This window comes from Arvicola amphibius, chromosome 4 (genome assembly GCF_903992535.2).
Source record: "Arvicola amphibius chromosome 4, mArvAmp1.2, whole genome shotgun sequence".
Classification (NCBI taxonomy): Eukaryota; Metazoa; Chordata; class Mammalia; order Rodentia; family Cricetidae; genus Arvicola; species Arvicola amphibius.
Genome location: NC_052050.1, coordinates 78,074,621 through 78,218,799, shown reverse-complemented (window position 1 = coordinate 78,218,799; position 144,179 = coordinate 78,074,621). Strand labels below are relative to the sequence as shown.

At 36.0% G+C, this 144,179-nt stretch overlaps 1 protein-coding gene across 1 annotated transcript; it reads right to left on the bottom strand.

Moving 5' to 3' along the window:
* Positions 1 to 73,114: 73,114 nt before the first annotated feature.
* Gabra1 (gamma-aminobutyric acid type A receptor subunit alpha1) lies at positions 73,115 to 124,411 on the bottom strand. The gene is made up of 9 exons (XM_038327184.1): positions 124,338 to 124,411; positions 120,671 to 120,780; positions 106,873 to 106,940; positions 100,003 to 100,223; positions 95,752 to 95,834; positions 89,692 to 89,835; positions 82,014 to 82,166; positions 76,548 to 76,750; positions 73,115 to 73,426 (listed from the first exon to the last, which is right to left on the bottom strand). The coding sequence occupies exons 1-9, from the start codon at positions 124,409 to 124,411 to the stop codon at positions 73,115 to 73,117; spliced, it is 1,368 nt and encodes a 455-aa protein (XP_038183112.1).
* Positions 124,412 to 144,179: the final 19,768 nt, after the last annotated feature.

Genomic DNA, 144,179 nt, shown 5'->3' with positions numbered 1-144,179 from the left:
GCAATTTTCTACACTCTGATCTCACTGGCCCCATGTATCATGTCCAGGAGAGGATGGTAAGTGGGCAGGCCTGGGCTCACAAACTTGAAATACTCAATCTGTTCTTCAAAACTGTGAGATGTGGAATACACAGCCTGATGTTTTAGACTGTGTCTTATTTGGAAAAGATATTCACACTGATAGCTTTGTTTGCTTCTACCTGGTCTTTCCATGAATATATATTACTCTCCTCACTCATATAGTCAATGAAATTTGTTTCTCGTGACTTAAGCAAAGAGATAACGTAGACATGGTTTCTTGTTCTCGCTGCTTACCTTATTCCCCTTGTACACATGAATACCCACATAAAAACTGCAGTTTCTTCCCATGAAATATGAGCATTAATATTTTCCTGGATGTTTTGAAGTATTTGGAGGCTCAGTTACAATCCTTACTGTTCATTGTCAACCACAACTATATCCAAAATTATCTAAAAGATAGGACTCTGGTTATTTCAGTGGGGATTTATATTAAATATATTAATTGAAATGGAGCAACACAAACCTGTGTGTAGCACCATTCACTGCTGGGAATACTGGATTATCTAAGTGTGGGGGAAAAAGTTGAGGCCCAGCATATACCCATTATTCTCTCCTTGCTGAATGTGAATGCCATATGATCAGCTAATTCACACCCCTGCTGCCTTCATTTCCCCACCCAACAAAGCATAATATACCATACGTGAGTCATAGCAAACCCTTCCCTCATTATGATGCTTCTATCAAAGTATTTTATCACTGCAACAGGGTCCACTGTTTTTGTCGAATTAACCAAGCTTTATTTTCTGTGTGCAGGGCTGTCTCCCTAAAGCCAGGTTTGAGAAAACAGCATTGAGTTAACCTCCCAGGCCTCTTTTATGATGGAAAAATGCAAACTGGATTTCCAGAGGTAAGTTAAGAGAGGAAGAAGACACCAGGTTGAGATTAGTTGGCAGAACACCCCATCTATGAGAGTGGATGTCAGGGTAAGGTCAGGATGTGGAGCTAGGCAAATTCCAGGAGTCTTTCAAAGCCGGGTCAAACTCAAGTTTTGCTCTAACAGAAAGAACCAGTTTTGGCCTTGTAACAAGATGGCTTCTGATCTAAAGATGGAATCAGGCTGCCCCATCCTGAAGGGGTGCAGCGTAATCTGCAGTACAGTTCATAAAATGTCTTGGAAGATTACTTATTAGACACCTTGAGCATTTTATTCGTGAATGAACTTTCATAATTATAATAATCAGTTTCGGCTGGTGATGTTGAGTCCACCACTGACTGATGTTAAGAACAATTGTGTGACTCAGGGTGATGGATGTTAAGTTCTCTTTCTTATGCACACAGAGTGATTAGTCTAGGGATGAGGATGGAGATAAACCAGAGCCACTGATGTAGATGAGGCATATGATGCCTTTTTCTCTGGATATGCTTAACAGTTCCTTTCTTTCATATTCATCCTTAAATTGGTGAGTATGTACCTTTGTGCTGCCAGGGTTCACTTGTGCATCAAGCACACAACCAACTAAAGATGAAAGATGTACAGGTAAGTAGAATGGGAAAAAGATGAAAAAAGTCCTTATTATATTGTTGTATATAGATATAGGCATTTCTAGGTCCAGTCATTCCCAGTGTATTTCCCTCCTCTTCATTTTGACAGATATGGTTAAATTTTGCCTCATCTAATATTAAAATACAAATTGCTAATCATATCTACAATGATATCTATGTATCATTCAAGGAAAACTTTCTTGTGTTATTTTTAATATCATCTCAGCTTTCCTATCTCTGCAGGGAATTATATTGCTTTGTTTTTTTATTTTTTTAATCTTTGAAAAGATTTTTATGTATATTATAGAATTTTGAATAATAGCATTAGATATAGCACTTTAAATATTGTTTCAGGTTGTGGTTTTATCTTGGTCATTTTGAGGAAACAAATGGGCCCAGTTTTCTTATTTACCCCAGCTGAGGATGACCTTGAACTTCTGATCCTCATACCACTATCTCCTAAGTTCTTTTATGCTCATCTGGCTTATGTAGTGCTGTTGATACATGAATCTGTGCATACTGAACAAGAACATTATCAGCTGAGTTATATCTCTAACACCTTGTTACAGTCTTTAAAGGTCTACAGTCATGGCTTCTGGAAATTATCCTTCAAAATTGTATTGTTTACATGAATATGGACTGAGGGATGGAAATGAATGCTCTTGACTATGATTTTCCAAGTTAGGATGGCATAGGAACAGTCTTGTCTGCTCAGCACCAACTCCTATCGGCATTAAGTGGTTCATGAAAGGTGTGACACAGGAGCTGAGTGGCATGCTTCCTCAGCACACTGACATGTGTTATATTTTGCTAAGAAATAAATAAACATGCTAGTGAAGCATAAATCTAATTATCCTTATCAATAAAACCAGGAACCAGATATCAGAGTAAAAAACTGAAGTATCAGAGCAACCACAGTGCTTTCCTACCTCTCTCGTTCCTCAGTCCCAAAGGGCCAAGATTCTGTCTCTGCCTCTCCATATCACTTCCAGTATTTTTTTCTGTATAGACATCTATCTTTAACTAGTGGCTCATTTCCACCCTCAAACTCCACAAAGCTTTGTTTGTCAGAACACAATAACAATATACAACATGCCAGTTTGCAGTATGGTCTTCTGGCCTGGAGATCTGACTCAATGGTTAAAAGCACTTCAAACAGTAATCCAAACACTTATTTTTATACGTCTGATAGTCAAGAAATGTTAGCATGCATTCATTACAACTTGTAAAATTGAACTTAAAAGGCTAATTCAGATTACAGCTAACTAACTCTATATGAGCACAGCCCACAATTCAGGAACTCTGAAAGCTGTTTTACAGATATCTTCTCACTTACCCAAATAATGGATCCATAAATGTACATGGAACTCATCGCTTTACTCATTTTGCAGACAAAGAACTTTGAGACATTTAACTGTGTTTTATGGGTGATCACAATAAGATTAAAACCCATATCACACCCTGGAATCCAGAGACTGCTTTTAGCAAAAATCCATCAATTTTTTTTATTATAAAACATGTATTTATTTATATTAGCACCTTCTATATTATGCTTCCTTAGTCATATTTCTATCTTCTTTTTTATGTACCTAATAATCACTCTTTGAATCTTATACACTTTTTGCACCATAGATTCAAAATATTGTAAGAGAATATAAGTGAGAATTGACATTTTCAGTTTTCACAATGATCCCCAGTTTTATGCATTTTCCTGAAAATGACATAGTTTTATATTATGATTGAATAAAATTCCATCACACACACACACGTTTGTGTTTGTCCATGCAATTCTTTATGTGTACCTATGCTGATAGTATAAAGATAGTATAATATGATATAATGAACAATGCCGTGATAGACATATGGAGAAGCATGTGAAATAAGCTCATTTTGATCTTTTGCTGCATATGGTAAAAAATGAAGTAGCTAGAAAATATGACAGACAAGGACCAAATATTCAAAAAATCTCAGAACAAAGGAAGCACCTGACTTCAGGCATTGTAACAACACAAGAACAGACATGTAGACATGGGAGCATAGCATGGAGGTCCATGCACACATTGATCTCCAGGAAAGCCATTAATCTTAAGCACACAGTATTGTCCTCTCAAAGCAATGGGCATAAGACATGTTCTTCCATCCAGAAAGCTGGGAATGGAAGTAGTTAAGATCCTGGTGATCTATATTATCTGTTGGGCCAGGCCATATCAAGCTCCTACAACCAGGACCAGAGGTGGCTAGGATTCTGTATGACCTTTACATTACCTGTATAGCTAGTGGCTTTCCAAGCACCCACAACCAGGGCTATGATGTCAAATAACCCAGATGGCCTTTGTGATAGCTGTATGACTGAGGCCAGACCAGAACCTACCCTAGGCTTTTAAGTTGATACAGATAGCCTATCTCCAGAATCCATCCTCTTGGAAAAGATGGCATGTACCCTAAATTTAGTTTTAATGTAATTATGCTTTCTTGTGCTTCAGGATTTTATTACACCAGGAAATTTTTTCCCAATTGTTACTATGTTTAAATATACTAGCAAAAAGCTGCAGAGGATAAGACTCCCTGAAGTTTGACACAGGCTTATGAAGTCAATCAGAACAGAGTTTTCATTCTCACCTCTTCCTATTTGCTTCCCTGCCAGCCGTGGTCACCTGCCGGGTCTGTCTCATAGACCAGTTCCCATTGGTAGGATAAGAGCTCCCAAAATAAGGCCATGCATAAATTATTTACAAAGGTTCCATAAACCAACATGGGATAAAAAAAATAGCTCTGTTAATGACCGGTGCTCAGAAAATTGAAAATCCATACACACAAAACTAGAACTATATTCCTTTCTTTAACTGTATATAAAAATCAATTTCAAATAGATCAAAGTTCTTAACATAAGACTAGGACTTTGAAACTAATAGATCAAAGCACAGAGAAATACTCTGAGAATAAACTATGACTTTCTAGTCAGATAGCTCAGGTTTTTTTTTTTTTTTTTTTTTAAAAACAAGAATAGATAAATACTGGAGGGAGGCTGCTTGTTTGTCCCAGCTACCCAAAACCCACATAATCACACAGAAATTGTATTATTTAAATCACTGCTTGGCCCATTATCTCTAGCTTCTTATTGTCTAACTCTTACATCTTAATTTAACCCATCTCCATTAATCTGTGTATCGCCATGTGGCAGTGGCTTGCCGGATAAAGTTCTAAACAGCTCTGGCGGGGCTATATGGCTTCTCTCTGATTCTGCCCTTCTTTCTCCCAGCATTCACTATAGATTTCTTGCCTAAATCCTTCTGCCCTGCTCTGCTATGGGCTCAGAGCAGTCCTTTATTAACCAATGGTATTCACAGCATAAAGAGGGGGAATCCCACATCACCTTCACTTTTCTGTTTAAATAAAAAAGGTTTTAACTTTAATATAGTAGAATTACATATAGCAAAACAAATATCAAGCAAGAATTACAATTACAATATTTATATCTACTTTATCTTTTATCATAACTAAGGAAAATTATAACTATTCATTAACTTCATCAAAGATTTCAGAAGGATATAATATTACCTTAGTAAGCAGGAAGTGCATTGTAAGCAACTTCCAAAACTCTAGAATTACAGAGATATCTCATTGCCTGTACAGTCACTGAAAGTTTTTCTGTAACATTGGGGGATCCATCCTCAGCCTACAGGCCCGTAGTATCCAGCAGACTTTTCCATAAAGCAGGAAATTTCATGGACAGTTCTGCTTATATTGGCAGTTTATAAGTCACTTTTTCTGTTTCCTACAGAATATTTGGCATACTCTTTCAGGAAGCAGGAACTCTGACATATCATCTCATCTTTAGGCAAGTTTAGTAGCCATTTCTCTGTGGGTCCTGCATGTTCAGTTAAGTAGTCCAGGTAAGACCAGTTTCTTGCCCAAATGGCTAACCAACTCCATAAAGAACCTGTTCGATGCCAGTCATCCTTTTGTAGTAATCAGTGCTGTCAAGAGCAGATGTATCTCATTGTCATGAAAAGTCCTAACTTCTTAAAACATTCAAATGCCATATTCTGAAGGTCTCTACAAATTTGAAAATTACCTATCTATATATAACTGAAATATATCTCTATGTATCTAGAAAACCTAGTTAACATGACTAGAATCTTGTCTATTACACATTATTCTCTATTACCTATATTCCATAATTATACATTACATTTTTAAATGAGCTGCACAGACACAGTACCTTAATCAAGAGCAGAAATATACACATAACAAAGTTGACCTTAAATTTGTAACAATAAACCAGGATCCATAACAATGCAAATATCTATAGCATATCCCCTTTAAATGTAAAGAAACATTTATAAACAATATTTGGGATATAATATTTGGAATATTTGGGATGAAGTTTTTTTTAAACTGCTTTTTGCTGTTTATTGGGTGAAGTAATTTTTTGAGGGTGTTTACGGTGACCTTTTAGGGATTCTTGGTCCATCAAACCATATTAGTCTGGGAGCAATCCACAAGATTTTACCCTTTGTGGAAACAAAAGAAGAACCTCTTTTTTAAAGTAACATATCCTTAGATTTAAAATTTACCTTTAAAGTATATATGTTGCTTATTTAGCTTCTTTACAATCAAAAAATTTAAAGATAACAAAAATAATATGCATAATTCAGACTCTGTATTTTTTATCTTTACCTGGCTTTTTTTTACTTTTTAAAAATGTATGACTGTATTCTTTTTAATGATTTTATTTTTTAAACCAGTTACTTTTTTATAACTGTTTATATATATTTTAAAGCCTATGTACATTTATCTAACATTGTGACCTATTTAGAGTTTTTTTATGTCTGAATCTGTCTTATTGTGTATCTCTAAATGTTTACTGTCCAGGAGCACTTTTTAAAATGCTAAGCTCATTGAGAACAAAAGCTAAAGCTTCAGCATTTCTAGGGTATATATGGTACTTTCTGCTTGCTCTGCACAGTCCAACATGGTGGAAGTTCATTTACCGCCTCTACAAGCCAAGCACATTGCCCCAGTTTCAAGTATGCAGCCAGTCTATGTTGAGCCATTAAGAGGTTTATAACATGCTGCTTACAAACCCTATTTAAATGCTCCATCTTCTAAAAAAGCCAGAGGTCACGTTGACAGCAGAGACCAAAAAGGCAGCATTTTAAACCAGGTAGATATTTTTTTTCTGGTACCAATAATCAGAAAACCTCACTTGCCTCTGCTTGCTTCTAGCAAACAGAATCCACCCAAGGAAATGCTGTTACCAAACTATGTTTAATTCTATTTTTCTGTGTCTAGGATTTATTAGGCTTTTTTAGATTTTTTTTTGAATCTGATTTTTTTTATTTTTTATTTTTTATTAAAGATTTCCATCTCCTTCCCTCCTCCTCCCCCTTCCCTCCCCTCCCTTCCACCCATACCCCCACTCCACCCCTCTCCAAGACAAAGAGCCATCAGGGTTCCCTTCATTATGTTAAGTCCAAGGTCCTCCCAGCTCCCCCTAAGTCCAGGAAGGTGAACAACCAAACTGACAAGGCTCACAGTGAGCCCGTCCATGCTGTAGAGTTCACGTTCATTGCCGTTGTCCTTGGTTTCTCAGTCCTCCTCCATTGTCAGCCACATTCAGAGAGTCCGGTTTGGTCCCCTGTTCCATCAGTCCCATTCCAACTGGACTTGGTGGTCTCCCGTTAGATCTGTCCCACCGTCTCAATGGGTAAATGCCCTCCTCACGGTCCTGACTTCCCAGCTCCTTGGGCAGCTGAGGAGAGGGTGCCAGAAATGTACAGATCCTATTGCCATACTCATGAATATCTTGCATATCACCATAGAACCTTCACCTGGCATTGGATGGAGAAAATGACAGAGCCCCACATAGGAGCATCGGACTGAGCTCCCAAGGTACTGATGAGGAGCAAAAGGAGGGAGATCATGAGCAAGGCTTTTTTAGATTGTACATGGACTTAGCCCCATGTTGGGTGTCAATTTGTTGGAGGGAGGCTGCTTGTTTGTCCCAGCTACCCAGAACCGAAATAATCACACAGAAACTGTATTATTTAAATCACTACTTGGCCCATTAGCTCTTATTGCCTAACTCTTACATCTTAATTTAACCCATCTCCATTAATCTGTGTATTGTCATGTGACAGCGGCTTATCAGGTAAAGTTCCATCCAGCTCTGGTGGGGCTACATGGCTTCTCTCTGACTCTGCCCTTCTTTCTTCCAGCATTCACTTTAGTTTTTCCTGCCTAGCTCTTTCTGCCTTGCTCTGTTTTGGGCTCAAAGCAGTTCTTTATTAAACAATGGTATTCACAGCATACAGAAAAGAATCCCACATCACAAATGGAATCACACTGTATTGAAAATCTTCTGGCTGGGCGGTGGTGGCGCATGCCTTTAATCCCAGCACTCGGGAGGCAGAGGTAGGCGGATCTCTGTGAGTTCAAGACCAGCCTGGTCTATAAGAGCTAGCTCCAGGACAGGCTCTAAAGCTGCAGAGAAACCCTGTCTCGAAAAACCAAAAAAAAAAAAAAAAAAGAAAATCTTCTGCCTAAGAAACCATCAACACTGTAAAGAAACAGGCTACAGGATGTAGGAAAATTTTATAAACAATTCATTAGGCAGAATATTGATAACCAGAATATATAAAAAATTAATTATTAAAGAATTAAATTAATTAATATTAAAGAATTAAAAGCTTAAAAAAACAAAACAGCAAATAATATTTGATAAAAATATCAATGAATTTGTATTTGCTTTGTATATGCAAATGAATAAGCACAATTAGGTAATCAATAGAAGTAATACTATTCAAAATCTTTCCTACCAGTTATATACAAATCAAAATTAACAACAAATTTTTGTGAAGATGTGGGGAAAAATAATCTAGTCAGTGCTTGTATATCTCTAACATAGTTTATCATTGTAGATGAAAATACATGTGATGTCCACAGAACATGGAGTGCAGAATTTTTATTGAGCTTTAAGCTCTTTCTAGTTACTTACAATACATACATAATGCAATATAAATGCTATGTAGAAATTTGTATTCTATTGTTTAAGAAATAATGACAAGAAAATAATATGTATATATCCACTGTGTGCTTTGTTTTCAAACACCCTTCTCACGCAGTTGACTAAAACTCTGCACCAGAAACCCTTGAGTACAGAGGGCATATACCATTTCTCTAACCTATAAAAGAAATATGTTCAGTAAATGTATTGAATGTCATCTTATATGAGTTTTAACTAGTAGTAACTCAGTGATTCTGTGATTTGGTTTTTCAGAAATAAATACTATATTTCTTTTAGTTAACACCTAACTCCTCTCCTTTTATAGAGAAATCTACTGAATTTTGAAATACGTCAGATACCTGAATCTGAGGAATGAACCCATGTTATATGAATAATACATACATATATATGTATATATATATTTAAATAACTCAGAGAAAATTTAGAAGTAAACACAGGGTTTTTAACTTAAGATCTGAGGGTTAAATCTTGTTTTATTTCACTTAATTTAAAGATTAGTTGGTTGGTTTCCAAAGCAGAGACATTAAAAGATTCCCTAACACCTTCTTATCTCTTAAAATGGCAAACTTGATTATGAGGAACTATTTTTAGCCAAGCTTTGAAATCTTGTTAGCTTCAAGAAGATGGGTTATTTATATATCTTCTTTAATATCAGCAGATAGTAAAGATGAAACCTGTCATTGCATTTTATGTTAATTGTACTATAAAATATGATTATAAATTATAATGTCTAATACTCACAATGAAAATGGTTTTCAGAACCTAAGCAGAATAATCAAAATTGAAAAATGTTAGTACAAATGCATCTATAGCCTGTTTAAACCCTTATCATAAATTGACCTTCTTAGCCAAACAAATAAAATTCTTAACAAAGTACAGACAGAATACAGATTTCAAAACTATGCAATTAACAATATTTCACAGTCTTAGATTTCATTGACAAAGCTGGTCTCTGGTACAATTTAAGACCATCAACATTTTAATAAGGATAAAGGGCATGAACAATCTGATTAAATGAGGCTTTTGAAACATCAATTTAAATATGTTATAGGGCATAAAGCAAATGCCAAAAGAAAATTAGTCCTGTGAGTACAAGCCTTGGCTAAAAGGATTATGACTTATATATCTTTAGTATTTTGAACTGGATAGGTGTTATGAAGATGAAGGAATATTACTTCTTTACAAAATAAAATAAGAATGACAAAGAGCTCTGTGTTTCTTCAGAAGGCTCTGTGGATGTGTTTGTGTGACACCTACTCTCCAGATTCAGTATCTACATCGTAAGTATAAACATGCAACTCAGAGCAGGGCCAAGGGAGGCAAGACCAAATATCCAGGCTGAAGATATAAATTTGAGTGAAGGACAAGAAATTGTCCACATTAAAGAGAACCATCAGTCATTTCAATCAGGGAAACATTTGGATTCTGCAGGACTTAAGTTAGTTTTCCAGTTTCCCATGATCTTTTAGTTAAAATAAATATTTTAAACACAATAGATTTGAAACCATAATAATAAAATAATAGAATTGAAACCAAGAATATAAAATATGCAAAAAGATCTATGAGTTTTGTGGAATTGTTGAATTTTATCTCATTCATTGAATTCCTTAGGAGTTTAATATAAACTTGAATTTATACTGGACAAATATATAGAATTTTTCATAATAAAATCTGTTATCTGCTTGATGATTGAAATGAGTCTTACAGTTCCCTAGATTAGTTGTAGATACAATAGGAATCAGTCAGTGGACTAATTCAGTTTACCAGTGACATATATTAGCTTTACACTCAATAGCTTACGCTATTATCATGATGACACATACTGCTTTGATATAAAAACAACAAAAAACAACAAACAACAGCAACAACAAAAACCCTCTAAAGTGAGTTCCTTCTAGTGACTGGATATTTTCTAAAGGGAAAAAAAAAACTCTTCAAGACTCTCTAAAGATATTTATTATCTTCTCAAGGTAACAGAAGGGATGGGCATGGGAAGGTTCATTATTGAAATAAAATTTGAAATAAAGAATAGAAGAGAGAATGCACATATGTAAAAAACACTTCTGACAATCTATACATAGTCTAAATGTTTTATTTTACCAAAATCTTTGTTTTAAAGAAAATAATACAATTTACCTATAGAAGAGTCCTAAGGATGATCGCCCACAATGACTACTGGGCATAAAATGGTGGTCAGTGAAGTAATGTTTGGAAGATGATGTACCTTATGCGAAGATGGGATTTAAGCAAATTGTTTACCATACAGTGCTTTCTCTTGATTTGTAAAACAGGAATGCTTTTGAGAATTCCTTTGTAAGAGGTACAAGCTGAGGTATTGACATGGAAATCTATGGAATATGAATATATGGGCAATAGAATGCTACTTAGAATCGAAAAGAAATGGATTGACAGCATTTCTAACAATATTTATGTATTTCATAAGTCTCCTAGTAAGTGAAGTTGTTCACAAAACTCACAGAATGAGACTTATTAAATGAAAAAATAGAAAAGGCTAGAGTAATGAGTACAAAGTTCTGATTGCTTACATGTCTTTATGAATATATATTTACAAATATAAACACATGTATTAACATGTGTACATACACTTACTAAGAAATATTGGAGTTTTGGGAAATTTCTCATAGATAAACTACTATGGTACACTGAAATTTCTTTTTAAATATCTAAGTTTTAATATAATTAATACTATATTCTGGAGAATAACTGGATTTTACACACACACAAATTACTGAGATGAAGATTATATATTGTGTAGAGTAGTATCTATAGAAAATATTGAAGGTCATGTGAGGCCTCCACTTTTTCAACAGAAGATGATATACTATATAAAATACCTTGCATCTATTTTAAAAGTACAGATTTATAATAGTTTTGAACTAGATGCATTATTCTGACATTTAGCTAATGTTCTAAAATATTAACTCGGAAAGTAGTCACTTTAGCCTTTCTCTAGAGTACATTAGTGCAAAGAAATAGGTTTAGCACACAGTTCTAAATTTGATGTTTTAATAAAACACCTGCCCTCAAGAGCTCAGAGAACCTCATGGAAGAGTAGGCAGAGTGTAAGAGCCAAATGAATGGAGAACACTAGGAGAACAAAGTTCTCTAAAGCAATTAAACAAAGCTCGTAAGAACCCATAGAGACTGAAGTTGCAAGCATAGGGTAGACAGAGGTCAGTACCAGGTCTTCGGCATATATAGTAGGTTTCCGTTTAGTATTTTTATGGGACTCCTGAATGTGTGAACAAGTGGGTCTCTGATTCTTGTCCCTTCTCCCTGGTTTCTTTTCCTTGTGTTGGTCTTCCCTATCCAACTTAAATGTGATAGGCTTGTTTTTTCTTATTATATATTATTTTGTTATAAAAATAATTAAATTTAGCATTTGGGTTAAAACTATTTGTTTTTTAATTGGATTCTTTACTTGACAATTACCAAATATTAGAAAATGGGAATACTTTGACTATCTTATGGTATTAGTTAGCTTTATCACTGTAAAATTTTTTAGTAGTAGTAATATATATATGTGTGTGTGTGTGTGTGTGTACGTATTGTTTATACAAATATTTTGTATATACATACATATATATATATATGTATATACAAAATTTGAAGAATGTGGACAATAGGTAGTACTTCAATATTCCTTAAAATAATTTACTTTTTAATTGTCTCATCACCATTGTTAAATGAACTATAGTTTATTTCATTCAGTTTGCGGGAAATGCATAATTTTTCACTTCAGCATTTATGTATATAGTCATTTATACAAGTATTATTTTCAAATAAAGGATTTTTTAGTATCAATCAGGGGAGTTTAGGCTGGCACAGATTGGTGGTTGGAGCATAAGGATTTAGGAGTAGGGTGACATGTGGCTATGACATGATCATGTCAGGAACTCAGGAACATTTTATTTCAGTGAGTTGTTTTTCATTGTGATTGTGGTGAAGTCACGCTAATTAATAAGTGATTAAAAAGACTGTAGTGTGTATGCATATAGTGCTAGTGTGAAATCCATGCATTGCAAAATAATTAAATAGGATTATCTGTTGGTTGAAAGTGGGCAAAAGGTATAAGACATTTAATATATTTCAATTTTTGATGACTTTGTAGCTATTTTCAATTTATTTCAGAACATTTTTAAAAGAATTATAATACATACTATACAGGAAATGCTTACATTTAAAATACAAGATGAAAATGTTCAATTCTTTAGATGTTCAGTAACAAAGACACATTATATTTAAAAATAGCAACATACAATACATTCTAAGCAGTTGAAAACTATGCTCTGGATAGCAAGTAGCATTAAATTTTGATGAAAAATAAAAAATGACAGGAGGGGACAAATTAGGTGATAATCAGATGAGAAAACATCCAATTAAAATCTATTGTACCAGAAAGTATTTTAATTAGGATTAAACTATCTACTTTTCCTTAAATTCAAGTAATTTTTCAGTGATGTGGACTAATCTTTTAATACACGATTTTTTCTTGTTCAATGCCTGTTATATTGTAGTTTAGTTTCTCGTGTACATTTTGTCAAATATTCCTTAGGTGTTTGTATTATGGATTTTCTATTGCTCGTTATTCATCAGTCAGTTTATTAATCTCTATTAATCTATGGCATCATTAATTCTCTCAAGCAAAACCTATTGTTCCTGGGTATTACAATCGTCTGTTTATCGATTTTTTTCCCTTTATTTACTACCTGTGTACAACCATTAGCTCTTAATTTGTTGGTAGTGCCTGGTAAAACTACTAGATGGAGAAAGGCAAGTTACCCTAAATATTAAAAGTCATTTAATACATGTTTTCAGTAAGGGGTGGAAATGAGTGGTACTTGGATTGTTATCAGAAGTTTTCATTGTAGAGACAGTTGAAGAATGACTTTTAATTTGATAGAAGACCATGAATGGTAGGTGTGTGATGGTGCACTGCCAAAAGTCTGAGCACTAAGAAGTATTCTAAAGAGAGCAAAGAGAAAGCTGGGCTTCAGCTTAGATTAGAGACTGTGCATGGAAGCCTTTATATAGAAGGCAAGGTAAACAGTATGGAGTCCAGGCAGATGACATAAGAGTAAGTAAAGAGAGAGGGGATGGATCTGGTATAGAGGACAATAAATCAATAACTTTGGAAAATGCCTAGGTAAGAAAGAATAAAGATGCAACAGGATTTAACAGTAAAGAATTTGCATACAGTTTTTCAGAAATGATGTCCAGATTTCAATATTGAATCTGCTGTGTTCACTGCTTTGATGCTCAGAGATCCCAGGATGGAGGTTTAACATAAATCACATTTAAAAACAATACATAGTCATTGTGTATATACCTGTACAAATATGAGGGTCTTGTAACCAACCTGATTTGTAATTACTTGGGTTCTATATACACCAAAAGAGAACAGAGTAGTATAAAGCTGCTTTATTTGCTTTGTCTTTCATGACCTTGTTTGCTTAATAGAACGGGGGAAAATACATATAGATATGAATCAAAAATCAGAAGTTCTCAGTCAGTTTTGAAATTCAGCGGTATCTTATTCTGCTCTGCGGGTATATCTATTTAAGGTGTTATTTTGCTTGGTAGAAGATCTGACTTCTGTCCTTTGAATATGTGATTCTCTTCTACTGGCATTTTAGGTTTCCTTCCCTCTTCTGTTCATTTCTTTGCTTCCATCCTTGCAGCAACTTAACATTCTGCACAGGGATAACTGAAATATTAGCAAAAGGGACAAGAACACCGAATGGATAATGAGAAGGAACCCAGAAGTAGAAAGCCTGCTTTGCCTAGTTTCTCCTTCATGTTCCTATTAGCTTATTAGAATGGGGAAACAATGCCATTGTGATAGAGACGTGGGAATAAACAATTTTGTACCTTTGACATAATAAACATTTACTCTTTGGGAAGGAGCCGGGCCTCTCCACGAGAAGCTATGTGATCCTGGTGAGTTGTTCAGCTAAGTTTTAGCTACATCACCAACCATTTCAAGATTAGAATGTGATCAATTAGAGCTGTTTTAGTTCAATGTGTAAATTTCTATGGCCTCACATAAAAATACATTATAGTTGAAAACGAATTTGAGGAAATAGTTAAACCCTGCTTAGCCCAGCTACGTCATCGCTACTACCTTCTAACGGGGGTCCTCAAGATCCTCTGGAACAGCTGCCCAGACAAACAAGTCTAAACTTGAGTTTTGGTTGGGTAGTGTGAATTCTCAAGGAAGAGGCCCTCAGCATGTTTCTACAGAGATAAAACAGAGCCTGAACTTTGAGTCACAAGCAAGCCAAAAGAGAAATTTTCAAAAAATGGACACCATGCTGTGACACACAGAGAGAAACGAAAGAAAATTGTGTGTGTGTGTGTGTTCGCGAGCGCGTGTGCGCATGTGGGTGTTTTCTGGTTTTTAAAGTTCAATATGTTTTAGAGTGCAGCGTAAATGACTAGCTTGTTGAGTTTGCCAGAAGAAACCCAGCTATGCGAAACACTATCAGAGCTCCCCCTGATGGAGGTAACGAGGAAGGCAGGCAATTTGTCCGGCCGGTTCCCTGGCATATGAATCAGGAGTAAATAGTAAAAACTTAACAGTTTTGCCATTCACAGTTGGTGTAATGGTTCACAAGACAAACTTTTTTTTTTACACTGGAAAGAATAGTTCCAATTATCCCAATGAGAAAAGGTGCTGTTTTTTTGTCTCTGACTGTAGATATAGGCTTACTTGATTCTGAAAGAAACAGAAAAAAAAAAAAAAAAATGAATGACACCTTAAAATAATTGTGTTCATTTTTTCTCAGCTCACCCTGCAGTAACTGATAAATAAAACATTCCTTTGCAAAGAATAAAAGAAACGATATTTCAACTGGCCTGTTGAATTCATTGCGGGCTCAATGGAACTTGAGGATCCTGTTTCACTTCAGGTGTCATGTGTCCTGCACACTTGGGATACTGTTCTTTTAGGAAAGGAAACTCAACGTTAAGTGAAGACATTGAGCAAATACCAGCAGCTCCACCGGCAATGAATGGAATGGAGTAGTAAGATTTCCAGCTCAGATGTCTGATTAGACCCATCTGTAGGCTTCTGTGGTTCTCCTTCGAAGAAGAAAAGGTCATCTTCAAATTCTTTCTAAGATAAATAATTATGAGAAAAAATAAAACTATTCCCTTAAAATGTTTCTAAAAGGCTTCTGTCAGGTGAATGAAAAGGACACTTAACAAAATAGAACATCTGTAGTCTATGCGTGACAAAAGAAGCAATTTACCCAAGCTACCATACAAATTAGTTTTATTTTTAAATCTTTTAATGTTCAAAGAAAGAAAGTTAGCAACCATGAAGAAACCAAAGTAGTGCTATAATTTAAAAGAAAGGTGTTTATTAGAGACCATTGAAAGCTGCACTGTGCTAATGCATTTCTTAGCTATACTCCCCTTGAAAATGATTTATCATCTGATCGGTTCTAATACATAGCGAGGATTTCCTCAGAAGGAGAAAGACACTACACAGACAATAATTAAGATGATATGTTTTCTCATCAGTCATGACTTCTGTCATCAATTTGGACAATGATTGATTCAATATTGAAAAAAAAAGGAGAAAACACTGAGACCAAGAATTTGCAGGTTGATTAGTTAGCTTGAAAAACAATATCAACAAAACCTTAATGGATTTATCTTAATTTGCTCCTCTTCATCTAGAAAGAACAATAGTCTGTGGTTAGAAATTGGACTAATACCAATCAGAAATTACTTTTAATACTGCTGGTTAAATTATTCACAGTAGCTACAGTGATAGATCAATTTTGGAATTATGAAATAATAGGCATACAACTATTCCTTTGAGACATTAATCATTTCATTATTCTATGATCTTTTAGTGTCTTACTTGTTAGACTTGTAATTAGCATCACACAGAGGTTTGATAATTGGACACATTGGTGGATGAAGGGATTCAACTTATATGTAGTCAATTTCTATTTCAAATTCTGAAGGTTGGATCAATATGAAACTTTATCTTCTTATCTTTCCCTGAGTATTATGAAGTGTTATTTCTATTGAACTTCTTGGACTATTTGTACCTTTGTCCAGGTGTTGGGACTAATGAGTCCTCGCCTTCAGCTAGATGTTGGGACTAATGAGTCCTGGCCTTCAGCTAGATGTTGGGACTAATGAGTCCTGGCCTTCAGCTGCTCTTCCCTCCTAGAACCTTCTGATTTAAGTTATTAGAAGCTGTGCCTAGCTTAGAGGATCAGAGGATGGGATTTTCACCTGTTGGCCATTGACTGTAGTGTATTTAAGCCTACATGTTGCTAATAAAGAGGGGCTTTTGGTATCAGTGTTTAAAGGTCTGCATGTCGGTCTGTCTCTGCGTGTGTATTCTTAACCTCCAGCCCCTTGCCCAAAGCTCACGAACTGGGGTCTAGCGCATAGAGCACAGACCGGGGCCTTGGTGCACGGCATCCAAAGAGCAGAGATTAAGAATACAAATTGTCTGCTGTGTAGTATTTCGTTGTGTAAATGTACCACATTTTCCTTATCCATTCTTCAGTCAAGGGACATTTAGGTTGTTTCCAGGTTCTGACTATGAAAAACAATGCTGCTATGAACATAGTTGAGCACATGTCCTTGTGGTACGATTGAGCATTACAGCAAAAAAAAAAAAAAAAAAATGATATCTTAAAATTTGAAGGAAAATGATGGATCTAGAAAACATCATATCGAGTGAGTTAACCCAGACCCAGAAAGACAAATATCATATGTAAGTTGCTTTTAGACATAAACCAAAGAAAACCAGCCTACAATTCACAATTTCAGAGAATCTAAATAGCAATAAGAACCCTAAGAGAGACATACATGGATCTAATCTACATAGAAAGTAGAAAAGGACAAGATCTCCTGAGTAAATTGGGAGCATGGGGACCATGGGAGAGGATCAAAGGGGAGGGGAGAGGCAGGGAGGGGAACAGGTAAAAATGTATAGCTCAATAAAATCAGTTAAAAAAGAATACAACTTTTGAATATTGTACCTGTGTGTCACTGTAAGGCACAAATGATGGCGTTTTATAAACCTGAGATCACTTCTAAGTTCTTACCAATAGGTAACAGGAACCTTCTGATTTCACAGTTGTAGAGAAAAACTGATTCTGCCTGATGTCTGAACTGAACTTTAAAAAACGTATGCACTTACTTACGGCACACAAAATATGTCATAGATGGTTGAGTATTGAAGTAATGATGGTAAATTGCCTGGCATCGAGTAGCCACTCAAGAAGTATTTTGGAGTGAATTAAAAACGGAATGAAAGACAAATTCCTGAGAATGTTGTCATTTTGACAATAAGGTCAGCTGTAGACATTCCATTGTTGAAATCAGCAAAAGATTCATTCAACTGATAATCTTACTCCTCTCACGGAGTAAGATTTCTGGACAGAAAAACTGCCACCTTAAAGGTCTTCATCATGGAAACCAACCTTGACTTTCATTTTCTCTTTATCAGAATCTAAGTATCCAATCATCCAATAGTAAAAGATAGTAAGAGATAGTATTTAATATTTAGTAAGTAATAAATTAGTTTGTTACAATTTAAATACTGCGGTAGCTCTCTGCAGAGTCCTGCAATCAATTTCCTATACAATTACTTGAGGTATGCTTTGAAAATAGAACATGACTTATTCCTTAGAACCTTGGGTCTCTGGAATTCTAGGTTATAATAATGTGCACAACCTACTATTTGCTTTGGGAAAAAATAAGATGATAATGTGATGACAGAGTTTTGCTGGGCATTATTACTTAATCCTTTCAACAATCCCACAATGATCAGCATGCGACTACTGAATTTTCAAATACGAAGAAACTGATTCACACAAAGACACAAAGTTAAACCCTACCCCCGAACCAGGAACCACAGTAACGGCCTTCAGACCTGAAATGCAGTCAGACTTCGGATGCAATAACCTTCCCAGTTATAGATCCATGAAGTTGAAATTTGGCAGATCTAAGTTCTGGCCCTAGTGACTTTAAACTTTTAATTGAGTTCCTGAGGTTCAAAATAGAGGTATTAATGCATGCATGACTTATGGCTTAATGCAATGTTTGGATCCTTGAAAACTGGGGTGATAGTCCTCATTTGTGTTCCCATAACCCCCTATGCTGACCCAGTCACAGTTCTTACCAGCAGTCTGCATTGCAATTGATTTCCTGTTTGCCTGTCTGTTGTTGCCTCTCAGCTACGAATATTTTATGTGCTCCTTCACCCCTCTGGCATCACTACAACTCCTGACACAGCTTTTTCTGTGTATATTTTGGATAAATGCAATGTCTAATTTTAAATTAATAAAGGAAAGTCTAGACCCTTTGTTTAAAAGAAAAATGTTTGGAAACACTTTTTTGGAATAATGAGTAGAGAGTGATGGAAGGACAGACGGAGGATGGATGGATGGATGGACAAATGACAGAAAAAAGTGAATGAATGAATAAACAAATGAGTATGGTCTGTTTTCATGGAGACAAATTTCTATAATTTTATGTCAATTTTTAAAGTAAAATTGTATTTCCTTAAATGAATGTGCTCACAAATAATTTGCTCATACACAGCTTATATAGGAATTAACTATTGGGAAGTTATTATTGAGATGCTACTACATAAGTTGAACTACTTCATGAGACCTGAAGTTCTGGAATAAAGGAAATGAGTAGAAATGTATACACACACACACACACACACACACACACACACACACATAAATGGCAGAGAAACTTAACTAGTAAAGAGGATTATTTTTTAGTTTTACAATTACATTATTTTTTTATTAAAAATTTCCACCTCCTTCCCGCCTCCCATTTCCCTCCCTCTCCCCTCCCCTCCCCTCCCCCTCCCTCTCCAGCCAGAAGAGCAATAACCCTGCGGGAAGTCCACGGTCCTCCCCCCTCCATCCAGGTCTAGGAAGGTGAGCATCCACACAGGCTAGGCCTCTCCAAAGCCAGTACATGCAGTAACATCAAAACCCAGTGCCATTGTCCTTGGCTTCTCAGCAGCCCTCATTGTCTGCCATGTTCTGGCAGTCCGGTTTGATCCCATGCTTTTTCAGTCCCAGTCCATCTGGCCTTGGTGAGCTTCCATTAGATCAGCCCCACCATCTCAGTGGATTTTAAAGAATATGTGGTGTTAAATTTTTCTATTTTATTGAAAGTTTAGAGAAAGTTTCATTTGCTAGGCATGGATGCAAAATTTAATACTGCAATCTAAATGTAGAACCAATTTTTTCTATTTGTCATAAAACACACACTTCATCATCTAGAAGTTAGAGAATATCTGTATTCCGGCAAAGGATTAGATAGAATTCCAAGAAATGTGATAAGACTAGGTATAAATATATTAAACAAATGAGAAGAAAAATATATATGACAATATTAACTTAAAAAACATTATTGAATTTTGATTACATATTATTACAGCTTTTATTGATGACATTGATATTTTGCCAAGTTCATTGCCTGATATCAGGTGGTGTTCATTAAGATGATAGGTTATTGGGACTGGAGAGATGACTTGGTGCTTAAATGCTTGTTATACAACTCTAAGGCCAGAAGTCTGATCCTAGCACCCATGAAATAAATCAACTATCCTTCTAATCCCTGTAACTCGGGTCTTATTTTCAGGAATCTATGAATATATCTGCACATGTATTGGGGTTCATACAAACTCAAACACACATGCACACATATAAATATGATAAAAATTTAAAAAACTGATAGACAGCAATATCAAATATCCTTAAGAAGTTAAAAAATAATTATTTTAAGAAGAAACAAAATAAAAAATTGTTTGTTTAAAAGAACTTCATGAGAGCAATGCATATATGAGTCATTAAAATAAAGTCAGAAATTTAGCATATCATTATCAATTTTTTGGTGGTACAAAAAAGATTTTATCATTCCCTTTGTTATTATAAATAAAAGATCACACTTCATACAAAAAAGAAACTACTCTTTGCTTTTATAGTGTTTGATAAAAGTGTTTTATATATATACATATATGAATTACTTCATGCGATAGAAAATTTAAAATTATTTGTGTTACAAATATTTACTTAAATTTTCATGATTTACTTAAAATTTCATGATATGTGTGAGTATGTCTGTATGGGCGTGCACATGATTTTATATTTTTTCCCAGACTTACAAATTCTGCAAAGTTTTCCATCAAGAATAAAATACATTTCACTTATTTAGAGTACTAATTAATAGAGCATCATAAAATGATTATAGATAGTTGATTATGAAGGAAAGCAATAATGATATTAAACTTCCTGTAGCTAAAAATCAGTAAATAATCTTATTTTATTTTTCCCAAATGCTTGTTGAGAAACGTAAGTTAGTATTCCAAGTAATTTAAATATACTGTGCTGTGAAATAGATACCCATCGCAATAAGCCTGCATTTTTTTTGAACATAAGTAAAGTTATAAGAGAAAGTGTGAGCCACAGTTAAAGGACAGTTAGTCAATTGAATACCTTTTGTGGTAGAAAAGCGAATCACAAGAGTCTATGGAAAATGTCACTGTAAAATATGTTAACACCTGCGTAGAGCCAGTCAAAAAACCCTCTAAGAAATTTGAATACTCATTCTTGAATTTAAAATTCTTCTTTTCCTATAGACATGGCCTTTAACAGATACATTTATTTTCTGTTTTGTTCACACTTCTTATCCAAGTCTCCTGGGATGAAAAAGATGTTCTGGGAAGTTTGTAGTGATTGTCAGTGAGAATACACTTAACTTGTGTGAGAAGATTTTGTCACACTGGTGGTCCAGCCTAAGGAGAATGTGTCACTATGATTAATGTGACCCACTTGTATCAGACAATGTAGTCTAGTAAAATGAGGATTCCATGAGCGGCTGGAGTTCATTTCTGAGTTTAGGAGAGATTGACTGAATAACCTTGAATAATATGGGTCACATCTGTAGATCGGCCCTTTCTGGATGCAACCTTGCCTGTCCTGTGTAAAATGAGCATACTGCATATGGCAGCCTTTCAATACAAGTGATCAAAACCATGAATAAGATAACTGCTATATCATTCGTAGTTTATCTCAGAAGCTACTGACGTTAGCATAACTGCCGAAAGGCCTTCTTTCCCTCTATGCTTTTAATATGCATTTGCATATTTATATATTGGAGTTCATACTCTATGAAAAATTCATCTTAGAAAGTTTTAAACAGGTCAACATGAATTTTTTAGCCAAAAGGTTTTTTTTCAATATGGATAAAATATGAAATCACAAAATTTCATGTGGTGAAAAAAGTTTCTTACTACACTTTCTGTGAATGATTTTCTTAGAGTGATTATTTTATGACCTCAAAATGGCTCCACAAGTGTGTATTTAACATTTATTGTTATTAAAGTGGCATTAGACATGTTGTTATACAATATATTATTTTGATATATAAGGGTATTCCACTAGATAATCATATATACATGGTTTCTTATTTTAAAAACCAACTAATCTTTCTTATAACCCATCATGTTTTATAGAGTCAATTCTATATTTTTCAAAACTCAAATGGTATTCAAATAGTTTGTGATTCCAAACTGTCTCCAAGAAATATGTTCACTTATATGTTATTTTAGGAAAAATCTTAGAAATAGAGTCTTTAGGTCAATATGTAAATGTTAAATTATGAAATATATTACATACTATCCTGAAAACAGTTGAATGAATTTGCATCCCACTGTCGATGTTAGAAACTGTATTTCTTACTTCAAAAGTTGTATGAATTCATATCCCATTGTTAATGTTGAAAACTGTGTTTATTTCTTGTTAACCCACAGTCACTAAAGGTACAAACAATGGCATATCCTGATTTTTAAAAATCTGGTAGATTTAACAACTTTTCATATTTTGAAAAAGAAAAATCTATTAAAACAATAAATAGCACTAAGATGTAAAAAAGAGATTTTCTTTATTTGAACAATTGAATTGTTCAGTGTCAAAAGAATAGAGTGAAAAACATTGAAATCAGATTTGTTATTTGAAAGTGATATCCCATGGATGGAGTAGAAATTTAAAGACGATATCATTTTAGAATTTTGCAGAACTAAGCAACATTGTTGGAATACTGTGACCCTACATGTGACTGAAATGTCACTGTTAAGTGAAACGGTTCATTTTAGGCTACTGAGCCTGTCACCACATCAGGAGAAAGGTCAAGGCACCCTGCTGAACGACAGGGTCATTGCAGGGACTCCTCACCTGTGCAGGGCAGAATCTCACCTGCTGATCTGTGGGGAACTCTGAATAGTACCGGTAACGCAGGTGAGGAGAAAGCTGCTGCCCTGTCCGTCCTTATCAGCATTGTTTGTTTGTTCATTTTCCTATCTGTCTGGTTGCAGTGTTGATTTCCTTACTAGTTTTCTTAATGATTATGAACAGTCACGACTAAATCTGTCAACTATAGTTCTGAAATTTCTCCTTAGACGATAAAATAAGGCAAATCTATTCCAATTCTACGCTTTGTATACTTGAGATTTACATCTTCATAAATAAATTGGGAGCATGGGGACCTTGGGATAGGGCTTAAGGGGAGGGGAGAGGCAAGGAGGGGAACAGAGAAAAGTGTAGAGCTCAGTAAAAATCAATAAAAATATTTTCCATAAAAAACAAAAAATAAAAACAAAAAAGTAAAAGGGAATGTGTTCTTTATAATAAAGTCGACATGATTTGAAGAATCAAGAAAGTATCATTGGATCTTACATTGAATGGATTCTTTATAGATGTAGAGAGCCTATGCAAACACATATATAATCAGTAGGTATCCAGTATAGTTAGATGTAGAAAAAGTTTCTGTCCTGCCTGATCTCGCAGCCATTAAATTTTAAACTGTTTGGCCTATTGCTCAGGCTTATTAATAACTAGCTCTAAAACTTAAATAAATCATAATTCTTTTTTTTTTTTGTTTTTGTTTTTTTGTTTTTTCGAGACAGGGTTTCTCTGTAGCTTTGGAGCCTGTCCTGGAACTAGCTCTTGTAGACCAGGCTGGTCTCGAACTCACAGAGATCCGCCTGCCTCTGCCTCCCGAGTGCTGGGATTAAAGGCGTGCACCACCACCACCCGGCTAAATCATAATTCTTGTTTATGTTTAGCCACATATCTTTTCTCAGTGTGGCATTCTCATCTCGCTTTCTCTGCTTCTGGATTACGATTGTGTCTCTATCTTTCCTCTTCCCAGAATCCTCTTAGTCTTGTTGCTCTGTCTATTCATCATTAAACTAATATAAATGACAAATCTTTGCATTATACAAGACTATTATCCCACAGCACTCTGGAATGTCCCTGGGGGCAGGGTGGGAACACAGGGAACTCATGCTCTGATAGCAAATACAAGTCGATTAATGTTGCTTAATAGAATTATATGAATTGCTTGGAAACCTTCTTTCTACCTACCTCTCTTGGCTCTCTATTTTCCTTTTGTGTGTCTGTGTGTGCATGTGTTCTGGTATGAATACCAATAATGATGCATATACAACCCCTGGATGCTGAGATATCTTCCTACTTAAGTCTGAATTATTCACTTGAGACAGGGTCTCTCACAGAACAAAGTTCTTTTTTAATTTTATTTTGCATACAATATTCTGTCTGTGTGTGTGTCTGCAGGCCAGAAGAGGGCAGCAGACCTCATTTACAGATGGTTGTGAGCCACCATGTGGTTGCCGGGAATTGAACTCAGGACCTTTGGAAGAGCAGGCAATGCTCTTAACCATTGAGCCATGTCTCCAGCCCCACAGAACAAAGTTCTTAAGGCATGCTTGTTAATGTTCTTGCCCGCATGCTCTAATTCTTTTTAATTCTTTCCTACCACCTCCCAGAATGGTGGGGTCACCCATGGTTTTCTTATGGATGCTGTGAAATGAATTACTGTTCTAATATTTGTGCAGCAAGTACTATTTCCAAAAGCTGAGTTATCTCTTCAGCTCCCCCTTCCAACCTCTTTCTTAGTTTTTTAGTCAGTCTTCGTACTTAGATCAGCCTGGCCTTGAAGCTACAGAAAACACTGAAAAACTTTTAGACTTCGTTTTTTTTTTTTTATATAAAACCTTGAGATATGACCAGATTATACATGCTGTCAACATTTGAGCCAACATATTTCCATATACTTAAGTATAAATTGTTAAATTTATTTCAGCATTGTCTTTGAGTATATTCTTTTCAGAAAATAAATATTTTCCAAATTTATTTAGCACTATTTTTGTTCTAACATGCCTTTGCTTTTGACTTAAGTAATGTTGTACTTTATGATTTCTAATAATAACTTCTGAGTGATTTGTAGCATATGTGAGTATTTTTAAAATGAAATTTTTATGTTGCTAATTTAGACTTAAAGTTTGCAAGATGCATTTTAATAAAACTGGTAGTTTAATGCAAATTAAACATATCTGTGATTAAATTTAACAAGATACAGCTTTACTAAACAAAGTTTTAAAACAAAAAATAACACACAAGAATAAATTTAACACTCTAAATAGATCAGGTGTCTCACACACATCTTCATAATATAATTTATTTATCAATGATATGGGCATAGTATTATCATGCATTAATAATTTCACATTTTTGTGCCTAGTGCAGAGACAGTGCTGACATCTGAGATTGTATTTTATGCCATTAGGCAACATTTTCTTTAGAAGATTGTATTTGTCCTGCCAAAACTGAAGTAAATTATTAATGCATATTGAAAATGTTACATTATATCTTAATATTTTTACAATATCATTATATAAATAATTCAATATTTGCTCTGGAGTATTGTTTTCTTCTATAAAATATGAATTATTTTGGAATGAGATTTTTATCTACTCCTAAATACTTAGGAATTTGCCTATTAATTCCTTAGCTGACAGCTATTACAAAGACAAAGAATTGTGTGAATGTAGACAGCAATCCTAATTTTATTAAAGATTAACATGACAATGACAGCTCAATATTCATTAGACATGTACCCACTAGCAATCATTGTGCCAATACTTTTATGTATTATATTTTTGGACTACACAGGAGACCAAAAGACATGATAACATTATTTCTTTAATTTTATATTGAGGTAACTTTGAGTTCAAAGGATTAAGTAGCTCATAAAAGAGGATCCTACAACTAATGAACAACAAAGCCAGGCTTTAACAAAGTCTCTCTGAACTCCTGAATATCTACAAATGGGAAAAAAATGTATGAAAAGCAGGCTGAAGCTTTTACTTCCAGCAAACTATGAGACTGTGATTACAGAGGGGAACAAAGTTCCAAATGCATTGGTCTTGATTTCTTTAATGGTTCTTACATTTTAAGATGCAAAATATAATCAAGATGAAAATATATTCATTTGTGTAATTGCAAACAATGATTACTGTTTATAATTTTTCATGTAAAATATTAGAAGGCATATGGAATGTCTAAAATGCTTTTAATCCGACATGAGAAGTGTACCCATGTGAAATTCTGTTACCATCATTTGTTCTTCTCTTTACATAACAATTTTAATTTCTAACTGTTTGGAAAGATAGTTTATTATTGTTATTTATATTTGTGTGTACATGTAAGTGGTTGTGGAAGACAGGAAAGATATTGGTTTCTCAGAAATGGATTTGCAGATGACTGTGATCCACCTGATATGGGTGCTGATAACCCAAATTATGTCCTCTAAAGGAACAACAAACAGCCTTAACGCTTGATCCACCTAACCTGCCCCATTAAGCTTCAGATTATTAGAATGTATATTAACTAAATTATGTCAAAATATCTTTACCAAAACTTTTCCGACATTAACTCAAGTAAGCAAAGATGTCTTTGAAAAAAATGTAATTACCATTAAACATTTTTTTCAATAGAAAGAGTTCTGATAATCTTACAGTGATGATTCATTGAAATTACTAAATTATTTTGTTTATTTTTTTCTAATCATACTTGTTTTCAAAGCAGATCAAGATCAAAAAGTGCTCACAGCAACTCAGTCTGTAGCAGGTCAGTAGGGCAGGTAGGATAGCAGACTGAAGACTTCACTCTACTGAAGAGATCCACACATTCAAAGAGCTTAACCTTGGGCTGAGAGGATTAGTCGGGCAGGTAATTTTTTCTTTCCTTTCTATAAGTTGTACTTCTGTGTTTTTCTGTAATAAATGGGCATATACCACTGAAATTAACAAAAGTCAGAAAGCAAGAAACCATGAAAATGAGCATGACATTATTTACTTGTGAATGGTAGACCATAGGTAAGATTTACAATTTAATGATTGAAAGATGTCTTGCATTCTTTTATGTTGCATTTGTTTAACTCTGTGGAGCTGTGTTACATTGCCTGTCTAAAATACCTAAAGGAGGAATAAAGAGCTCAATGGTCAAGAGCAAGACAGAAGTAAGGATAGGCATTCTGGGAACTCCTCCAGTCAATATCTTTAAGATACTGGCCTAGTTTGGGCATGGTCTCATGTACTGTAAGTGCAGACAAAATGCATGCATGAGCCTCTTTTCTTCTGTATTTGGCTCCAGTTCCCAGTGCACAAAGAGGCCTGCAGATTACTATCCTTACTATGAGTTTGTCCCCAAATAAATAAATCGTTCCTATACTCTATTCTGGGCTGTTGTGGAGCTATTTGGCATGTCTCCTTTAACAGATAGCTTCCTAGTTCATGCTGGTGGCACGAATGGCTCTGACTCTTTCCAGAGGTCCTGCTGCAGAGCACTTACGGGTTTGTGAGCAGAATTTGGCAAGTTGCTTAAGGGTGGCAACACAGTCCCACTACATTACTGGAACTGGGGCAGTAAATATGGTTCCCAGAGCTGGCAGTAAAATACCTCCACAAAATTGAAAGGCCAAGAGAGGAGGAACCAACATCCAGGGCTAGTATGATCACAACGCTTAACATTTAAATATGTTCCTTGTCAGAAAAAGATTTCACAAACACAATAGGACACATTTATACTTAAAAGACCTATAAATGAGACACAGTTTGTTTCAAAATGTAAGGAGGCTTAGGAGAAAGAAAAAAAAGAGTACAAGCAGTTATAAAAATAAATAGGTACCTTTTAAAAAATGAAGTCTTTAAAGAAATAATGAACATAATATAAGAGTACAGAAAGTCATAGATTAAAGAAGTAAAGATAATAAATATTAAAAAAATAATAAAAAGCCATGTAAGATGGAAAATACAAAAAGAGTCTGGAGTATATATATTTCTTTCTTTCTTTAAATTTCTTGACTTCAGAAAGACATTGGATTCTGGGGGCTGCTAAACTAAGCCAACATATATATTTTAAAGGTATCTTGAGTTCAAAATTTGACACTAATGATATGCTATGTTGGAAAAGAGGTTCTCCTTTTGTTTCCACAGAAATAGAGAACCTGTAGATTCCTTCCAGGCTAATGTAGTTTGATTGAAAAAGATCCCCCTAAAAGTCTCCATGAAATCTAAAAATACTTCACTGAACAAAGAGCAGGAAGCAGTTTGGAGAAAACTATGCCTAACTTGCCAAAATGATTGTTCACAAATGTTTGTTTTCATCTAAAGCGAGATATATTTATCAAATTGCACTATATATTTCTACCCCTGATCACGATATTCATGTATATTGTTTATACTTTGAGGTTATTATCATTTGCTACACATTTGTTTAAGTATTGTTTAATTTTTAATATAAAGTGTTAGCCTTTAAGTTATATAAGTATTAAAAATTTCAGGTCAATATTCATGTTTGTGATACTTATAGTTAGACTAATCAAGTTCTTTAGAAGCATAGAGATTGTGTTCTGCATAGATAGGTAATCATCAAACACTTCAAAGAACTGTAGAATATGATATTTAAATAACAGGATTCTGTTGATATGAGAAATGATTACTCCTGGCAGTACCAATATATTACAGAGATAATGTTGAGGCATTGAAGAAATTCCATTTGGATCCTATTTTCTTCTTGGAAAAACTGGCTTTTAGGCCAAGAACTGCCCCTCCCTTGACTACTTACCAAATCCTTGTTGTCCAAGCTGGATAAGCAGGATACAAAAAAAGTGATTGCCAAAACTTGCCAAGACGGTATGACAGTTCTTAAAATTTTTTTGCATCTGAAAATTGTCTGTCAGATTCTCGAGGCCTTAGCTACAGCTGGTGGCCCCAATGTTACAAATGAGACATTGAGTGATTGCCCAAGAAGTCAGTTGTCTCTGTCATTTCTTTCACCTTTTGGAAGTTGCTTGATTGCACTTCCTGTTTACTCAGGTAATATTATTTCCCTTCTCAGATCTTTGACAGGGTTGAAGACTAGATAGTTATAGTTACTTTCCTCTCATCACTTAGCCAGGCCATTTTTAATATATTCTTAGACTACTTAGGATAGGATAGCTATTAAAACATTTAGCATATGTTTCTTGTTTGATGTTGTTCATGTTGGCTATAATTCTAATTTTTATGTATGTTTTTGCCTCTTCTTTTTCTGTACAACACTTGATATTTGTTCTTATTTTATATATTTTTATATTAGGCTTAGAGCTCTCTTATTTAGACAAAAGAGGGATGTGTTGTGGGAATTCCTTTGGCCAATAGTCTTTAAGATACTGGCTTACTTTGGACATGGTTTCATGTACTATAAGTACAGATAAAAAGTGTACATAGCCCTCTTTTCTGCTGGATTCATTTTCAGTTCCCAGCATACCCAGAGGCCTGTGGATTGCTATCCTTACTATGAGTTGTTCCCTAAATAAATAAACCCTTGTTAAACTCCATTCTGGGCCATTTTGGAATTCTTTGGTACTACTACAGATACGTATGTCTGGCAGGCAGAGAGGATAAATAGGAAAAGAAATCTGGAAGAAAATGATCTATGAGCAGAATGAGGAGGAAAACTCTATTGGCTACCACCAACCATGACTACACAGCAAACCACTGAGTAAGAAACAAAAACAGGTATAGAATAGAGAAAGATGAAGCCGATAGGCAAAAGCTGGAATGGATAATTTAAGTTAAAAAAATTGCTGAAAATAAGCCAAGCTAAGGCCAAGATTGGGAATTCATACCTAATACTAAGATTTCATGTGATTATTGCAGAGCTGAGTAGTGGACCACTTGAAGAGTAAAAGGGTAAAATCCAACAACATGAAAGTAGATACTAAAGAAGCATGTCATGCTAGATTTTTTTTAATATGTGAGAAGACCATGGTTAGAGAATTTTATGATTCAGAAATTTTTTTAAACTTGCTTTTGTGGCTCATGCATATAATCCTAGCACTCATCAAGGGGTATTTCCAGGGTTTGGGGTCAAGCTACATGAGAAAATTAGACTCTGTCTCAAACATCACCTACAAAATTCTGTGTAACTGTCAACATTGGTGTCTGGATTTCCCTAGGAGAACTATACCATCCCTTACCTGTTTCATGGTCATATGGTTAACACAGAACGTAGACAACAATGAAGTCCCTAGGAGAGACATGCATGCTTATATACTACAAGGAACATAGAAAAATAAAATCTCCTGGATAAACTGGGAGCATAGGGACAAGGGAGAGGGTATAAGTGGAGGGGAGAGGAAGGTAGCATAGTGAAGAAAAATCTATAACTCAATAAAAACAATATAAAAAGAAGATATCGAGTACGTACAAAGCCTTAAGAGGTCTCTTTCTTGGGTCTGCTCCTTCAGCAGTGACTCTCTTTTACCTGCTCCTGCTCCTGTGGAGGTGCCATAATGGTTATTTTCTTGCTCAGGGAAGTCACTCCATACAGGTCCAGCTTTTGTTGCTGGAATACTTTAAATTTCATCTGACCACTTGTTATCTTCTTTCCAAATTTCTATTGGCTTTGTTGGTCAAAGTAGAGCCATCTTCTCTCCTTTCAATTGTCCTTGAAGATATATACATCTATACTGCTGTTTGTTGATATTTTAATGGAGATATGAGAGTTGTGCTGACAACTCAGTGTTGAATCTGCCATATTTTCCTAAAAGTACCAAAATATGACAATTAACGACACATCATAATTGAAGTTAGCAAAATCATTTTAAAGATGATTTTTAACTCACAATAAACATTGTAAATCAATAGATTCATTTTAAGTTCTTAAGAGAATGCACATTGCATTATTATATAATTGTTATTATTAACTATGTTCTTATAATCTATTACTCTTTTTAAAAAGGTACTTAAGTAAAGAACACATTTCATAGAAAAAAGTAAAAAAAAACCCACAAAATTAGGGATGAGAGTATCATGCCTCTAGTCACTGACTAATTATATATTTGTGAAACTAGAGACCATACTTGTGTTATAAATCCTAAAATGAAAACACAGAGGCAGTTGTAATGCACTTGTCCATTTTTGAGTGTATTTTCTTGATTTCCCTCCTTACCATTTTAATAAAGAGCTTAAATAAAATGTAGAATAAATTTCTACCAAGCAGTGAACAATTGAATCCGGCCCTTGTTGGCAAGTATGTACTATAAAGGAGTAAATTTTGTGCTTCATTTAGATTAATTTAATATAGTTCTTATATCAAATTCATTGCAGTAAGTCTTTAAAAATCTCACTTTAGGAAATGGAGAAAGTTAGAGACATAGAAATGAACCAAATTAAAGCTCTAGACTATATCTATAGAATGGCTGCCACTATTTTCTTCATGTTAACTACTGACTGGATTCATAATCTATAAAAATCCTAGCTGCTGAAGGAACCATGATACTATTTTTTCTGAATTTAGTAGTGCTCTAAGATGTCAAATATTTATAAATATTTAATAAAATATTTTTCCAAAAGTAAAAGTCTCATAAAATAGTTGAACATTGAGCTAATAAATTTTCAAGCTCACCTAAAAAGCCATTGCCTAGAAATATTAATATAAGTGTAGGTATAAAAGTGACAGAAATAATTTCCTAGTGAATGATAAAATATTTTATCTGACTCTGTATTTTAAGAAATGACATTTTCATTTTACATATGTTCAATGAGTGTTTTTTTTTCTTACTACCCCTCTTTTCATATTACAGTGGTAAATTTAAAGGTTCTAATGCTTGGTTTTATTTTAGAAAAGAAAGATTGGTGAATCCCTTAATTTTCATCATAGATCCTTCATCCAACAATTGATAGAAGAAGATGCAGAGATCCTCTATCAAATCCTGGGCTGAGCTCCTGAAGTCCAGTCATAGAGAGGGAGAAGAGATTATATGACCAAAGGGTGTCAAGATCATGAAGGGGAAACCCACAGAGACAGTAAACCCCAAGCTAGTGGTAGCCCATGGACTTGAATTGTGGAGACTGCAGGGGAGGGGACTGAACTAGGCCCTCTGAATGTGGGTGACAGTTATATGGCTTGGGCTGTTTGTCAGAGCCCTACAAGTAGGATCAGGATTTATCCCTGTTACATGAATTAGCTTTTTGGAGCCTATTTCCAATAATAGGATGTCTTGCTTAGCCATGATGTAGCATTAAGGACTTGGTCCTGCCTCAATTTGTATGTCAGGCTTAGTTAACTCCCCATGGAAGACCTTCCCCTTTCTGAGGAGTGGTAGGAGGGGTGTGGCAAAGGGGAGGTAGAGAAGAAGCAGGAAGAAGAGATAGGAAACTATGAATAGCATGCAAAATAAATTTTAAAACCTAAAAATATAGAAAAAAGAAAGAAAATTTTAAACTATAAATGATCTTCTTGAAAGCAAATACTTTATTATTTACTTCCTTCCTGATTTCTCTTTCTGAACAATTTTCAATTTTGTTGCAATAGTTTTTCAGCCATTCAGTCTAACAATTCAAAATAACGTTAAGCAAAGCAGAGAAATTGAAAACATTGAAATCGCATTATTTTAGTCATTGATTCCCATAAAATGTTTTAAAATGATTTATGATGCTATGAGGAACTCTTTTTTTCAGCATGTTATTACCAATAATAGAATATAGGGTGCTCGAGTAAACCTGAAAATGTATGGAAATTTGATGGGAATGAAAATGACTAACAAAATCAGCATTTAAACTCATAAAAGGTTTAACTTGCCAACAGATGTCTATCTATAGCCTATCTGTTAATAAACCTGGCTATTAGGAGAGAAATTTAAGAAAAATACAAAGACTACAAAATGTAATAAACACAGGACATTAGCAAAGGGTGTGTATTTACAATATCAAATATTTAACATTTTATATTAACTTTTAGGTGAAGGAAATTCAGTTTTAACACCTGTTTGTGACAAAAATAATGATGTGTATACAAATGTGTAAAGTAAATTGTTCAATATGAAATACAATGGGATTACATGCTTAGAGTCCCTCATATTTTAAGAGATAATAACCATTTAGGTAAGTAGTGCCAATGTTACCAAACAATCAAATGAATTCATGAGAGTAGAAGGAAATTTTTAATTTTTATATGCATAGCACTTTATAGTTGGACGCTACTGTCTTCCTCAGCGAAGTGAACGAGAAGACTCCATGTCAGTAAACACAGATGCCAAGAGCACAGTGAAAGGGATAGGGAAGACTCCTTTACTTCACAGCGGGGGGAAAACTTAAAAACTTATATACTCTCCCAGCTCCCAGGCATTCCATTTGGTTGATATCACATGGCCGCCCCTCATTGGCTGAGCACAATCAGGACTACTGACAGTGCCTGTTGCTAGGCCCTAACATACCTTGAAATAATATTCCACCATATTGCTACCCTTTTTGTCTAAACAAAAAAAAGAGGTTTTGGCTTTAACATAATAATACTGTACACAATTAAAACAATTATCAAATAAAGATTACATTCTCAGTGTAATGAATTCCATTTTATTTGTGTCTAGCAAATTAAAAGAAAATACTTCATTATCTATCCTATTTTATGGAATCTAAAGTTTTATACCTAATTTATTCTCTATTAAACTAATGAAAACTGCAACTATAACTATCTAGTCTTTAACTCCACTAAAGACCCCAGAATGATAATATTATTTGAGTAAACCAAAGGCGCACCACAATTTCCAAAAATCTCTAGCAATGACAGAGACACCTCACTCCCTTGACACTCACTCAAATTTCCTTCGCAATGTTGGGGTGTATATCTTCAGCTACAGGTCCATTGTATCTGGCAGACTTTTCAGTGAAGCAGGAAATTTGAAAGATTGTCCAGTCTATATTGGCAGCTTGTCAGTCACTTTCCTCTGCCATGCAGAATGTCTGGCAGTTTCTTCTATGAAGCAGGAATTTTGAAGGACTCTACTTCCTTTTTTTTGTAAAGATCATCAGGCTTTCTGTGTGTCCTGCATGTCCAATCTGCACAGTTCATTGTCATCAGTCAATGGCAAGGACAGTTTCGTGGCCCATTGTCTAACCTTGCCACAATGAAAGAAAAGTCCATAAAGAGTTTCTTCCATTACCAGCATTTTCTCTGAAGTAAATCAGTATTGCCAGGAGAAGATGTGTCTTGTCATGAAAAATCTTTAAATTAACAACTTTTAATTTTAATTTTTATGCCACATTCTATAAATCGTTGAAGCATTTTAAGACCATCTATCTAAAATATATCTAGTTAATCTATTTAACCTAGAAAACATACCTCACATATCTACAAATTTGATTGCTATGGATGAAATACTGACCTGTGTTTTTCTGTTGTCCAATATAGTTTATAATAATAGCTTTCAAAAACTGAAACTTTACCTTACATGTTTAAATGAATAGCATAGGTACAATGTCTTAAAGAAAGGAGAAACATATATACAACATGTAGTAACAAAAGCATCCTTAAATTTATATCTATCTACAAAAATCCTCCAGACAAGAGCAGAAACATACATACAGTGTAAAAAAATAACTTCAGAAAAGTAGAAATATATAGAGTGTGTTGTAAAAGAATTTACCTTAAATTTGCATAAATTTTTACAAATACAAAAAGGTGAAATCGATTTTTGTCCCTTATATTAGAATAGATTCAGTGATCTCTCCTGTTATTTAAAGTAAATTCAACAATCTACCCTTTTATCCTATATCATTCTGTTATCTCCTGCCTCTTTCTTTTCTTTTTTTTCCTCCTTTTTCAAAGAGATCCTTCAATGGAATATGAATTGAATAATTTTTCCCTTTCCAATACTAGTAACAATTAATAAACACCCTCCATAAATGAAGGCAAGCATTCGTAACTGACCAAATGACCAAATTCCATTTTTCCCAACTCTGAGGCAATATAGTTCATTGATAGCTCTCGGATGGCTTATGTATCCTAGGCATACTATAAAGGCAAAGTGGTTTCTATGCTGTGGTGCTAGGGGAATTAAAAAAAAATCAATATCTAAAACTCAAATAAAATAAGAAGGAAGAATAGCACTAGAGTGGGGAAGGCCTGGTTGCCTGGACCCCATTTTTTCCATTTGATCATTAACTCCACAGAGATCCTGCAGGAGGCGGTAGTGTCCCAATCTCTTAGGAATAACAAATATGGGGTAGTATGTTTACTTGTTAGTTTTATGTGTTCCCTCTTCAGCTGTTATGCAACTAATTCCTGTAGTATTGACAGCTTTGGTTTAGTTATAGGCCACTGTTTCACCCAGAAGTCCTGGTTTGAGAGTTGTGTTAATGGAATTGGGCTAGGAGGATCAATCATAGTAAATTTCAGAGGGACAGTGGTCCTTAGAATGGGTGGTGAGACTCATGCATAGGATTGTGATTGGCAAGCCCTGTGTTTTCATGGACCTGGATTTTATCAAAGAAAACTCTATCATTAGTAGTTAGGGCAGTACCCATATCCTCCAAGATGTCTCTGTCCCAGTGGTTTTTGGTAATGAAAATGAAATGAATGACTCCCTGACGTAGGAGTGTTTCTATTTATCCTATTTATCTGCTGTTTCATTGGTTAATTAATAAGGAAACTGCTTGGCCTGATAGGTTAGAACATAGGTGGGTGGAGTAGACAGAACAGGATGCTGGGAGTGAGGCAGATGCCTCGGGCAATTACCATGCCTCTCCTCTCTGGGTCAGATGTGATGAAGCTCCGGCCCAAGATGGACGTATGCTAGAATCTTCCGGGTAAGGCACCACTTCCTGGTGCTACACAGATTATTAGATATGGGTTAATCAAGATGTGAGGAAGAGGTTGAAACTAATGGGCCAGGCGGTGTTTAAATGAATACAGTTTGTGTGTTGTTATTTCACATGTAAAGCTAGCTGTGCTGGAGCCAGGTGGCAGGATGCAGCCCGCCACTAATCACTACAACTCCTTTGTTGCCATCAAAGTCTTTCCAGTGGACTGAATGAGTGGTAAGTTTTGAATCTTTTTGGTCTCCTATTCCATTAATTGGAGGTCTATGTCTAAATTTCCAATGGGGGAAGTAGAGTGCCTCTATTTCTGCTAATATGATGACCACACTCATGCCCACCAAGCCTCTGAAAGCTTATCCATCAAGATAGGTGGTCAGCATTGAAAAATGTGGAAAAGCATGCAGTGTTTAATGGATTCTTGTATTACCAGAGCCTCCTCTTACTGTCAGAGCAGAAGAGTACCCTACTTGGAGTTTAAAGGGACAAATGCTTTGGCAGATTGTGATCTGCAATCGTTTGCCCATTGAAATCCCTTATTGCATCTGGAAAATTGGGTCCTAGGTTTTGTCCAGTGGTGTCACACCACAGTTGGCTTGGTTTGTCACATTTCCAGCAAGAGCTATCTACTTGAGCCCTTGGGTTTATCATCAGAGTGCTGCCTGTCTGCAAGGAGGCCATCCAAGGAAGCATAGAGGGCAGCTATGGGACCGAAACTGGATTCAAGATCTCCTGTGGCCAGGACCCACTTTTTGAATGTCCTCATTGCAGACTGTTGCAACTGCATTATAGGTGGGGGCTTTAAACCCTTCCCAAACCAATTATTTGATTAACATTTTCCTTGTGGGGCCAGAGTCTACTCTCTGCTCCACTGCCTCCTTGGCATGTGCAAGAACAGTAAAAAGTTCTCCTGACTGTTCAATAAGATTGTGGATGTAAGTTGAAAAGTCTCGCAGACTGTGTGCCTTACGAGACTTGAAGACCAGGTCAGAAACCTGTTAATAGTAGTTTTGATGGCCATTCTGTGCCTGATAGATAGCATGAACAAAGCTACCTCATCCAGTGAGCATGTCTAGGGTCACTGGAACATTAATTAAGAAGTTCATTCATGCTTGAGATTCTGCTTGATCCTCATAAACTGATTTCCAGCTAAGAAAGGTGGCTGGCTCCAGCACAGTTTTGAGTAGACTTTGATCAGTCAAAGTAAGTCAGGAGTTGAATTGACCATTGAGTGAGGACCTGTTCAAAGTAAGGTGAATCCAGCCCAACTAATTAATCACCTTCAGGATAAGGGAGACTTCAGCTATGGGTGTGGGAACCTAGGTCATTTTGTCCCTGGTTGAGTGGGAAGGTTTCTAAAGTGAAGCCTGAGATGGGGGGCTCTATGGTGGCTGAGATCATACAGCAGTACAAGGGAATTCCTGCCTTCAAGGGCAAAGCAGAACATGAGGCACTTTACTTCAAGAGTACCATGGTGTAGGTGTAGCCTCCCGTGGTGGTAGTGGAGCTGCTGGGGAAGGAGCACATATGATATTAACTATGTCCACGCTCTCCATTGCGTGGTTTGCAGGGCTTGAATTGTATGTGTCATCATCATTGAATGTTGAGGAGAGATCAGACATGGAAGCAGTCAAGGTAGAAAGGTTACCCACTTTTGTAGAGGGAGGTATTATCAACAGGGGTCAGAAATTATATCAGACCTTTATGTCTTGTGATTAGTGGGAAACTTCTGTGGTTCTTTAACCACAGCCATGAGCACACATAATGTCTCAGGATGAGGGATGGCATTTGGGAGCAGAGTCTTGGTTCCACTGTCTGGTGAGTCAACCCTTATATGGAGATGCCAGGTGAACTGAAACAAAAAATGTGTCTTGCTAACTGAATGGGCAGAAAAACATTACAGACAACACAAAAGAATGAAAGAATGAGGGGGTCCCAATGCTTTGCTTACCTGCTGAAAAGACTGTGGGGCCTTCTCACAGATACAGCACCATAGTAGAGGTGCTGACCAGCACAACAAATGAGGAGAGAAAAATGACTGGAAACTGTTCCAGGCAAAATCCAAAAGTTTACAGCCACAATGAAAGGAAGGACTTTGACCAAGCAAACTCAAAACCTATGCTAGAAGTCCCTTTTCTGGGTGCCAGACAAAACTGGACCCCAACATCTTCCTCAGGGGAGGACATAAGAAGGCATGACATCAACAAACACAAACATTGGGAGCCAGATGAAAGAAATAGGACAGGCTCCTTTATTTAACAATGGAGGAAAGACTTATATTCCCTCTCATCAACCAGGTATTCCAATCTGTTGGCATGGCATGGTTTCCCCTCATTGGCTAGGCACAATTAGGGCCTCTGACAGCACCTGTTGCTAGGCCCTAACATATCTTAAAATAATATTCTACAACAGCATTTGATTTTCAACATGATTTAAAAGTATAATTTGTGAGTCAGAATTATTATAAATTTTATCAACTAGTTTGAATACAGTATTTTTCATGGAACAAATGTTTTATAATATTTAATATTATTAGTGTCAGATAGTATTCAAAAACTCAAACAAAACCAAATGCTGGGAGAAAATACTGACATGCTGACATGTTATTTCTAATCCTTACTAGTCACTTTGTTCTGCCATATAATATGTATTGGGTACACCAATATAATAATAATAATAATAAAATGAGATAACTTTAATAATTAATTTCTGCTTGCACAAAAAGGAAGCAAGAGATATTAATAAGTAGAGGAGGATGATTAAACATAGGTAGTCTGACTACATGAGCCCTTTTGCATGAAATCAGAGCAGGCACATTCAAACCTTCCAGGTATTTCCAGAACTATTAAACAACATATTTATTCAGAAGGCAAGTGTAAAATCTTATGCTTCTCCTTATCTTTGCTCACATTTGATTTTTCAGACATTTTTCATTTTTTTAATTTCTCCAAATTCTCAGTAACATAAACATTACTTCATGTGTATCTTAACTAGTCAATATTTCCTTAGATTTTTGAATATCATATTTAACTGTGTATATGAAAGCATAATTTTTAATACAGTGTATCACAACTTGTTAGGAATATTTTATAGGCTAAAATTGACTGTACTTTTAAAATAATTAAAAGTACAAATAAAATTTAAAATAAAATTGACTTTGCTAGAATCTGTCAGAAAAGATAGAAGCTTGCTCCTACAATGCCAGCTAAGTTTCCTGAAATGGGAATCATTAAGGCCAAAGAAAATGTCAAATAAAAGAAGCTGGGAGAGAAGACAGGATAGAATTGGGAGGTCTGAGCCAGGCAATGGTGTCACACATCTTTAATTCCAGCACTAGAGAGACAGAGGCAGGCAGATCTCTGTGAGTTTGAGGCCAGCCTGGTCTGCAAGAGATAGTTCCAGGAAAGACTCCAAAGCTACAGAGAAACTCTGTCTCAAAAAACCAAGAAAGAGAGAGAGAGAGAGAGAGAGAGAGAGAGAGAGAGGGAGAGAGAGAGAGAGAGAGAGAGAGAGAGAGAGCTGAAAGCTCTGCCCTGTCATGCTGAAACAGTTAAACAGTGCAGATTTTAATTCAGAACGTGCTTATATACAAAAGCAGAATAAAGCCCATCACAGCCAGTCATTCAGTATCTAATCACAAGACCATTCCTGTCCTTGAGTAGTGAGCTACCTCCTAACTAACATGCGCTTGCTGCTCAGAAGCAGCCATACTTTCTATCTTGATGTTCCTGAAGTTTGTTGTCAGCAACATACTTTCTATTAGATAGAGTGTTCTTTTCTCATGGGTTAAATCAGAAGTCTCTCCTAAGCCCTCAAGTTTATTGGAAAAAGCAAAGCAGGCAAGCTTGACCTCAAATGACTTCTTTAAGTTAGAAATGACTCCAGATGGAAATAGAGTCACATGTGGGCTCCCACAAGAAAACACAGATTCCTACTTGTTAAACAAATGGAGAGACATTTACTGTCCATTCATTGTAATCAGCAAGATTTCAGGGTCCAGAAGGCCTGAATCAACTTCACACTTTCTGATATATGCTGTGAATATGTTTTATTACCATTGGTTAATAAAGAATATGTCTCAATCTATAACAGGTCAGAACACAACCAGGCTGGGAATACTAGGAGCCTGTTAACTGAAGATGGATGCCACAAAGTTACAGAAGAACATTGAGTGCTAGTCCAGAGATGTCTCAGACAATAGTAAAATTTTGGAAGTTGCTTACAATGCACTTCCTGTTTACTTAAGTAATATTATATCCTTCTGGGGTCTTTGAAGAGTTGAAGACAGGTAGTTATAGTTTTCCTTAGTTATGATAAAAGATAAAATAGATATAAAACTATGACTCACAAAGATAGAGTAGATAATAGAGTATTTTCCTTAATTTGCCAAATGAAAATTGACTAAATATTATAATTCTTGCTTGATAGCTGTTTTGTATAAGTAATTTTGCTATGTTAAAATTAAAACCATTTTTATTTAGACAGAAAAGGGAAAATGATGTGGGATTCCCCTCTTTATGCTGTGAATAAGTTTTATTACCATTGGTTAATAAAGAAGCTGCTTCAGCTAATAGCAGGGCAGAATATAGCCAGGTTGGAAAAGATAGAGAGAGAGAGAGAGTAGATAGAGTCAGAGAGACACCATGTAGCTGCCAAAAAAAAAAAGATGCCAGAACAGAACCTTAACTGGTAATTCACAGCCTAGTGCTGATACACAGATTAAGAGAAATAGGATAATTTAAGATGTAAGAGTTAGTTAATAAGAAGCCTGTGCTAATAGACCAAATAACATTATAGTTAATAAGGTTCCTGTGTGATTATTCAGGTCTAGGTGGCCAGGAAAAGAACTGAGCAGTCTCCATTTACAACTTTCCACATTAGCTGACTATTGCATTGACATGTAGCTTTAGGCAAATCATAGTCTCCACAAAAATAAGTTATTTTAGGTACAAATTAAAATACCGATGAAACTTATCTCATAGAATCTTTAAAATTAAATTAACAAATAAAGGATAGAAGGCTGAAAAGGTTATGAATCAGAAGGATGTTAAAGTATTGATTATAACCACCAAGAGTTGATATACAAATTAAACTTAAAGAAGTTACAATTCTAAGTAGGAAAAATATTCTATTCAATGTTTCCCTAAAATATTCCTAAAGTAGGATAATAACAGTATTATTGTAGTTTTGCAATATTTGCTATGAATCAGTCACTCACTACTTGAATAAATACCCCGAGCTTATGGAAGAATCTAACCCAGTGTCACAATAAGATAATTATAGTTTCTCAGTCTACATAATTACCTTTATGCCTTAATATGGGGCACGATTTTACACACATGCACGAAAGTTTGTAACTGGGAAACTTGCTTCAATTTTAAATCTTTTATTTTTTTTCATTATTTGCGTCTCTTAAAGTCTTGCATGTTATTTTTCCATTGTTTAAAATGAAAGAGGGAAGGAGAGGATGCAAGAGACAAGAGGAAGGAGGGCTGAGGTTTGCTGAAAGATTCAGCTGTACTGGACACTCAGATTTGCAGAGTTCATTTTGATGCAATACCATACCAACTCTACACACAATCTTCTTCTGTACCTCAAATGTCGGTGTCAGTTGTGAAAACAGATCATTGTATTCTCCCTCCTGGGGAGGTCAGCGTGTGAGTGTGTAATTGGGCTGTCACTGTGTTTATACTAAAATGAGTTTGAGCTGCTGAACAAGGACATAGGTGATAATACACTGCATGATTGCATTTAATTTCTATTTCAATTGTAATTCTCTTGAGTCCTGGGTCTGATTTCTAATTTTCCTTTCTTTGTGACAGTGGTACATAGGGTGATAACTTCAGATTTTCATCAGTAATTCTCAAAAGTCAACTTTAAATCTACAAAAACCCTTTTCCTTTGAAATGTTTGATGATATCATTTTTCTGTGAAAATTTTGGTGATTTTCTTCCCTACTTTAAACATCTTACTCTCTCCTAGAAATATAAAATTGCTTGCTATCTAGGCGGGATTATTCCAGTTTAGCAAAAGTTGACTTAATTTATTTAAAACAGATTATACAATGCTTACCAACCTCAGCATCTCTACTCAATTAGTCAAATATCTTGGTTCTAGAAATAATTTTTGAAGACAAAGTATGTAAAATGTCCCACAATTATGAAGAAGGTATTTGCCATTGAGAGCTCCTGGATGATGAGAAACAGGAACAATGCTGTGTACATCAGCTACACTCCAGGACAAGCTCCATACTCAAAAGTAGTTGGTCAATACCAAAATGTCTCTATGATTCTTGTTTATTTGTCATTTTTCTATTTTTCTTCCTCTTAAGAGAGGAAAAAACAGAACATTGGGTATAAAATGATCTGGGAAGTGTTTGAAGAGTAAAAGGAATATGATTAAAATATATTCTATGAAAGAAAATAAATAATAAAAATAACTTTTACTTTTTACAAATGAGTGAAGATTGCTGCACTGTCTATTACATCTGTGACAGACAGAAGTTGCAATGTGAGCTTTGTAAAACATAATTAACAAACTTAAAGCTTGAGGATATTTACCACGTTTACTTATACAAAGGTGTAGAGGTTAGCTCATAATATGCACTAAGGGAGAATGACCCAAAGTAAAAAACCCAAAGTTGCTCACATATGTTTCAGTGAGAATTGACACTCTGGTTAAAGGTAGTATTGGAAGCTGAAATGAAAAAGGCTGGTGCAATAAGGAAGACTGAGAAGAGAAGTCGCGCCTGGGTATTAGCTAAGCAAAAAGACATGCAGAAGGACAGCGCCTAAAGCCAGTGATGACAGGCTGACTGGCCACTGAGGCCCATCTGGAATGGCTATAAGTCACTATTTTCCTTTCAGAATTTTTCTTCCAATATAGTTAATTATAACAGACTAAGTAAAGGTAGCGTCTAAAAAAAGCTTATTCCTCTTTCAGGAAAGAGAACCCAGACCATCCTGTAGACAAAAATTAATTGAGAACTTCTTTGCCACTGTAAAAACAATAGGACTTATTGCAATTAATAGCACTTGAGATACTTGAAAAGTAAGAGAATAGCAACTCTGGCCAAGAGAGACTAACAACTACTAAAAGGGCAAGGTCAACAATGAAAAATGCCACTTTAGAGATGGACAAATACCTATAGCTGGATGGCTGCTCATGTACAGAGGGATAATGCATAGAGCATAGCCATAGGGTCCTCTATTAGCCTGGCTCAAGATAGCTCAGAGAGCTCATCTTTCTCATGATAGATAGCTGAAACTGTCTGATTTCTGCTATAGCTCTATGAAAGTCACCAGGCAGGAGAGTTCAACAATTATTTCCTCTCTTGGGGATCCCATCCATTTTTAGTGATTTTATTTTTCTTAACTTCTCACCTGCTCTTGACATTTCTTAACAAAGCTTGCTCCAGCTGTGATCACTCTCTGTTTTGTAAAATCTTTCGTCTTAATTGACATAAGACAATGAACACAGGAACCAGTATCTGGAATGGACCAATATCATACATTCTTTTTTTTTTTTTTTTTTTTTTTTGTCTGACTATTTTTTTTGTTTGTTTTTGTTTTTTTGTTTTTTTTTTCTCATGGTTTTTTTTTATATTTAAAAATTTCCATCTCCTTCCCTCCTCTTCCCCCCTCCCTCCGCTCCTCCTCCCCCTTCCTTCCCCTCCTTCTCCCCCTTCCCTCCACCCATACCTCCCCTCCCTCCCTCTCAAGGCCAAGGAGCCATCAGGGTTCCCCACTCTATGCTAAGTCCAAGGTCCTCCCAACTCCCCCCAGGTCCAGGAAGGTGATCTACCAAGCTGAGAAGGCTCCCACAGAGCCCGTCCATGCAGAAGAATCAGAGCCCAGCGCCATTGTCCTTTGCTTCTCAGTCAGCCCCTGCTGTTGGCCACATTCAGAGAGACGGGTTTGGTCGCATGATCCATCAGTCCCATTCCAACTGGAGTTGGTGATCTCCCATTAGTTCTGTCCCACCGTCTCCATGAGTGAACGCACCCCTCACGTTCCTGACTTTCTCCCTCATGTTCTTGAGCTAAGCAAAACAAGGCTGAGTAAGGTTCCATTAAACTAATAAACTTTCGTCAACATGACCACTTACCAAGATGACCTACCTTATGATATTGTAAGCAACACCTTCACAATTGAAACATCATTCTCCACCCTTACACCATGGGCCTATTTTCTTTACAAATGAAGATTCTCCTTTTAATGAAGCAGTTGCTTGCTTTTCCATAATGAATGGGAAAATACTTACATCTAACTAGGCAGCAAAACTATTAAGTGTGTATTTAGAAAGAAATATAATCTTAGAAAGATGAAAATAACGTTAAATTTGTACATGTTAAAATAAATGTTAAATAAATGTTTTATATGATAAAATAAATCATTTATCCCTTAGCCTCGGAGCTTTGGGTTTAAATTAAATAGATAGAAATGTGCTGCCAGGCAGTGGGGCACATACTTCTAATTCCAGAACTTGGTAGGCAGAGACAGATGGATCTCGGTGAGTTCAAAGCCAGCCTGGTCTTTAAATTGAGTTTCAGGATAGCTAGAGCTTTTACAGAGAGAAACCCTGCCTTGAAAAACCAATTCTAATAATGATGATAATGAGCCGAGAGGTTTCTTTGTTCATGTAAATAGCATGTTATGTTTTGATACATGGTACTTCCCCATGCACTTACACTCTGGAGCTACTATCTCTGGGGGTGGTTTCCATTCTCTCTGTCCCTTCTACCTTTTGGCAATTTTCCTTCCATTCTCTTAGTGTAGACTTTTTCCTAGAACACCGGGACTTACAGCTAATAACCCTACATAACTCACTGAAGAAGCAATTCCATGTTCTTCTTTCATGTTCCTGTGCTGATTGTGATTGAAAGAGGAGAATGCTTGAGTTCAAGACAACTGCATCAATGAAAAGCCCAACCTCGCATGGCTGATAACTCACAGAGGTGCATCTCAGCAGCTCCCTCCCCAATATAAATCAGCTGCAAAGAATAATCTTCTTTGCCCTATGTTGTGGATTTTAATTGTATTTTAATAAATAAAGACTGACTGAAGATCTGAGAGGAAAACAGACCTACTGGTCAACCTTACAGACCAGATTATGGTAACATACACCTTTAATGCCAGCAGCCGCACTAGTTGCCATAAAAATCTGGTGGTGCATGTTTTCAATCCCAGTGGTGCACGCCTTTGATCCCAGCCCTAGAGGGGAATATAAGATGGGGCAGTACAACTCTAAGACACAGTCTCCTGAGATCTCGGGGGCCAGGATTGCCATTTCAGACCAGGGTCCACGTAAGAGCCAGTGGCTGGCCGTTTTGGTTTTCGGATCTTCAGGTTTAATCCCAATATTTGGCCCTGAGTTTTTACTAATCGTGCTTCAGCCATAAAAATTGTTTGTAGATTATACCACTACCAAGAATTGAGTGGGAAGTTAGTCTTCTTCTCATTTTATGGACTTTCTGAGTATTGTGAATGTTTTGAATTTTCAGAGGCCTCAGAGCTTCCCTCCTCCCTCTAGAAAGGCATGTTCTGAATAAGAAATGCCCAACAAAACAGCGGGTTTTCATGATCAGCTCTTCTTAATCCATTTGACTATTTTTGTCTTTTAAAGCATACTTTTTCATTTCCTTCTCCTTATAAACTAATGTTTATGGTTTATAAACCAGTGTCAAACAATTGCCCTGTATTAGCATCCCCATTTCTCATCATAATGTGACTGGATTCTCTGAAGCATATTATTCATCTTCTCCAGCTTTTTTCTCTTTTTTTTTAAATTTGAAAATGGAATTTTAAAACAATGTATTATAATTAGGGTTTCCCCTCTCCCAAAACTCTTCCCAGAATCCACACTTCTTCATCCATCAAGATCTGTACGTTTATTTCTCTCTTGCATAAGGATACAAGTCAGTATTTAGACTAACAAATAATGAACTCCACAGGTTTTTTTGTGTGTGCTTTTATTTGATTACAGTTTGGTGTATATTTATAGTTTCTGTTGTTGTTTTGTTTCTTTTTCAGTGATGTTGTATTTTGTTTATTGGTTTGGGGAATTTTGTTGTATATTTTTTTAGCTTATTATTGAAAAAGGACTTAAAGTTGGGTGGGTACGGAAAAGAGGAGGATCTGAATTTATTTGAGGGAGAGAAAAGATATTATCGAAGTCTTTTTAAATTTAAAAGTCATTTAAATTGTAAAAATAATAATTAAAATGAAATTATAATAGAACAAACCAACTGAAGTAAAAGAGCCAAAGAAAAAGGACAAGAAACCTATATAGACACAGAGATACATCCATTCACACGTATAGGAATCCCATAAAAACACAAAGAAGCACCCCCTTCTCACCCCTCACCACCAATGATCTGCTGGAGCACAGGAAGGGGCCAGGTCCTGCAGATACTTAGTTGCAGGATCTCCTTGACACAGGACAACATTAGGATGTCCAAAAAGAGTCCCAGAGAGGGCCCAATAGAAGGCAGAGTTCTAGAATCAGACCAATGACTCATTGTAGTAAATACTTGTGCCTAAATGGCCTTAAATCTAACCAGATATTTGTTAGTCACTCTCAGAAGCTTTGTGTTACTACCTTGCATCTTGCAAAAGGGTCACTATTATAGACACAATGTTTTTTTAGCTGAGTGCCATTTACCTTTTCTTTTGGTAAGGTACAGAGGACCTTCCAGTACCATGAACGCTAGTACTAGAGGGTGAAGGATCTAGTTAGGTACAAGGTCAATTTCTGCATGTTCAATGAGTTGAATAATGTCTTCAATAAAATCTACCAATCAGTTAGTGGGGAGCAGTCAATATCTTTGTCAATAGCTTGTGTTATTTTGGGGTTCCCATGTTATCCCTTTGGCCATCGACTCAATTATATTTATCACATTCCCAGAACTGGAGGATTCATGTGGTGCAGAATTATGTTCAGTCGGGTCCCCATCTCTTCCATTATTTGGTAATTTCATTTAGATCACCTCAGTATATGTATAAATTTTAGGATATTTCTACTCTATTAATTTTCCATTATGTTCATCCAAATATTCTTGATGTTTATCTGTCCCTTTCCACATTTCTTCCCTCACTACCTTCTTCGCTACCCCACTTTAATCTTGCTATTATTCACTTATATATAGCATTTGTATATAAGTGAATATATACCCATACTATATTTGCCTTTTGGGGTCTAGGTTACCACACTCAAGATACTGTTTTCTAGCTCCATTCATGTGTCTGTGGTTTTCATTATTTATTTTAAAAAAGTGAATAATAATTCAATGTGAAAATGTGCCACATTTTCTCAAGTATCTATCTATTGATAGACATCTAGGTGGTTTTCAACTTTTGGCTATTATAAATAAAGCAGCAATGAACATGGTTGAACAAGTGTCTCCATATTAAAATATAGATTCTGTTGGGCATATGCCCAAGAGTGATACAGTGGATCCTGTGGTAGAAAGGTAGCCAGCTTTTTAAGAAACAGACACAGTGATTTTTATAGTGGTTGTATTAGTTAGCACTCCCACCAGTAATGGAGGAGTGATCCCCTTGTTCCATAACCTCGCCATCATGAAATGTCACTTGTTTTATTGATCTTGGTCATTCTGATTGGTATAAGATAAAAATCTCAAAGTTATTTCAATTTGCAATTCCCTAATGCACAAGGATGTTCTATATTTCTAGAAGTGCTTCTTAGTCATGTATATTTTCTCTTGAGGATGTTCGGTTTATACCAGTATCCCATTTTTTAATTGGATCAGTTATGATCAGATTTTTAGTTCTCCCTATATTTTAGATTATACTTATCTATTGGATATGAAATTGGTAAAATTGTTTGCCATTCTGTAGTCTGCCAATTTGCCTGACTGATGTTGTCCTTTGCCAGATAGAAGTTCTTCATTGACCAAAACTATACTCGTATGCAATTTTCTTTTAAGATATCCCTCCAATTTTACAGTATTTTTTAAGATTGGTAAGTACAGTACCTCTTCAGAAGTAGGTGAGTGGACCTAAACTAGAAAACCAAAATCTACTAATTGTTCAGTCTAGAACAGAGCACCATAAAAGAATAAGGAAATAGAATTGAATCCATCCAGTAATTGCCTCAGTGAGAATGGCAAATGTCTCTGCTGTTGACCCCTGATACTCTCTTTGTATATGTGTTGAGATTTTGCTGCTCTGTTTTTTTTTTTTTTTTTTTTTTTTCAGCTATGTGAGTTAGGTAGTTTGACCAAACTTCTTTAATTTCCAAAAAGACAACGGTAGTATACGTCTTCCCAACTCCTAACCTTACCTCTGAGACTTATTGAAAACATTGTACTTTACTAATTTACCAGCTGTCATTTTGCTTAAAATCATTACTGTACATGTCTTCTTCATGCAAAAACCCCTTTCTCTAGTCTTTATTTCTTTAATTCCTACATGTCCTCTGCAACTCAACAACTTGTTTTTCCCAAGAAGAATTTCTTCATGTTATATGTCTCTCTACTATGTTCTCCCATAATCCCTGTAGAACATACTTTCTATAGTCGACTATTTCCTGTGAAAAGGGGGTTTCAATAAGTCTAGAGACTGTATTTAAATTGATCATATTTTACTTTAGTATTTACACTATTGTAAAACTTTTTGAACTTTATAAAATATTGTAATATGCCACAAAGTGAATATATCCAATGTCCAAGAAAACAGAAAAAATACGGAAAGCCGAAATTGATTAGTACTGACTTGGATACTTCAGAGCACAAGAAAATGAATAGGCAACTACATGATTAATAGAGAGGCAGTATTCAATGAGCTACAAACAAAAAACTCAGGAGGACATTTTGACTCTGGCATTATAAACTTTGCAATTCAAATCGATGATTGCGAATTTGGGCTTTTCCCCGAGGTGGCATTTCATCACTATGTAGATAGGCTGACAAGCTTTATCTCATTTATCATTTCTGAGTTCGAGTGGGATAATGAGCCCTCATCTAGCCTTGGCATGAATGAGTGTGGTGATTGATTGGCAATGCCTGCCTGAGAAGAGAAATTACCTATCAGAAGGGTGATAGGTATTTTCCATTTCTATGCTCATGTGTTTATGTAATAAATCATCTTTTAGTTGCCTTTTTATTCAAATTTTTCCAAAAATTCCTAGGGAGATATAAAAATAAAAATGGACTTAAGGAACCTATAAAAACCTGATGCAAAACTATAGAAATGTAGAACTGTAAAATGCCTGAAGCATACTTGTTCTTTCTACAGATAGGGAAGGCAGGATCTGCACAGAGTACAAAGGCTTGCCCAGAAATACCTACCAGTTGAACAACACTAAAACTTGCATGTTCTATTTCCTGATCTAGCATTTTCAATATGCACAAACCAATTTAATTTTAAACCAAGGACTGTGTAACAATAAAACAACTTAATACTTGTGACAACTGGTCTAATTTTATTTACCTTCCCCCTATTTTAAAATCTTATAATATATTGAATGATTAGATTGTATAAAAACAGACAACTAGCAAAATTACTTTCCCCATATAGTTCTATATAAATTAATTATTTTAAATTCTTAATTGAAAATAGATTCTTCTCACATTCAATATATCCCAACCACAGTTTCCCCCTCCTCTACTTTCCCAAATTCATCCCTTACCTCCCTTTCCCTGTGAGACATTCCCCCTTCATTTTCTTCATAAAAAAATTTCCTAGAGACAGCATTCAAACATCACAAAATGAAATACAATAAGATAAGTCAAAAGACATGATATCAACGCTGAACAAAGCAATCCAGTAGAATGGAAAGGGTCCCAAGAGCAGGCAAAATACTTAGAGACAAGCCTGCTTCCACTATTAGGAGTCCCATAAAAACACAAGCTAACAGCTATAACATATATGGAGAGGACCTGGTACAGATCCATGCAGGCCTCATGTTTGCCACTTTAGTCTCTGTGAAACCCATATGATCCCTGCTTATTTGATTCAGTGGGCCATATTTTTCTGGTGTCCTCTATTCCCTCTGACTCTTACAAACTTCCCTTCCCCCTCTTCTGAGGGTTACCCATCTCAGAGGGGAGAGAGCGACCTCTGGAGACTTCCAATTTAAACTCTTTTGATACATAATATCTGGCTGTGGGTGCTTGCACCTGCTCCCATCTGCTGCCAGAGGAAGCGTCTGTGATGGCAACCGAACAAAGTACTGATCTATGAGTATAGCAGAATACCATTAGAAAAAACTTAGTTGATCTTTTTTTTTCCTTTTGTGCATGGTTCTATCCGGTGTCGCTGGGCTTTCAAGTCTCCTGTTTCTGGCCACCCAGGTGGTGTAGGCCATGGGCTACATGCTATGAGCTTTAAGTTAAATCAGACTTTGATTGGCCACTCCCACAAGTTGTGGGCCATCAGTGTCCCAGGACATTTTGCAGTAAGGAGAGATTGTAGGTCGGCGTTTTGTGGCTGGGTTGGCATCCAGCAATGTCTTTTCATAACTTTCAGAGTTCCTTTATGTGCCAAAGAGACAGATGAAAACAGTGATCTTCTCTTTTCTTAGACCTCCTTGCTTACCTATCTGTGTGTCTGCCCACTGCAGAAACAACTGTTGTAACAAACTCAATACTTCCACTAATCCTCCTCAGTATTCCTCTTGAACCTTATCTGAGACCTTTCATATATGACTGAATATGTTTCATGGAGAAAGATGGATGACATTTCAGGAAAACCTATTCCTTGCACTGTAGCCCCTTTAACACAAACTGTTTCTACAGGGAGTATCACAAGATGATGTTATATCAGAATACTACAGGTAGGATGTAGGTCACAGAAAGACAAGAGAAGGGACAGAGAGATGCTTAAATTAGGAGGGAGTATGGGGAAAGAATCAGAGCACCAAAGAAGGTATTTAAACAGGTATGTGTCTATCTCTTTTGCAATCTGCCAGTCCAGTTTCAAGATTAAGCTTTTTGTTTCTTGTGACAAATTCACTAGACTGTTATATTTACACAAAATAAAACGGGTGACAGACAGCAGCAGGAATGGTTTAGAACCCCATAAAACTCATGCCCCAAACTATTAAGAATAAAATAATCAGCGAAAAGGACAGTTAGCACGTACACCCATTTTATTTCAAGCACTGAAGTAATTGTTGCATCCACATCACCTTACTTAAGAACCCCTGTGAGTCTGTGTTTGTTTTTTAATGATCTCGTCTTACAGCTAAGGAAAAAAAAAAGAAATTTGAAGTAGTCAACTGATTCAAAGTCATGAAGACAAGAAAGCACAAAAACCATCTGTCCCAAAACCATACACAATTCACAAAGCATCTGTAAAGCTACTTTCCTCCCTTATTCTTTTTCCTTGTGATTTTTCCCCAGAAAACAATATCGTCCTCCATCTCCATTGAGGTAAGACTTAATCAAACTTGGAAAACTCTGGATCCCCATCCATTCTACCAACTGGATGTTCTCTTGGATGAATTAGTTGACTGAACCATTCTAAACTGTCAGTGATAACTTGCACATGTTCTTCTTGCTGTGTGAAGATGCATTTATGACTTATCGGCTGTTGCATAGAAACATTACCCAATCTTTTAGGCACAAAGCAAGTACTTTGTTCTCAGAAGCTCAAGTTCTCAGCACTAAGAGTAGCTCACCTCCCTGATGCAGTGCAAAGGCCCTTTATCTCCTTATTTATGACACAATATTAAAAGAATTGATTAACTTCACCAGGACACGTGCATACACAAGCAACTCAAAATGAAATCAACAGGTTACATATAAAAAGAGGTTACATATAAATGGTACATTGTATATATATATATATATATATATATATATATATATATATATATATATAAAATCAGGCTTTGTCTGAGGATCTATGCTTTCATATATTTGTTTTAAGGTCATGGAATTTTTTTTAAAAAAATTTGAATCAATACTTACAAGCACTGTGTTTTCTATTAGATCTCCTTGTGATGGGAAATATCACAGACATCAAGATATGGGCTTTTAAATGTGGGTAGACTCTAAACTATGCTCCGGTTTAGAATAACATGTTTTCAACAGAGGGTTTCCTCACTGATGTCCTAGAATGGCTGTTTGTCTCCACACTGGCACCTGTGTCTTTGGGCTCTCCCTTCCCTGATGGTTCCTACTCTGGCCTTCTGAGTCTCACCTTCTCTTCCCATTTGAGTTGAAGGAAGTTGTGGACTCTTTTGATTTCTAAACTCAAGAGCACACAGGACACACTGTTCAGTCTTTTACTCTATTTCCTGTGAGTTTGGTGATGTGTTGATGTTAGGTAAAGTAACCCAGACTCAGAAAGACAGAAGCCATGTGTTTTTATTCATATGTGGGTCTGTTTTCAATGTGTGTGTGTGTGTGTGTGTGTGTGTGTGTGTGTGTTTGTGAAACACATTCGTGTGGTTGCTGGTTCTGAAACTAGAAAGCTGACTATGAATAGAAAAGAAAGGTTTAAATAATGTATGAGTTACTTTATTTAAGCAGAAAATAGAAATAACATACATGAACTTAAATAATTAAATACAAAAATTGTGTGTCCTAAAGCTTTCACAGAATGAAATTAGTTTTATAGTCATATAACCTGAAATAGCTTCCTTACCATTAACTCTGAATCCTTCATGAATCATTTAATATTTCTGTGCCTGTCTTTCATCTTTAAAAATCAATAGACTTGTAAAACTACTATTATTTAATAATAACAATGGAAATAATAACACATCTGATATTGATAATATTTAAGATAGATTACTATATGCAGAGTACTTAGGAGGGAATGTGACACATGGGAGAAGCTAAAGGATGTATTGTTATCAGTGCTCAACATTCAAGCCCAAAGACTTTCCATTAATAAAGCTTTGCTCTTGTTCTAAAGAAATAAATCTATAAAATGTGGGAAAAAAAAGAAAAGAAAGGTTTTAGGTCAGGGTGACACAGAAAAGGAACTATTGGGGAAAAGAGTACAAATGGATGGATGGAATAAATAAAAATAAATAATGTGTAAAGTGTAAGGAAGCCTGTTATATGTTAGTTTAAAAATAAATCAGTGAGGAAAAAAATCATTTCTTTGGAATCAATCAGATCTCCATTATATATGATTGCAAAACATATTTATTTTGTTTTAAAGTTGTGTTGGCTTTACATATTTAATTCAGAGATTGCTGTTGCACCCATAGCAAGTCAATTGTGTTGGGTGTGGAAGTAAGCAGAAGACAAATGGGTTTGGGATTATTATAGGTCTAGATGCTGATTTCTGAGTTTGTCTTTGTTGAATGGGTGTTTTGTTCCTTGTTTTTTGTTCCCTCTTCTGTTCTTTGTGACCTACAAAGCCTACAACCCTTAAGTCTGTGGGGAAGAAAAACTGAATACTGTTACCAGTAAAATGTAAAAGGTTGATAAGAAACCACATTTTGTCACCTGCCAGCTGAACTGCCCAGCTCCCTAGATTCAGCTCCTAAAGACCCATTCCTGCCCACCACACTGCTCACCCCACTACCTACCTCTCTGCCCACTTCACAGTACACTCACTGCCCACCTTACTGCCCACAACATTGCCAGGACTCTGCCCCTAACTCCAGCAGGCTTCCTCTGCAAGGTGCAGGTCACACAAATCAGAAGAAAAAGTGAGTGACCTGCCTGCTGGCTGAACTGCTCCACTTCTTAGATGTGGTTTCCAAAGACCAATTCCACCCTACCCATCTCACTGCCTCACTGAACACCAACCTGCTAAATCCTTTGTGCCAATTCTGAATGACTTTTGCTCTCAAGTACATAAGTCAGAAGAACAGGTACAGGCAACACCTGTTTGAAGAACAGGTGCAAACCAAGCAAGCCAGAAAAACAGAAAAGAAATCAGACAGAGACTCCCTGAGGGACCAAAGACAACACCTGCTTCCAGAACCACAGATGGATAGCCCACCAGTAGACCTTCTCCACTCACTCAGCTTCCCCGATCTCCACTCTCTTCCTCATCACCACATCCCACTCCTCAACTCTGTCAGAGACACCCAACTGGTCAAAGGCTCAACTAGCCAACAGAAATCCAACTCCCAACTTGGGCATGGACTTTTTACTAAGTCAGAGGACATATTGGTCACCAGACATGTAGGCCACAAAGACCAGAAGAGGAAACAGAAAACAAGGAAAAAAACACCCACTCAACAAAGACAAACCCAAAAATAAGCACCTAGACCTATAATCATCCCAAACCCATGTGCCTAAACAGCCAAGTAAGAAGACAATCATCAACAACCAAGGCAATGTGGCATAAGGAGAGTCCAACTATCCTACAACAAGACGTGAGTATTCCAACGCAGCTGAGAAACAAGAAAATGGTCTTAAAGCCCATTTTATAAAGATAGTACAGTTCCTTAAAAAGAAAATTAAAAACTCCTTTAAAGAAGTTAAGGAAAAGACTAACAAGAAGTTGGAAGAAATCAATAAGTCCCTTAGAAAATGCAAGCAAAACAACAACAACAACAACAATGGAAGAAAACTGTTCAAAACATGAAAATGGAAATAGGAGCAATAAAGAAAACACAGACTAAGAAAATTCTGGAATAGGAAAATCTTGGTAAGTGAATAGGAACTATAGACTCAAGCATCATCCAAAGAATAAATAAGATGGAAGAGGGAATCTCAGGTGATGAAGATATAATAGAAAGAATAGATTCATCAGTTAAGGAAAATGTTAAAGTTAAAAATTTCCTAACACAAAACATCGAGGAAATAAGGGTCGATATTTAAAAAAGAAAATTTAGGAATAATAGGAATAGAAGAAGAAATCAGTTCAAAAACTCAGAAAATATATTTAACAAAATCATAGAATAAAATTTTCCTAGCCTGACGAATGACATGCCTATAAAGTTAGAAGAAGTTTACAAAACATCAAATAGATTGGACCTGAAAAGTAAATCCCTTGCCAAGTAATAATAAAAACAGTAAACATACAGAGCAAAGTAAGAATACACATATATATATATATCTTCAAGGAAAAATGCCAAGTAACATATAAAGACTGAATCATTCAAAGAAAGCCTAATACTAATAATCCTTAAAATTTTCCACAATATAAAAAAGAAGTAATATTGCCAAATTCATTGTTCAAGGCCACAGTCACTCTTATTCCCATAACACACAAAGATTCAACAAAGAAACAGAATTGTAGACTAATTTTCTTCATAAACATTAATATAAAAATACTCAATAAAATACTTGCAAGCCCAATCCAAGAACACATCAAAAAATATCATCCACTATGATCAAGTAGGCTTCATTACAAAGATGCAGGGATGGTTCAACATACAAAACCTGTCCATGTAATCCACCATATAAACAAACTGACAGAAAAATATCATATGAGAATCTCATTAGACAGAGAAAAATCTTTTGACCAAATCCAACACCCCTTCATGATAAAAGTCTTGGAGTGATCATGGATACAAGGAACATAACTGAGCATAATAAAGGCAATTTACAACAAACATATAGCCAACATCAAATTAAATGGAAAGAAAATCAAAACAAGTCTATTAAAATCAGAAAAAAAAACCAAATATGCCCACTCTCAAAGTATCTCTCTTTGCACATGATATGATAGTACACATAAGTGACCCACAATCTTCTACCAGGGACCTTCTACAGCTTATAAACACCTTCAGCAAAGTGGCTGGTTAGAAGATTAACTAAAAACAAATATTAAATATATACATTGATCAGTGGAATGAAATCAAAGACCCAGATATATATCCATACATTTGATTTTGGATTAAAACAAAAAAAAAACAGAAATATACAATGGAAAAAAGACACCATCTTTAACAAATGATGCTAGTCTGACTGGATGCAGTATGCAGATACGCAGAAGAATGCAAATAGATCCTTGTCTATCATACTAAACAACACTGAAGTTTAAGTGAATCAAAGACCTCAACATAAAAAACAAACACACTGAATGTGCCAGAAGAGAAAATGGGGCTTTTTTCAGGTGGGGCTGATTAGACAAAAGGTATATACCTTGTGACACCCTGCAACTCCTAATGCCACTAGAAAGAATGAAGAGGTGTTCAAAGGATGGAGGATGGAGGATGGAGGTGACTTCTGTTGTTTGTTTGTTGATTGGTTGGTTTTAATTAATTTGAGGAAAGGATACTTAAGGGGTGAGAGGCAGATTAGAGGTGGGAGGTGAGTGGAATTGGGGTGCATGATGTGAAATTTCCAAAAAAATCAGTAAAGAATTAAGTCTAAAATTTACAAAAGGAAGAGTCTGAAGAAGAGCCTTGAATTCGCTGGCATGGGACACAATTTCCTAAAAACAGAACACCAATATGGTCGGTATTAAGATCACAATTAATAAATTGAAACCTCATTAAACTGAAAACTTTCTGTAATGCAAAGGACATTGTCAATGGGACAAAACGGGAGCCCACCAAATAGGAAAATATTTTCACCAATTCCACATCTGACTGAGGGCTAATTTCCAAAACATATAAAGAATTCAAGATAATAGACATCAAAACCCTAAATAATCCAGTTTAAAAAATGGGGTATATATCAAAACAGAATTCTCAAAAGAAGAATCTCAAATGGCCAAGAAACACTTAAAGAAATGTTCAACATTCTTATCCATCAGGGAAATGCAAATCAAAATGAATTTGAAATTCCATCCTACACCTGTCAGAATGACTAGGATCAAATCACAGGTGACAGCTCATGCTGGCAAGGATATGGAGCAAGAGGCACAATCCTCCATTGCTGATGGGAATGAAAACTTGTACAGTCTCATCGGAAATCAATATGGTGGTTTCTCTGAAAATTGAGAATCAATCTACCTCAAGATCCATCTGTATCACTCCTGATTGTATACTCAAAGGAAGTTCCATTCTACCAGAAGAACACTTGTTCCTCTATATTCATAGCAGCTTTACTCATAGCAACCAGAAACTGGGAACAAGTTACTTCGTTTCCTCTACTGAAGAATGGATAAAGACAATGTGGTACATATACACAATAGAGTATTACTTTGTGTTAAGAAGAAATGAAGTGATGAAATTTTCAGGCAAATAAATGGAACTAGGAAAAAAATCATCCTGAGTGAGGTAACCCAGACTCGGAAAGACAAATATGGTATGCACTCACTCATAAATAAATATTAGTTTTAAATTAAAGATAATCCTGCCAGGTCCACAGACCCAGGGAGGCTAACAACAAGGGATGCAAGGGTCTCTTGGCAATGGGAAGTAGAATAGATTGGAAGAACTAGAAGGGTCTGGGACACAATGAGAATAGGGCCCACAGATTCAACTGACCTGGACTCATGGGGGCTCAGTGAGATCCAGGAGCCTATAGGAATCTAACCTAGGTTCTTTGCATATAAGTTATGGCTGAATAGCTTCTTGTTTTTGTAGGTTTTCTAACAGTTAGAACAGGGGCTGTCTCTGACTCTTTGCCTATTTGTAGGACCATTTTCCTCCTCTTCTCTACCATTGTTGCCTTCTCTACCATTGATGCGATAGTATGTGCTTGGTTTTATTCTAGCTTCCCAGGATGTATTTGACTGATGTTCGTGGGAGTTCTGTTCTTTTCTGAGGGGAAGCAGATTTGGGGGATAGATTTGGGAGAGAGAGGAGTTGGGGGAGGGAAGAATGAAGGGGGAAACTGACATGATGATGTAATATATGAGAGAAGAAAATGAAGAAAGAAAAACACACTTGCAATCCAAAGGTTGAAGAACCACAATAGGTTTCTATAGAGATTACAGAAGCCCTCAGGATGACTTATATATACCTCAGGAGACAAATGTTCAGATCAAGTTTTATTTTAGTGCTTAACTTTATCAGTACCTTGGGGAAGACAGTTTCTCAAGAATATGAAAGGTTAAAACTGAGAACTCTCTGTAAAATATCTGGACATACATTACCTTGTGGCTGCTTCTGCCCTTTTCTAATTCTGGTGAGTGTGTCTATGTGTAGGTGTTTAAGAATATTTTTTATTCTTATCAATTAAATAAAAGGGATATATAATCTCTCCTTAAAATAGTCCTACTCTGCTCTGGAGGACATCTCTATTCAAGGAGGCTGGGCCAGTAGAACAGTTGGGAAAAGGATGGTCACTTATTTTCCCTGTGTTGTACCAAGATGTCCATGCTCCCTGCCACCTGGATCATTTAGCAGTCCTGATTAAAGAGCACAAGGCCTGGCAGTCTGGGAAAGGCTATTCCCTGGTGCCACCTGGACCGCCTTGGGCTGCAAGAAGCCATGCTGTCTCCTGACAATCTGTCGTTCTGCTGTGTCCCAATAACCTTTGGCAAATGCAAAAGCAAACAGGTGCTTCAAGGCATAGGGGTTACAATAGAGAGAATTTGCCGTTTGTTTATTTTTTATTAATTATCTCTACCACTGCAAGAAGTCATTTGGAGGTTTCTCTAAGTATCAAGAACACCCCTGGGTTTACTACAATTCTAGATCAAATAATATATAGATTTAAAGTGTCCATCTCTTTTTATGCCACTTAGTCTGTTTTACAGGGTACTAAGATTTAGGGTAGTATTTTAAAACCAGGGCATTTGATAAAAACATGTGTAAATGCTGCTGCTGCTGCTGGTGGTGTGTGTGTGTGTGTGTGTGTGTGTGTGTGTGTGTGTGTGACAGAGAGAGAGGGATGGGGGAAAGATAGAGAAAATCATAGAGAGACAGCAGAGAACTATCTTTTGTAGTATCTTTCAATTAATGTAAACAGAACTAAATATCCAGCTGTATGAACACTACTCCTACAAGTCTTATCGCTCACATTCCATTAACCAGACAGTGTAGGTGTCTCCTATTCCTACATGGCTAACAAGATGACCAGCAGTCAGTTGATAAGTGTCAAGGCACAGCACAGGATCGGGAGGCCTGTAGAGACCTGAGTGCTTCATGCCCAGTCAGGAAGGGACAGCAGTCACTGGTCTCCTGTTCACTACTGCCTGAGAGATGCAGGTCCATTGTTGGTAGATGCTCTTTCTTTTCAAAAGAAGCTGATCTACCAGAATGCATGCTAGTTCTACAGACATGAAAATGGGAATTCTACAAGCTGAGTCTTGCCTTTGAAACATACTTTACAGAATATGCCTTTACCATTAAATTGCTCATCATGGGTCCAGCTCTCTCATCTCACCCCACCCTTCCCAGTCCTCTTCTCCCATAAACAGCCTTAAACTTAAAGATGAGGATTTGTCTTTTCAGAAACGTCCTCAAGGTTGGAAATTAGGTCAGAAGTAAATCACCTGCCTAGTTTGTGAAAGAGTGAAATGTGGTCCCTCAGATACAAAACAAAACAAAAATTTAATTGTAAACATTTCTTTAGGGAATAAAAATAGTTAAAAGTAAACAAGTGGTAAAAAATGTTTATAATTAACATTCTTTATTTTGGACAAAACTTAGTTGATATTACCAACTGACTTTTATTTGAATTTATTGTTTGTTTCCATAGCAAAACAGAAACATTTTCTAGTAAATGTCTACAATTTTAAATCTGTAACTCATTTTTACTGATGTTTAATAATGTTATACAAGTACATAACCAAAAAAAATACATAATGTTGTTTTTACAATACCATCACAGGTGTCCTGGAATTTCTGATGAATGCCATAATAGGCTCCATGGGACCAGAGGAACATGGAGAAAGATTTTATAAAATAAGATGGAGAATTCCACATTTGAGGGTTTTAGCAATGCTATATGATTCTTTCTAATGCAATACAGATATCTCTATTATCTATCATTACTTCTCCAGTTCTGCTCTCAAAGTCCTCTTGAATTATGATAGCTGCTCTCTATTATCTGGCATAATTTTTTAAAACTTTGCTCTCAAAATCCCTTTGCATCATAAAGAACTAAGTAAGCCAAAGACTGTCCTATATGTTTTATTCCCTTAGTATTTTATACACTAAATATTGGATGAGAAAATATTTAAATACTTATCTAAACATTAAAATAAATTCATTAGGCATAACAAATATTTCTTTGGAAATTAGCAATCAAAACAAAGTTTATCTGGGATTGTGGCTCAGTGATAGAGTGCATGCCTAGCATTGGTAAATTCTTGAGTTCTAATCTACATAACCACATGCCAAAGTCCAATTTATCTGAAGAGATAGCATTTACCGCTTTTGCAGAGGAGCTCAGTTCAGTTCTCAACACTTACATCTGGATTCTCACAGCTGCCTATAATTCTAGGTCAAGGAGATCTGACACCCACTCCTGTCCAAATTGGTATCCACATCGACCGGACAAATATGCACACAAACACAATATATACATTCTTTTCATATTCTTTGTAACTTCTATGTGTTCTGGATTAATAGAATAAGGCTAAACATATATATGTGTTATATACATGCATGTATATATGTATATGCATGCCTTGGCAATATGAAGCATGCATGGGCAGCCTGTATATGGTGGTTCTGTTGAACTTGTCCGTATTGGGTTTCATGGTCTAAGTTAATGAGTATGACTGACCAGGTCCCTGTCACTGTCAAGAACACCAAGCTGCTCAGCCATAACATATATGCAGAAGACCTATGGCACACTCCTATAACTGCCTGATCTCTGAAAACTCCCATGAGACCAAGTCATTTGGTTCTGTGGACCCTGTTTTCATGGCATTTCTGACCCCTCTGGTTTCTCTGCTTCTTTCTCCCCCTTCTCAGTAGGACTCCCTGAGCTCTGCCTAATGTTTGGCTGTGGGATTCTTCAATGGCTCCTATTAGTTGCTGGATGAAATCTCTCAGGTATTTTTGTGATAATTTTGCTAGGCTCTGGTACCAAAATACTGTGCAGGTAAGACACATTGTCAGCCCAAGGTTTTGTAGATGAGCTGGTGTTCCAATCCCTCCACTGGAGGCCTTTTCTGGTTACAGAAGATGGCCAGTTCAGGCTCCATGGCCACCATTGGTAGGAACCTTTGCTAAGACTACTCTCATAGATTCCATGGAGTTTCCATTGTACTGTTTCCATTTCCTCCAGGAAATACCCTCTAAGTCTAGTCATTTCTCCCAGAATTTTCTACCTCCCTTCGCCATAGCCTGATCACCTAACCCTAATAACAGAATCTATTCTATTTTCCCTTCTCATCCCCCACTAAGTCCCTCTTTTTTTTGACTTAGCCTTTTGGTGTCTGTGAACCGTAGCATGATTGTTTGTGTTTTTTTTCTTTACAACTAATTTCCATTTACAAGTGAGTACATACCATATATGCTTTACTGGGACTGTATTACCTCACTCAGAATTCTTTTTTCTAATTCCATCCATTTGTTTGCAAATTTCCTGATGCCATTGTTTTTAACAGCTGAGTACTTCTCCACTGAATAATAAATGAAGCACATTTTCTTGTTCAGTAGAGGAATCAACATAGCTTGTTTCCAGTTTCTAGCCACTATTAATAAAGCTGCTATGAACATAGTTGAGCAAGTGTCTCTGTGGTAGGATGGAACTTCCCTAGGGTATATGGCCAAGAGTGGTATATCTGGGTCTTGAGGTAAATCTGTTCCCAGTTTTCTGGGAAACCACCATATTGATTTCCAAAGTGTCTGTATAAGTTTACACTTCCATCAACAATAGAGGAGTGTTCCCTTTGCTCCACATTCTTGCCAGCATAAGCTGTCATCTGTGTTTTTTGACCATTATGACAGGTGTAGGATGGAATCTCAAAGTTGTTTTGATTTGCATTTCCCTGATGGCTAAGAATGCTGAATATTTCTTTGCTTCTCAGCCATTTTGTTTCCTTTTATTGATAATTCTCTGTTTAGAGATGAACAACATTCTTAATTTAGTTTATTGATGCCTCATTTCTTGAGTTCTTTTTACATCTTCGAAATTCAGTCTCTGTCAGATGTGGAGTTGATGAAAATCTTTTCCCACCCTGTGGGATGCCATTTTATCCTATCTGCTGTATTCTTTGTCTTGAAGAAGTCTTTCAAAAATTGAAAGGGAGTCCACAGAATGGGACAGTCTAGAACCTAAAATCTTGAATTCATTAGATTTTTTTCACTCTGCTACATTAAAGTTCAATTTGTTGTATGTGACAATGAGCAGATGATTTTCCATATTTGGTTTGTACCATCATTCACCAGTTATTTGGAGAACAGGTCTTTCAATGAGTTATGAAAATCTTTATTAAAAGCTCAAATCTTATCATGGGTGATAAATATTATTGGCTGTCTCTGTTTTTGAAGGGTCTGTGTGAGTTCATCATTCATTTTAAGGACATTCCTGCTTTACATCTGAGTTAGAGTTTGTCCATTGTTTTTAAGGGAAAATAATTTATAACACAAGATTTTTGATGAAATTTAAAAAAAATATTTGTGTTCTTTGTTGTGGCATCATGATAATTTGTCAAGTAGCAAAGGCATCTCTCCTATGCATGCCCCTTCAGCACACAAAATACTAAGAAATCATGAACTCAGGAGTTTATATTTAATAAATCAATAGCCTTTCCTGTTTTATTAAGAACATTGCTCAGTACAACTCTCTGTCCTTTGCCTGTGCTATAGAGTGATTAAACAGCACAAGGTCCTAGTAACTCAGAGTTTATGTTTATTTTCTCTGAAATGCAAACATGTTTGATCACAGATGTTATTACATGCTTGGTATAAATGTTATTACTTTGACATAAAGACAAGGATCCTTTGATACTATACCTCTAAATATTTTAAAGAAATCTTTGAGTTCCACATAGCATAGCTTGTTGTCTTACTGCATTTAAAGGCTCACATCTTCCTCCAGTATTCATTTGCATCCATTTAAATACAGCTTGGTTAAAACTGACAAAAGCTCAATAAATCTTACACTTTCATAGTTGTATACACAAAATTATATTACTAAAGAAACTAGACTGAAGAATGTAACTTACTATTTAAAGGAAAGTCACTTCAGATATTGGTCTGTGCTTTTTGGCTAAAAGCTAACAAGTACGTTTTATTGGCTATGTGATAAGTAAATCATTCAAAGTATCTTGTTTATAGAATAATAGATGAAATGATGAATATTTAATAGTCTATGGATAGACTGATGCTTTTGCCCATGTTAAAATATATAGAGCCATTTGGGGAGGGCTATTGATTGCTTGCCTTTCTTGAAAGCTGGCATAACAACTTCTGATACTATGAGAGCTAGTACTCAAGGAGGGTTCTAGTTTGGTACCAGCTTGACTTCTCCTGTGTCTTCATATGTGATATCTCAGCAATACAGCCTTATCTTGAAGTCCCATGAGTCATATAAGAGCAATGGCACTATCGTCTGTGGTTGTCTCAAACCTGCCATAAGCGGTATTTCCATTGTTTTACCCGAGGTTTCTGCTAGTAGCATGTGGCCCCTAGGGAGAGGGACATCACTTCACAGCGAGTAGCTTCATTTCAACTATATAATATGTGTATGCATACATTTATGGGGAACATATAAAATAATGTTCCCTTGTGGCTTTTTTAAGCATCCTTAACATTATATGCTCTCCGTTCCCTTCTTTTCCTTGATTATTATCCTCCTTCTGTGAATCACTATGTCTAGCCCAGTAGCATATCCCCATGATATAAAAGTGACACTTATATCTTTGGGGTAACCAACAGCTTTCTAATTGGACTTATGGTCTACTCTTTCTGTGTTTCTCCAATATAACAAGAATTCTCTTCCATAGCTCAATGGAAGCTTCACCTTTACTTGAACAAAATTATCTCATATCTAATGACTCATTGTCAAATGCAATCGGAACATCATAATGCAATGTGTTTCATGGAGAATGGAGCTTAATTATAGTCAGATATTTTTTTGGAAGGAGCACAGAGAATGTTAGGTGTTAATTGTGTGATGATTAAACAACTTCAAGAATTATTTCAAATGTTCACCCAAAAATATTTCTACTACTCTTATCACTTTTAAAAAATTAATTTTTAAGATTCAAGTAGTGAATTTCTGAAGAGAAATTTCATTTACCTTGCCCATTCTAATATCTTTTCTAGAGAAGCGGTATTTCTGGGGAAAACACTGAAGAGTATGCCCTCTCGTATGTAATATTGCTACTTGAAAAGGGTGGTGTAAGTCCTTTTATGATAAGGATAACACAAGTTGCTTTTACATTGATAGAATTTATAGGAGACTTGTAAACCTTTATGTGACTTGAAAAGGAAGTGCCATTCAGATAAATGATCAAATCATAGCCATAGACATTAGGAGGCCAAGGCTTTTGGCTGGATATTATTCTGTGGATTTTAATGTGCATCCTAGTTTAGTAACACCCAGATTCAGTAAAAACTTAATGTTACCCATTATAAAATACCATGTATTAAGGCATCGTATTATTTTTAAGCCAACAAAATACAACTGTTGTGCATCTATGACCATTAAACACAATTTGGGTCACTATTTTATATAAGTATATAACACTTGTGAACATTATCAAGATAGAAAGGTCACTAACTTCCTCTTTCAAATTCAATATCTATAAGTTACTTTCAGTTTTCCTAGCAACTTTGATATTAATGCCTTGTTTACATGGAAATGTGAGTTAAGCAGCTTACAGCAACAGTGTCTAGGGAGGAAGGATCACATTCAGATAACATCCTTGCCATAGACTGTGCAAACTAGTTAACTCACTGCTCTGCTGCTCTGACCTCCTCTATGAAATGAGGCTGCTGCCCTGGATGTGCCTTTTCAATTCCATGACCTAAATTTCGTTCCTAAAATAAGTGGCTGTGTTTCCTTGTATATGAATGTTTAAATACAATCCATTAAAGCTTATTTATGCTCCTCTTTCTTACAAGTAAACTGTACTTTTCTATGTTGGTATGTTTATTCAACTATGTACATGATTCAGGATTTTGCGATATGATGATGAATATGATAAAGATGAAAAAGTGAGACAAATTTGTACTAAAGATGCCACCTCATCTCCAGAAAGATGCATGTTTACATACATACATACACTTTTATGTGTATCTGTAAAAAAAAAAAAACAAGACAGTGCTTTCCCTCTTTGTTAGAAATTTAAACTTATAAATAATGTTTATTTGTGTTTTTTTTTTCATTCATGATAATCATCTGGCTCTAAATAGTGCCATGATGCGGAGATACTGAGCACACATCAATATTGTGCTATGTCATTATGGATTACTGTAGTGAAATCCTGGACATACGCATGCTTCACGGTGACATGATTGAAGATGGGGACTTCTTTCAGTGCACAAGATGAGTAATACATGTATTTTTAAAGAATTTTAATTATATCTCTGAACATATGTGTTTGTATGTATTGGGGGCAGTATATGTGCATGCTGTGGCACCAATGTGCAGGTTAGAGGACAACTTATAGAGTAGATTCCTCTTTCCACCATGTTGGTTCAGGAATTGAACTCAGGTCATCAGTTTTGGTGGAATTGCCTTTATTCACTGAACCATCTCACTAGTACAGAAATAAATTGTTTAAAGATAAGTTTTAGCTAATAAATGTCTGGTATAGAGAAGGCCTATGTATATTGGTATTCAGATAACAAATAAAAGGAGTTTAAGTTATTAGGGAAAAAAATCTAGAACTAGGTGTTTCTGGATTGATTTCTTAGGGTTGTTGTAGCAAATTAGAACAAGTAGATGATTGTATTCAGGTGAATTCTTTTCTCAACATTCTAGAGACTTCAAAATGCTGCCAGTGCTGTACTCTTTCCATGATTCTGCAGGGAAATAATTTCATGCCTCTTCAACTCTACTGGCATCAGGAGTTCAAACACATCACTCTAAACAGGTATCTGTCTTTTATGGTCTTCCTGTGCCATTTCCCACATCCTCAGTCAAGCCTGTCTTTTCCATTATAACATAATGAGCTTTAAGTGATTGTCATTAAACTTAGGGCTTGATAGTTGAAAAAAATCTTCTTAAGGCTTTTAATTATATTTTCAAACCCTGCTACACATAATAGAAATTAAGGCACAAGTTTTAAGATTTTAGCAATATTGATATTTATTTGTGAATAGCTACCATCCAAGGCATTCAAACTGTATACAATTGTGCTCTATAAAACTGCTAATTTATTACTCTATATGTCACATATATCTAATGGAAGGGAGAGAGATTTCCAGGGATAAAGGGACTATTATATACAGCTTTCTATCCCCAAGGTCAAGCCTGTTTTCTAACAGACAGTCACTCACAACACAAATCTACTCAATAAGTTGTTTCAATACCTCCAACCAGAAATCTATATCATTTTTTTTTGAAAAGGTTTTGTGCTATCTGGTTCAACTTTCTCTTTATTACTCATAAAGTAGAGGAGTTTAGTGTTAAATGATGCTGTTGAATGTGCCATATTAAAGAACTAAGTTTTGTTCTATTTCTTAGAGAATTTGAGAAATGTGCTTGGTGATGTCTGATCTACCTTTAGTGAGTTGTAGATGGAATGGTGGGCTATTCATTGTAGTTCTCTTTTAATTTTGAATTTATAGGGATATTCAGCTTCTGGAATTTACACACTCTTCAGTGGCAGTCTGTAAAATATGTGACTGTTGAGCCAGAAGCCCTGAGTATCAATACAAACGTCTTTAAGATATCACAGTTTCTTGTCTGAATACCTGCATTTTGAAGGGAAGCACACAATGGTATTATGAAGGGAATCCATTTGTCATTTTATTAAGATGTAGTAGGGATCCGGAAATTTAAATTATATTTAACAAAATGTTTTCATAAACCCTTCTAGGTAGTGTTGCATGCAGCTTGTACATTTTCCAGTCTCTAATGATAGATCTTTGTCATTGCAATCTAAAACTCATTTTTCAACGCTGTGGAAGCTGATGATAGTGAAAATCATCCTCAAATGTATCCTTAGACTTAAATCAGTTAAAAATTGGAGCTACCAGGAAAAATAGACTACCTACAAATAAAAGGGGCTAATTGCTTTCACAGGTTGACCTATGATGAGTTGATCTGTAATGTAGGAAGGAGAAAACCTTTTACTTATGCTGTTTGAAATTGAGCAAAACAATTTTGCTTTCAACATTAATCGAGTTTTCTTATATAAGGAAAGCATGTTCTCTGATTTTGCAGGTTCATTGATTTTTATTCCTCCACTTTGCTTGTATGTATCTTTTCATTTGTGGTGCAATTTGACAGTTGCCAGTTTTATGCTGAATGGCATAAAATCCCCAGGAGGTATTTCAACAAACCTTTGAATTCTTTGTCATTAACAGCAAATTGTATATGTTTTCCCTTGGAGAATCTTTACTCTTCTTCCTCCCTTTCCCCTTTACACGGATGTTGAATCCATCACATAAGCTGTGGGTGGTGTTGATGCCACCTGTGAATTGCTAATCAACAGTGTCTGGGGACATCTTATAAACACAAATTAATTAGCACCATCCAGACTTATTGAATTGGAAACTACATGTTATATCAGGTTATCAATTCTATAAAGCCTATCTTGGCATTGCAATGTGTGCTCCATTTTGATGGCCACTGGGGGATTGCCTTCCAGAATCCTCAAGAATAAGAATGGTCTTATTCTCTGACAGTATTTCTTCAAGTGTAGGAATATAAACACTGTGCATGAAGAAAAAGGATAAATCTCTCCATCAATGGTTTGGATAGGTCACTGGATTCTGTCTATGGAACATATCCTTGGTAAACACTGTCCCTTACAATTCACAAATTTAAATAGTTTTTCTACTTTCTTTGGTTTTTATACGGATTGTCCACTGATATTTTTTCTTATTATTTTCATTATTTGTTGCCCCATGGCTCTATCTTAAGAAAGAATCAAAAGTCTGCTAGGTTCAATTGCACCTATATTATGGGTGATACCTCACATCATTTCTTCCCATTAACTGTTAGTATTTTCACAGGTGTATTACAAATAACTTAAAAGATTTAATAGATAACTCTCCACAATATAGAGATGAATAAATTTTACTAAGTTGATGATGTACAGCAATGACCAACTCACAACACTCTTTCGCTGTATCCAATAATATGGTACCCAGTGGATACCATAGATTTCTTTCACAGGATATTGTGTGTATGTGGGCGCGTTTAAAGTGGGGTCCTTCGTGTCTAGAGTCTTTGACTTGACTTACTTTTCAGTTCATCCGTGTCACTTGGCTTGCAGTGCCTTGTCTCCCCTTCTGCAATTCATTTCTTTTTCCGCCTCATCTTTCCTGAATGGAAATTTTGGTATCCATCAGTTTTGTCGGCATTTGGAAGGTTTTCAATCTTGGGTGATAATGGATGGTGCCCCTCTTAGTATTCAAGCAGAGTTGTGAAGGAATTTACATTTTTATTCTTATGGGGAAATTAAACTGTGGACACTTATGGTGATCTGATATCAAACATTTTATAAAGAAACTAAAGCATTTCCCAGTGTCCACACTGTTTTATATTTTTGTTAGGTGTATGAGATTTTTTTTTTTTTTTGGTTTTTTGAGACAAGGTTTCCCTGTAGTTTCTAGAGCCTGTCCTGGAACTAGCTCTTGTAGACCAGGCTGGCCTTGAACTCAGAGATCCGCCTGCCTCTGCCTCCCGAGTGCTGGGATTAAAGGCGTGCGCCACCACCGCCCGGCTAGGTGTATGAGATTTTAAGTTTTCCATATTCTCTTTAGTATATTCCCTGACCTCTATTATATTAGGTTCATTTTCTGAGTATAAATTATTTTAGCATGTTGTTTTTTAATTTGCTTTCTTCTGATAACTAATGTTATTAGTTATGAAACATCATTTATTGCACTTATTCACTAAATTTTAGTACTCATGTGTGTAGTACATTTTAAAATGGGTTATTAATCTTTAAAAATAATTCCATAATTTATATATTCTGTGTACTTATTTATTAAAAATATTTTTTCAGACAATGATTTCAGCTTTTATATTTTTCTTCACTGTTATAATTTCATCTTTGAAGCACAAAGTCTTTTGATATTTAGTGCAGTATAATTTATTATGACTGTTTTTTCATTATATTGTATTTGGAAGTTTGCAAGAACTTTTGAGTTAGCAAAATCATGATTACTTTTAATATGTATCTTTTTCCTAGATATGTTTCAGTTTGGGTTCTTTTGTTTTGATTTAATTTGATAAAACAAAATAATATAATAGCAAATGTAGTGATATACCTCTTTTATTATTTTGGGGAATTAAATCATTATTTTTAGTATAACTTTAATCCCTTTGCTTCTTTTATTTGGAGTTTTAACATTTCAAGTTATATTTTTAAATATTATTATATTTAACTAATTAAAATATACATTTTATTACAACAGACATTTTGAAGTGCATGTATTGTAGAATAGCAAAATTAAGCTTCTTACTATGTTTACTCACATATGTATTTATCATTTTTGTGATAAGAATAGTTAAAATATAATGTATTAGAGATTTTAAACAAGTAATATTATACCAATTAAGCAGACTATATTTAGGAATATATATATATGAAGACAATAACAATCTGAAAAAATAGGTCATTTATTTTAAAGAGATTTGGAAAGGTTATGGACAGAGTTTGGAAGAAGAAAGGAATGAGAAAACTGTAATAATTGTTTTATAATCTCAATAAAAGAATACTTTGTTATTTAATGTTGTCAGTGTGTTATACAAAACATATCTAAAACTTGTATCACTTGGGCAATATCTTCCCAATTCTTAATATTCTGTTCTCAAATGTATAAGTTTAATAGTACTTAAGTTTGATGTGTGAGACCCTGTACCTTTGCCTTTCTGCCCTGTGTGTTATATTTAATATAATGTTTTACAATATCACACAAAGTGTCACAAGTGATAGAAGTTATCTTTTTATAGACTGAAAAAAATAATAGTCAACAATTATTTGTTAATTCAAAATGGGATACTTTTAAATGACAAATATATTCATTTTATTAGCCTTCGCTACTCTTGCAAGCAAGCGATATTTGTCCTTTTACCTTTCAAAATCCAATCTTGGTAACAAGTTTACTTAACAAAATGTCTTCATATCATTCTCCAAGTATGAATTCTTTATATCTGTACAATAGTTCTATTTCTTTTATAAATTTATAACTTCATGTTTTCATTAACTTCATTTTATTACCAATGGTGAGTTGTCAGCTAAAAGAAGAAAAGTACATGGGATATTTATTCTCTCACCATCTCTATTGTAGTAGAAGGGATGAAGGGAGTAAAAAGCCTTGGAACATGTTAGCACAAGGTCTTACAATGAACAAAATCAACAGTGGAAGGTAATTGTTTTGGCTAAATCATGTTGAAATAGAACGAAGTCAGATATTTGTAATGGTATATAAATTTAAAGATCTTCAACGAATCACTTCAATTAACAGATGATTGGCAGTAATGCTAAGCCTCTCTTGTTCCCTTGATACTTATGAGGGGCCTTGACATGGGCTCAGTTTCTTAGCCAAATAATCATCATTCCTTGTGTTCCTTCCTAGGTATGCTCAGAAATGAATGAACCTGAATAGTGATACAGTTTACATGAACAGCATTACTGGATCATGCAATGTTATGTTATGTTATATAACATGGCTAGTATTTCTAGTTTATTTTAAATTTGAAGAGGCTACTGCATTTGTTGTAACTAAATCTACATTGTTTTGATCTTGTCACCAATGGAGAGATCACCTCACATCATCTCATCTATCATAACTAAACATAATTTTATCTCTACAGTGGATCTTGTCCTGTTCCTTTTATCTTTCACAAATGCTCACCATCAAATACCGATCAACCAATAACAAACAACAATTATTTGGTAATTCTAGTTCTTAGGCAACTCTTTGCAAATAATAATATCAAACTATTGACATATCTTTAAAAATTCTTCTGAGTGGCCAGGTTGCGGTTGAAACTTGGTACTTGCTGGTATTTCTAGCCCCAAAATTGGTTAAACAGGGCAATGGACAGACCTTTGTGTGTTGTATAAACAGAATCAAATATTCCAGTTTATTATTGAATAATGTAAGCTTTATTATTATCATAAGATACAGTGAGACATGAGATTAAAAGCTTTTGCTAAACGCTGTAAAGAGCGACATGCAGCTGCCATGAGCAATCTTGACTCAGGATGGGTTTTATTGCCACTTCATTGCACGAAGGTGCATAAACATTCAGTGTCATCTTTTAAAAATATTCCTGGGAGTCAACAGGAACTGCCCTCTATAAGGGTGTATCTTTATTTTCCAAGGAAGACTTAACTAGTATTACATGGTTTAGCAAAGCACTGTTGTTGTAAAGCTACATAGAATAATTTCTCTTTGATAAGTTTGCAATCAATTTACACAATAGAATATTACTCACATGTACTAACAAACTAAGAAAGGATGGCAGTGCAATCATTGCAAGGCAGTAAGCAGACTAATAGATATTCACATCTAATAAGCAAAATACAGACCCAAAACTAGGCATGAAGAGTCTGGAAGATAAAATGCTCTCACTAAACATGTCGGGTTAACGTCGGAAAATAACAAGATAAACGGCAACACAAATGTTAGAGCCATAATTTATTTTATTTTCTTTACATATCTATACATGAAATATCCTTGGTTCAGCCATTTTTGGCGTAGCTCATGAAATTTAGGCAGGACCAAATCAAACAATGAAGCACATTTAAAATGAAACCAGAGATTTGTCATCTTTAGGGATACACAAGCAATGCGTTTTCCAACATCATTGGATAGCAGCTGTTTGAGAAAAACATCACTCAAACATCAGGTATGGATTCTAATTGTCTTATTTGGCAATTATACTAAAAGGTTTACATCATGATCTTATAAATGTGATTAGACCATGATCTGTGGATTCTGAACACTAAAGTTAAATATCTGTGAAAATCTATCAGACAAAAGGAGACTTCAAAAATACCTTCTTCATAAATATTTACTTCTAAAACATCTGGGCAGTAATGAAAGGCTAGAAGTTTTTATAAGTAATATTAATGGACCTCTTTTATTTAAAGCCCTTACATAGTATACCTACAAATATATTGCTGCAGTATAAATGAAATGTAATAATATTACTCAATAAAAGCTAGTTCCTGTACATTCTTTCATGTATTTTATATTTTTGATGCTACATATGGTACAGCACTTATTGAAATAATTGGTATCAGCAAATAGAGAAATAATATACAGTTGGTTTTCTAGCTCCAACTACTGTTCCCTATTTTTTCTCTTTTTCACAATAGCCTAAAGTAGGGAAAATATATGACAGAACTCAAGCAGATAGCAACTGTTCTCTTATTGAACACTGGGCAACAGTGAAGTTATGAGCGTTCTCTATATAATTGAATTTCATTCTCAATATGTTTTAAGTGGCATCTGTCTCCTACAGGCTGTTCTGTTCTTAAATGCAGGCTCTAAATGTATTTCCATAGCATTTAACAACATTCTAACAGCTATAAGTGGAGATTCCTCGATGATATTTTAAGAACATAACTTTAAAAAAATTTTAAATGTACAATCTCATGCTGAATATTTACATATATAATTTATATATTCTATTTTTTGTTGGCTAGTCATAAATTTCAATCTAAAGCTTTTGATGTAGTTATATAAAAGAATACATTCAACAATTCTAGAGCTTGCAAAATAGTTTTGCCCTTCTGAAAAATTCTTCATCATAAGAATAGAGTGATTCTTGGATGGAACGATGAACTATCAGGGAATAAAAGTGAAAGGGAGGGTAGTTTTAAAATTATTAAATTAATTGATTGATTTCCTCTTCTACCAAGTAAACATCTGTGTTAGGCTAGCTGATCTCCATAGACTACTGGGAAAAGTTCAGATGATAGCGATGCAGCCTGTCGAAAGGGTTTCTTTTCGTTGGATTGAGAATGCTACTTTGACAGGTGCATCTTACCCTGTTAGACTTCCATAAATCTAAAATAGCATCGAACAACAGAATACTACGTAGCAAGATTTAAAAAAAAAGAGCCTAGGGAATTTTTTTTTTTAAATTTGACACTCAAAACATTAAATCTATATATCGGCTTAATACATAAAACAAATAAACATAAGCACACCTTCGTTTGTGCAATAAAGACATAGATTTAAAGTTCATTAAACATTTGTCGTGTATCCTTTTAAACACTTTCACACAAAAATATTTTTGACATATATATTTTTTGAGAATATTTGGAAATATATATTACAAATGACTCTGTGGTTATAGTTAAGCTCTGGTTTTCTTCTACTTTTCCCCCTATCTTTGGACCTTCTTTCCCCTCTCCCTTCCTCTCATGACTATCACCTTCTGATACGATTTTGCTTCCTGGCTTCCTCTCAGAATCCTGTCTCCAAACTGAGAACTCTGCTCTGCTCTGGACTGTCAGACAGGGGTCTCTTGTTCTTATATAAAATATGGAAATAAGAAAACCTTCAGACTCTTTAAGACAGAGGCAGTTAAGCAGATAGGAATCACTGCGTTGAGAACAGAAAGCGATTCTCGGTGCAGGAGGACTGAACAACAGAATGAGACTAAACAACCTATTGATGTGGTGTGGGGGCTTTTAGCTGAGGCTCTCTGTTTAAATAGGTGGCCCAGTAGACTAAGTTGAAGATTCCAAATAGCAGCGGGAAGGCTATTCTTGACAGTCGGTCGATTTTGCTGACGCTGTTAAAAGTCTTCTTGGGTTCTGGTGGTTTTGTCTCAGGCTTGACTTCTTTTGGTTCTATGGTCGCGCTTTTAGCAATGGTTGCCAAGCCAGGATCACCTCTGGCCAAGTTAGGGGTGTAGCTGGTGGCTGTTGGAGCATATGTGTTGTTTTTCTTAATGAGAGGATCCTTCACTTTCTTTGGCTGGAGAAGAAAAAGTAATTTATTTAGCAAACAGTGGGAAACAAAATTATAAGTTTCTGAGCAGAATAGCACTTGCTGCAAAACCCAAATGTTTGCTTGATTTAAAAATCTACAATCTGTAATTTATGACTAACATAAATGTGATCATTTGAAAGGCCAGACAATGTTTGTAACCTTTTAGATCAAGAGGTAGAATCTGTTTCTTCACCAGTTAAATACAAAACAGACGGGATACAGAAGTGATGTTATGTAAGCTCAGGATACTGGACTCAAAACCTTTTCATTGTCAACCTTCACCTTCTAGATACTTCCTGGAGAAGAAAGCCCAGGATATACTAGAGAATACCTTGAGAATAGGTACAGTGCAAGACCCATGGCAGCCAGAGCCAGCTGAGGCCTCAGATATGTGAAGAGGCCAAGTGTTTCTCAACTTTTGTCGAACCTCCAGTAAATCACAGGGCTGTGAATGAACCCAGGTTGCATAAAAGTTACACTCCAGGTTGTTCCCAGGCACAAACTCAGGATCGCCAGCAAATAACTGGCTGCTATTTCAGGCTAGTTCCTAGGCTTTCCATCAGGAGATTTTCCTAAACAACTGTCCTTTTGCAGAGTTACGTGATTTCACACAGTTGCCTTTAGCTATTTGCAGATATTGAACACTTGAAATTCATCTAGACTTACTTGAGATGTATTGTAAGCAAAAATATGAATGGAATTTTGATGATGTGTATAACAAAAAAAAAAAAAACAAGTCAGACTCCTTGAAGGCTTGCAACTATAAATCCAATGTGTTTTGTGTATTCTGTATATTGGAAAGCAGCATATTAATCATCATGGTTAATGTTTATTTATACTTTGATCATGTATTTTTTTATTATTATTGTTATTGTTTTCTGAGGTAGGGTATTACTATATAGCTTTGGTTAGCCTCGAACTAATAGAGATCCACCTGCTCTGCCTCTCAAGTGCTGGGACAAGATGGTTGATATGGCAGAGGAACAGCGAGGGAGAGCAAGGAAAGAGATATCTTGATTGAGGGAGCGATTATGGAGCTAACAAAAAATCTGGCACTAGGGAAATATTCAGGAATCCACAAAGATGACCCCGGCTAAGACTCTAAGAAACAGTGGAGTGGGTAGCTGAACTGGCCTTCCCCTGCAATCACCTTGATGACTACCTTAATTGTCATCACAGAACCTTCATCCAACAACTGATGAAAGCAGCTCCACAGCGAAGCACTGGGTTGGGCAGGGCCGTTTTAAAAGGGAAGGAAGTGAATGTGCACAGGAGGTGCTCTTAGTTGTTACAGATGAGGAAGTATACCCCAAGGTCGGGCCAGTACACATGCCTGAATACTGTCACTGAGCGACATCAATTTGTTAAATGTAACCCAACTGAAACATAGAAATAATTAATTAAGCTCAGAAAACAGATGAAGGAGTTATGGTTTTTTTTTTAATTACAAAACATATAAGACTAGGAAAATAATGGGTTACTTCTGGCATTAAATGCAAAAAGGTTTTTAAAAAAACAAAAACAATATTGGGAATTTACCCAAGAGATGCCCAATCATATTACAAAAGCATTTGTTCAATTATGTTTATATCAGCATTATTTGTAATAGCCAGAACCTGGAAACAGCCTAGATGCCCTTCAGTGGAAGAATGGATGAAGAAAGTGTGGAATATATACATATTAGAGTACTACTCGGCGGTAAAAAACAATGACATCTTGAATTTTGCATGCAAATGGATGGAAATAGAAAACACCATCCTGAGCGAGGTAACCCAGGCCCAAAAAAGATGAACATGGGATGTACTCACTCATAATTGGTTTCTAGCCATAAATAAAGGACATCGAGCCTATAATTCGTAAAAAATCCTAGAGAAGCTATATAAGAAGGTGAACCCAAAGAAAAAAAGAAAAACATATAGTTATCCTCCTGGATATTGGAAGTAGACAAGATTGCCGGACAAAAAATGGGAACATGGGGGTGGGGTGGGATGGGGGAATGGGGGGGATGGGGAGAGAAAAGTGTGAAGTGGAGGATGGGAAGAGCTTGGGGGAATAGGATGGTTGGGATATAGGAAGGGTGGATATGGGAACAAGGAATTATATATCTTAGTTAAGGGAGCCATTCTAGGGTTGGCAGAGACTTGACTCTAGAGGGGTTCCCAGGTGTCCAGGATGACGCCCCCAGCTAGTTCCTTGGGCAGCTGAGGAGAGGGTGCCAGAAATGTCCAGATCCTATTATCATACTCATGAATATCTTGCATATCACCATAGAACCTTCACCTGGCATTGGATGGAGAAAATGACAGAGCCCCACATAGGAGCACCAGACTGATCTCTCAAGGTCCTGATGAGGAGCAAAAGGAGGGAGATCATGAGCAAGGAAGCCAGGACCTCGAGGAGTGCTTTTACCCATTGAGACGGTGGGACAGAGCTAACGGGAGACCACCAAGTCCAGTTGGAATGGGACTGATGGAACAGGGGACCAAACCGGACTCTCTGAATGTGGCTGATGGTGAAGGAGGACTGAGAAACCAAGGACAATGGCAATGAACATGAACTCTACAGCATGGACGGGCTCACTGTGAGCCTTGTCAGTTTGGTTGCTCACCTTCCTGGACTTAGGGGGAGCTGGGAGGACCTTGGACTTAACATAGTGAAGGGAACCCTGATGGTTCTTTGTCTTTGGAGAGGGGTGGAGTGGGAGTATGGGTGGAAGGGAGGGGAGGGAAGGGGGAGGAGGAGGGGAGGAGATGGAAGTCTTGAATAAAAAAAAGCCTCCTCCTAACAAAAAAAAAAAACAAAAAAAAACAAAACAACAACAAAAAAAAACAATTTCCAAGACCAGAGAAGGCACATTTGAATAGATTTCATCTTTGATTGTCTCTCCTTTCTCCTATCCTCTACCTGCACATTGATTCAACCAAACAATCTCCATTATGAACAGTAACAGAATATTAATCCACCTGACTTCATCATTTACAGCCTGAGAAGATAAGAAAAGGGTACTCACTCCCCTTGTGCATCTAATTGCACAAACCAACATATTCCTCAAAAAGGCTTATGGCCTCAGAATCCTGATATAACAAAAAACCACTGTGGTATTTACCTTTTCTGGAACCACGCTTTTGCCATCCCACGCATACCCTCTCTTGGTGAAATAGTTTACAGTGGCAAACTCAATCAGAGCTGAGAAAACAAAGGCATAGCACACTGCAATAAACCAGTCCATGGCTGTTGCATAAGCCACCTTCGGGAGGGAATTTCTGGCACTTATACTCAGGGTTGTCATGGTCAGAACTGTTGTCACTCCTGTAAGGAGAGAAATAAATATACTGATTCATTATAGACAATTTCATAACAGCAGGCCTAAGATCAAAGGGTACCAATAGCATCATACTCAGATTTGAACTCATCTATTTTAATTTGCAGTGGAGGAGTAATGATGTAGGCTCAATATAGTTTGAGATCAATAGAGTAGCAATAGGTTGTGTTGTTTGGAGGAGATAAACCACTATGCTAACTGAGAATCTGTTACTAAAGCAGTGAACATCTTTACATAGGCATCCTGTATGTGTATCCTTGACATAAACATCTTAGGTATCTACTGCCTGCGATGTTCTAGAAATATCTATAGTGTGACTTAATAGTCTTTGTCCCAAATGTAGGCACCTGATACTCAATTAGTCCTTGATAGCAGAAAGATGAGTAACAGTTTAGGGAATCGATTATTTATTGTATTTGAAACTTTGCTCTGTAGAATGAGCGGCGAGCTGTGTCCCGCCACCCGGCTAGCTTTGTCCAAAATAATTACATGGAAACTGTATTCTTTTAAACACTGCCTGGCCCATTATCTGTAGCCTCTTATTGGTTAATTCTCACATCTTTCTTTAACCCATATTTAGTAATCCGTGTAGCACCACGAGGTGTGGCTTACCAGGAGAGATCTTAACCTGTGTCCATCTCAGAGAGGAGAATCATGGTGACTGCATAAAGCGACTGCCTGAAGTGTCTCCCCCTCTTTCTCAGAATTCTGTTCTGTCTACTCCACCTACCTAATTTTCTGTTCTCTTAAAGGGCCAAGGCAGTTTTCTTTATTAATTAACCAATGAAAGTAACATAGACAGATAACTCTCGTCCGGTACTATTTCTTGCTCAAAAGAGTTGTTCATTTCCTAGAAGCTGCGCATGCATGCATGCATGTATAGCAAGTTACATAAAAGTTGCTGTGGGCAAAATAGTATGTACACATACTTGCATATAGATTTTATATATTTTGCTTAAAATCAAGTGGCTTAGTGGCAGGGCACTAGGGAGTGGGGTGGGGCAAACCAACTACAGTTTTCCCTCTTTCTCCTCCTTCAGCTTTCCCTCTCCACCTCCCTCTACACTCCCCATCTACTCTTTTTTTTGTTTTTCTTTTTTGTTTTTGTTTTTGTTTTTCGAGACAGGGTTTCTCTGTAGCTTTGGAGCCTGTCCTGGAACTAGCTCTTGTAGACCAGGCTGGTCTCGAACTCACAGAGATCCGCCTGCCTCTGCCTCCCGAGTGCTGGGATTAAAGGCATGCGCCACCGCCGCCCGGCCCATCTACTCTTTATAGAGTAAGGCCTCCCATGGGACTCAGCAATGTCTGGTATACCAAGTTGAGGCAGGACCAAGTCCTTCTCCCCTGCATCAAGGCTGAGAAAGGTATTCCACCACAGAAAATGGGTTCTAAAAAAGTCAGTTTATGTACCAGCAATAAATCCTGGTCCCACTGACAGAAGCCCTAGAAATTTATCTAGATATTTCAATGAGACAGAGTGTGGGTAATGTTACATTTTACTGTTAATTGAATTACCATATGAAACACATTGTCTTAGTACCATATATTGAGTTTAATGCTTTGAGAGGCCTTTAGTAAAATTTACAAGTGTTTAAAAAAATATTTCAAAGTTATCTTGCCAGAATGGGTCAGAGATCACCACCAGGCAGCCTTGAGCGACTACAGGGACTATTTAGGGTGCCCTGGTAAATGAACTCACAGACCTTTGTCACTATGACTGTAAAGAGGTGAATTCCATCTTCTATCTGTCTACTGTTTATGCCATCAGTGAAATTCTCAGAAAGAAGAAGCTTTCCTCAGTCACTCACAACATTACTGTGAGGATTACATTTAATCGCGTGAAGATGATTGCATTGCTGAGGAAGGAGCTGCCAATCCATGAATCTGAATCTGGGATTAATTCCTCCTGCTGATAACTTTAGAAAATCGGATGTGCTACATGGCTGATAGAAATTGTTTGTAATCTGCTTTAAATCAACAAACATTCTTAGGTTTTCCAGGAATATCAGGGTGGATTTTTGTAGTCTTTACACTACACTAGAAAATTAAATAACTAAGAAGAAATACAGTTGAATACCTATTAAATAATATTCTTAACACATGATCAGGATTGTAAGGGATATATTTAATGTAAGTTTTGGATGGCACAGGATTCAGAAAATTCTAGGACAAGTCCTTATTACATAACCAAACTAAAGAATATTAGCTGGCAAACTGCCCCCAGATTTACATATCAATATTAACTAGAGCAGATAGCAAGGTAATTAAGAGTCAGTAATTGGGGAACAGAGCAGCCCAATTCCAAATCCCAACTGGATAATTGCTGAATGACCTTGGGACAATTTTTCCACAATCTCAGGCTTCGGAATTGTTGCTTTTAATTTCTTCCTTGTTAATTGATTTTATTAACTCTAACTCACAGTGTTATTGGGAGTATTAAATAAGATAATATAATAAAATATTAAATCCTTAGCCGAAGGGTTAAGGGAAATACTAACAACTATGAAGGAAAATGTCTGTGTTCTATTTTACATATCACTACTGCCATAAACTTCAGTTTTCTAAAATTCAATTTACAAATGCAAATATTAAAAGTAATCTGGAAATTAATTATTTTACCCTCTCCCCCCAAAAATCCTTTGTAAACTAGGAATAGTACAGAATAGTTTAAAGGGTATGTTTGTGTGTGTGCGTGCGCGTGTGCGTGTGCGTGTGTGTGTGTGTGTGTGTGATTTGAATGATTTGAAGTCTCTGCCGTATAAAAAATGGAAAGAAACCAAAAGGTCAAAAGGTACTGAATGTTTTTTAGATTCCAATGGTTAAGACTGATAATTAATATATTTTACCTCTCTTGTGAATACATGTAAAGACTGTCGTCTCTTCCCTGTACCTGCCTTTGACTAGAAATAGAGTTCAGACATATGCACTAAAAAAGACAATATTATATTGCTGTTAATGGGCAAAATTAAAGGTAAAGCTTGGATCTTTTTAGCAGCAAATTTACATGACATTGTTTGCAAATAAGAGAGCACAGGAAGACAAAAAGATTGTATTTTCAAGTCATACCTCATTTTAGATTGCTTTGTATCAAACTGTTATAATTCTATTGAGATTTTTTTCTTTTTTGGTATTTCTTTACATACTGGGGATGTGGTTAGGCATCCACAGAGCTCAGAGAAATGTGCTAAGCTCAGGTTAAAAAGAATAGAAACATGTACTAAATAAATGTTAAAGGGCTAAAGGGCTAGGAAAATGTATTTGTGATTTTTATTGAACTTAAACACCACAAATATATGACTTTGCACACAGAAATACTTGCTGTAGCTGAGTTTACAGTTAGACACTTAATGTTCACCAAAAGGTCGTTGGTCACTCTGGTTTAAGATCATTGAAAATGTTATAAGTAATGTTTTGGACTCATAAAACACTGAAAAGCCTTGGCAAATTTCCTGTTAGAAAGGACATTTATGACTTGAACAAGAAAAGGAAGGTAGGGAAAATGTAGGAAAAAAATCCCTTTTCTGTGTAATACTGGTTTCATTCTTTTGAAATAAAATAAAATGAAAGCTAAAACCTAAACCGTGTGTCTGATTCAATGTTTATTTCCTAGTGCAATGAGGGCTGAAATGGATACCCATACAGAGGCAAGAATCTCTCAAGAGGTCAGTCTTAATGTATTCGATGATTGTTAACATTGGCAAATGGGTACAAAGAAAAATGAATCTGAAATGAACTGCTCATTTATTCTGCAGGTGGAAATCATTTTGCAGGTGAATTTAGTTGTGTGCTTAAGCTGTTGTCAGAAGGCCAGGGAACAGATTAGGAGAACGTCAAGCCATGAGCATTGCTAAATTCAGAAGACAAGGCACTTCTGAATAGATGGGGCAGGGTCTGTCTCTCTTTTTCAGAGAACTTATATGTTATCCCTTAAAAAACCATGGGTATTAGGGTCATCAGAAGCTCAGCATATAAACTGATTTGAACACATTTAAATGGTTTTCTATGTAGTACATATGGCCTTCAACAGAGCAGGTACATAGTAGTTGCTTGTTGAAGGAACAGGGATGAATATGTCTTCCCCCAGTGAGCATGTGGTTCTTACTTCTAAATGAATGATCGGGACCAGAGTGAACCCATTACGTACCAGCTTAATGTAGCAGGATGAAACAAAGGTGATAGCTCTGGGCCAGCATTTAGTACAATGAATCTGGAGCTAATGCTTATGATTCCCCAGCACCTCTCCTAGTAGCTCCTAACCTGAGATGAATAATTTAATCATGTTCATTTGGTTTCAAGTTAATAAGATGTTCAGAAAAACAGTGTCTAAGATGATTTAGGTGTAAATGACATGATGTGGTGAATCTCATTGAAAATGGCTAGTATAGAAAGCACATAACAACTATTCTTCATAATTTTATGATCATAAAAACTTCAAGTTTAAACATGTATTTCATGAAGGCAATAGTGTATATGTCATTTATGACCTCATCTTATATTCCAGAACAGAGCCCCACCTTGGTGCATTTCAAAATAAAATCCATTGTCTAAGTGAATCAATAAGTTTACTGTGGTATTAGTGTCTCCATCAGATTGAAAAGCATGGTCAGGATGGTGTTTTAACTGAGATTCAGTCAGGAAACACTACTTTCTATGAAATATAAACTCGAAAAATATGTACCAGTAGGTCAGTTTTCACATTATACAAGGGTGTTCACTGTTCAAATAATTTCCTATTACATTGTCTTGACATACAATGTTAAGGTTATTTTAGAGACTCTAATAGAAAAGAGTCTAATTTGGAATGCACTTGAGAGGTAAAAGGAAGTATCTATTTCTTTGTTCACTAGTGACCTCTCCTAACTTAAGGCAATCCTGGTTTTAAAAGTAGGCTGCTGCTATTTTTCACGATTCTCAAAATCATATGCTATATATGATTTTAAAATGTTTAGGTTATTACATTTTAATCTAGTAAGTGCTTTTGATGTCTGTTTCACTGTCTTCTATGACAAGACATCAAATTAAACTTATAGTAAGACATTCTATTTGTATTAGCAAAACAGTTTTCTATGGAAAGACATTAGTTTTCGAATCATATCATAATAGAAATGGTAATTCTTCAAAACTTTTTAATAATACAAAGTTCAAATTTGAACATCAAGTGACATTTTTTTTTTCATTTTTATTTGCAATGCCACAACAATTGGCAAACTTCCCCCTAGACCTGTACACACATATATTGATTCCACTCACCAAAGACAGTTCTTGCTGGCACCGACTCTCTGTTCAGCCAGAAGGAGACTTGAGAGAGAATAACTGTCATTATGCATGGCAGGTAAGTCTGGATAACAAAGTAGCCAATTTTCCTCTTCAGATGGAAATGAGTAGTCATAACCACATATTCTCCTGAAGGGTGAAATGGACAGTGGATTTGAATAATGTGCCATTTCCAGGGGTTTCAAATGAAGCAAAGTTCTAGAGCTTAGCCACATCTTTTTATCCACATGACATCTATATGCTAGAGGGCAAGGAACACTCTCTCTGAGGATAATACAGAGCTTTTTGACTGAGGATTCTTTCCTATTACCATTGTTGAATCATATACCTAAGGGATAAAGTTAAGCCTATATTTCCAGATTGATCCTTAAAGTGATGCACTCAATCAGATGTTTTCAACAAACAAAACCAGACTTGGTTTCAAGTGTGACTTTGCAAAACAGATTGGGAATGCCAACTGAGCGAGCTTTGATATGAATGTTGGAACAGCTGGATTGTAGTGTCAAGACTTCCTTGGGCCTTAGATTAGTAATGGAATTTGGTTAGAAATAGAAAATTAACAGCAAGGTAAACTCCATTATTTCTCCAAATTTATTTCCCAGAATCAGCTGTTAGTATTTGGGAACACATAACTCTCTTTCAGGTATATAAAGAATTCTTTGGATTTACAAGGAATATTATACTGGTAATAATAATTTTCTGTTCCTTTTATTATTTTTTTCAGTATTAGGGATAGAACCTAAGACATGCACATGTAAGGAAGCTACACTGCAACCATATCTCTGTAACCCTCCTTAGGGTTTATCTCTGTCCCTAGCCTGGACTGGAAAGCAATGCTAGGCACTCTCTAAGATCTTTCTTTTTATTAGTCTGAAACACTAGATAAACAACACAAACGACATAAGGGTGAATTTTTGTTCATGTTACATCTATTCAACTGCAAATCTTCAAAATGTTCAGCCTGATTGACACAGAATTTATATGTGTATGGATACACGAGAAAATAAATCTATTCAGAATAAGAAATCATCATCCAGTGTAGAATAATTCCCTACCAGTCCCCTTCTTCCTATTCTAAGCTTCTCAATACTTGATGGATCACTTAACAGCAACCCCTGGACGTGACTTCCGTTGCTCTAATGTGACCACACCTCCTCCAGAGCCCAACTCTGGTGATTCAGTTTTCAGTCTCTTTCCTCCCTGTCACTGTCCTCATAGGATGCAGTAGTGGATGTGTCTTCTCAATAATACACTCCCACAAACTTGTTTTTAATTCTTTTCGTTTGCCTGCTCTTAATAACTAATTGATCATTTTCTTCATAAATTACTGAGTTCTTGGTCAAATCATCGTTTCTCTTTTTATTTTCAAGTAAATGATGTATGCTTCTCTCCTCAAATCCCTCCCCTAATCTTTCTTGGATGACAAGATTACCCTCTATCTCTCTTCGTACTGGCTTTGTGGTGGTATAAAAATGCCTGCCGATTTGCAGTGAAAATAATTTGGTTTTAAAATAAAGACCTCTAAGAGAAATTCAAAGAAGACAAACAATAGCTTTTCAAGGTCCACTAACAACTATGCTTACAATCAAATTGCAGTTCACCTAGCATGGCTGTGTACATGATATTCCTATACTGAAGAATAGAGTTCTAGTCCAGCCTAGGTTACATAGCCAGAAAAAAATCATAATACTTTTTTCCTTCAAAATATTGACCAGCACATATCTGTCTAATCATTGCCAATAATATATTGGATTAGTCCTCACATATAAAAGGTTTAGAAGGAGAGGATTCTATCATCACAATTGATTTCACCTCTATAGCATCTTTCATCCCTCTTTTTTTTTCTATGCTTACTGTTCCCATCCCTTTTAGAGACTAATTGCAATAAGCTGTCTTATCTTCTACCAGTGACATCTAACTCCAGTTTTTTTTCCTACCTTCAAATGTACAGGGATTTTTTTTTTTTACTTGTAGTCGTAATATCCTTCCTACTTAAAATATCTCAACAGACTTCCATAGAGATGGTTAATCTTAGTAAGTAACTTGAGTGTATTGGATAGAACAATTCTAAAAGTGTCAGAAAGGGTGTTTCTGAAGATCGGAATTGATCAGGGAGCTAAGAGTTGAAGACCCACTTTGAACGTAGGTTGGACAACCCAGTTTCCAGCCCAGAAGCTGAAAGCCTGAGTATGAAAATATGCATGACTCTCTCTGTCTTACAGTGATTTTGCTGCTGTTCTAGCTCGCAGGCATTAGACTCTGATTGCTTCTTTGGTCCTTGAAGTTGGACTTATGCTAGCAACACTCTTGAGAATTTCAATAACCACAAGTCCCTCTTGTTCTGAGACTCCAAGATTTTGACCTAAGTAGATTTGATTCGCCCACTTGGTGCCGTATATTCTACTATGCAACATGCCCCCAAACCATGGAACCATCCAGTTTTGAACTAAATTATAAAAATTCCTGAGCCAACGCATACTTTTTCCCCATTTAATTATTTTCCTTGGTAGTTTTGTTAATAGCGGTAGAAAGCTAACATATACAATTATCTATATCAAAGTTTCTCAAACTTACAATTGGCATTTGGGATCGAAGAATTGTTTGTGGTTTAAAGTCCGTCTTGTGCGCTGCATATTATTTGATTTTATTCCTAAATAGTTCATATTATTCAGATTTTACCTGAAAAGGGGACCCTAAAGCAATAGATATCTCAGACTTAAATTTCTCAAATAATCTTTCACTAGAGGAGGAAAGACCTAAACTCTGGCTGAAGGGAGAAGGAGCTGCTTTCCAGAGAAAATTCCACACTGTTCCAACAGTTTGTCTGAGATTACCACCAGAAAATCAATATGCTAATACTTCCCAGATTTTATTTCATCTTTTTTTGTAAATTATAGTCCTGCTAAAAGAAAGATAGACTCTAGCAACCTTTTATGCTTCCTACTGCTACCTATATTAATTCTCTGTTGTCAACTTCTCCGAGAATATTTTTTTAAAGCCACTGTGTTTGTGTCACTAAGACCTGTTAACCTAACTACGAGTCAACAGCATCAGGTGATGCTTCTTTCCCTGCAATGGGGATAGAAATGGTCTGCATTACACACAATAAGGGATAATCTCTTTCCTGTACTCAAGGTTCTTTACAATATAGATTAACTAAGCAATGCCTGCTCACGCTTTCCCATACATCTTAACATCTTTGTACCTTGGCAAGGCAAAATCTATTTGACTTCTATTGCTGAACATTGTGTACATCAATCGACTGAGAAAAGCCCAAATACCAGGTCCTCAGAAGGACAGCAAGAACTGTCCTGAGGGGAAATTTTATTAGCCTTGGAAGGAAATAAGTTTATTTGAGTTTAATACCCAGATCTATTTTCTATTTGTATAGCTGTGGGCACCACACATAGACTTTCTTGCTCTCAGTTTTCTTGTCTGTATCATAGTAAAACTCTAGTATAACTGAATGAAGAATAACTGCTCAAACAGGACATTACAGAAGAATGCTAAGATAAATTTTAGTTACTTTCTTCATTTCCTTCACTCTTTGCCCATATCGGACCTGGGGAGAAGTGTTGTCAAAAGAAATGCATTTAGAGTTACAGAAAAAAATAACATTCCTAAATTCATCAATTGGTATTAATGCCAACTTCAACTTATTGAATATTTACTAAGTACTTTGTACTTTAATTACAGCTGCTCTTTATACTCATTAATTAAAACTATGTTATCCATTTTACAATCTCTTTTTCAAATATTATATACAACCTTTAGTGGTGTCATTTTGATTTCTCCATGAATTGTTGGTGATATCTTCAAGGTAAATAGCAAGAGAGCCTAATAGCATAAAAGCTCAATTTTCTGAGATCTTTGTTAAACTTTATCCTGTGTATATATGCGAATGCTGTTTTTCCATCCCAGGGGTACACTTTACTATCCCTAACTATTTATTCTACTGTGGCCTGAAAAATGTCATCAGCCTAAAGGCAAAAAATATCTCATCTTTCATAAAATGTCAGGAAGATGAGCATCTATCTACATATATTCCTTCATCTTTTGTTATTTGCACTGTGACATTTTTATAAAGAGTCTGTAAAGAATATGATTCTGGAGAGTTACTTTTTGACATTATATTGTATTATAAACAATGTATTTTTCTGTGAGATTAGAAAATTACATGAGGGCTTCCACTGTTTTGAAAGCATCTTAATTTAAATAAAATGTAAATAGCACTGGCCCAAAACTTCTAAATACAGGACAGACGTGGCAGCAACACCAGAAACAAATTGTAGTCATTTAAAAATTAAAGAAAAACAGAAAAAAGAAATGCCCATATCTTAATATGAATTAAAAGTCTAGACACCAATTGTGTAATAGTAAGTAAAACAAATTAGCATTGTAGAAGAAGTAAAAGTTAAATATCCTCAGAGAGAATCTAACCCTGAGGGAAGCATGTAAATTAAAGGTGATAAAATCCCTGATATATTACAAATTAAGATTAATGCAACAATGGAAGTGGATATAATTGGGAAAATTGGTATTTGGAGTTGGTTTGGAGGTAGCTTTCCCAAATGCTTGTTAAACATCTTGGTTTGTTTTCTTAGCCATCCTTTTCTGATTTGTCTACATTATATGACACTGTTGAACTAGCCTATTTGCTATAATGCTCTGAGGATAAAATTTAACAGCATGTGTGTGACAGTATTTGTAATCCTAAATAGTGTGTAGATTTACAGTGTAAGGTAGAGTGGTAGATGTATATTCTTTCTGACTTGGGAAATCAAGTCTCAGTCAACGTGTAGAATGTTATTAAGCATTGAGTCCATATGGAATATTTTCCAATTCCACGGGGAAAAAAAGGAAATGTGCTTTTGTAATGGAACACTTAGACTAACCAGATCTTTTCTCTCATTTGAAATATGAATTAGTTGAGTAGAAAACCACAGAAGCCTTTTCTCTGAAGACCACACACCAGGCATAACAGATAGGAGCTCTGAATGTTGATCACATATCAATCCAGTCAGATAAGATGATCCCTGATAATGTTGATCTAGGAAGTTATCTTTCAGACAAAATCTAGAAAGGCCTCCTTATCTAAGAAAGGTGACGCTGTGGTTTTTCTTAGTCATTTTTTCTAAGGATAAAATATCATAATTCAGAAGAAACAAGTTATAATCCAAGCTTACTAACAAGCCGTCAGATCAAATTAGCTTTGGAGAACAAAACAATGTCAAGTTGTCCTTGAAGATTTTAAAACCATTACATGAATTACTTTCTTATTCTTTTCTGGATATTGATGTTATTCTTGTCCCAATGGTCAATGCGATGATTTCATTTTTCTTTACATGAGCTGCAATCACTGACCTAAAAATCTCAGATACCGTGGTAGTCTCTCTACAATTCTCACATTACTGAAGTGATATAGAGGTATTTGAACCGCCTGTCACGGGATAGCAAGATGTGTGTTTACAGGTAAGTAGGATAGCACTGATAAACATTGTAAGGAGCCCTTTAGAATTGACAAGGTCCCTCAAAGGATATTAAGGTGGACAAAGATTTTTTTCTATCTAGTAACTGTTTTGTGTTTAGAGATATCATTCTCTGGTCTCCTGGCAGGAAAAGGCACACACACTAGCATGACCACATGAATTACTGCAATATGATTGTCTCCTTGATATCACCAACTACCATCACAAAAGATTAAATGTGTCTGTGTATATGATACTAAACACAAAGAACCAGGAATATTGGCTACAGTTTCCCAACAGAGACACATACTACCAACATGAAAACTTGCCTCGGGTTGTAATTTTTCCTCAAGTAACCTAAGCTACATTTTCCCCTTATTTACTCAAAATATTTATTCAATGCCTCCTCTGCCATAGCTACTACAGAAAATAATAGGGATAAAGAAAACAGACATGATCTCTGCCCTCACAAAAGCATTAGCACGGCACGTAGCGCCCATTATGATAATTGCAGTTTATGTGTTCATCCACTCTAGACTTCACCTTCCCTGATAGCGAGGTCTGTGCTGCGGCCATCATTGAAACTCTAGTGCCAGTCATGATACCTTACTTATCAAAACATTCCTTTTTAAGAACAGAGCATGTTTGGGTACTTTTTCAGCACATGTTGTAAAACAAAACAAACAAAAAACAACAAAAAGAAAAAGAAAAATTTAGGACTGGAACAACAGCCATTGTGCAATAATTTGAGCATCTACTGTGTGATATTCCTCAGTGTTTTATACTTGGGCTGCACCCCAACTTCTAGTTTTCTTCTTAGGGATGAGGCTAGAACCTGAGTGTTTATTCATGCTGTGCAAGTCACTCACCCTGAGGTACATCCCCAGCCACTATCTCATCTTTAATAAAGTATGTCATTTTGACCCCTTAAATGGAGCACAAACTTCTGTCTGGAGAACAAGAAAACGTTTCTGTCTGGCGAAGGAACTGGCTCAACATTTTCACGCTTTTGGTGATAGTACCAGGATGTCTATCCACATCCTTCTCATAGTAGAGAGGAAATCATAGGATTTCCACCATGCTGCTGCATTTCTAATAAGGGCAAAGTTGAGAGCAGATCCCCTTCATCTTATAAAACAATAAGCATAACTATTTTAGCTCCTAAGGAAGTGATGGGTATTTGTAAACCAGCAAAAGACACATCTTGCTTAAAAATTAGGTGATTGATCTTTTACATGAAAATGTTAACATTTTTAGAATCCCATAATAAAATCAGAAACAGAAGAGTTTTGTTGTCATTGGTGGTCATGGTATTTTCTTGATAAATTAGCATCGCTGCTTTTGTACATGACATCACTTTTTTTTTTGAAATCACAAATTAAAGTGCATTAAATAAATTCAAATTCTGTGAGATGTGTAAAACCAATTATTAGCTCTTAACAAATATTTAGCAATTTAACACAAGTAAAATACAGAAATTTGAGGAGAAGCATAAGTTTTCTGATTTGTTATGTCCCATGTTTAATTTATAATATTTTATTATCAGATTTCAAATAATCCAAAATGGTCCCTTGTATTACTTAACTATTTACAATACCCTTAGAACCTTTGGGCACAGTTGGCTTGAACATTAGTTGATAAAACTTTATCTACTTTTAATTCCAAAATGGAATGATCAGTATTGTATACCTCCACTGGCTTCAGCTGTGGGACAGTCTTTTTGGTGTCCTGTGTATAGTGATCAATGCTTAAATTAATACATGATTTTTTGACTATGACAATAAGTACCATTTAGAGGCCACAAATAGCTAGCATTTATGTACTGACACTATGTGCAAAAGGTTGTAGAAAATTATCTGCATGGGTTTGATCTATTCTTCCCAACATACTGTAGAGTTACTACAATCAGTTGGAAAACTGAAGGCATAACAAAATAACACAGACTTTCATCCATAACAGTTTATAACTCCAGTTTCTGTTTATATCTCAGGCTACCCTGATCATAGAGAACCAACCTCTTTTATGCAAATAAAAAAGCCAGACATACTAAATGCCAAGTACAGCACGGTAAGCCCAGAGTTTACTCCTTTCCAACTTTTCTGTTACGAGGGGAGTTACAGAGCTCTTACATTTTTACTCTACATTTTTCATCTCCTTAATATCCAGAGTAATTAAACTGAACTTACCTGTACTAGATTGAACAATTCCAGAGTCAACTGTTTGTCCAAGAAGGTCATACTGATTTAAGCGTGACCCATCTTCGGCGACAACCACTGAGCGGGCCGGCTCTCTGGTCCACTCATAGACAACTTCTGCTCTTGTATAAGCATCTAAGATAGAAAAAAAGAAGAGCATAGTTATACATCTTGTCTCTTTGTTCTCTAATGAGCTGAATGTTCCATCAGCTTTATATTTTCAACATCATTGTTACAGATGGCACGCTAGAAAATGAAAGCTCAAATTCAGTTGATTGGTAATATAAATATACATTTATTCTGAGAGTTTCTTTGAGTCATTTGTTCACTCCTATCATTGAATACATACAAAAGATACAGCATTGCACTAGTATTGCTTTAATAGACATACACAAAGTTGCTGACTTTGTGTGACTTATATTGGCATAAGAGAGACACAAATAGAGAGCCAAAAGAGATATAATTCCACAGAGTTTTTAAAGTCATACTACTGGGTGAAAAAGGGATGGAGGGAGAAGCACTACAATTAGATATGGGAAAGAACTTGGAGAGACTCATAGTCAACACTTTTATAAATGCAAGTCCAGAAAAGAGAAGGTGGGCAGAACAGAGGTCAGAAGAAAGAACTTGTTCAATAGACAACATGCTTTGCGGTTGTTTTTTGCTTCTATTTGTTTCAGGCAAAGGTGTGACTCAGTTGAGGAAGACTAGTATATCCACAGAAAAAGGCATGAGATTAGAGAGAATAACCCTGGGTCCATATGTACCACATGGCGTACAGTAAATGGAGAACTCTCAACAGAAATGTTACCGTAGAGCCCGTGGCCAAGAGGCTGGCACTGGCATTCTTTCAAGTTGATTATTTGTGTGGGTATTTATATCATGATGCTGTTTATTTTCATTAGCCAAGTCACTGCTAGTGAAGACATCTCCCATATGAGGTCCTTAATCCACTCAGATTAGAGGTGAGTGGATGGAAACGAAGGAAAGAAAGAAATGAAGGGGAGGGGGGTAGAAAGAAGGAAGAAAAGAAGTGGCAGGAGGGAAGAAAACATTTCACAGAATTTCTGTCTTTCAGTCACAGAAGACCCACTTCAAATGACTGAGATGCTGTCCTCTGTTTAGATCAGATGAGGAAGAGTAAGCTGCTTTAGATTATTTGATGGGAGGGCATGGCAACGAAGGTTGGCCTTACGATACAAGCTTGAATCCCTGGCCGATGGCCAGCTCATCCATTAGTCACATTGGGCAATGCTCCCAGGGACCAAACCACTTTCAGAGGGCTATGAAAATGTTTTAATTTATTTAAGATCTAAGATCAATATAACCTAAACTGTCATGTATTCATCTTTATACCACCAGTTATAAACTATGATTTAAATAATCTTTTGGAGCAATGCCCCTCCCACAAGATAAAAATATTTAGAGTTCATTGAATTCTTAACACTGGCCTTTTCAAGACAACATTCAAGCTCAGGCTTGAGAATTATGTTCTAAAGTATTGTAAGATTTTGGATTGTTGTTGTCTTTTACTTAAAAATGATACTATCTGCAAAAACCACACTGACTTTGAAATAAAACTTGGAACATCACTTTTGTCTGAGCTGAGAGATGCAGGAAAGATGAGATCTTGCTTCCCCATCTTAGGTAGGCATCCTGTCTGCTCTATCATCCCTTATAAGTCAATTTATAGCAGCCACCCCTTGAGAAAAGTTTTATAGATGTTTGAAAGAGAATAATTTAATGTATCTTGAGACAAATTTAAGTGACAAATGAGTAATCTATAATTTGGCCCCACAGACTTTAAACATTTCCTTATTTTCCGTGGGTAAAAGATAAAGGTGTTTCACCATTCCACAGAGTAGGACAATTTCATCAAAGAGGAAAATATAAAATTAGACTCTAAAAATTCTCTTAGAAAAGGGCAGAGCACACAAGTTGGTGAAGTATCTATATTACCTGCAGTCCATACACATGAAGTTTTAGGAAAATAACTTTGCTGGTTAAAGCAAGCTTTTGTTTTCTTACTGAATTCAACACACTGTATTTGCTAGGGCACGAACTGACCTAATGTATCTCTTGGGAAAGCTTCGGTGGCCACATGCTTTTATCACATTTTATAGACAGTACACTGGGGCACAGAATCAAATACGTGTTACAAGGTATGTCACATGTCAGTGGGGAAAGAGATATAAAAGCCTAAAATGCTATTCATTCTGCTCTGTCTCATTTGAAATACTTTTCTCTAGAAAAAAAAAGTCCACTTCACACACAAGCCAAGGAAGTCGACTGGTTCTGTAAATGTCGAGGAAGCTAATTCTAGAGCTCATGCCATTTTGGAACAGCTACTATATTGTACAGTTGTTGGCAACAGTGGCAGCACGGTATCATTTTATACTTGAGTTGTCTCTGGAATGCTAATACGGTTAGAGCAGGAAAAGTGGTGTGCTATCTTTGATGCCTCATGCTTCATATTTTTAGAAGTACCGTGGTGTATGAAAGCATTCCAGCCCTCGTATCCAGTGCAGGGAAGGTTCACATCACTCACTACATTGAGTTTTTCCTGGAAATTTCCCTAAATAAAGAATGCACTCCCAGGATGCAAGCTGGTACTGTAGGGTAGAGTAGATAGAAGGAAAACACATAATAGTTTGTGTGAACGGATAATTCTTAAATATAAGGAAACAAAAGCTGATCAGTCAAACAATTTAGGACTTGATTCCAAAGGGCTCACTTTTCCTTGCAAGAAATGGTAAAAACAAAAGCTACTGGTTGAGGTTATGAAATAACTTAGTGTTAGTACTGCATGCACACCTGTATTTACTTTCAAGAGAAGAATTATAGAATCAAGTTGGAGTGCCCGCTATCAGCCTCAGTGCCCAGGTTTTTGTATTTTCCTTTAATTCTTCACTCCTCTTCCATATATCACCTCAAGTTTGAATGCTGAAAAGCAAAAAGGTACTTAAAACCTGGTTAGTATAATCTTTCTTTATTCAACGAACATCTATCTACTGAATTGTGCTACCCTCTGCAACAGAAAATGCTAAATACAATATACCCTGCTCCTATAGTTTTGGTTGTGAGCCTAGCCTTTCACGGCTGAGCCATCTCCCCAGCCCAACCCTGCTCTTATAATAGTTGTAGCCTCCATACAACAGAAAGTGCTCATGAATAAACAAAAATGATAATGAATACCTACAGTAGTAAACATTATACAATAAGTGGGGTAAAGAGATCAAGAAGATTGATGGGGCCATATATAGATTACTATAGAACCAGTGGGAAAGAACTGAAGAGGTCCTGGCCATGCTGAGATGGGGAGGATGAAAAGACTGTCCCCAGAGATGCAACCTAGAGAAGCACAGCACAGCACAGGAGTGGCCACACAAGAAACCCCCAGGAGATGCAACCTAGAGAAGCACAGCACAGGAGTGGCCACACAAGAAACCCCCAGGAGATGCAACCTAGAGAAGCACAGCACAGGAGTGGCCACACAAGAAACCCCCAGGAGATGCAACCTAGAGAAGCACAGCACAGGAGTGGCCACACAAGAAACCCCCAGGAGATGCAACCTAGAGAAGCACAGCACAGGAGTGGCCACACAAGAAACCCCCAGGAGAAAGCTGCTTAGACATTTTTTTCTTTAACTTCATTCTTTTCGTAGGGTACCTTATTCGTTTTCTCCCCAAGTCCCATTCCCTTCTTTTAAAATACCTCTCGAATCCTTCAGATGAATACCGGTCTATTTAAAAATATATTCTGCCCAACCTCTTCTGGGTACATAAGCAAAGTAAAACACATTACATTATACTGAGAAGTAGGTAGATGATACTTAGGTTTTTGGAAAAGCTTTGATCTTTGGGGCCACTATTTTTTTTTATTTTTCTTACCAACAATCCCTCATCTCCCTGAAAGCAGATGCAAGTGCTTGAGATGCCATTTTGTGATGAAGAACTTCATGTAAAGACACCCTTTGTTAGGAGGTTGGACTGAACAGACTTCAACCAACAACGACCTTTATATACCTTATATAAAAGTGCATGGCCCCTTTCCTTTAGTTGTCCCCACTACCAAAGTATGTCTTATTGCAAATGAAACTTTAATTCATTGATCAAATGAGAACACATTTGAAGCCTAATTGAAGTTGAGAATAATTGGTAATCAATAAGTGATGGTGGTGACGGATCAATACTGTCTTAGGAACAATACAGTACGTGATCTTCGATCTTCTTCCTCCTCAGGTTACATTGTGGACTGGGAGAACTTATCAAGGATCATATATTTGATGCACTATTTGATATCCAAGTAACATGTAATAGCATCATTATTAGAAATGGAACTCACTCGGGAGAAAACAGCAGAATCATAATGTAAAGAGTACATTGAAACAAGAAGGGGGTGGGAAAAGGACGTCTTCCCTAAAGTCCTGTTTAGCTGGAAGGTTTAGAGTAGATTAATTTTGAGTCTTCAGGATAGAATGTGATCCATAAATAGAGAACAATGTCTCCCCATGACTAGAGCTGCTAGGCACATGAAGGCCCTTCGCTATTTTCTTTGCTTGCAATCATCCTACACGATCACTATTTTTCTTCTATGAATCATATTTTACCAAAATAGTTGCTCAGTCTGCCTGTCTAGTGGGAACAGTAAGCTAGTTAGGTAAACCAAGATTGACTCAGTCCCTGTCTGAAATCCCTCTGCAGGAAGCCAGGAATACATTATCCTCACTCCATGTATGCATTACAGTCAGAAATAGAAGGGGAGAGAGAAGCTCAGAAAGTCCAGCTCAGCAGCCCAAAGTTCCCTTGTCTCCCCAAAGGTACTCCTTGGTGTTGTTTTCAAACAATACAGATCCATAAAGTTGACACAATAGAGATATGTCTACGATACTAGTAAATGGAAACGAAAGCATCCATACATTCATGAATTCCACGGGACACTCATTCCAACCTAGAAAATTTTAGAGATGATAATTTATTTTCTAGATATCTCTATAACATGCCTTTGAAGATATATCTTTAAAGCATGTTTGAAGAAAAACACCTACACTTTGTCACAAGCCAGCTATGAATATTTTCTTAAAACCTTGTCCGACATTGTAGATTCAATAGAGCAATCCGCTTTTATTGGAATGAAAATGTATCTATGAGATTCAAGATTCTTGTCCCTTTTCCATAAATACTACTTGATGCTGCTTTTCTACTAGATGGTTTAATTCATGGTTTTTATTTTAGTAAATAAAAAATAACCCGGGAACTGGAGAGATGGCTCAGTGCTTAAGAGTGTGCACTACTCTTCTCAGGATCCCGAGTTTGGTTCCCTGCACATAAAACAGGCAGTTTTTGGCTACTTGCACCTAAAGCTCCAGAAGAGGATGTCCCCTTCTGGCCTCCACAGTTGCACCCACATGCATGATGTACATTCACATAGTGTCCAAGCTAGAGTTACTATTGCTGCGATGAATTACCATGACTAAAGCACCATGGAGAGAAAGTGGTTAATTTCAGCCTACACTTCTGTGTATCATCCCTGAGAGCAGAAACTCAAACAGGGCAGGACCCTGGAGGCAGGAGCAGATGCAGAGGCCATGGAGGGTGCTGCTTACTGGTTGCTTTCTCTGGCTTTCTCGGTCTGCTTGCTTGTACAGTCCAGAGCCACCAGAGCAGAGGTGGCACCACCCTCATTGGACTGAGATACACACTCCAACTAATGACTTATTTAAAAAAAAATGTCTTGCAGCTGGATCTTACAGAGGCATTTATCTCAATTGAGTTTCCTTCCTTTCAGATAAGTCTGGCTTGTGTAAGCTAATGTAAAATTAGCCACCATACATAAAGACACACATACATACATGAAAATAAATGTAACAACTTTTTAAAAAAATAAAAGTAAGGATTAATACTCATAGGCAAACAGCTCTTATAATATCGGGCTGTCTGAATTTTCTTGATGTATTTGTGACTCTCCAGCAGACCATAATGAATTGTAAATCTCTTGCTTAAGTTTAGATCTTACAGAAGAATAATGACAATTTGAAGAAAATTTACTTACAGCTTCCAAATTTTAATGGGCAGGCATGGGCATCCATAGGGAAATCCTCCAAGTGCATTGGGCATTCAGCTCTCACCGTCAGTCTTATTAATTAAGGAGACAGAATACAAACAAAAGCTCCATAGATTAGACACTTGCAGATAATTAGAGCTTGACGTTATTAACTATAGAACACATATTACCAAAACAGATTATATGGACATAAAAGGTATACCTATGATATATTCCCAATAATCAAATGATCTAGAAAGATTTATGAGCTACCATGATTGTTTTCTGTAATTTTCTGGTTGTCTTGTAAAAATCAACAAGGTTTGATTTTGAGAAAGGAAAAACATTACTGGTGTTTCTTATAACAAAGTACATCCACTAATTCATCTAGCTATGGGAACTCTTCAGAGAATTAAAATAGATATAATCAGATATATAATTGCATAGTCAAATAATGGGTATAGTAATTTGCCTGATTTTATTATTAAACAATGTACACCTAAATTGAAATCATATTGGAAGTCCTAAATATGTATAATTATTGTCTGTCAATTAAAGGTACAAAAACTCTTATAAAAGAACATGATAATTGCCACTTGATCCTTAATTGAAAAGGACACAATATCAGCAATACCAAGAATACCAGCAATACCTCCTGTCCTAGACATTCTCTGAATCCTTCCCCAAACCGCACCACTGAATGGGACAAACATGGAACAGGTGAAGCAGAAAGTTTCCTGGAGTTTATGAGACTGGTTCATGCAATGTGCAAACACTCCTTGATGATTTTTTGCGAAGTAGGACTGAATTTCCAACAGCCAGTTCTATTTGCAAACCCACTGCCTAGTTGAGGCAGGGCTCTACTGTATTTCCTATCAGTCGCAAATGTTCTGGGATTGTGGACGACTCTACTCATGTTTTTGTTTGTTCATTTGTTTGTTTTGATTTTGAGACTAGCTTTCTCTGCATAACAGGTCTTGGCTGTCCTAGAATTCATTTTGTAGACCAGGCTGGCCTCAAACTCATAGAGATCTAGGTGCATCTGCCTCCCAACTGCTAAGCTCAAAGGCATGCACCATATTCATTGAGACATTCTCTTCATGTTTTTTAAAAAATATGCTAAAGGCCGGGCGGTGGTGGCGCATGCCTTTAATCCCAGCACTCGGGAGGCAGAGGCAGGCGAATCTCTGAGTTGGAGGCCAACCTGGTCTACAAGCGCTAGCTCCAGGACAGGCTCTAGAAACTACAGGGAAACCCTGTCTCGAGAAACAAAAAAAAATATGCTAAAAACAAATTCATTAAAATATAAATATATATTTATATTATGTATATATAATATAAATTAGTAAATATATATATATATTTGTGTATATATATAGTAGTAAAAAGAAGTATGGGAAGATTTGTGCTTATTTTCTTCATAAGATTTAAAAAGAAAAAGTTTTATTTGAGTGTGTGCATGGATATGAATGCAAATATTCCTTGGTACATATGTGAAAGGACAACTTCCAAGAGCCCGTTCTTTCCTTCCATTATGTGTGTCTTGGTTCCCCTACCCACTGAACCACATAGCAGAAAATGTTTGAAAGATTTTTAGCAAGTCCTGCATTACTCCTTCTATTATGTAGCTCAAAAACGTGGTAGAATGGCTTTATAGGCAATTAAAACAATTAGGTCTTATAATACAGATAAAGGCATTACAGAATGCATGTTAATATTTGTATTACATGTTCAACTATTTTAAAAGTTGGCAATGCGAAAAATGGTTAGTAATTTAGTTATTGGAATGTGTCATATATTTATGTTAAAGAATTTTACAACCCCAGAAAACATTAATGCAAAACCATTTAGTGTCTGAACATAATTGATACACGAAAGGAATAAGCACTGGGTTAGGGTCAAGCACAATTGGACTTTAGTGGAGAGGAGAGTTGCCTGTATGTAACTAAAGTGGATTTTACTTTGCAGCATGCTTGGGTCCTGCTTGAATGCTGCCATAGTCTGCATATTCATATCTATTGGTCCTTTATTTTCTTTACCGTTGTTATTCTCCCCATATTCTTAAATCCTATTGTGTTTTGACTAGATTGATTCAATTCCTAAAGAGGTTTTTAAACTACTTTTTCTATCTGTTTTCATCTAAATAATTGTTTATGAAAACATGCATATTCTGGCAACATCTCGCAGAGGCAAGCCATCATTCTAATCCCATATTAAACACAAACAACACAGTTGAGACTTTTCCTTCCTGTTCTTCTTCTTCTTGTCCTCCTCCTCCTTCTCCTTTTCTAAGAAGGGGATAAGCCCCATAAAGATGGCAGCATGAGGCTTTCCCTGAGACCTGACTTCTGGGCCACCGTATGCAGTCAGTCATTGAACGCCTCTTTGGGATCAGATGAAGAAACATATTATACAAGATTTTCTTGGTCTTTGCCTGTATTATCCCCTCAAAACAAAACCACAAACTCAGAACATGGCGTGAATTTCTATGTTGGTGTCTCAGTGCCTCTTCCTCATTCCTTCATTCAGTCACTTTCCCCAGTGGAATGTGAACAAATTACTTCTATGTTTTCGAATGAAAAACAGGGGGGCTTTTCTTTTTTTCCCCTTTCGATTCAACACAGAGAAAACCTCAGGTTACAATTGTCCTAAAGATTTTTCCAGGAAGAAAACAAAGTAAAACAAAACAAGCAAACAAGAACACCAGGTAGTGTCTTCTGCTCATGGGCTCCCTTATTAAAGAATCATTTTGAAATACCTTAATTGGAAACAGGTGCTTAGCTTGCGGTAGCTGGGAATTCTTTCCCCTTTGCTCCATAAAAGGAGATGTCTCCAGTTTTGATGCTACTGTGATTTGTATAGATGGAGTTGCGGCAGCTTACAAACAAGCATGCAGTATGAAATGAGAGGGATGTTATGAAGTAGCACACACGAAATTATAGCTAAACCGGGGACACAGAAATATTTGACAATAATGGGAAGTTCATAAAGACAGGATGTCAAGAGGGATTGCAGGTGTGAAATAAATTGCAAATTCATGTCTTCCATGTGAAATACACATATTTCAATGAAAGCATTTTTATTATGAATTTTGGAGAAGGAAGCTCTTGCTAACTTCTGCAGAAGGCTTTGGACAACTAGATATTTTAGATGAATTAGGCAGCCCTGCTAATGTGATTTTGTGTTTAATTTTTTTAAAAAAGCAGTAAAAGAAAACACGGGTTGGAAGTGGTAGTGCTCGCCTTGTTATCTAAGGTGTTTTATATGAAAGGTCAGAATTTTATATGAAAAGGAAACCTTTGTTCTCAATTATTTGTGAGTATGGAGAGAGTTATGCAATTCCTAGATGAAATCGGAGGCAGACAGTGTTATATTGGCTATCTCAGTGTAAAGAAATGATAAGGATACCATGAGTTCGGGACAGAAGGCAGTGAGGCCAAATTTTAGCTAAAAAAATAACCAAACATAGGAAACACTGACCATTCCAACCAATAGTCATAGTGAGCAACCAACTTTCAATTGAAAAAATATATATTTGTTTTTGATTTAAAAATCAAAGAATAAATCATAGTCCATTCAAAATTTACATGTTAATAATATATAAAACTGCCCTTCTATAAAAAATCATTTAATTATTTTATTTTTGTGATTCATGCTTCCTTCATTTTATCTCTAAGATGCTGTATACTTATGACATGCTTTTCAGTCAGTTTCAAAGGAGGAAATTTTTTATAGCATACCCACATATGTACACACACAGTCTTCACATTAAGCCAAATTAACTATCTTTAGCTAAGAATACTATTTGAGAAATTACGTATTTCTTCACATACATAATTCCATGTGAATTTGTAAAAGAACTTTATACAGTCATACTATTCACTTTGTCTTCTATTTTGGCAGAAAAGTTTTTGGATATCTACCATTAGATAGCCTCTAGAAATAGCCTCTATATCTTATCACAATGCAGGGAAATATGAATTTCATAATAGGGACTAAAAGGTCCTCATGTTGAATTAAAGCAGATTGGAAATACAGCCTCTGCCACGTTGTATTACTTAATCTAGACTTCATTTACATCTTATTTAACATTGCATGCATTCGTGATATTTGAGAGCATTATGATTGCTTAGCAGAATAAATTAAAAAGTACAGGAAACCCGAAGACCAAGCGTGGCCTATCAGCACTCTGAGGATTTACTTCTTGTAGCAGAATAGGAAATACAGATGTTTTCCCGCAGGAACCACAGCAGTCCTTACCTCATGGTGTACAACAGCGTGCCGTCCTCCGTGATGCGCAAGAGTTTGTTAGGCATGGTCATGTTATGAGCCACAGACTTCTTGCCATTGTGGAAAAACGTATCTGGAGTCCAGATTTTACTGGCCATGAGGTTGTTTAACCGAAGAACTGTCATGGGCCCTTTGAATTTTAATCTTTCGTCCTTCCAGCTTTGACGAAAAAACACATCTATTGTATATTCCTGGATAATTTGGGGAAAGAGCAGAGTTCAGTCTTATGTTTTGCTATAGAAATGACTTACAAATACGATTTTGCAAACTCATTGTGGCTTGGGTGACATTCTCAGAAGCAAATGTGGAGTGGCACTTACATGTTAGTGTTAGAGGAATCAGTGGTGGCTTTTGCAAAAAAAAATTTAATATATGGATGTTTGTATGTGCATACATACACACATGTCTGAAAATTTATGGGAAAAATGTTCTCAATTTTCTCCTTAGATACCTGAGAGTACAACAGAAACCCCCTTTGTCACCAATAGTAAAATAAAATCGATAAATTGCACTTTGAAATATAATCGCATACTTGCAGGTTGTATGTAAAGGAGAATATTTAATTAATGGATTTCAGCAGTAAGAAGAAAACATAATATTTATAGCTCCTTTGTGTTCCCTGTAAACCTCATCATCAAACTCAAGCCAATCATGGTGCTATTATAGATGAAAAAATCCTTTGGCTAAGGAAATGACTTCTTGTTTCTTTTTTTTTTCAAAAATAGTATATGTAGCTCCCCAGTTCTCCTACATAGTGAACAAAGCTATAAAAATATGGAATAAGTTAATCAATTTTCACAAGTAATGCAAACTTCTTTTTCTGTAGAGAGGGGCGAGAGAGAAGAATGCAAAGAGAGGAGGTGTGTGTGTTAGTGATCATGCGTGTGTGTATATCTCGTGAGAGATGTGCGAACCTCGTCGTCATTCACAGCCAGGGAGTCTATTTATTTGACTAAGCAGTGCATTCCTTATGGCATTACCCAGAGATGAACATCTGCTCATCTAAAAACAAGCGATGTGACTTACCAACTCCTGAAATTGAAAAGGATAGTGTTCATCTTCCTTGCAGTACTTGCTACATTGGCACTAAATTTAGGACTCAATGGTTCGAAATAAAGATTGCCACAGCTCCATTAATCTTAGCACACTCAAAACCAGAAAGGCGGGTGGCTAACTAGAAAACATTATGCCACATTTTCCTAATGCTGCGAGGCTTGATGCTTCTGAAAGTAGCTGCTTTTGAATCCTGTGTGTGTCATCCTTAGGACATATAAAACAAATTATTTCTTTCTCTAGGCAGTTTGTGCATGGTTTTAAGTACCTGTCTCTTTCTTCAGTTTTAAACAATATGAAGCGAAGTCTGAATGTATGTTCACCCTTCTGGCAGAGGTTTGATATTGTTCAGTCATCACTGATCCATGACGTTACATCATTAGTGGATGCCTTCTAATGCACCACGTAGCTAATTGGGGTGACTGATTTACAAAGAAGGAGGTGAACAAAATGGTGCTATTTTGTTGATACGGGCCAGACAAGTTACCATTATTTTTGTTGGGTTTTACTGTGTCAGAGTGTCAGATGGAAATCACTGGGATACATGATAGGAATTTGTTTGCTACAAACATTTGTTAAGCATCCATTAAACTCAGCAAAGGGAGAAATTATTAAGACTTGAGTTTTAGTGGAAGGACTCATGGAGGACAGGGATTGTAGATTAGATGATGAGGCAATATTACAGAACAGTGCATATCACTCATACTATATATAGTCTTGTGCTTATGTCTCCTTATCGATATGATATCCGGTGACCTTTCTATTCTTCTTTATCTAGCTACAGTTCTCAATACAACGGAATGACTTTAGACTGATTCATACTACAGAGAATATCTACAGGTAAATGGAGATCCCACGCATACCTAAACAGATTCTGTTCTCAGAAACACCATTCTTTTGCCAGCTCTAAGGGAGATTCTGTTTGTTTGGGTTTGGTTAGATTTTGAAAGCATAGTAGGTGTTAAATGTAAAATAATTTTCAACAAGACAATGCCCAAGAGCAATGGCTCCAAAAATTATGTCAAAATTGTTCATTTCCTAACATTTGTGTTTTTATTATGTTTCTATTCAGCTTTATTTATCTGTGCTAAAGGATGACAGTGAAATCACCTTTCCCAATTTTGTTTGAGACAATTCTTCAAAAATAACACACACACACACACACACACACACACACACACACAGCAACACTAAGGGTAATATATATATTCCCTCCTCTTCTCTGTTAGAGGAGAAATAAAACCTAAACAAAGGCAGTTGATTGTAATCATATCTCACATAACTTCAAATAGAAGCGCTCTCTGCCCCATGTTTTCTAAACCTGTTTATATGATTGAAATGGTAGCACCAAGCAACTTCTAGGATGCCCTTATACAACACGAAGTAGCCCCCAGTATCCCAATTTGTCAGATCGAGATTGGCCATTTGGAACAATACGAGCCATGTTTCCCTTTTCAGAGAGATGAAACAAAATTTAGGGAAGATCCATAGTGATAATGATTATGGGTATAAAATCAGTACTTGTTATTTGCCTTCCAATATTATCAACCCAATTTTTAGGCTAGAATTCTTTATAGCTTGGGATCAAGAAAAAGGCTATTTGGAACAAGTGACTTAGTAAAAGTTACATGATGGGAATTTGAAGAAGGTTAAAAAAAGCAGTCATAACCAAGATAAACAAAAGCAGACGACGGAAGATGGGACTAAGCAGAAGAGACTGAAGAAATGCCAAGTTTTCCTGAAGGAGTTACTGAAGTTTCAAAATTACGGCTCCCACCTCACAAGAGAAAATCTTCCCCAAGTTTTTCTGGTTAATAGAGTAGATCCCCAGAGAATATGAGTCTTATTTCTCAAGATCTGGGACAAAACATCCACTTTGTACCTAAATAAATATTGTATTGAAGTGTTCCGGTTCGTGCTATTTATTGACATCTGTGTGTGTCTTGACTTGATACATTTTAAGCAGCACAGGAAGCAAGGCTGTGGGATTGTGCAGCCTGGATATTTCTGTCAGAGCCTAGTGCCCTGGGAATGTGCTGTTTGATGGCCAATTAATGGTTTTTAAAATAAGCTTAAGGAGTTGACCTCATTTTTTTTTATTCTAGATGAAGCTGGATGCCTTGGGAGCTACGCAGTCTTCAGGGACTGTCTGCTGAGGTTTCAATTGGTACTCTTAGCTAGTGGGTCACTTTCCTTTCCTGAGAGCATGCAGATAAGAATATTCTTGAGCTGAAAGGTTTGAAATGGGGAGTAGATAGAATAACATTTAAATAACATTTAGAATGTATTAGGACCTTGAAAACATTCAGTAATGACAAGTTCAACTATTGTTACTATTAATCAGATATTTTATTAGTTCCTGCTTAAAATGTAGAGAAAGCTATTCCTGTTTGTAAAAAGGAACTTTATCATCCTGTCTTTAAAATTTAACTGCCTCTAAATAAAATTCCTTTTTATACTTAATCTCCCATAGTATAATTTAAATAATTTTCTAAGCAAGAGAAGAGGTACAAGATCCAGGACCCACTTTGCAATTCAGTTGTAAAGCCTAATTAGATAATATCACAAAACAACTGTAACACTGTCTAAGAAATTATACACAATGAGAAAGATCAGTTTCTGTACACCCTCTGTTTTCTTTTCTGAATGTTTGAGTTTTGTTTTTGCTGTTTTGAAGACAGGGTTTCTGTGTGTAGCCTTAACAGTCCTGGAACTCACTCTGTAGACCAGGCTGAACTCAGACTCACAGAGACTGGCCTGCCTATGCCTCCCAACTTCTGGAATTAAAGGCATCTTCCACAGTTACCCAGCTCTTTTATAATTTTTTTTTTCTGAAATTTATATGTGAAATGCAATTTTGTCTGCTATAGGGATACAGACAAGTAAAATCATCCTATAATATATCTTTATTTTAAGGCAAAACTACAACATCATTGGTCCCTTGAATTCCTGTTAAATTGAATCAATAACTCCAAAGCATAGTCAAGTCAGTCAACATCCTGCATGGATGGAGGAGGAAGCTCCACCTATCACAAAGGAGTTATTGGCAACTGGTGACTGCTAGGGGAAAGGATAGTCTGTTTTCATTTGGAATGTGGTCTCTACTTGGCTGCCCAAGCTCTAATGGATGGCCCTAAAACCATAAATATTGGCAGTACAAATAGGACACAGTGGGCTCAAAATAAGAGCCCATGAAGTTGGAAAGGAGATTCTCTTGGCTGATTGTGGTGGTAGTTAGAGGGAAGAGAGGCTCAAAGCTCATTGTATACATGGGTGAAATTCTTAGAAGAATAAATATAAATGGGTTTTTAAAATAAAAATAATTAAAGATTGCTAAACATTTTAAGGGAATTTTATATTTCACTTTTGGCTTCCTTTGAGTGCTGTCCCTTAACAACATAAGGCACCCTGTCAGATGCAAGGGACAAAGGCAGAATTATTGTAAAAAAAAAAGTTTAAAAGTAAATATAAAAATAAATAATATTATTCTAATTCGATGACCTTTATTTTTATTCCATTGTCTTCCTTATCAAAAGATTCAGAACTTAAGGAAGAGGGTTTAGTTTAGTTTACAATGGCCCACAAGAATTCACATTTTTTTCCACAGGAATTGGGCTTCTAGTTTGTTTTTTTGTTTTTTGAGACAGGGTTTCACTGTAGTTTTGGAGCCTGTCCTGGAACTAGCTCTTGTAGACCAGGCTGGCATCGAGCTTACAGAAATCCTCCTTCCTCTGCCTCCCGAGTGCTGAGATTAAAGGTGTGTGCCACCACCATTGCCCAGCCTGGGTTTCTAGTTCCATCAACAAGCAACTAGTAACTCTTTACTCCCTTTAAACTAGCAATGCACTCGCACTGTGATGTCAGTAAGACATGTTTGTCTTTGCAACTTCTGATTCCACTTTAAGAATGAAAGACATTAATTTACAATAAAAAAATAATTTCACCAAGCAATACTGTGCATGCAACTAAAAGCAGTGTTAAATTTTATGTCGTGGAGTTTGATTGAAACACAAGTAAGAGCAATTAGTTTGGTATGGTTTCAATGATAAATGGCAAGCTTTTCTTTCTCAATTTGGTCCCTGTGTAAACACAGAGTTCAGAGGAGTTTAGAAATAAGAAAATTCCCTTGAAGCCAGTGTGGGGGTGGGGTGGGGGTGTGATTTAGATCATTTCTAATCTTACATGAATGGGTACCTATAGTAACACAGACATCTGAGAGATTTTGAGCATTTGGCTTTTAAAATTTTACCCAGAATACCGAATATTCTGTATCATATGAATATGATTTTATTATATTGTGCTTTAATTGGGTGGTGGTGAGACTTTACTGCGGCCTTATTTACTCCTAGAGACAGGTTTGCAAACTCACAGACTGCATCACCTTATAGTAATAAGGACAAGCACAAGCACTGTAGGAGGGCAATGAAGCCTGGGAGTGAGTGAAAGAGAATGATGCCGAGATTAAGAATGCCTAATATGGAATTCAGGAAGAATTATTTGAGTTTCCTTTTAAACCAAGAAAACTCTGCAGCTTTTACTTGATTTCTCCCTGAGCTACGACGAAATCAAAAACACATTTGTATTAAGAACTAATAAAAGACATCTTAAAATAATCAGACATATTTGAAATATTCATAATGGTATGTTTTCATGACATCTTTACAATGTTTCAGTTATATTAATGGAACTCTTAAAGTTTCTAATATTTTTCTATAAAAAAGAAAGGACAGACACACACAGTTCCACTTTTGGAAATAATTTGATGCATATTTTGCAGCAAAGAACATCTCTCGGTCCTGCATTTCTCCCTCTCAGTATTTTTTTTTCTTTTAATTAGGGTCAAGTGTTCTCTCAACTTTGATATTCATTCTCCATATATAGCCAAAAAGGATTCAAACATGGTGGTACAAATGGCTGCTTGTTCTGGAATAGCAGTGCTTATCTGGAAGCTTGACACCCCTGAATTACCGTGTTCTCACAACTGAAGTGAAAGGCACGAGGCGCATTGAGTCCCGTGGTCAGAAGCTAAGCACAACAGTCATTTTAGAGATGAAAGGGAGAATTCTGTAATGGTTGACTAATAAACACAGAAACAATGTGTGTGTGTGTGTGTGTGTGTGTGTGTGTGTGTTATGAAGTATATAATGTCAGCATATACACATGTATTTGTTATAATATACACAAAGACACATTATAACCAAACAAGGCTTTTCAAGTAAGTTCTTAGTCTATACCTTCTTTTTAAAACATCTATTTAAAAAAATACTAGAAATTTCAGGTAAGCTTCCCTCAGGATCCAACAATGCCTCTATCTGAACAAGACCTGAGCTACAACACCAGCAGCCTTCCTAACATGAAAGAGGGAAAAAAAAAATCACAGGGCTCTACCAAAAGACAAAGAGCTAAAGGCAACTAAGGGAGACTGAGCGGGGGAGAATTAGTCTTTCCTGGGAACAAGTTTTCAAAATACAAATAATATACCACTATAGTTACCCAGTACCAAGTGTTCAACCCCCATATCACATGCACGCACGTGCACACACACACACACACACACACACACACACACGTAACACTATGTGACGTAAACACTGTATATGCATTGTTAGACATATATAACAATAACGATCAAAGAAAAAGGAGACCATGATTTCAAATAGCAACAAGAAGGAAGAGAGTCCTTAAAAAGGAATTCAGACAGAGCAAGGAAGAGGGAAATGATGTGATTAGATTTTAATTTTAAAACTCTAAACAAAACCAAGAAATCAAATGTGTAGTGGCACTTACCATATCATGGTCCGAAACTGGCCCAAAACTGGTGACGAAGATGTCAGTCTTCACCTCGGTTACGCGCTCTGATGAAGCAGGAAATTGTGCCAGTGAGTGTCTATCAAGAGCCGCTATTAGAGCTAACTCTCACATGCTCACACCCAATTGGGAAATTCATTGGCTTTGATTAGCCATTTCTAAAACTTGTGCACTATGTGGTTCAGGTAATTGACTACTTACACATGAAATTTCACAGTTAGTACTTTCAATGAGGTAAAGATCCTAAATATGCCACCTTGGGAGGCTGACTTTCAGGAGATCTTAGCTGCTTCTTCACAACTTTTTCAGAACGACACACTTGTCTAAGCGGTTTGGAACCACTTCACATTTTATTACGAAAAATGTTAGTACAGCCATATGCCTGACGGTTAAATATTTTTACATAGTTAGAGAGATCTCCCGGGTGCATTGTCTACCCTTGGGAGCTATAGAGGAGTGTTTAGCAGGCTTTATGGATTCTTGCCTCAAGTGTATGCTTCATAAATGATTGCTTTATGTTACTAAATCATACCTGAATTATCCAAACGACTCCGTGGGAAAATCATGACAAGTAATGGAAGCATTTTTAGTTTTGATGATGAGGAGAACATATTGTGGCATGGAAAAAGTTAATATAGTATGCTGGCTTTTTTTCTCATTGAATGTAATTTTTATTAGAGTGGCCTCTGATGGCCTATACAGAAACCAATGAACCATATTTGTTGCAGTTTTGTGACAACTCAGCAGAGATATTTTCAAAGAAATACAGTTGCTAACAAAGAAAGAGGAACAGATCACTGGCTGAAAGGAAACCATTTGTTTAGGGGTAAGAATGGGAAAGAGTGCTAAATAATTTTCAGGTGCACTCTGGGAAATGACAACCCAGTCTCGTAAGAGCTCCTAACACGTCCTTTCATTTGTGATGCTGTCGCGGGACATTGAGACCTTCACCCTACTGCTGCAGCAGTAAAGTATTCGAGGATCAAGAGCTAGCCTGTCTCCTTCAGCAATTCACTTGTGGGTACTCAAGACTTCAGGATAAATTCATTACCAAGAGGTTCATCTCAATCAACGAAAACAAGCAGAGGAGGAAATAGAGTTTGAGACAATCATTTCACTTTTTCTTGTCTGAGCAAATATTTCCTTGATTTTAAAACAACCGATAAGTTTCTTCATCTGAGAAGGATCGTTGGTTTAGCCTTTAAGCAGTCTTAAATTTTTCATAGCTTGTAACAAAAAAATCATAGAACTGTGGATTTAGATCTCACTTCTAACCAGGCTGTAGCTGTAGAGAAGTAAATGCTCAGCAATGGGCCTCAGCTGTGTTACCGTTTTCCTCTTACATCCTTGGCTCTGCATCTTCTAACACCCACTCTCATATGTACCTTTGTCTGTATCACAGACTTTTTCTCCATATATTTTAACTATATTTTTTCTGATTTAAAACATCTCATTATTTGATATGATAATGAAAACTTATATAATGATTTCACTATGATATTTTCATGCATGTTTATTCTGTTGAACTTAGGGCTCCTTCAGTTAGTAACATTTTATAACAATGTTGTAACCATTTTTCTATGAAAAATCACAAAAGGAAAGTGAATGCGACATATTTATAAAAACTAAAGCTTATATCATGTGGTGTCTCTTTTAATTCTTCTCTTCTGTATCGCACACTTAGATTTTATGTGATACAATAAAATAGACACATCTTATTCGACAGAGGTGCAAAAAAAGATAGTAGATTTTAGGAAATTTTGCAGTCTAAATTATTTCCTACCAAGTATGAACATTGGAAATAATTTGTGTTTTATTATTTATTATCCATTTTTGTGCTGTTAATGTCTACTGAAACTGTGCAAGAGAAAGAATTTGAAACTGACCTTGTTTTCTAATAATTTGTCATCATATGATCTGATATTCCTATTGGGTGTTGCTTTTAATTCATCGAGTTGGCCTTCTATTATTTCCAAGGTTCAAATCTTATTGCATAGCGACTATTAAATAGATGATCTATGGTAATTATCTTATGTAACCGAGTGGCATGCAGTGTCAAAGTTATTTCTGCTTTTCCATTTTACTTTCATCCTTGAGATGCATGTTCATTTAGGAAATGCTAACTAATTCATCTGCACTTTGGCAAAATTTGCCAACCTGGAGCCCTGTCTTACAAATCTATGCCACTATTGTCTGTTTCTTGTATATGAAGAAAACTAAGTTTCTATTATGGAAATTCCACAAGGTAGCTAGTTTAAGGAAATTGGACTAGCATTTGTTTTTTTTTTAGTATCAAGTGCTTTGTATCATCATTCATGATGAAGTGCTCTGAAGAAGCAAGATGAAAATTTACAGAATATAGGTACCATTTTTTCTCTGTTGTTTTAAGATTGAAGGCTAATAGATGGCCAGTTATATAATCAACAATTTTGAAAGTAAAATCCTATTTATAAAGATGATTGGGCCAAATGAGTAAAACATGAAATATAGTTAAGTTTAGGTACATCTATAACTGTATATAATTGTACCTGTGACATGTAAAGATTAGATTAAAAATGGGAAACAATTTATGTGAATGACTATAACTACATTCTAAAATTTTTAAATTCTAAAGTTTTAAAATTTTTATTATCTTTTATTCATCCTTGGCCTGCAAAATTGTCATTATATCAGTTCATAATCTTCAGATACTTTATTTTATAACAGCCACTTGCCTCTGAGATTTGCTAGTGTTCACTTTATATTCCAAAACATGAAATCGGACCTAAAGTCCCTGCATCACAGACATCTGAAATGACTTCCTCACTGTATTCTCTAATCATATATGTATCCTTAAAGAGTTTCTCACTGTGAATCTCTGTCATTTTCTTTTAACTTCCAAATGGAAAAGAGAGAAAAGTGGACAGAGAGAAGGAGGGGAGATAGGTAAAGGGGAAAGAAGAGGAGGGGAACAGAATTGAATGAGAGGGGAGGAGAGGAAGGGGAGAGGAGGGAAAGGGAGGGTAGGGTAGGGAGGGAAGGAAGAGAAGGGAAGTTGCAAACCTGAATCATACTTATGAAGGAGAGCAGAAACAAGTAACTACTAGATGTAAAGAATGGTTAATGTCATAGGAGAGGGAAGAAGCATAGTCAAGTGAAACTCAGCCTGCCACTCAGTTCTTGAGCAGCATTGAGCAATTACAACAGGAGAATGAACACTTTCTTTGCTTTCTTTCTTCTTAATGACTCTAAGACATTATGTTTCAAGTAAATATAATCAGCTTTATTTATCTGTTTGGTTCCCAAAGGTCTTTGGTAATGCTTTCAAAACCATACAATGATTTCCTGCTGAGTTTTAGGCCAAAATAATACATGAAGTTTTGGGCTAAAATCTATTGTTAAGAAGTTTACAAATCTCAAAAAATATTAAAATATCAAATGCTAATATTTAAATAATTGTTTCATTCATTTTTGTGGCTTTCATTACTCCATACTTCTTGTAGTCCAGCATGAATTCAGAGTAAAGGGCAAGTTCTTGGCCAAAACAGACCTGTCATCGGTATCAGGAATGTCCTGAGAATTCTGTCAGTCACTCTTCCTAATAATCCCAAGCACAGAGTCTCAAGAGAAAACATTTCTACAAATGAATTTCAGCAAAGCTCTTTGGTAAGGCTATCTCACTGTGTTTGACTAAGAAATGATGACTTGACATTAAGGCCTGCATAGGCTCAGGACCAAGAGGAAGTGGAAATATTGTCATCTCTTGGTGCTCTTGTTGAGATCTTGAACTACTGCTAATGAACCTCATTTTGCTTGTGTGTTTGAAAAATATTTTCTTTCTAGGTCTTCCTCAGTGAGATTCCCAAGTAACATCTATCTATCTATCTATCTATCTATCTATCTATCTATCTATCTATCTACTATCTATCTGTCTGTCTGTCTATCTGTTTGACTATCATCTATTTTATATATATATATATATATATATATATATATATATAGAGAGAGAGAGAGAGAGATGGGATAATATATACCATATATCAATCAATCAATCTATCACCTATCTATCATCTAACTATCTCATCAACTATCATTTATCTATCAGGTATTATCTATCTAAATCAAGAAAAACCAAAATTGAATTATATGCTCTAATACCAGAATTCAATGATTTGATACGGCACTAACATTTCATTAAGCATACTTGGATGATGCCCGATATTTTTCTACAGATCACATGACGAAAAGCCTGAAAAAAATGACATTTTATGTTCTAATGTCTTCTACTTGAGAGCATATGAGAGGAATCATGACCCTTAAAAGAAACTTAGGTAGAAATACCTGTAACCTAGCAAAAACCAAATATGGCCAAATCCCTTCTATAACTAAGGAATTGGCTCAAAAATACATATCAGTTAAAAGAATTTGAATGGAAGAACTGTTCAAAGATTTAAATTTTCAAATAATTTTCCCCAGCTTGTTTTCTTCCCAGCAGTCTTTTCATAGCCTAAGTAACTAAAATTCGATGGATTCTCAAAGTGGAGACGGCTGCACATATTCATGATTCGAGGCAAAATACATGGATACTTCATATAAAATGGGATCACAGTGATGATTGTTACCACAATTTTGGAGAATATAATAATAAAATCAAAGTAAGAAATTTATATTTTAAAGTCAGTCCTTAAAAAAAATCCCACCTTTCTGTACTGTTTAAACAGATACCAATACTACATCACCTTCCAACTGCCAGACAACAAATCTCTTTGACCAAGACTTTCCTACAATATTGAGACACTACTAAAAGTATAGGGATATTTCCAATGGATGATTAGTGCCAGAGGCATAAAAGAAAACAGCACTACAGTAAAGTAAGTAGACCATGCATTGGACTGAGAGAGTAAGTACTCAGCTTTTAACTCTGATTTTCTTCTAGGAAAAGCTGTGTGATTGTAAGAACCATCCTTGCATCTTTTTAAACCTACCCTTTTTTTCATGTTATGAATGAAGAAATAATAAAGGGATCATTATTGAAGTGATTTTAGAAATAAGATTGTAGGGTCAAAGAAGCATTGGTTATGTGTGTGAATTTAGCTTATTTCTCATATTCAGTGTGCTAGCTAGACATAATTCTTTTTTTGTTTGTTTGTTTGGTTTTTTTTTTTTTGTTTTTCGAGACAGGGTTTCCCTGTGGTTTCTAGAGCCTGTCCTGGAACTAGCTCTTGTAGACCAGGCTGGCCTCGAACTCAGAGATCCGCCTGCCTCTGCCTCCCGAGTGCTGGGATTAAAGGCGTGTGCCACCACCGCCCGGCGACATAATTCTTTATAACAGTAAGAAAACTGTGAACAAAAGTGACTAATATTTCCATCCCGCAGCACATCTCTTCACTCTATAAACGAAAGCTTATTCAACCAATATTTGATAGGTAGATACTAGATAGACAGGTAGGTTCGTAGATGGCTGTATAGGAGACAGAAGGAAAGGATTGGAATGTTTGGAGCCTAGTAATGCTAATGATCACAGAATAAGGTGTGCTTTGAAGTAAGTGGGACTGTAGTGGAGGCCCCTGTGGATGTCAGAAAGCAGCTGAACTTTCTGTTAATGCCATGGAAAGCCTTTGGGTACAGGAGTAACATTGTTACTTGAAGCTTGAGAAAATAGCTGATACTGTGTGAATAGTGGAGTATAAAAAAAGACTATACTAAGAAAAAAAGGGAGAGGGGAGAGTTTTAGGCAACATTTTAACAATGCCCATAAGAACAGCTTGTTTAATGGGGCATTAGCCACATGCTAGATGAAAATGCTGTCAACTGAACAATTCGGAAATATTCACTGGGAAAGTTTTCATGCACTCTTAATTTATTAAATCCTATATTGAGACCAAATGGACTCACATTAGGATCATAAAATAAATGCAAAAATCTTAGTTTCAAATGGTCCTGTTTAAGAACTGGAAATACCCTGGGTTCCGACTTAAACACCATCATGTTAGACAGGACCATGCCACAGCTCCAAATCAACCTGCTAGAAGCAACACTTATCTGCCAACCTTGCTGTTCTCCTAATACAACAGGGGGAAAGATGGAAGTTCTTCCCTGGTTAATTTGTAAATCAACCTAGTTTGTGTTTACCTTCTAAAATAAGATATAAGGTGAAGAGATATGCTTTAAGATGTCTATAATGTCTCTGACCACTTAGTGGGCTGGGGTTCAGAGAACTCAAATAATACAAGCATCTATGTAGGGAAAAAGTAGATTAATTTTACTATGGCGCAGCATATACATTTCACTTCTACTGAAAAACATTTTCCTTCTATTGTCTTAGGAGTGCTGTCTTCTAGAACAGTGTTCACTTTAGAGAAAGGGTGTGCATGATATTCTTGGGGAAAATGAGCTTCTTTTTATATGTATGCTGTCATATAAAGCTTTGGAGCAAAAAACTCCATGTAGTACTTGAGATATATGATGGCAACATAGCAATATCAGATAATATTTCACCCCATAGAAATTAGTTGTCTGTTAGATTTCCAAAAATGATTTTCTGTGATTCCTAACTCTGAGGTTCTTATCTCAGGAAAATTATATACATTTTCATTTACAGAATTCACATTCTGTCATAAGAACCTTCCCAATGGACTGGGAAAAATGTAAATGGAAAGGATAGAAAATATTAATTATAGTGGCACAGAAATTATCCATTTCCATTTTCCAAGACTGGTTTTTGTAACCTGAGTATAGTCTCTTATGTGAGGAAATTCCTGCATTGATCTTGTAGATGATCGACATACAACAAGAACAACTAGAATAGAATATTTATAAATGTACTAGAACATTCCATAGTATATAATGGTGATCCATTACATAAGCTGCATTCATAATCCAACTGAGACTTCAACCAGAAAAGATTCAGAGGGGTTTTCTTTTTATTGAACTGTGTCTCTTGGGTTTTGGTAGCTGTCTTTCTCTCAAAATACAACTATATCATAGACTGTCTGCATCTACTTTTACTGTGGAAGGTTGTTGCATTTGAAAATATTTGAACATCTGTTCCATAGCTTGCATTCAAACTCCATAAAACTAAAATTTTAAAGTTAATAATTCTAAGTGTATAAATTTTAAATATATTTTCAGGATTTTTTTGTAAAATAAAGCAATCATGAGAAGGGATTAAATAAGCAGAGTCTTTTTATTTGTATTTTGTGATTTTTCTTCAATATATATGACCTTTTTCATTCTAACACTATCACATTGTGAAAGAAATATAAGCTGTTTGAATTTCATCCAAACCCAAATACAAACCAGTATTTTAACGTTAAATATGAATATAATTTTCTCTCTGATCTCAGTATTACTTGGGATGCCAAATAATCATAAAAGGTGGTTGAATACAAGGTTTCTTATGAGTTAGTCAATTATATTTATTTAGTTTTTTAAAAAGTATAAAATAATCATTCTGATGCTGTGGAGCTTCCCATTGGATTTCACCTCTTCACTATCAAATTTATGTTTATGCACTTATCCACTACCAAAAATAAAAAAAAATGTGACAGTATTTAAACTTGAAAACAGTCTGCTTCAGGATCACCTTCAGAACTCATGTACATCACCTGACTGCACAAGAGTTCATTGACCTTCATCGACTTTGGGTCTGATTAAATTGGGAGTGTTGATGTTTATTTTTTGAAAGTCTTTTTATTGAACATTAAAGATCATGAATTAATTTTAATTTAAAGTAAAAATAAATATTAAAAATAATGAAACTACAATGTTTCCTTGTTTGTTGTAGTGACTTAAACATTTTTTTTGTTTGTTTTTCGAGACAGGGTTTCTCTGTGTAGCTTTGGCGTCTTACTCGGTAGACCAGGCTGGCTTCGAACTCACATAGATATATGCCTTTCTCTGTCTCCTAAGTGCTGGAATTAAAGGCGTATGCCACCACCAGCTGGCTGTGACTTAAACTCTTTTTTTTTTTTTTTTTTTTTTTTTTTTTGGTTTTTCAAGACAGGGTTTCTCTGCAGCTTTAGAGCTTGTCCTGGAGCTAGCTCTTGTAGACCAGGCTGGTCTCGAACTCACAGAGATCCGCCTGCCTCTGCCTCCTTAGTGCTGGGATTAAAGGCCTGCGCCACCACCGCCCAACTGACTTAAACTCTTAAGCATTGCACAAAATAGACAGTTCACTCACATTTGCCTTCCTTTAGTTTTCCACTTTTCTCATATTTGAAAGAAAAGCACAACCCAAAAGACAAGTAAACTCCCTGAGAAACCAACATCTTTTTTTTTTTTCAATGACAAAGAACTTCAGGCCTGTTGGCTTTTTCAAGCTGAGTCCTCTTATAAGAGCTGGGCTAAGAATTAGCTCAAAAGATTTTGTGAGAGTTGGACTAACTCAAGATTGGGGAAACTTTTGTTTTAGCTTCTCTGTTTATTTTTACAGGGTCTTTGGTAGCAGAGCTGGTATGAAATTATTTTGCAACCCATGATGACTTTAAACTCCGGATTCTCCTGCCTTTTGCTATCAAGAGCTTTGATGAAAGGCTGGGGTTAGAAAAATTCTAGTGATAAAGATAAAGGATGCTGTTTTAATTAAGGTTTCTACTCCTGAGATAAATACCATGAGTAAACCAAGCTAGGGAAAGGGGTTTATTTCAGCATACAATTCCACAACACACTTTTTCACTGAGGGGAGAGGTCAAAGCCAGAACTGATGTCAGGCAAACCTGGAGGCAGGAGCTGATGCAGAAGAAGTCATGGAGGAGTGCTTCTTACCGGCTTGCTTCATCATGGGTTGGTTTGTCTGCCTTCTCTTACAACCTGCAGGACTACCTACCCAGTGTGATACCAGTTATAGTGACCTGGCTCCCACCATATCAATCATCAATTGAGAAAATGAACCACGGCAGGCCACAGACTAATCTAGAGGGCATTTTGTATTTCAGTTGAGATTCTTGATTCCACATGACTCTATACTGTATCAAGTTGACATAAAACTATCCAGTACATATATCTAGAGGCAAAGATTACCTCTTAAGCCTACTACTTCTAAAATATTTTGTGTACCTAAAGTCGCTAATGACCCAAAGATATGCTTAAATCCCCATTAACCTGTTTATTTTTATTTAGAAAAAGAACAAGACCAGAACCAAAGAATTTAAAACAATAATGCATATAACAAAAAATATTAAGTATTTAACTAAATACTGTTCATATGTAGCAGGGATAGACTCACTGTCTTAAACTCTATGTATCTATAAATTTTACTTTTCTACTCACCCAGCTGGGCTTATAACACTAAAATATTGACTCACATCTCTTTCCTTGGCTTTCCTTATCTGTGTGGTTTTTAGTGCCAAAATCTTTTGAGAGCCATCCATCATTCCTTGCATTATTTGTTACATCATTAAACTTAAAAGTAGATTTAGAAATTGTTAACAGTACTTCCAAGAAATTCCAGAAACAAAAAGAGGGAGGGATGAAGAGCTTCTGTTAGTCCTTTAGTTGTGACTTTACCCATATTTTGTCTCCTGTGCTCCATCCCATTTGTATTATTGTTAACCATAGATTTGCTGGAATTTGTTTTGGAAAGGGCAAAATGGGGATACCTGTACAATATGTTCACTATATGCCAGTCTGGTTCACAGTGGAACTGAAGCAAACCATGAAACGGAAGAGGTCTCTACAGAAGAGACAAAAAGAAAGGGTGTAGCGACAGGGTATCCCTTGTTCTCAGAACCTCTGAAATATTTCTTCAGCATTAAACATGTGGTGACTGCCTGTGGATTATTTTTTACAGTTCCCAGAGTTGGTATGAAGTCTATATATAGACAAATCAAATTTCACCCAGGTCTATACAGTTGCTTAGTTTGGGGAAAAGCTGAGAACACCTAGCCATCCTTAATATATTTTAACATATAGAAAAAATTATAAAAAGCAATTTATTGTGAACTTTCAATTTGGTCCTATTTACGGACAAACATAAGAAGTTCTGTGTCTCTGCACGGTGCCCATGTCCTCCTCCGTTTCAGACCTGTCTCTAGACCTCTCCACCACACTGATGCTTCTTGCTACACTTCAGTCCTATTCACCATCCCTGGCCTCTGTGTTCCTTTCTTTCTTCTTAAACTTATCTTTCCATCTCTTTCTGATTTTCACCTCTATTTTCCCAACTATTTAACTATTTTAGTCTTGAACTTTGAGTTTTCTGGTTGCAAGAAGAGTCTCTTGTTCTCTTGCCACAAAAGCAAGAGATTGTAAATGAGAAGGAATCCAGTAATTATTGACGAGTTTATACATTTTCAAACTATTTATAATTTTAAGTCACATTTTCTGCAATTATTTTTATTTGATATATGAACTTCACTGACTCATTATTTTTGTTCATTTTACATTCAATAATTAGTACTGAACTACGCGTTCTAATCTATTTTGGTTCGCCCATTTTTAAAAACAACAATATTAAAAAAAAAGTCCCCAATAGAAAATTTCTCCTCATTTTACTTCTATTTACTCTTTCTTGAGTTGATACTTGGTGCTAACAGGGACAAGGACTAACCTTTTTACAATAGTATTATAATGTCTACAAGCTGATTTCCAGTACCTGGACCAACCAAGTCTTGAATTTTATTCCTAATTACATCCAGGTGTACATTCCGAAATAATAAAGCTGAAGATGTCATAATGGATATGCCTATTGAAGAATTACTTACACAACTTAAGTTTCATTGACATATCTCTATTTCCTAATTATATTCAGAAGAAACATCTCTGTTTGTTCACAGTGTTTAAACATGATGAAGAAGATAACAGGGTTCCTTTCTAGGAGAAAGTTATCTCACATGTAACTATGAGTAAACTCCTAGAAAGCTTTTTGCCTTTTCTTCTGGAAGTAAATGAGTTTTGTAAACAGTAATAATAATGATAATTAATAATAATAAATGTGAGAATCTCAGTTTTTACAGAAATTTCCTAAAAACCATACCATTCTTAAATTATCTGGGATATATAGCAAATAATGTAATTAAATATTTTATTCATAAAAATATAAGATAATTTAAGTTTAGCCAGTCAGTATCAGAGCTAACTATTTTCTGATAATATTATAAAATCAATGCCCTGGAAAGATACTTCAAATATTAACTGCTATTGTCTAGATATTTAATATCAAAAATGTGCATAAACTGTTTTGATCCTATAAAAGTCGCATGGCTGCTTATCCATTAATTAAGACTGTCCAACAAAATGTAAAAAGATAAGGTTATTCAATATTACAGTTTAAAAAAATACTCAGCTCATGCACATCTGGTTTCATTACATTCCAGCCAATATTAATTAAATAGAAATAGAAAAAAGATTTCTACTAATTTTCCTTTGTTTTTATGACCATTATATTTTTAAGTCAGCATTTTCAAGAATGAAAAAAAGATAAATAAATTCTTTCCTAGAGCTTAAAAGCCTTTCAGTTTTTAAAAATTGTATTTTTCTAAATCATGAGTTTCTATTATTTTGTAAGAGTATGCCTGAACTTTATGAGATTAACCATTATTTCTGTTCTCTAACCCACAAGTCTGCTTTTGCTATTTTCAGAGATTAAGCAATTCTAGACTAAAACAGTAATATTCTGGTAATGTAGTTATTTCTTTAAGAAAATCTTTCAATGTCATAGATCTCAAAAATTAACTTTGAATTTGTACTTTAGGCTGTCTGTTCATTGGCAACGCATGGCTCTCTGTGGTTTAGGTGTAGGTACCAAATATTTATTAAGGAGTTAGAATGTACAATAAAATGAAAATTAGCAGTCATGCCTTGTTACTCAGACTCTAATATCAGTACAATCACAAATAATCATTAGAGGAACTGTGTGCATGTGTGCATGTGTGCATTTATAGAATATTCTCTAGCAAATTGAAAGTCATATGAAAACGTTCAGAGGATATTTATATATACACAATAAAGTAAAAATATGATTTCCTAAACTATTGGTGTATGAGGTCCATCCTACTGCTATTCGAAGGTTTGACCTGAGACAGGATAGGCCTTAAGTAAAGGAAATATATATCAGCATTTTTAGAAGCCTTTCTTTTTTATAATTTGTATCAATAACCTAGTGGTTGCATCATTTTTAATCCGTTATCTCTAGTCTTTGCAATTTATTCAGATGGTATGCAAAGATAGCAAATTTCTTAGCATCAATCCAGATGCTTAGATACACAACGACATTATATTTTTACATTGAGAACCAATCTGTGCTATCCATTTTATGAATATTCCTTCTCAAATATAAGGTTTGACTTTTTCTTGACAGAGAGGCTTCCTAATCCACCTAGACTGCTTTTGGAGCATCAGACGTAATGTGTCTATGCTCCATTCTCAGATTTCTTAGTATCTGAGTCTATGAGTACATAACATTATATGCAGCAACTTTGGAATACTATTAACTCCCCAAGAAGTTAAAAGATTGCAAGGTGCATGCCACACCTGAAGAAACCATGTCCAAAATTAATTTTTGTCATTGATAAGAAAGTACACCTGCTAAGTTTATATATATATATAAATATTATATATAAATATCATATATATAAATATTATATATATCCAGCTGTGACTTTGGTGAGGAACTCTCCTCTTAACATATGAAATGATAATGATTTTTGCCAGCTTTAAAATAGACGCATGATTTCCACCCATGTAATGCTAATATGCAAGCTATATGAATTTTTAGACACTTTGGATCTTGAAACGTAGCTCACGAGTAGAGAGAACATGACTAGCATCTGCAAAGTCTTTCATTACAGTACCACCTCTGAACAGTGAATGAACGAATGATTCTAAATCCATGATACCAGTTTGTTTGAAAACCAGTGCTTGAGTTCATACGTTCAGCTTCATTTATCTGTTCTATCTAGCTTAATAACAAGTGACTTTTCATATGGCTGGTTAAATATTACTATTCATTTCGGTTCTTTGTAAAGGTGACAATTTGGCTGTAACGTGGAGTCAAAGAGTCATATGTTGGTTTCCCATGAGACTTTGAATCACAGTTACTTTCTTCATTTTGTTTGTTTTGCTTAAGATCAATATTTTGATGTGGCTTCATTAGTCTTTACTCAATCACAGTAAGGTAGTATATTATGTTTTTCAAGGACTATTCAAATCAGCATGCAAATTCTGGTAGGCACTAGCAGGCATATAATATTAAATACATACTATTGAACATTGTTTTCTCCCTAACAGAAATTCCTTAGTAAATTAATCAATTAATTTTATAAGAAGCATCAACTTTACTAAACTAAATTATAAGATATGTTCAAAGGTATCATTTAAAAATGAAACATTACCATCTGTCTTATTCAGCTTTGATCATAGAGATTGGGTAATATAATACAAAGGTATGATTGAATACATGATCTTCTAAAGTAAATATTTCTAGCATAGAATCAGAGGTAGAATTCAGTGCAGGCAGAGCAGTGCAAGTGAAGCTGATAAATCATACTAAATGGGAGAATATTACCTCTCTTTTTCTATAACCAAGTAATTAGACAGAGAAATAAAAACACTCTGCTTGTCAAGAGTATGTATCTCTTTTGTGTCAATACAAGATTTTGTGTCTGTCTTTCAACATATTTATGTATATGCAGAAACTATCTTAGTAAATTGGATTAGCAGTGAGTGATCTATTAAAATAGAATTAATCAATCAGTATGCTAACATTTTTTGGTTACTGTTCAAAGAGAAAGTAGAGATATACTAATAAAGATTTAATAACACTAAATTTTCTAAAGAATAGTGTAAGAGTATAGCTTACCTCCCAACCCTGGTCTCAAACGATTGTCATAACCATCCAGCAGTCGGTCCAAAATCCGTGTGAAGACAGTAGTATTGTCTTTAAGTTCATCCTGGGAGGGCTGTCCATAGCTGAGGAAAGAATAAGGAACAAGAGCACAAAACTGTAAATTTCCACTAAACCTCTTACCATTCAAAGCCTTTCTCAGATTTTTATTACTTTCCTTGCCGTTGCAATTTTGTAAGTAATTATAACACAATTGTCATTTTCTCATCTGTGGTCTCATTGGGGATGGACTTTTAATTTTAATATAAAAAATGAGTTCTAAGTCTACATTTTCAGTTCTCAAAAGGTAGGGAGTCTTAGACATATCTTCCCTGAACAAGCAAGAATATTAACTCATATTATGAAAACCATCTTGGAGGCTTTGATCCACATTACTTTTGTTTATCTAGGTGCATACGCCTCTATGTGGGTTATAAAACTAATTTAAAAGTTTATTTAAAAATTAAATCTACATTTTTTTTACCTACCAAACTTCCTCCTCCAATTTTCTTTCTAACTTTGTGCTTTTAATTTTGGATGTCCTTTTAAAATATTCAAGAAAGGAAGACATACAAATGATTTATTATGTTAATTATAATTCATCAACGTGGAAATTTTCATTCTCCTGAGATGTATGAACAAATTTTGAAATTTTATTTAAACCTTTATTTGATTGAATTTGGTCATTCCGGGGATTAGGTGTAGTAGAACCATTTTGAAAAAAGTCAAGTTAATCCTCTTGATGCAAGGTGCACAAAACCTTGGGCTTGTGTCTTAAGATACCACTACTTAAGAGCACAGCTCAGGCCAGAACTCAGTTTTCTTCACCTTCTGAGATAACACTTTATTTTTATCCTCTGTAAAGGAACGGCAATTCCTGTGTCTTCCTGTTTGAGGATATGGGTTCTATCCCTTAGTGTTTCTATTCTGGTTTTCAACCATATAGGTTATACCTCAGATACTGGGTGTTTCTTATACCAATCCTTTATTATCGATAAAGATTCAATCTTATTTTATGTAATTTTTTGGGTGACACTTTCAAAATCCATGGAGAGATGGAGTTTCTATCTTAGAAAGAGCATACACTTGCTGGCAGATTTCAGCGGAAGCTCCGACCTTGAATGAAAAGAGTAAGTGGATATAGTGTATAAAACTAAGAAAGGGTAACAAATCTACACACTTCCTATTAAAATTTTATTATTCTTTGGCTTCACTCATGTGTAGTTACATAGTTAAAAATATACATAAAAAAGTGGCACTTTAAACCAGGATTCACTTATTTGATAAGAACACCAAATATATTCTATTATCACTTCAGAAACAAATGCTGTTTTACAAGCAACTAATTTTGTATAAGCAACGTTCAGATACCACTTTTCTTTTTCTTAATTTTATAAAATTTCATGGAAAACTTGCAAATAAGAACAACACACACCCAATTATCTGGGCTAAATAGAAGGGAATAAGGAAGACCTGAATGCAGTCGTTACCCCTTGAAGGATACAAAGATATTTAGTTTTTCTAGTTCTGTGATGGATGAACGCATAAAAGATACTCATTGTGAAAGGGTAAATTTAATGTGAATCATCACTGTTCCTTTTCAGAATGCCTTTCTGACTGCATAAAGTGTTCACGGAGTTGTATGCACTTTCAATGGCTACTGGGCTGATAAGGTTTAAATTCACTAGTACTAAGGTCAACGTCTCTGTGACACTAAATATGTGAAATTTGTTTCTATGAAATCATATTTATTTCTCTTAAATTAAACATTAATCTGTCTGCCACGTCACAGAGTTTGAGGACTTACTCTCCGTTAGCTAAATTAAACGTCCTGCTGTGTCACTTTGTTTTCTTAAATCAAATTTTCAGAGAGCGTGTGACTTCCCGCCCATCTCATTGGCAGATGACAGCAGTAAGGCAAAGACAAAGAAGTAGTTTTCTGAAAGGAATTATTTATAAAAATTCATTGCCACAACCAAATGCCATCCACGCATCTTCCAAGGGCATTGGAAGGTCACCTTGATAAAGATGAGAAGGAAATATGAACACACCTTAGAATTCAGCAAATTCTTTTTGGAAAAAAACTCTTAGGGAAAAAGCAGTAAATTTTAGTGAGGAAAGGAGATAAGTTAGGATGATATCAGAGGATGGTTAGGCTGCTAACACAACCCTCGGGATCCCTGGTATCTGTTACCTTTCTCTGTGCTCCCCGTGTTTGCAGAGCTGATGTAAAATGCAAGAACTCTTTTCAGCTTACAAATCTTGCTTTCAACAGTTGTTAGCATTGGAATGCAAATACCAAAGAGATCAACCCCCTCCCCAACAAGGCCAGTCCTGCTATCCCATGTAGAATGGAAATCTTTTATTACGATTTTGGAATCAGGTTCCTCTGCAAGCTGACTTCTAATTCCATATGTAAAGTTACAACTGACACAGAAGAACCGTAGGAGAAAGATTAAGATGATTTGGGGGGGGGGGATATGAATACTAATACCAATGTAGAGTGCCCCAAACTGAATATGCATTTGGAAGAAAAATGTCAGTTACTAAACCTGCTCTTGATTCCATATGAACCACTCTGTAATAAAACGCTGTGCACTAACTCCACCTACAGGTCATTATAATAGTAACACTTCATATAATTTTTCAGAATTCAGTTATCACTTAACTCCTCAAATTCAGAGTATGTGACAGTATATCTGATATAAGTATCATCTGTTATTTATTTACATGCTAAGGCTAAAATGTAGCACAGTCAGAATCTCATTGAAAACCATTTCTCAGAAACCTCTGCCTTTCCAAGACTTCATACCCCTGACTTTGACTCATATTCACTCCCTATTACATTTCAAGGAGTTCAGAATTTTAGGATATTGACGATAACCTTCCAATGAGGCACAAGAATAGATTAATCAAAAGCCATTAAGGTAGATAAAGGGCAATATAAACCATTTGGTCATTTGCTAATACGGTATCTCATGTTCTTGATTGGTTAATTAGAAAATATTTTTGTTAGTTCAACTTACTGAAATTTATTCACATCATGTCTTCCTAGTACAAATGCTTAATCAGTGCAGTTTAATTTTTACCTAGAATTTTAAAATATTCGTCTAGTACAGTGCATCTCTGTTGGTTTATCAATCTTGGTTTATAATACAATATGCACATGTTCATAGACACGACATTCAAGTTATAAATATTATTTTAACTTTTCTACTCCCATGTTTTTGTAGGTTACTCTATGATTTTTGCAAATGATTAGAAATTTTCTTGTTGGAAAATTAATTTACAATTTATAAGGCATGCAGAAATTAATCCAATAACTTTTTGTAAATTAGGAAACTACAGGTTTTGTTGTTCAGTTACAAATGAAAACTGCAAAGTTCTATTTCAGCCTTAAAAGTTGAACTTGGATATTTCCTAGCCTAAAGAAGCTTCTTAAGTGTATCCTAGCGAGTATCCTAATAAGAAAGTTCTTTTCATGTCCTAGTCTATTCTTTAATCTTAGCTGAAATTCTGTTGCAGTTAAGTTATCTCAATTCCCTTAGTCATGAATTCAGCCATGGACAATTTTCTTCCCCCTGATGGAATAAATGTAAAATTATAGAAATTGTCATGCAGATTTAAGATAAAGTGCCCCCACCTTCTTCCTGATAGAGTGCTGAGAACGAGGGTCCAGGCCCAAAGACAGTCAGAGAAACCCGGACTTTTCTTCATCACGGACTTGTGCAACTGAAAAGTGGAATAAGTAGAGATCAATGTGTCTTGCAAGAAACATCAGGCTATAACCACTAGGGCTGACTGAGGCAGTTCAGATGAATGCTTTGAAGTCAGGAAATGACCTCACTGGAATATGACACCTCCTTGGAAGCAATGGAAGCCTGGACCATCCACTCTCCACCTTCCTTACCATCTCTTCATTCAAAAATATACCAGGGCTTTAGTTTATCCTGTAAAAGAATACAAGTTGGATGCTTTCAGGTGACAGTATTGCTCAACACAAAAGCTGTGAGTTGGTTTTGAAAATAGCTTTTAAATTTCCATTGCTTGCTGCCTTATTCCTTTCTGTTGTTGTTTATCATCTGAAAAAAATTGACCTTTGTGGTTTGGGTCCTTGTGGCAGAATCTGTATTAAAAGATTTAAGCTTGATGTCTCTATCAGGAGAGCATGCGGGTAGGTGGGATGTGGTAGGTTAACACCTCCTGTTGACTGACTATGTCTCTGTACCTTGATTTCAGAAGCAACTGTATTTACCTATTTATAAAAACCATTGGAAACACACTGTTGAATGCCAAAGTCGTGTTTCTCTGTGGCTGTTAAATATGCTCACTAATGTTTCTATGAAGCTAAAAGATACACTTTATAGTCAAGCCATGTGCTCTCTCTCTCTCTCTCTCTCTCTCTCTCTCTCTCTCTCTCCCCCCCCCCCCCCCCGACACACACACATCAATGCGTACAAACATACCCACACTTATCTTGTATGCATTCTCTAATTTCTTCCAGGTTGCTGCTAGAAAATGCTTCATCTCCAACAGATGGAAGCTTAAGTGGTTTGCTTTGCATGAAAAGAAGGGGATATTTATTCCCACTTAGTTAAAGTACAATCAATCATTAACTGATTGCTGAATTTGGATGTGGTAGAGGGGTACTACAAGAAAACAGGAATATAGAATGGTGGAGCACTTATAAAAATATATATGTGTGTTGTATGTATTCATATAATTATGTGTGCATATATACATAATTATTAAACCATATTTTGATGCCCTGAGCACTACCTGGATAAGAAGCAGATATAGTTACTTGAATGTACTGAAATTAATTCCAGTCTTACAACGAAAACTATCACATGTATTTTATTTTACCACTTTCCAGAATCTTAACTCTTTAGTAGAATCAGGGCTGAATAGACGGAAGCATTATAAAACCTATTTTTCACATTGAGCCCTCTGTAGGTCCATGTGGTATGCCTTTAAACACATCAACAAAATGCTCTCCACACTCTCCGGGATCATGCCAACCAGTCAAACCCCTCGCAAACAGGCATGTAAGCAAGAAGCCTGAATTGATTCAGCGTGCAACGATGTAGATAAGAACTGTGAGCTTCATCACAGCTTTCTCTTCATTCGGTGGCTGCTTTGGACACACAGGAATAGAATATGACAAGACATCTCGGATAAATATCATTAAGTTAAAATATTGGATCCAAATCACACCGTGATAATTCACCCTTTCAAAAGAAAATTAACATCTGTCCTGAGTAGCAAAATATCATCTCTTGGTCCTATTAATTCCCATTGATTCTTGAAAAGGGAGAAAGTCCTAAAGGGGTGAGGGAAACAGAACCCCAAGCTCAGACACCATAGCTCGTGCACTCCTCTGATATTTGGAGGAAAACAACCCTGCCCTGGCACTTCAGTTGTGGAGGAAGAAAGTTTCTTGCGAATACAAACATAATAGTTGAAAAGAGAGCACGGAGCTGTCTCCTTACCCGTCTCCACCTCCATGCTAGCCCTAGCCAGACACATGCTCCACTCCCCACCTCCCCTGCCACCCAGATCAAGTAAGTTCAGCTTCTCATTCCCCGAATGAGAGAGACCCCTACATCAGAGGGCATTTCAGCCGCGGGTGCTGGATAGGGGAGAAGGGAAATGTTCCAGCAGGGTGAGCGAGTCTTCCCTAGGATGGAAGAGGGTGACAGGTTTTCTGTTCTAGCCTCTTAACTTCAGCTGATGGCAAATCCCAGCGCCCCTCCCCAACTCACCCCAGCTCCCCTTGGCCAGAAAAAAAAAAAAAAAAAAAAAAAAAAAAGGAATCAAAACAGCATGTCGCCACCCACCCCTCAGGGTACATTCAAATCTGCCTCAGAGAGAAGAGAAGGAAGAGAGAAAATCCTCCTCCGATATCGCTGCAGTTTTCACCCTGAAAGAAAAACATTCCTTGTTTCTACCTGCTCCCAGCTTCAGCTCCTGTCCTGCTGGCTCCTGCTCTCTCCCTCTCTAGAGCATCCTTGCCTCTCCAGCTACGACAAGGCACGCTGCAAGCTCTGAGTGTTCGCGGTCCGAAGTCTCACTTACCTCGGGGCCCCCTTTGGGCACCGGATCGCTCCAGACCAGGGAGAAAAGTGTGGGAGAGAGAGAGGATCGCAGTGAGCCAGAGCTGCGCGAGTGTGCGAGCGCGGGCGCGCCGGGCGGAGGGCGTCCTCGCGCCGCGCTCACTCACTCGGTCTGAGCCATCATGGACTCTGCGTGCTCCTGCACTGGAGATTTCATACCCAAATTTGCTCCCCAATATCCAATCTGCAGCTATACAACAAAAGATTTCTCTGTACCGAGACAGTAGTAATACGTCCCAGCGCAAACCGGATGTGAAATAGGCGGTGACTTCATGCCAGAGAGATTTTATTTTAGAAAAGAAGGTGGTACCAGCCACTGGATCTGGACACCAATCCGCCCATTTTTTTATATGCAGCGCAATTTAACTTGCACCGCTCTAGCCCTAATCCCTTTCTCTGTAGCTCCCCACTCAAATCTTTCTTCAATCTGCTGCAAGCATTCCTTTATTTTGGTGGGTAGGAGGTGGGACTGGGATGGGGGAGGGAAGGGGAGAAAGGGTTAGACATGGGGACTACACTTAGGATCTCTTCTCTCTTGCACACTATTCCAAGGTGTGCTCATTAAAGCACAACCGATCCTTGTAACTCTGCTACCTCTGATCAAATATTTAACTACTGCATCCATATGAATGAACGCAAGCTATGAAACAGGGAGAGGCAGGCTGACACGTGTGGGGAGCGCTCTGTCCTCTCGACTTGTTCTCCCTTGAACACTCCCACACATATGTCTAAATCGCAGCATGTTGCAGAGCCAGGGACTGTGAGGGACAGCAGGGAAGAACCCTGCCCGCTAGGGAATGGGCCCCTAGCTTTAGAGTCCTTCGTACTTTCTTAGGTTCCCAGCGCTTTGCACCCTGCCTTTCATCTGTAGCATAGAGGACAGCCAGACAAGCTTCAGAACCAGGTTTTTAACCTTTGTCTGTGTGCGTTGTCATGAAGAAAGCAGAGATGCCTTTAACTCTGGATTTCTACTGGGTTTCCGAATGTTTAAGTTTACATAAATCATTTTTGGGTTTGAGAGGCAGGCGTATCTCCATTTCCGGAAACATGCCTTTGCCGTGAACTCCATCATTCTCGGATCAGAAAAATAGGAGAGAGGATGAACGTTTAGAAGTCAGGAAAAAAGAAAAAGTGTAAAGGTTTTTTTTTTTTTCTTTGCCCTCTTTTATTACCTTCCCTAGGAGTTCTCCACCTTCTCCACCTACAGATAATTATACACTCAGTGTGTGTGTGTGTGTGTGTGTGTGTGTGTGTGTGTGTGTGTGTGTGTGCGTGTGTGTGTTCGACATCTTCCTAACTGAATTTCAGGGAATGAGCGATGACTGTAATTCCTTGCTCAGGTTTTGTGAATGACCATAGCTCAGGTCATGGGTGCTATATTCCTGGGGGCGCTGGTAGACAAGCCCAGCGCTGCCAGGAGCTGTCCTTCAGCACTTTAATACCGCAGGAAAGACGTGCTGAAATACGAGTATACTTCTGGTGGATGAAGTACGAGTGTTGATAAGCCCGCTGGCCATTTTCTACTGGTGTAATTCCCGCGGAGGAAAAATTTGAAATAGAGGCCGAGTGTTATCATATATATATATATGAAAAACTAACTAGCCGACCCAAACCCTTTTGTGTTTAGTATTCTACAAGTGTTCTTGGCTTCTGCTGCAAAGAAATCAGCTTGTAAGATTAAAACTGAAGCTAGGCAGTTGCAATGATGTGGCCTACAGAATGGAAGATCACATTGATATGTAACTCTCTCTTTTTTTGGGGGGTGTAATTTACTAGCAACGCATTTTAGAGATAAACATTTGGAAGGTAGGTTTGAAGCCTGACTTGAGGTGTTGCTTTTGAAACAGTAGCTAGTGGCCAGCGAAGCAGATAACAAACAGCAGGGCACATTAGACACTGAAGACCACTACAGTTCCCTTGTGTGACCTAGACCCATTTATTTATCAATAAATTTACATATTCATTAAGTAGTTTGTAAAGCAAACCTGGCTTTACCTTAGTAAACCCCAAGTAATAAAATACCTTCTTATCTCCCCACAATATACACTATTCTATAGTTTCGGTGCCTTTGGAAAAATAGTCATAAAAATGTTTTATTTTTAAAGTATTTTCTCTCCCTGTTTAAATTATTGTAGCTCCTTTTACATTTCTCAACAAATTGGTAAAATCTTTAGCTCTTATATCTAATGTCATACACCCAAATCTCTATTGATTATAATTTGCAAACATTGGCCCTGAAATGTTACCATTTGAGCAAAAGTGGTTTTGAACAATTCTGCTCACATACTGCTTTATGCTCAGCAACAACTGGGTGCAATTATACAGCATTTCCATGCACACCAAAAGGAAATACACAAATAATTTTGGAGCTGTAATGTGAATGCAGAAATGGAAATGTCCCTTAAAATAAAAAGCAAAGTAGAATATATTACATCATATACATGTATACCATCTTGATTTTTGGTATACACATATATTGAATAAACTTTGCAGTATATATACATTTGTTTAAGGGCAACTGTGCTTTTATTAAATAAAGTATATGCATTTAAAATATTTCTAACTTCATAACTCCCCAAAACAGTAATAAGAATTCTAAATTATGAAAGCTTTTATAGTTTTCTATCTGAGATATTAATATATTTCCATATTTTTAGATAATAAAACACAAAAATAATAAAAAGAAAGAAATTTATTTTATATTGCCTAATTACATTAATTCATTAAGACAGTTGATGGCACTATGCTTTTTCTGTTACATCTGGAATAAATTCTCTCAAAGTGTATGTATGTGATAAGTTATTAAAGTAGCATAAACCATAATGTCTAACATTTCTGCTTACTTCATAAATTTATGTCCTAATTGTTTAGCATTGCTCATTCAATTCTGTTCTTAATACAAACCTTAATAGACCCATTTTACAAATCTTTCAATACCAGTGGCTTAAAGAGATCAAAATAAGTGCCCAAGGTCACATGGATCATGAGTTATCAATTCTAGAACAGATATAGAATCTTAGAAATCCAAAGTTCACCCACTTATTTATACTTTCAAGTCATTGTGGTTTTTTTTTTTTTTTTACGGTGAGGCACATGTTCAAACAAATGTCCCTTTTCATTTGTCTGATGGTTGTGCTTGGCCATGTATGCCGGTCACACTGTTTCCCTCTGATATCAACGGACATTTTTATTTCAAAATACCTACTTTTAAAAGTTAAAGGGAGAACAAGCGTCTTTATTTTGAAGTTCTAGGTGTTGAGAAATAGCACTTATTTTCCTTTTTATTTCAGATTTCTTGTCGCAGTTTATTTTCCCTCAGTTGTATGAAGTCAGTGGCTGAGAACCTCTTAATGGCTACTAGTTCTTAGCAGGAGGGATTTGAGATCAAACCCAGGAGCAGGGATCCTAAGGAAATCAGAGAGTTTTACCTCCAGTGATGCAGTCTGGTCCACACTGCTTTTTCTGTCATTTTTAAGCGGCAGAAAGTCCTGACCTAATTGAAGAAGTAGTTGGGATTCTACTTAATAGGAAACTGCTTTTACTTGCTCAACTAAATGTGTAGAAAATGAGAGCAAAATAATGAGTGTTCTCATTTATTCAGTGACCTTTTTTCACATTTACAAAATAATTTCAGGTGAGGATAAAATATAAGTAAAAAAAAAATTCAGCTGTAGCTGAAACCTGAAACAAAGTCACTTTTAAAAAGACAGTGTGATGGCTCAGATAATGTGTGCTGAAAATAATTCTCATTATTAGCATACTATAAAATATGACTAATAATACATAACACTAAATATAAATGTATTTTAAACTCTATATTTATCTATACATAAATGAATAAATATGTACAATATTTCCAAACTTACTAATACCCATAGTATATAACACAGACCACCATACCTATTGAACCCTATATATATATTGTGTAGAATATTCTTTATTGTATAATTGATACTGAAATAAAACAAATGGAATTTATGAGAGGATGTTTTTGTACTTTATTTGAGATAAATTTGTCATCAAAAACAGTATATTTTTTTCCTGATTAGAAACATGGTTCAATAATTGCAGGTATTAAGGGGCATATAAATATAGTGTTAAAAATAAAAATAAAAAGGCCACTTATTTTTTCATTTGACTCATGTGTGTCTTACAATCTGATGGCATAAAATGGTTACTCCCACAACAATGGCAGAGAGTAAGAACTGCAACATTTTCCAGGTAGGTGGTGGTGGCACCCACCATTAATCCCAGCACTCAGGAGGCAGCGAATGGCAAATATCCCTGAGTTCGAGGCCAGCCTGGTCTACAAAGTAGGTTCCAGCACAAACTCCAAAGGTACAGAGGAAACCCTGTCTTGAAACACAACAAGAACAAAAAAGAATTACATCATTTTCCAATTTATTTGCAAAGGAAATAAACACACACACATATATGTATAAATCATATGTTTGCATGTGTATATACATACACACATATGCATGTATGCATATATATGTATGTATATGCATATACATACAAGTCTTATATATTTATATATAAGATAGGTCTATTTCCAAAGTTCTCCTAATACCATCACTGAAATTTTCTAGTGGGATGATAATACCGTGAGATGCGACATTGCATGGGAAAACATATATCTCATTTGACTTTATTGTTTGAAACATAAATTGTGTCTAATGAATACATAGTTTTCATTACATCCCTTATTATAAATAACATATTCATTTACGGGAATTTAATACACATTTTAAAAGACTGGTCAAATAACTCATAATACTAGGGTCAATATTCACTTTTATATGAGACTAAGATTCCAAAAAAGAGGTCATCACGCAAGGTATTGGGAGAGCATCTTAACCCTGGACTATGTTCCTATACATAGGGTGTTCTTACAAAACTAATTGTTCTTAATAAATTCTTCTTATCTATAGGTTATTTTGCACAGCTTCAAAAGCAAAATCATGAAGAGAATATGAGGCCTTACAGAAAGCTCACAGCACATGATCCATCCACAGCCACTTCACACAAACATAGATTCATCCAAGGATGAACTTAAAACACTTTTTTCTTCTTTATGATAAAAAATAACATATATACATGTACAGGGGCAATGGAATAGTTATTTAAGTAGGACACACTTGAGGTTTTCTTGGCTGGTAATTTTCAATACAGCTACTCACGGGTAACCTGGATTCACCCATTTTCTTTAAAAGACTTTTCACAGATGTCAAATCCATCCACTCAAGTAGATAAATTCAGATTTATTTAGAATTGAATAAACTGTGAGCTGACAGCAAGAAGTGATTTTATTTATTTAAAAAGAAATAAAGTTTTCATATTGCCCAAACCCTGAAGAAGGGTTTTTAGCTTTGTACATTCACTTGGCAATTTGAACAAAATGAGAAATGTAAGAAAGAAGGTATGAAAACCGACAGCTCTCAAGATATCCACTGTGTACGGTATTTTAAAATGAAACCCAAGACACATGTTAAATGACCTGAATGAAGAAACAAATTATTTGTAGAATAGAATTAAGATATTAAATATGTGTATGCATTTTGTTTGGTAGATTTGAAATAAATGCATAGGTACAAAGGAAACTTTAAGTACGGATGCACATCCTTTCTCTATTTTTTAAGATAAATGGGATGGCCGGGCGGTGGTGGCTCATGCCTTTAATCCCAGCACTCGGGAGGCAGAGGCAGGTGGATCTCTGTGAGGCCAGCCTGGTCTACATGAGCTAGTTCCAGGACAGGCTCTAAAAAAGCTGCAGAGAAACCTTGTCTCGAAAAAACAAACAAACAAACAAACAAAAAAGACAAATGGGATGAACAAATGCTCAATTAGCAACATATAGTAAGTGTTTACTATCTAGGAAAACATTTAGATAGCTTATTTACCAAAAATAATAATAGTAAAACAATAGACAAGCTGATTCCGAGAAACTGCACTTACTTTATGTAGAAACTTCTGGTAGGATTATGATACATCTGGCCTATAGTATTTCAAGACTTTAATGTGTTCTCATTATCCCATTGGACATCTGCATTTACGTATTTGTTTAGAAAACATACCACACACAAAAATGAGACGAACATTACAGGAGCATTTGAAAAGCTATTTGTCATGCCCTGAATGGTCACAGGATTTGTGGAAAGGATATGAAACAGAAGGATTTGTGGGAACAAAGATCAAGAATTAAGACACTAATGCCCCATCTGTTCAACAGCTCTCAGTTTTTGATGCTTACAATAATTGTGCTTTGTGGAATGAAATAAAAGTGAGTGTGGAGATGTAGATGCATTTGTATTGTACATAAATACATCCAAACAGAACTAAAACCTGTATTAAATGTGGAAAGTGGGATCTAAATTGTATTTACTATAATTTGCATCCATACAAATCAAGATCTTTAACCTAAACTCATTTCCTACATTCCTCATAATGTAATTCACAAAAATGTTTCTTCAGATAAAAGTACAATGTCTGTCTGTCCCTCTCTAAGTGTGTAAATGCATATGTGTGTATCTATGTAAATCTTATATGTTCATATATATATATATATGTATGCATATAAACTCTTTGTATGTCTTCTGTCTCTTTCTTAAACACATATAATATGTATTCACATATATGTGTGTATTTCATGTTTATTGTATATGTATGTAATAGATATACATGCACATACATGTATGTGTATATATACATATATGAAAGCGTGAAATGAGGTATGAAGTTTAATAGCATCAGATCTGAGTGACAATCACTTTTGTATAATTATCTGTGAAATTCTGATATGACTACACACAATTCACCAGGGTAACTTTGGGTTTGGCCCAAAAAGCACTGTTCTAAATCAGTATATACACACACAAATACACACACAAAATACACACACATACACACACACACACACATACACACACACATACACACACACACACATACACACACACACACACACACACGCCAGAAACTCAGAAACCATATATTTGAAGTTCATTTAAGATAAAATAATCTAGATGACAAATGAAGACATATATGTTATTCATTCTTTGAGAATTTCACGTGTTTATTTTGATCATATTTACCCAATTTCCTCCAGCTCACCCCCAGATCCATGCACACTTTTTCCATACTCAGGAAATTTTGTGACATTAGAGATGAGAAGAGAACATTGGATGCCCTGGAATAGCAAATGTTTATGAGCTGACATGAGGGTACTGACAACAAACTCAGCTCATCTGCAAGAGCAACAAGTGCTCTTAACTGCTGAGTCATCTCTCCAGTCCCTTCAAGATGTTTTTTAATGAACTGAGTATACATACATACATACACACACACACACACACACATATATATATACACTCATATATATATATATATATGAACTGAGTATATACACTCATATATATATATGAACTAAGTATATATATATATATATATGTGTGTGTGTGTGTGTGTGTGTGTGTGTGTGTGTATGTATGTATGTATGTATATAGGGTTACCTATATACTTTTGGTTGTGTGGTGAATTTACCTGAAGCAACACTCTTAAAGAAAACGAATTCCCTACCCCACTTTCAAGGCATCCATCATTCAACCTAGCACCTTAGCTATCAGTGGGGCTTTATAACCAATGCTTTCTGATGCTAGATTTTTTTTTCTGGCATGAGTTTGTCCAGATCTTATGGATCCTGACTTACCACTGTGAGTTCACACGTACACTCCTCTGTTGTTTCCAGAAATCGTTGTTTCTAATAGATTTTTTTGCAGCATACTTTAACTGCTTGTAAAGATGACAGCCCTTGAACACAAGAACTAAAATTTTGAGAGCAGTTCAACGGACTTGCTGTGTGCCTTCACTCACATGCAATATTCTGATTATGAGAAGGTAGCCCATTCTCAAATTGTTAACGCAGAATGAAGCAAGAATACAGAAAGGGTGTGTGAAGAGCAGCTTGGCTAGAAGAATGCTGTTCAGTGCTTTCCTTCATTAGGCCTTTGAACCATGTCGAAACACTCTTGTTCCTCTCCCAATGACCTTGAGACTTGATACCTCTAGGAAAACTAGCTATTTCACAGATTGAACTGTCCTAAGTTAGTCTGACAGCCATATGTTTAAAACATGACTTCACTGCCTGGAGAAATTTTTGTCAGGCTCCCAAACAAGTCATCGAGTTTTGTGGAATTGCCCTGTGGCTTGGAGGAACACGGATGGTGAAGGTCAGACAAGGTTTGGAAAGCCTTTGTCAAAAGCTTAAGGGAGCCCAAGTACAAGCCTGGCTTCCAAACATTGTATGCACATGCTCAGAGAAGAGTCCACAGACTTCAAAGGATGCCCTGTAAAATGTGGTTACTACCACTCATATTTCCTAAAACCAAAGTAAAAATTAACTCTAAGCAATATGTCACAACACAGGGAAAGTAAAAGTAACAAATAATAGCAACCATCAGACTACAACAGAAGATAGACCAGCATTTTCTTTGTGCCAGCACGTAAAGTCCCAGAAAATGAACAGTGTGAGACCCAAAGTTAAGCATTGAATGCTTTTTAAACCCAATAAAAATGTTCATGAATCCATGAATCTTATCATTTTCAAGGCATGCTTTCCTTTTAAAATATCATTTTAAAGTTGATCCTACACAAAGCATTGGTCTATAAATAGAAATAGTTTTCAGAATATATGATGTCAAATATTTATAAAAATCTATATAAATGCAAAAACACATCTTTCAACAGAGGTAATTTAAAGTGTATATATCAATTTTGTATAGGAAGATTTCAGTAGTTTCCTTTGTATAGATCATTGCTTTTTATCTAGCTTCCAAATCTAATACTAAATTTGAGATTTCACTACTTATTACCACACCTTACAAAAACACATCGTTATGAGGCCCATAGCATCACTTTCTGGTGAGCCTTGGCAGAATTCATATCTTCATAGATATTTATTGCTTTAGAGTATTAGAACCTCATTCATATAAAAGAAATGACATTCAATGCTCTGTTTAGTTTGACTTTTATTAAGAATCTAAGTTGATCAAGAAGTTTACTGAAGGAATTGATATGAGCAATATCAAAAATGTTGTAGGCAGGGGAAATGAACATACATTTATTCTGTTTTATATAAAAATGTGTATGGAACTTGCTAACTAGAACTCAATAGCTATTTTTAATGTAGGCTTGCACAGCTATGAAGAAATGAAGACTCTAAAATTAAAGACCCTGTATAAACTGGATTCTAAATGAATAGTTTTCCAAGTCGACATTATGTATTAAATAATACATGGAGTGATATATAGGTGACAAGGTAAAATGAACCAAACCAAGGCAAATCTAAGTAAACTCTTTAAAATTATTTTATACCCAGAAATTAAAGCAGATTTCTGGTAGAAGAAGAGAAACTTGCATTAAAAAGCACAGAAATCTAGTGCATGAAATGATAAAACAATGAGCAGTGTTTGCATTTGCTCAATGAACACAGAAATAAGCATTTGATTGAAATTGTGGTCATGGAAAAGCAAACTGAACCTATATGATGCCGTGGCTGTCTAAATAATAAAAGACTAATAATTGGTGGTAAATAGCACTTAAAATTAGTGGGAAGTTAGTTAACATCCATGGCAATTCATTCAAAAATCAAAATCCGCACCCAGTTTCAGCAACCTATTTAATAAACAATTCAGATGTAAAAACATATACCTAGGTGGAATATTAATATAAAGCTATCACGGGAGCATCCAAAATGCATAAAAATAGAAGACTTATTGAATATATTTGGATATATTTACATCACTATTTTTGTGTAGAACTTTATAAATGACGTAAATCTTTATTCATTGGCAAGAAAAATGTATATACAATGAATGCATTGTTATTCAAAAGGAAAAATCCAAATATAATGATGATCAAATTTACAAAATACCTGTAATATACAAGTTAAGTGGGTCATGATGATGCCTGTCTTTCATCCCAACTTTGCAGAGATGAAGGCAGGAATATCGGGCTTCTGCCAAACCTGGGATATACATATTAATACCTAAAACTATCCATAGTTATATAGGGATTTCTATTTGACGTTTAAGATAAATTTTATATGTGTCCTTGTGTATATGTGGGTGAGTTGATTGGTAGGTATGTGTACATGTGAGTACATGTACCTGTGAAGACAAAGAGCAGGCGCTGGAGGGCTTCAGGTCCCTGAAACTGGAGATATTGATGTTGTGAGTTCCTCCACGTGGGTGCTAGGAACTGAACTTGTATCCTCTGGGAGAGCAGGACATGCACTTAAGGACTGAGCCCTACCTCCAGTCTTACACCCCCTGTGCACACATATGCTTTTATCTATCCCTTTCTATGCTGTTAGTGGATATATCTTTTTCAATTTTCAAAGATAAAAACAACAGCAAAATAATATAAAAATGTGATTTAGATGTCTGGATACCAACATAGTAATTCAATGACATCCAGAGTTCATTTGAAATTCCAGAAGTCTGAACATTTTGCAAAGACAGTTTTGTTATAATTATCACCCAGGGAGAGCTGGCTTCTCAGAATTGCTGAGATTTCATACACCCTGGGAAGCTGAGGAGGAAGTGACTGCGTGGTGCTAGAAGCTCATACTCACGTCTTTTGTCATCCAGGAGTAACACATCCCTTCAGAAATAAGTTTAGTTCAGAATCTCAGTGACTCCCCCAAAGAGCACGCTTATAGGTCCCCGTACATTCAACAACAAATGCATGAAAATGTCAATCAATGGACCAAATATTTGGAGTAAGAAATGCACTCCAGCATGTACTATAAATACCATATCATTTTGTCAGCACTGCCAGTGTGGTGATATACAGTCACTTTTTTTTTTTAAGAGAAGGAATTGTTCTATGCTTGTAAATACCCTGGGGAACATATGCTTAAGTCTGTTAGTGTCATGGTGGCGGGTACCAGAGTTCTTTGCCCACTCCCCTGTCTGTTTACTTGGCAACCCCTCTCTCATCTCACTGTTAAATCAATCACCTTTTATCTCTTACAGGGAAAGACATATAAGATTGGCTTTGTGGTTTTGTATAAGGATTATGTAACCAAACAGCTCCAAACACCTACCAAGGATGACTTTTCCTCTCATGTGTGTTTGATTCCCACACAATCCCATAGGGAAAAGACCTTAAAATGAAGAATAAGTATAAACTCCATATGTTCCTTTGTTTTTATCACTTCGAAACAGGTTATATACAAGTTCATTGCTTATAGAGACATAAATGCTTGTTTCATTTTCAAGAAAAAAAAATGTCACTTTTCCAATGTCATTGTTCAAAGGAAGGTAACAACGCAGCAAGGTGTTAATATACACTTAACTATCTATGACTTTTTTTCTGTGTTGAAAGCACAGCTTTATACAATATAATTTATGGATAAAAACACAATTCAGATAAACTACCTAGCCAAATGTCTGGCCTGTGATATTTAATGAAAATTTCCAAAATGTTAGTAAGAGTTGAACTTGGTGGCACTCACTATTCATTCCAGCACATGGGAGACAGAGCTGGGCAGAGACAGAGCTGGGCAGATCTTTAAGAATTTGAGTCTATCATCGCCTACATAGCAAGTTCCAAGCCAGTCAGATATGCATAGTGAGACTCTGTCTCAAAAAAAAAAAACCCCACAAAACTAAATTGCTGATAGTACACCCTGTTTATCTTTTATGTTGTTGTCACTGCTACATATAAGGAAAAAAACTCCTCCTTTCTCTCTCTCTCTCTCTCTCTCTCTCTCTCTCTCTCTCTCTCTCTCTCTCTCTCTCTCTGGAACTCAGCTTGTAAATCTATAGGATGAGTATATAGCAATTATTCATAATGTTGGGTTAGATATAAATAATTCAAGCAGTAGGACACTGTGAGTACCTTCATGTTATCACCATTCGAGAGTTCATACAGTAGCTGTGTAAATGCTCCACCCCATGAAGAACGTTTTCCCTAAGGACATTCTTATTCAACAGGTAAAAAACATGGCAGTGTTATATGTGGTGAATCATGTACAGTTTCCTGGCTTCTGTTTCTTTGTTGAGTAATGGATATTTTGTGTACTAATCCCAACATTGAACAAAAGGCTATTTTAGCTTATATCCACTTATGTGTATAAAGCAGAGTCTTGCCAAGAAGATTTAAACTTGACAGCTTGGGTATTGATGTCTGAATTTTTAACTAGGCATTTCTTGCTCATTCTGACCCCATGCACATCGACTCTGACTATATTAATGTTATAATAAACATATTTTTTGATGCAGAGGTTCAGGAGTCCAGTCCATTCTGATTAAGAAAATTCTGATCTCTAAAAATAACATCAACTGTCACTCACACATGGAGATATTTTTAGTGTAAACATGGATTAACTTCTCTGGTGTGATTTAATATCCCTAAATCTGTCAGAACAGACCCAGGAGGCTTAACTGTTATGTTAAGGGAGACATCTCTGAGAAACATTAGCCTAGCCACTAATACTGCTTAAAGGTGGTTCTCATCAACTTTAGGCTGAATAGAGAAGTCTTCATTTAGAGTTAGAGGGTTTGTATCTTATTATTTAATACCTGCAGTTTCTTGGTGGCCAAGAGTAATCAATTGCTCTCAAGAGTCATACAGACATTAGTTTGAAAGTTAAGACTTAGTAGAACTGATTGAGTTGTAACCTCTAAATGTATCTGCAACTTTTGCTCTCTTATAAACAGAAACATGGCCTTCCTTTATGCCAGATTAGCTTGTGTCAGAGGGTTTGTAATAAATTCCTTGGAACATAAAGAGAATCTCTCTTCCAGTAGTAGAATTTCCTATCACCTTAGAAGGCAGGACAGCATTTCCTTCTGGGGAAAAGTATATAAACTTGCTTTGTGATTAAAATAAAAAAATGGCTGGAATCCATTGAGGTTACTCTCCTGTGATTAGCACTTGTGGAATTCAGTATAGCCTTCCTCATATCTCTCAGTGAGACATGGGGTAAGGGGAAGTGAAGCAAAGCTGATGCTTACTGGCTACTGACTTTACAACAAAATCCTTTCTTTGCCCTAGGAATTGTAGCAATTTATAAACCCTTAACTTGAAAGAGATATAAGAAAGAGCACAGTTTTTGACAGGATGAAAATAAAGATAGTGATACAAGAAGCAAATTAACTAAGGAAAAAGATGTACGAGATCACCTGAGAATTCCTTCACCTACATGTGATACCAGATCACCTAGCATTAATTTCCCCATCTACTGAACATTTTCTCTGGAGCGGATACTGTTTTCATTACCAGAAATTCAGCACTGACTGGGACAATAATTTGATAATTTCTCTCTTCTTTTACTGCATACCTAGATTATGAAACAAGGAAAAAAAGTCAAATACCTTAATATCTATTCAAGCTAGATATAAACTCTATGAAGGTAAATTAAAGGGAGAAAAATAGAATATGACAGTCGTGGATAATAGCTCCTTTCATTAAGAGGCTCATGGAAGGTCTTTATCAACTGATGATGACTACTCTGCCCTTGTGTGAAGATGTTAGAGGAAGAACATCCCAGAAAAGGAGAGGAGGGGAGGAGACAGAGAATTAATTAATTCTGGAAGAGTCTCATCTTATTGTAGACGATTCAGTCAGATGAAAATGATACTGTCTCTTTTCCTTTGCAAAGTTTAATTAACTCACTTTCTTCATAATTTTTTGAAAGATAAAGTTATTTAATATCATAAGCATTTAAAAAATAAGGAGCAAAATGGCAATGCAGCACACAGATGCATGAATTTAAAAATAATAGTAGCAAAGTTTCCTTAATCTAGTAACCCATAGATAACAGGACCTAAGTATAATCACAACTACTATTTTTATTGCTGTTAAAATTTAGATAATTTTAATATTACTAAAAATAAGAATCTAAGATAAGATAAAGAGAACAAGAAAGTAAAGGAGGAAGAAAACAATAAAATAAAAATATTATTAAGGGGTATTTATCTTCCAAAAGCTATGATGAACACTGCAATATTTGCAAACAACAAAGTTACTCCTTTTGATGTTCTTTTCGGAGATGGAGAATCAGCATGTCAAAAGGTGAATTCTTTGCTTTAGATTTTCCAGCTAAACAATGCCTATGTCAAGGTTTGAAACTTGTAAGGGTTTTGTCCCTACAGGGAGAATAATTGTGCAATATGCAGGCCATATGCCAAGGCAGAATCTTCCCACTGCAGATGTCGCCTCCCTTATGCAGCAGACAGCTTTGTCGTCAGCAGATACAGAATTGCAGTATTACAAAGATTGTTAGGATTAGAAATGGGACAAAATGATGGGTGCCTTTTAGCTACATTGTTTGAAAAGCGTGTCTCTATATAGAGTCTGAAACACTGTATATAAATTCTTCCAGTTGATGCCATAAGAGAACAGATGTTTGAGATCTACATAATAAGATGGGTAGAAGTACCTATCTTGATCATTCACCATGAGGATATAGTTAGCCCATACTTTATCCCATGTGCTCTGAGGCTCTGACCACTGAAAAGAAAAAGAATGAGTTTCCTAATAATATCTTTAGAGAAAAGGGTTATTGTCTTGGATAGATTGCTTTGTAAATGCTCAAAGTCAAAAGGATTTCAATAACCTGGAAAGAACAAATTTTAATCTAATGAAATTTCAAATGTGTTCAGGATCAGACACATTTTTACACTAGGAAAATAATCATCTGAAGAAAATGCTGTTTTAAGTTGTTTCTAAGAAATGTAAAGAAATCCATGCTTCTGGAAGTGGAGCTACTACATAAAAGGAATAATTCATAGTTTGAGAAGCCTTCCCTTATTTTTCCTTATGCTTTTGTTCTCTGCATTATTGGAGGAAAAGCATAAGCTAAGTTATCACATTATTTTCCAATTCTACATTTCTCAAACTACTAAAGAACTCAAAAGTGCTGGTTCTAGTTCTTAGTGTATTCAGTTCTCAGGCCCATGATATATAAATTTTGCCACTAGGGTTTTATTTTATTTCTTGTATGGAGCTTGTGTTTGATGATAGAGCTGGAACAGGCCCACCGCCATGTGATACTTCTTTATGTTTGAAATAAAACCCACAAGTTAGCATAGGAAATTAATAAATGGAACTTCACCTGATTTTTTGGCAGTGCCATATGAGACTGGCTATACCTCCATCTGTATTTTATACCTCCATCTCTATTTTAGTAAGAGGGACACATATGGAGGGTCCCAGGAAATAGTTAAGATCCCCTGGGCAAACTGGGAGGTGGGGTAGAAGGTAAGGGATGGGGGTGGGAACATGATGGCTCTAGAAGGCCTAGTTGGGAGAGGGACAGAGAGGGAGAACAATGAAAGAGATATATTGATAGAGGGAGCTCTTATGGGATTAGAAAAATGACGTAGTGCTGGGGAATTTTTAAGGAATCCAGAAGGATGAGCCTAACTAAGACTCCTAGCAATAGCAGACAGGATGCCTGAACCAGCCTTCCCCTGTTGTCAGTCAGATTAGTGACTACCTTAATTGTCATCACCGAACCTGGAACTGATGGAAGCAAATGCAGTGACCTAAGCCAAGCTCTGCGTTGAGCACCTGGAGTTCAGCTGAAGAGAGAAAGGAGAGATCACATGAGCAAGGGTGGGGAGGGGATCAAGATCATGTTGGGAAAAACTATAGAGATAGCTGACCTGAGTTTATGGGAGCTCATGAATTCTGGACAGCTATGGAACTTGCATGGGACTCTGAATGTGGGTGACAGTTTTGATTTGTTGGAGGAGGGGCTGCCAGTGCTACCGGGACTTATCCCAAATACATGAACTGGATTTTTGGAGCCCGTTCCCTATAGTGGAGTACTTTGCTCAGCCTTGATACAGGGGGAGGGGCTTGGTCCTGCATCAACTTGGTCTGCCAGACTTTATTGACTCCCCAAGGGAGGATTTACCCCTCTGAAGAGTGGGTCAGGGGTGGGAAGGAGGAAGGTGACATGGGTAGGGAAAGGGGGAAGGAGGGTGAACTGCAGTTGGTATGTAAATGAAAAAGAATTTAAGTAAAAATATTTACCTTATTGAATGACACATTTTGGAACCAATATAGAGGATGAAAAAGATGAGCTATTTGAGAAAAATTGGTAAGACTGCCTAGAAATGGATATGCATCAGTACTAAGCTGAGGGGGGAAAGAACTAGCACCATTCTGAACATGAATTAAGACAGGTCAAGATCAAACAGTACACCAGTCAGTTCCTGAACTAAATAAAAAAAGAACCATGAGTATTTATTAGCAGTTCCATGGAACAACTATGTCATGAGTTGAGCAATCTTAGACTTAGCAATAGAAGAAAGCTCCTACTGGAGGAAATCAATTATGGGAATTCCATTTGTGCTCTCTTTAGACACATGAGAATGCAGGTCTGGCTTTCGTTTCACCTCATCTTCACACTAACACTTTTTAACTTCCATGCTAACAAATTTGTGATCTCTCTGCCACTTTGCAGATCCCTCTCCATCCTAGAATGAAAGCACAGCCTGTACAATTCTGTGTCCTTATTCTGGAAGGCGCATTTCCCCAGGTTCCACTGTCCCAGCTACTGAGAAGCATCTGATCGTGCACTTTCCACGGGACTCTTCAGTATTTTGGCAGAAGCCAAGGACTTTTTCTCTGAAGTTCTGTCACTCAGACTACAGAACAAATGATGACAGCATCAGTGAGAATCTTTACAGTCCTGTGTTCAAAGGAAGTCACCCTTTTCCTGGAAAGGAGGAGGGATGGAGAAGGGGAGGAGTGACGATTGTGGGAAAAGACTTTGAGGAGAGGAGGAAGGGAAGGGAAACAGTGATCGAACTGGGTAAAATAATTAAGTAACTAATTAAGTAAAAAAAAATAGATTTCTACCTGAGGAGTCACTTTTCACAGGCGTCTTTGTGTGCCTGGGGATGGAGATAATTGTCTTGCTTATTATGACCGCAGGTTTTACAATTATTTATACACTACAAGTCTTACAATCTCTACCTTGCCAAATGAATTTCTGAATGAAAACAATCATTGTGAGAAGAGACCATTTCCAAATGCTTATATGTTACTTTTATCTCTCATATGTGGCTTAGTAAAGACTCTTGTCTCTGATTTTAATTTTGTTTTGTTTTGTTTTATTTTGTTTTTCTAGTCAGGGTTTCTCTGTAGCTTTGCAGTCTGCCCTGAAACTAGCTCTTGTAGACCAGGCTGGCCTCAAACTCACAGACATTTTGAGTGCTAGGATTAAAGACATGAGCCACTACAGCCCAACAAAGCTAAGCACCCAAAGAGTGACATGAATGATTTTAGCTCTTTAAAAACATGTTTCCTTTAAATACATAATTGTACCATTATATAATAAAGAGTAA

Bases quoted from the DNA above. Each gene is read 5' to 3' on its own strand.
- Gabra1 (XM_038327184.1), bottom strand. From the start codon at position 124,411: ATGAAGAAAAGTCCGGGTTTCTCTGACTGTCTTTGGGCCTGGACCCTC. The intron at 82,167-89,691 runs GTAAGTTCAGTT...TTCACCCTTCAG, and splicing joins AATTGTTCAATCTAGTACAG to GAGAATATGTGGTTATGACT. The intron at 76,751-82,013 runs GTGAGTGGAATC...CTCTCCTTACAG, and splicing joins GCCAGCAAGAACTGTCTTTG to GAGTGACAACAGTTCTGACC.